This window comes from Astatotilapia calliptera, chromosome 13, assembly GCF_964374335.1.
Source record: "Astatotilapia calliptera chromosome 13, fAstCal68.1, whole genome shotgun sequence".
In the NCBI taxonomy this organism is placed as follows: domain Eukaryota; kingdom Metazoa; phylum Chordata; class Actinopteri; order Cichliformes; family Cichlidae; genus Astatotilapia; species Astatotilapia calliptera.
This window is the reverse complement of record NC_137434.1, coordinates 30,654,353-30,768,388: the sequence shown is the minus strand read 5'-3', so window position 1 is coordinate 30,768,388 and position 114,036 is coordinate 30,654,353. Positions and strand designations below refer to the sequence as shown.

Below are 114,036 nucleotides of genomic sequence, written 5' to 3'. Positions count from 1 at the left end.
TAAGAGAGGTGGTTGGTAACTCAAGGATGATTCAAACGGTGAAAGGCCGCTGGCAGATGAGGTCAGGGTCTCACTGTTTCCATACTCAGTCCAAGCAAGCTGAGATAGAGGACCACACATCGGACAGCTGCTTCCGGTTCTTGTTTAGTTCTCTCAGTCCGTCCATTGAGCTGAGGATAAATTACCAGAGGATAAACTAACCTGGGATGGAAGGAATGGGCCTGTCAGTTACTGACTGGACCATAACTGGGTCACTTCTCAGTGATGCAACCTGGAAGGAAACTGTGTCAATTCACATTTCTCAGATTCTCAGAGATCATTTACCAGGGCTTGGAAGATGTTGCATTTAACTCAGTAGAATAATTAGACACACTTCTCTTAGCTTGACATTTTTAAAAAAGAGTTTATAAACTGCAGCTCAAGATTGGAGCCTTTTCAAAGACACTCCTGAACTTAGAGACAAACTCCACAAAGCCAGGGTAAGAGTTGAGCAGTGCGTGTCCACTTTGAGAAAAACAGTTTCAGCACTGTCAGATGAATAGGTGTGGCACTGCCGTCTGAAGGCCACAAAACACTGAGTGTTCCAGGGGTGGTGGAGGAAGCAGACCAGGTGTCTAGGACCGTGGAAGGAGAAGGAGTCGTACTGGGTTTAGTGTGATACCTCCAAACTGCATGACTCTTTGAAACATGGTGTCCTGTTTTCCAGAAATGATGCAGCATCTGTTTGGGCTTTTCTAACGGAGCTTCTTGTTGGGTGGGGAAACATAGAATTGGGTCTGAGTTCATAATTTCCCTCGGGATGAATAAAGTATTCTGATATACCTGACCTTATCATTCTGCCGCAGATAGTGCTGCAGGTGGACTCAAACAGGACTTTCAGAATCAGATTATTTACAGGAAAAAATACTTCAACAAACATTTTTCCATCTTGGGTCCATAAACAACAATCCAGCAAATATTGGCCTTCCACAAAAGATTCACCCTCACAAACCCCGTTTCCACAAACATGCCAGGGTTTCCTGCACTGAAGGAGAGGAAGGTAAGTTTCAGTCACGAATTCTAAATATAGCCAAAAGTACAAGGTGGGAAACCGACTGAACCAACGATGTCAGGTGCAGAATGAAGGTCTTCCCTGTGTTTAATATGCAGTGGAGTCAGATGATGATGCGCAGGTGCACTTATTACCTACAGGTGTGCTGGAGCAAAGGGCGGGAATGCCAGAAGGATTGCATCCCTGCAAATAGAGGTTTGGTTAACATGCACCCAACACAGACACAGGGAGAAAGAGAGCGGAAGGGACTGCAGAGCGGAAGCGAAACAAATTGGAGGACCATGATAACGTATCCGTTTGTCAACCTGTCTCATAGATACCATGGGAATCTGCCACATCCAGAAACCCCGTATCCTCACACAGCGACAGACACTGATTTAAATCATTTTTAAGATTAATAAATATTGCTTTTGCTGCCGGTATTCCAACTCAAATTCAATGGAAATGTGAAGTCAAGGGATCATCAGAGTAAGGACAAATCATCCCGGGGAGGACACGAATGTGTGCACCAGATTAATGTCAGCTCAGCCCACGGTTACTGAGTTCTTCCCCTAAAAGCAGAAGAAATCTCAACCTTAGCTTGTTGGATTGCCAGTCCTATTAAAATGATTCTCCTGGGGATCATAAATGTCTGTACAGAACATCTAGTGATCCATCAAATAGTGACTAATAAATTGACAAGCTGGTGGCCTGACAAAAGACGTTCTTATTGAGCCAAGCTACTGAAAACGTGACGCAATTTAACAATATGTGAAGAGTTCATATTAAAGGAGACTTCCTTGGTCCAAATGCTGTTAAAGGGAGTAGAAGGAGTAGCATCTGTCCTCCTTATTTCTCTGTCTTGGACAATCTCGGGGTGTTTCAGTGGCCTGCTTACACTGCTCGCCACAATTGTTCTATATCCTCACTCTACAGGAATGTGGGCTGACTTCTGAACCCCCAATTACTGACCACTGCCTCATGAATGCTTCTCTTCCAGTCCTCTTTTTTCCCAATCTGATCCACTCCGTTCTTTTCATTTTCACTGCCGCCTTTTCATTTCTGGCACTTCAATGCATTTGATTTCTTTTGTGTTTTTCTCATTCTGACAATTCCTTTTCTTCTCCTGCTCCTCATCTCGCCCCGTCTATTCCTCTACCCCTCATCTTTATTTCCTGTCTCAAAGGCTCGTTCAATAGTTTCCCGGCTGACTGACTCATCCTCAGTTATCCTTTTACTTTGAATGACTCATTATTCTCCGGTTTACATCAGTCACATTCACAAAGACACTTCCACAGATGGATGGTTTTACATAGCCATGTGCAAAGTTTCTGTTAGTGAGCTGAAGAGAAACAAAGAAATCAGGCTTCAGCTTTTAGCTCCAAACTGCATTTTGCCATGTCACAGTCTGGCCTCTCATCCAGAGAGAAAGACTACTTCCTGCCCAGAGCATGCTGGGATGGATGGCAGCCCATTTTCTTTTTAAATTTAATTTTCAGTCCACAAGCGTATCTTTCCTATCAAATTCAACATATTAGTGGACATGCAGTGGTACAAGAAACTGTCCAAATGAGATTTGAGTGGGATTTGTTCCTCATCTTTCAAAGCTCTTCCTGTTAAAAAGGAGTTCTTCTCCCCAACGATCACCAAGTGCTCGCTCACCAGTGAGCATTTGTTGTTTTCAGTACTTTACCTCACATTAAAAACCCTTGTTGATAAGAAGTGGCACTAATTTTGTTAATCTTTTAAAATGTTGATGTCTTTACCCAAATTATCGTTGTGGTCGTACCAAGGAACGTTTGAGTCCCTTTGCTCCATCAGCACAAGCAATCCATCGTAGGCAGCCACATGTGTGGGCTGAGTGGCCATCCCTCTTGATGAAGCGTGCAGCAGCTGAACAGCAGCTGAGTCAGAAAATACCAAACTGGGATTAATATCAGGGTGTGATGGGTACTATTGCACGAAAATCCCTCTGCACTGCAGCTCTGACCACAGCTATGCTCCGGGCAGCAGGGCGGTAGTAAAAGAGGACCATGATTAATTACTTTTGAGTAATCAGTAAACGTTTACCACCTCCTTCTATTACTCCTATAATGTGATACTTGAATATTTCAGCCTGTGATTAAAAAAGAAAACAGACAAAAGTTGACTGAAGTGATAAAACACACCCCATTTCCCTAAAAGATGCTCAGCTGTTTTGTTGCTATACTACCCCACAGTCTGGTGAAGCTTATCAGGTCTAATGTTAGCTTTACTCAGACAACTGACAAATTGTCAGTTGTCTGAGTAAATGTTTCTGCTTTGTAACAATATTGCAATGAAAAACTTTATTCACCATATTTCTAGAAAGAAAAGTAAGAAAAATTATGTTTGAGGTTAATCTCGCCAGTATTAAATGCAATAAAAAACACAGCGAGAAGAAAAACTGCTCTCTACAGCTAGTTTAGGGAACTGGGAATTGGGCCGCTGTCTTTCTGCAGGTGTTGGGCTTCAGGAAGAGAAGCTCATCGGCTTTTTTGAGCTACCAGGTGCTGTGTCCATGAGCTGCTCCCCAAGCATGGCTCCAGGGTTGGACCCCAGTAACCCTGTGCCAGCAAGATATTGTTGTTCATTGAGTTTGTTTTATCACACCTCCGTTTGCTTTGGGCACACCTGCACAAAGATAAATGCAGGTATTCTATTCTATTCTATTCTATTCTATTCTATTCTAAAAATCACCCCAACTGCTATCATGAGGTGGCAATCCACCTGGAAGCTCGAGGAAGACAGAAGTATAGACATCACTGCTTGCTTGCACCAAGCGGTAGGGGATAGATGGATGAATGGCCAGTAAAATAAAACATGTAGACATCAGTACGCCAAATAAGGATTTGTATAGATTTAACCAGTTATGAAACATCCATACACATTCGTATCTGCAAGCTCACTGTCTTCTTTATGAGGTTTTTCGAGAGATGTGGAAGAACTGCATGTGTCACACAAACAAAGCAACGGTGTTACTCTGTTGGGTGTCGTGCATGTCTGAGAGATGGATTATGGCAATTCAATGAACACAGAGGCTACACAGAGACAAGTCAACAGCGTAGTTTCAGTGTTGACCTGTAACTGGAAAGTCAACTACCATAGCCAAGTTCTCCACAAAGACGAAGAACTACAAGAGAGGACAGAGAACAAGGAAGTACGAGTAAAGAGAACGGGTAATGACTGCAGTGGACAGTTTCAGTTTTATTTAATACTCAGTTTCACAACTTGACAACAAAGTGTATCTCATGACTGCTGTTTACCACCATGACATTACCCACTGAGTAACATTGTCTGAGTCTGTGGGGATTGACTCACTTTTGGAGCCAACCTCATGTGGCCATTATGGGAACTGCAGTTACACAATTTGGCAGGAGGCAACTGAAACATGTTTGTGTGTATGAAACGATAACATTTTAATATTATCACTTAATATTATCTCAAGACTTTGTGTTGTTTGGGAGGGGGTAATTCATATAGTTATTTTTTAATAAAAATTATTTGTATGAATCTACAAGCATTTTTTTTCTGTCTTAAAATAAAACAGACAATTTTTCTTAAGTAATTTGTTTGCTGAAATTTGGACAGGTCACTTAATACTGTGGGTTTCTTTCTGTGTGAGCCTTTTTATGAAGGGACTGAAAATAAAAGTCGAACTATATCACAATCATGGGTATAAGCACACACTGCAGAGGCTGTCACACAAGAAGCATTTTATTATTCTAATTATTAGCTCTCCCCTCCCTTCCTCCCGTCTTTAACCTTGAATTTGAGGACCAGCTCGGATTCCTCTGGAGCTGCTGTTCGCCGCCGGCGAGCCTCTCCTCCACACGGACCCATTCCAGCACCCGCTCCACCTGTTCATGGTGAGCAGTTGGCATTCTTCAGGATACGTATTCACGAAAACACACACCACGAGACTCACACAGCATACATGCCACAGGACTGTAGACTCACTGTCTGGTTTAGCTTCTGTGCCGTCCACAGCATGTAGAGCAAAGACTTAAAATAGAAACAAAGTTACATCTGAAGGGATTCTTTAAAAGGTAAAAAAAGATTGTGTTTATAGCTCAAAATAAGAACCAGACATTTGCCTTATTCATCAGGCTTCTCTTATTTAGCAAAGGTTAATCTTGTAGTTTGGTCACTGGATCTCTTGAGGCTAACTCTTTAGCATTTTTGAACCCAAACCAAGTCCATCTCCTATGCCACCCACTCTGTGACAAGTTTAAGTCCATGTGTGGTCACCCTTGCAGCAGGTCAAGTATCTCATAATTATGAAGGGTTGAAATACTGAAGCAAGCTTTGGGACTTTCTCACCTTCCTTCAATGAAAACAGAACATCCGAGGCAATGTATGCCTCTGTCTCTCAGAACAGTTCATCGAGGCCTCCAAATATACAAAATCTTTTCATTGCTGACACAATCGTGAAGTAATTACACAAAACTCAAGTTAGCACCGTGTAACACACTGGTCCAGATTGTCCCAAAGCTACTTAATCAGTTTGAGATAATGTGAAGATGAAAAGAACATTTTGCTGCAACTAATGTGAAGTGTGGTTAGTGGTGGGACTTGGTGATGGAGGACTGGTAACAGCACTGGTGGTGAAGCATCCACGCGAACATACAAATGGACTGAGTGTGCCGGGAAAGAGGGGAAAGCTGGAAATTCACCTTACACTTATCCAACAGAACACGAGTCTGTCGTTTCTTCTGTTTTTCTGCCAACAGAATCTATGAGCAGCTGCAGTGGGTTGACTGTGACGTCTGCTCCAACATGTTAATCATAATGATTACAATTTTATTATAGCGAAATTCATAGGAAACATGCATGAAAATGAAAATTAGAAACATTTCAATCCAGATGCTGTTGTTTTCCTTTTTACTTATTTATGTTATTTCTCTTTTGAGTAACTTCTCTCCATTGTGTCAGACTCTATCAGGCAGGAAGGAGATTAGAGGGGAATTATGAATTGTTTACCATCAGAGGTGTCACACAGAAATAGCTTGTATAGGGTGTTGTGTGTGTGTGTGTGTGTGTGTGTGTGTGTGTGTGTGTGTGTGTGTGCGTGCGTGCGTGCGTGCGTGCGTGCGTGTGTGTGTGTGTGTGTCTAACTACAGCAGGTGCTGGCTTTCTGAACTTGATCTTTGCCCCTGATTTTATGAGGATGATCACATGTGCACACTTGAAGTCACAGTCACCCCTTCAACCTGAGGAATGAATCTCTCTGATTTGCTGCTTTAGTGTTTGTCCATATATGCCTGCATACGCCAACATGCAGACCTGTGCAAGTATAACACCTGTGGATAATCTCGACACATCTCCACTCTCTTAAAGACCCTCATTACTGCCATCAAGCTCCCCGTGTCTAATAATACACACCAAGATGTTTCTCTTTAAGCTTTCACATGAAGTGTTTATGTGTGTTGCCGTGTGGTGGGGGTTACAGGGAGGTGGCGATGACAGGTCCTCACATCGCTTCAGACTCAAACAGCAACATCCAAGCTGACCTCACGGTCTTTGTTATCAGCTGTAGCAGAAAACAGTTGCTTCACAAACACACTGACATGCACTCTGCAATAACAAACACATGGTTATTTGTATTTTACAGGATTTTTAGTCCCACAGATGACTTCATATTCCAGGGAAAGTACCAAATTTGGCATGCAGATCATTTTTTTGGTAAAGCCCGGAAACCTTTATAAGTTTTAGATGACCAGTGACTCGAGCATTTTCATATCATCTTTAATGGCATGTGCAGGTGATGACTTTAGAAAGCACTCCTCACTACCTGCCCAACTCTCACTTATGACTTTTAGAAGCTGCTCAGGAGACAGAGTGGCCAATTAACTAATTGGGATGTTGGCAGGTCAGTCTCCAGTGTTACACTGGACATGATACTGAACCCCATAGTCATAGTTTTCAGTCATGTGACCTACTTGCTACCCTGGCGGGCAAAGCATTACTCCATTATGATTGCTAATAGTGAACAGTCAGTAGTACTGCAGGAAAACAGTGTCATCTGTCCATGGAGCAAAAAGGAAGATATGGAGAGAACCTATAATTCTGGGGACTTGTGATCCATATTTTGACCCGGTAGTTTTATTTAAAAAATATGAAAGATGTCATTGGGGCTACAGTTCAATGACATCTATGTACCTAGTTGAAAATCCCTTAGCTCACACTACTGCCAGTATGAAAGCAAAGTATGAACAGCTACGTGTACAAGTCGCAGTAGCCCCTGTGGACGCCATCAGAGTCGAGGGCTTTGCTCTCTGTTATTGTAGCGTCTTTACTGCATAATATAAAACTCCCTGAGGCGATTGTTGTTGTGATTTGGTGCTATATAAATAAAACTAAATTGAATTGATCTGGTGATTGAAATTCTGTAGTAATGGACATTTAGGTAAATATTTGTGGTCATTTTGAAAATTCGTATCATCTTACTGACCGCAGAGGGACCAGCCACAGATTTTGGTGCCTGTATTCACTTTGCTGTTGCACTTTTTTGTTAATTTTCTTGAAGCGTTAAAGAGAAATCTGTAGTGAATGAATCCAAACGTCTTACAGACTGTGAGGTGCATGACTAATGCAGTGAGCTATCACATTTGATAATATAGAGAAGAAAAACATGAAGTGATAAAGCTGATTACATTTCTGTGTCAGACTACCTCGGGGAGCAGCGTGAATGTGATGTTTACATTCTGAATCTGTAGACAGGTGTCACAGACCCTAACAACACCTGGCTGTGACGAGACGTGACACGAAATGTGTTGCACACTTTGGGAGAGTTTCCCCTCAGAGACACTCAGGATGTTTCACTGAGCTGTAAACATGGAAAACGACAGAAGTGATGTGTGAGGAATGAAATAAGAAAGGTTAACAGATAAATACGATGGCTGTTCACGCTGCTTGCTTTGGGTGCCTCTCTCCTGATTCACATCTCAAAATAGTCCCTGTTTATCTCATACTGGACCTTTGTCCTGCCCCAAGTTCATCCACTGAAAAAAACAAAAACAAAACAACAGTTTTAGCCAAGTTTTTCATGATTGGCTGCCTCTAACAAACAGAAGGTTTGGACATGGACAACAGAAGGGGGCGGGGCTTCTGTACTTAAAGGCAGAACTCTTCTTCTTAGATTACAAAAGACAGTAAAAACTAAAAAAATTGAGTATTTAGAATAGTTTGAAATCAGATTGGAATCAGAATTTTTCTCTTACTGTAATTACTTACATAATATATATATATATGTTGACGTAATTATTGGAAATTTTAACTGTAGCATATATCACTGTAAAAGTATTCCTATATAATCAATTGCTGGGTTTAACTATGCTCAGAGGTTTTTGTTTAGTTGAGCTCATTAACTGTTAAATGTGTGTGGCTGGGGTGTGGTCTCTGTCCTGCTGCAGGTCCCAATCACAGCAGCAAATCTCCAACAAAACGTCCGAAAAAGAAAACTATCAAGGTGCTGCAGTGGTCCAGTTAAAGTCCAGACCTGAACCTGACTGAGACACTGTGGTGCATAAGGGACACAGTTTCACATGACTGTACAAACACATGGTTGCCATTGTTGCCAAGCAGTCACCTGTGGACATGTCTTTTCCTGCATAGGCTAAAAATACAGTGCTAATTGAACCTTTGAGGCCAGATAGCTAATATGCCCGTCAGCTGCTGCACACTGGACAGCTACAAAAACAAACACCTGTAGATCTAACAGTACACATTCACAGGACAGGAAGAGTTTTGTACCCTCAACAATTTTCTTGTAAGTAAATGAAGTAAAGTAAAAACTACTAAGAATAAACTGGAAACTCCTTTAATGCGAACTCTTTCCTTTGTCTCATCTCATCATTGTTAGTCTTCACTGTGGTCCAGCTTCTCTCTGTTTTTCTGTGAGGCTGCAGCTTCTCCGTGTCCTCTCGACCCGATGATGAACATGTTAATAAGTGTGAATCATGAACTGAAACAGTTTACGCCCCTCACTGCGGACCTCTCAGTTTTTCTCAACGTCTCCAAGCACAGCCAATGAGATAATGTTGCTGGGCAACTAATAAGTTATTTTCCAGTAAACTACATTTTGGACGATGCTGCCTAGCAACAAACTTTATTTCCATAAGTAATTTCCTGGAGGGAACACCTGAACCAGTATGTCGAGGAGCATCGGTGCTGTGGGTGGACGAGCTCTCGCTGCAGCTTCACACTGTTATGAGTCTTCAAGATCACAGACTGTAAATAAAAAATGAACATAGCTTCCAGGTCACTCTTAAATCCAGATTTAAGAGTGAATGGCTTCACTCTTAAATCTGGATTCTTCCTGATGGCCTGCAGCACAGAAATGCCCGGTTGTGCAGAAAACCATGAAAAGTAAAAAACATGGTAGTTTGATGCTGGATGTTCTTCGTCACATGACCCCAAAGGGAATTTGTGTCTCTGGCTGAAAATAAATGAGCCATTAGATTCAAATCTAACTGAATAAAAAATTATGTTTATTGTGTAGTTTGTGGTCTCTCGAGAGTTGAAAATGAGAGCAGGGCTTAGGCCTGCTTCATGACCAGTTGCTACTATATGAGCCACCAAAACACTAAGATAGCGATGGAAGCAAATCCTCTGCTTTAGGCCTCAGGTGGCCAGTCCACATCAACAGTCATCTCTTTATCTTTTTAAGGCTCTTTGGAGGGTGAGAGGAGAGAGAAGAAATAACAGAGGGACATACATACAGTTCAGCAACCATGAATCACAAACAGGACAGAACAGAGACAGGAATGAATAGCATGCAAATATGGTGTATAAATGCATGTGGAGGGAAACATGGGGAGTGGAGAAGAAGCACTCAGTGTGTCATGGAAAGTCCCCCAGCAGCTCAAGCCTGTAATAGTAAAATTATGATTATAATGTGCTCAGTATTTTAAATACTACAGCTGAAGTTGATCTGTTCCTGAGCACCATCGACAGGTTGGAATGATTAAGTAGTCCTGCCTTTGTGATGCCAGCGAAGACACCCGCAAAGCTGAGGTTGGAGCGGTCAGCACACACTGGACACAACATCACAGAGAGGAAGGAAGGAAGAGGAAGTGACTCCAGCCTTCAGCAACAACTAAGTGTTGAATCATTTGCAGAAATACCCAAACTTATATCTGAAATCACACAAATTACTTCATCCCTGTCAGAGTTACGGCTCCGTCAGGCTGACGGAGGACGGTTGGGGGCTGCGCAGGCTGCAGCCACTTGTCAGAAGGCCAACAGTGCTGTGAATTACAACCGGACGGTTCGTCTCTCTGACTGAAGGATTATCTTCATACGATGACACACTCGTAAACAGTGCCGAGGAGCGGCCATCCATCTCACAGATGCAGCGCCCGCCCCCCCTCGAATGAGGATACCGGGTGAGATGAGGATTTACGTGGCTAATAATAAACTAGATATATTTCCAGAGAAGGAATTCTGCACAGGGTCTATTTATAATTACTGAATCCTATGATGTATCCCCCTGGGGTTCAACGCTCAGACTGCCGGCACGGGAACTGACACATACAGTATACAGACCTGTGATCTTCACACTCTCCTTTAGACTGCTGACATATAAATAAATAACATACATACAGACATATATAGGAGGAGGATATAAAATGGGTGTTTAGAAGAGGGAGTGGCAGTTTAAATAGGCACGAGGGGCTTTATTTTGGTGGGCTGCACCTTTTTTCAGTCAACATCAGCGTTGGTGTTGAAGCGGTGAGATACTCCTGTTCGCGATCGAGCCATGGAGCTGTCAGCAAGGCTGTCACAGACTTCATCACAGAACAGAAATAACTGAGTGAGACGTTGTTGCTCACGCCTGTTCACAGCTTCTGGTCAGAGCTGCTGCTTCCAGAAAAGGATCCTCAGGAAATCCATCCGATGGCTGCGATTCTGTGTTGGTATCAAACACAAATAAAAGTCAGTTCACAGATATGACACAGAACTTTGTGCGTCTATTTAGACAGAAGAGTTGAGCTTGAATTGCAAACTTTCAGCTTTATTTCAAGGGTTTCACAAAAGTGTTGTATTAACTGTTTTTATACACGGTTCCATATTTTAGAGGCAGAAAACTAATCGGACAAATGCACACAACTGTACATATAAAGACTTGTCATGGTCTGTGCTGCGGCAGGCAGGATGTAGGACCCAAAAGCAAAGGAATGAAACAAGGGAGGCAGCTTTATTTAAAACAACACAGAGCAGTGATGCAATGACACAACAAAGGACAGAGGAAAACACCGGGCTTACATACACCAGGGAGTAAGGAGGGAATGGGAAACACAGCTGTGACTAATCACACATAACGAGACGGAAAGGAAGCAAAACTGAAAACATTAACAAAGGACGTGAGACTAAGTAAAACAGGAAACATAAGACGGGCACGAGACGCGGATTTGACAAGGAGACACGGCTGACAGGGCGAACGGAGACAAGAGCCACTAACTGAGACAGGAACACGGCGGCTCAAAAAGGTGAAACACGGGAAGACACAGAAACCTAAGGACAAAAACTATCGCACAAACCCATAAAGAGGATCAAGACCCTGAATAACAACAAATCAAAGAATATTCATTCAAAACCTGAAACACAAATATTGTGTCGCAGATCCAGTACCGTGACAAGACTTTTGACTCTTGGGTGAAAAATAACCATTTGCCATCAGTGAAGCGTTGCATCCACGGACATCAGTGCGAGTGCTGTCTCTACCAACCTTTATTACCTTCAGCTGCTGCTTTTTTGTGGAAATACTGAACCCAGAGAGGTGATAGTCATCTTTAAAGAGCTATAAGTCTGCATCTGGAGGAGGGATGAGTGGTGGAGGTATAAGAGCCATTTGTTAGTGTGCTTGTCTTAGTTTTTACTTTGGATTTTTTTGCTTGATTAGTTTTGAGCCCACCCTTTACTCCCCACTAAGATCAAACTACACATTTGTGGTTCAGCAGCAAACCTTGCTTGTCGATGACCCTAAAGCACGGGGGAACTCCTCACCAGAGGAGGTGCACGCAGACATACAGGAAAACAAGGAGCACAGGAGGGAAAGAAGCTGCAAAGACTCCCACACTGAGCCCAAAACATAAGAGTGTACACAGATAACAGAGACCACGACTTGCTTAAGTTCGTTGTGTCTGAAACTCGGGCTGTCACGAGTCGAAAAACGTAGATACTTAGACAACTCTGACTGAAAGTGAACTAAGCAAGTCGCAGAGTCTCAGCTGATTAAACCAGCCTGCTCTTTAATCAGGAACGAGCTCTTTGACCAACATAAACACTGTGCTACAACACAACATGTGGATACAAAATTCCCAGCTGAACATTATCCAGTTAACAGGATACCTCAGCTGTGAAGCTTTTAGTGTGTTTAGTAACTGCTTATACAGCATTGATCCGCAAGCTCTTCATTGGACTCCTGCTTTCCTTCAGCCTCTCCTTCATGCAGTTCTCTCTGTAATCTGTAGGCGGTGCAGTAACTGTGAAGGTCTCCATTCAAAAAGATTTCCCCCTTTTGCCATCTATTTCAGTCACAAGGTCAGTTTTAGAAATAGCCCACAGCTAGGTTTTGCACTTTCAGAGGAACTGAGGGGTCGGAACAGCACAGAGCAAATATGAGTGACAGCCCAGTTTGATGGGAAGGGTCAAAAAAGAGCCAGAAGAAAGTCAGTGATTATTTAAGTTTGTATTTGTCTTTGTAATTTTTAGATTATGCACTTTATGGTATACATTACGAATATTGTACTTCATAATATTATACTACATATTGCATATCTCTATTTCCTCGTAATCAAAAATAAGGGACACACAGCCACCTCCAAATAGAAATCCTTCAGTACTTGAGACCCCCTCTGAAAACACTTATACCTGCCTGTTTTAATAGTTGAAACACCAAATATACCTTAAACTAACATCCTAAACACTTCCAGTCATCTTACAACAGGTCTGTCTTGAAGGTCTTGAGATATTTCACAGCCATGTCTGCTGATGCCTGTTCCTCAGCAAAGATACACACTCTTTTAAATCATAAAAAATGTCTGTAATCATGAAAATAAAATCGAAGTAACTTGCAAATATATTCGATATGCTTCATAAAAATCCACAAATAGATGAAATTTCATGACAGCTAATGCTTTGTTTCACGAATCTTTGCACAGAAGTGTAGGTTAAACCAGAGTCCAGAGTTTGGAGTTAACAACCAAAATCCACAGAGTGCATGTTCATGACTGATCGGTGCGACAACTCTGATTTATTTGGCAGTCAGAATCTTGAAGCCTCAGCATTTATCATTCATCAAAGAATTTAAATTTATTTATTTTTCTTATTTTCACTTCCCATAATTCACCTGGCTGTCTGTGACCCAGCAGTGTGGCTCGCCCCACAGTTTGAGAACCAGTAACATATGAGTGACTGAGGTACCCGAGGTCATCACAGTGCATCGCTGTAAACAACGTGACGGTAATTTCATTTATTCTTCAAGTTGTTTCCCAACATCAAAGAACGTCTGTGTCTAAACATTAGGATACTGCATATAAGCTTTAAACGAGCAATTTATTAAGTGTCACATACTGAGCGGTCTTTGCCTCTGCGAATGATCTTTCATTTTACTCTCCTGTTCCTCTTCTTACATCTTTCTCCATCTCTGAGTCGAGTTTTCACACATAACATGAACTTTTTCTTTTTTCCTTAGAATTACAGCGTCTCATAGCTCTTCAGTTTGCAGACACACTGTGTGCTTGCTGATCTTTGCTCAGCTGTTTGAAATGACCACTTTAATCAAAGTTACTTGATTTATGCTCTTTCCCATTTAGGAGCACCAGCTTGATGACTGTGCTTCAGATCTGTGAGGTGAACTGACATCTGCGCCATAACTGCATCAGAGAGGGGAAACAGGAGGATGTAAACGGGACTGTAGAATGACATCATTTCTAATGTGTTAGACAAATTTCTTCATGCAGAAAAATTAACATCCATCTGTCCTTCCTGTTCTGCTGATCCAATTCAGCATCCCAGCTGCCGTAGGGCGAGTGGCGGGGACAGGTACACCCTGGACAGGTGTCCAGTCTGTCAGGACTGACGCAGACACCCACTCTCACTCGTGTTCACACCTGGTCAATTTACAGTTATCAATTAAGCAAACCCCACTAAGGGTAGTTGGTGGGAGAAATTAACATGCTTTGTATTATTATGTTGGTAAACACTATCAGCTTTAATTATTCAGATCATTCTGGGCCACTCCATCCCTGGCCTAAGCTTTTCATTCAAAGCAGCTACACCTGTAACTGTGTGACATCAGGATGGATTCATTAAAAAAAGTATCGCCTACAGTATTCTTTTATTTTGGTTATTTTGAACAGGGACAGTGTTCATGAATAAACACTGCTGGAGCAGAGTTAACCAGAGGCTAATGTTCAGCCACAGTCATGGCCAGAGCTTAAAAACAACCTAAAAAGAAAACAGCTTCTAACATCAGCATCATAACGGAAAATAAAAGGTAAAGAAATTAATTAATATTCTTTGATTTAATGTTTTTCATGTTCTCCTTGTGTTCTATGCTTAGTTTGTAGTCTCTAGTTTTCCGTCACTGTGCCTTCCCTTCATGTTCACCTTGTCAGTCATGTCTCTGCGTCTTTGTGAAAGCTTCATGTTTCCTGTTTTATTTTGACAGTTCCTTTTCCTATGTTCAGTGCAATCAGTTTTGCTTCCTCCCCATCTCGTTATTAGTCCCAGGTGTGCATGACTCCTGTTTCCAATTCCCTCGTTATTCCCTTGTGTATTTGATCCCTGTGTATTCCTGTCTGTTGTTGAGTTGTACTCCCTCATTGCTGTGGGTTGTCTCTGTGGCGCCTGAAAACATCTAGCTCTGTGTCTTCTAGTTTCCGTCACAGCAAATAAAACTGCCTTTTCCAGTTCAAGCTTTTTGTTTGAGTCCTAATCCTGCCTGCCAGCCGTAACAAGACAATTGATGTGTTTAAGAACATTTTCAAAACAAAGTCAGTAATTCTTCTGTAAAATTTAGCAACGAACAAAGTAACAAAGCCTTTTATCAAGTTCAGTTATATAAAGACTGTAATGGTTGACAATTTAGTGACACAATAATTAGTATGAGAAAAAAAAATCATGAAATACATGATTGCATAACAGACATATTATTCTATATGCATTTAAAGTTATGAAGAACAATTTTAACTAACAACAGTGTAGATGTTAAGATGGTAGAATAGTGGGCACTTTATTATTCTTAATAGACTCAACAGCAGTTTGAGTTTAAATAAAAGCAGGTGAGCACCACATCATTTAATATTTAATTGTTACTCGGCTTCTTCTTCAGAAATTTAAATGTCAGCACTGAAATGAAATCCTTTAGACAAGCTGTCGATGGTTTCAGTAACTTTTACTTTTGGGTTTCTTGTTTCATGCGTTACTTCTCATGACGTCTTCATTTTCTGGCTTCTGATTGGTGGACTGTGATCTCATGCAGCATGCAGTCAGATGAGGTGTCATCACTGCCATAGCATGTACTGTACGTCGCTCTGTGCAATATGTGTACTTTGCAAGTTGACCTCATTTACCAGCAAGTCAAAGAACACCTGATATGATGTTACCCGTCGCCGACTGTCAGTCAATCTGTTGACCTTTGACTTTGATGCCTGATTGGCTGAGCTACAGTGAGAAGATGATTGAAAGTGTGACTATTTATTCCCCATCCACAGTGAACCTGTCTCCTCGCGGTGATGTCACTGCATTTCTATGACCACAGGCCCAGCCAGATACTGTCAAAGATCATCTGTGGTCGAGAGGATGAATCACTCAGCATTTAACTTTTTATACTAACAGACAAACAGAACAATACATTTTAAACCTTTATATACCTGTTTTATTAGCCCTGCAGAGGTTAAAGGACATTAAAGGTTTACATTTTAGAAAGTTTCAGCTCACACGTTTTGGTCACTTGAAAGATAAAGTTGAAGGAAATAGTAAAATTTATACCTTGTATTTTGGCACAAAATAGCAAAAGTTTATACAACTTTCAGAGGATCATGAGGCAGTTTTAATATGTCTGTGTGCTGCGATCAGACTCACCTGCAGAACAGGAAACATATCAGTCTGTATCAGCAGGAAGGACACAGAGACTCAGTCAGAGGATAAGGTCACAATATCTGTTTTAAAAAGGAGGAGACGAAGGCGAGGTCAAGATCAAAAGTACCAAAGAGCAGACAGCAGGTCAAAGGCCAAACATGCAAAGAGCTTGTATTTATTCCCAGACTGCCTGACGCTGCTGTTTCCTCAAAGCATCCAAGAGAGTTTGGGCTCTTTGGCATTTGTTCCATGATACACCGGGTTACTGCCACAGTGAGACGCATGGATTCTCACCGTAGTGAGGTAACACTGCGCAGAGACTCATTCCAGCCTGAACTTCAACTTTTTAGGAGCTAATTATGTTAATGAGGGCTCATCTGCTAAACACAAAGGCAGGACGTGAAGTTGCTGAAAAGAATGTAGATGTATGAAGACAAATCAGGGATAACTGATAGAAAACAAGGAAAGATTCAAGCAAAGAGCAGGAGGGGGTGATAAAGACTTTGCACTTTCAAGATTTCAGAGTCTTATATCTTTATGTTTACAAGAATGCATGTGACTGGTTCAAGCAATTTTCAGAACACTCAGCATCAGCATTTGGTGCAGAGTAACTCCTCAAAGCTCATCTCCATCTTTGCTCGGTGACACAGACGTGCCAGGATCAGCCCAAAGTGGGCAGCACTCGGGGTGGGACGGGTTGAGTATGGATATGAGGGTGGAGGAGGGGAGGGGGGCAGCGCTGATAACTCTGAGAATGCCACATGAGCACATGAGGACAGTGATGTAATCTGAGCTCAGTGACGGACCGGCAGTTTAGCAAAGCTATATAAGAGGCCGAGGCTCCAGCTGCAGGCAAAGAGACAGAAAGACGGACATACTGAGCATCAGACCAGAGGATCTGTGGACTAAAATCCACCTCCAGGTACCCACGGCACAGTGAAACCATCAAGGAGAAGAATGGGACTGCTCAGTGTTGAAGAACTGGTAAGATGTGCTGATGTGTGCAACTGTAACAGAGAGAAGCAGTGCGAGGAAAGAAGAACAGGCAAGAAACTTCATTTGAAAATGAGAAATCAAATAGACTTTTGTTCCTTATTGTCACATTTCTTTAATTAATTCCTAAATATTATTTAAATTAAACCATTTTTGTATGGAATGGAACCAAAAAGAAGTGATTTTGAATGCACAAAAGTAAAGAGTATAAATATCTGTTGTTGTGTGCAGCAAGAGTTAAAAACAAGAAGCCAGTCAACCTGAAGCAAAATACTAGAACCTGGACCGCGGTTGTAGCATCTTTAATTTCCCATGTAAGGCTCTTAGATTGTGATTTTGCACAATGCAAGGGCCTCGATTTGGTTTTGGCGTTGCCCCGTTTCTTTTTTCTTTTTTTGCTTCTTCATAACAAAAGGAGAAATATACTTGCCTACATATGCTATTCTACCTGCTTTTAAACCGTTTAAAATTACAATTCATAGTTTTACATGTGAAATATATAATGTTAAATTACTATTAAACAAATGACTGACTAAGTATTTTAGGCTTTAGTTTACTTCAGTCATATTCCATATAAATCAGGTATCATACAAAAATAGCTTCAAATACAGTCGTGACAATAAAAGAATATGACTTTCAGGACTCAACAAAGTTTACTCAGCTACATTCTCGCCTAAAAATATGTTAAAAGTTAGCATAGTCTGTAACGTTATTATGACGGACACATTATATGAGTGAACTTGACTTTAAGTGAGTTACAGGTTTCTTTGAAAAATACTTTCTTACATCCAGGTTCTTCCTCTTTGCTGCCGTCCTCCTCTCCTCCTTGCAGCGCAGGGTTGCCGCTGCTAAAACTAAACAGAGCTCCCTGAAAGGCACAGCCAATCACATTGGCCATATTTGTCACATGACGGAGGACTCCAGTAGAGAACGTGATTTAACTCTTTCTGCACCGCTGCACCAAATTATTGGCGGGGACATGTCCCTTCCGTCCATGCCACATCTACGCCCTTGGCACAATGTAAATACAAGCTGTATTAAAACATGGCCGTCAGATTCACTTTATTTGTAGTCAAGATTGAGATCAGTAAAAAAAATGCTTGTAACAAAGAAAGTACAAGTAAATATTCATTTTTAATTCAGTTACAAACCAGATGATGAAGCAGCTAAAATGTCTTAAAACGTATTTTCAACAATGAATCTGAAACGTCTCTAATTGCACGTGTATTGGAGGTTTCCTTCACATCTGTGACAGCATATCACCATTAACAGTTATTGAAGTATATATAAAAACAAAGAAGACATGAATGCGATTTTCTCAATTCTGTGCTCTGCACTTGTTTGACTAAAGCAGTTTAAAATGTGATGAATTGTCTCTGCACACAACCTGACTGCCTTTAACTCCAAATGCAGGATTTAACTTTTAAATCCATTAAATTCACTCAGTATACTTTCCAAGATGAAAGCACACTGGAGGTAAAAGTGGTTTAATGATGAGGTACCAGAGAGGTTAGCTCAGTCTCAGCCGTGTTTGTTGCTGTGCATTAGACTTGAACATCCCTTTGTTTCCTTCAGCAGTCATTGTTAGAGTGATGCATGGACTACAAGCTGTGTAAATGACTACATGAGTGATTTGAATGGAACAGTTGTGGCTCATTAAAGAGCTGAGTGAGCGTGTGTTAATGCGTTGACACTGTGGTGTGTTTACATTCCTCTGTTTGCAGCAGGCCTTAGCTGTGCTGAGGGGTGCATGCGTTTGACTCTGCAGCAGCAAAGCCAAAGCTCAGTGCATCAGTCTGTGCTTCACACTGCAAATCTATTCATCAGGAAGGTTTTCTTGGTGTTTTTCTGCAAAAGGCACCATTCAGACTTTGGCCTTTCAGCTGTTGGATATATAACAGTTATCAAAATACCACAAAACCACCTCACGACGTCTCCGCCTCTCCTTCTTCCTGCAGGTGACCGGTAAGAGGTCAGAGGGCATAGAGGCAGATGACTTTCAGGGGGGCGTGTACGAGGCGGCCGTCAATCAAGAGAAGCGGGATGATCTCAGATCCCACGGGGAGCTGGGGGTCGGCAGGCGTCTGTCGGAGGAGAGTGACAGCGGCAGCGAACAGGAGGAAGTCAGCGTGGCAGCTCTCAATGTAAGAGCAGCAGCTACAGTGCAATGACAGGTTACACTGAGAAGTATTATTTTACTGACAGCTGTACATGAACATGTCAATATGATTATGTTACACCAGCTGTGACTCTGCAGGTGCAATCACCACCTGCAGCAGCAATGATAGTTACAGGAAAGTCTCATTACTTAAAATAAAATAGGAGTGACAATAATGCATCAAATACAATGAGTACATCACAATATTCAAGTGTTATCAGATACATGTGTGGATAACCAGCGTGAGAATGAATACAATTCTTTTTTGTGCTAATTCAATAAAATGTGACATTATTTAAACTTGATATTTTTAAACAGAAGAACTTACTCATCTCTAGGTAAAAACTACTTAAATATGTCAGTTTTAGAGTTGTGTATCATGTGTAATACGTACTTTTAGTCGTATTTGGGGTTATAGTAATGGTGACAAATTTCAGTTTAAATTCAGGCGTTTCCTTTTTGCCACAGCAGAGAGAATTACAGGTTCAGGATTATGTAATAAGTTAGAGTGACGTCACTTAAATCTGGTAAATGATCTCATCCAAGCACAGAGGTGAAGGAATTTTGAAGCCATCTAACTGGTTTTCTCCTCATCTGTGCTGCCACCTGGAGGCATTCAGGAGTATGACAACTTATAACTGCTCATGTTGGCATTTGATTATCATTCAGTGAATAAACAGACCAGTAGAAGTTGAATAATAAATGAAGTCTGTGGTTTTTACTGTTGCGTGCTGACGGCCTCTGTCTTATTTCCACCTGTCAGACGGATAGGAGCGGCAGACTGAAGCTGGAGACGGTGGACGACCTGTTCAACATCCTGCAGCTGAGGAAGAAACGGAGAGAGAGGAAGAGCCCGGTCCTGAAGAAAGATGAGCCAGAGCCTGAGACTGTGGTAAGGTTTTTGACTTTCATGAATTCCCAAATTTTGATTTAATTTAATATTATTAATTTGCATTTGACCAGAAATACTTTAAACCTTGATGACAAGAAAGGGTGCAGTGTAAATAAAATCTATCATTGCATAAATGTGTGCTGATGCTGAATGACGTGAACCAAAGGTCAACTCTTTTATGTATAGAAGTTAACATTGATAAAGCTTCTAAAGTATTACCATGGGCTCCAGGTCACCAATGATATGAGGTATAAAACAGATTTTATTGGACAATAAGTCGATGCATGAAAGTCTGCAATAGAGCTGCAACAGCAGCAGCTTCTCTTGCCGCATGCTCCGAGGCGTACCTTTCTTTTTTCTCTGTTTCTTAATTAAAGTCTCTCTGCACACATTTTCCAGCCGGAGACAGTAGACGAGGAGCTGTTCCTCACAGCAGTCATGGAGAACAAACTGGCTGTGGTGGAGAAGTACCTGTCTGACGGAGGAAGCCCCGATGCAAGCGACAATGTGAGTGTGGCACAGCGATGTCTGCCTGCAGCACGTCAAAATCTCAAAAATTAGCATGTTGAAGTCATGTACAGTAATTACACTTATGAAGCTTATTTTTCTGTATAACGTCCAGTTCCAGAGAACAGCTCTGCACAAAGCCTCTTTCAAAGGACACGTGGAGGTCATGCAAAGACTTCTGGAGGCCGGAGCGGCTATGGAGAAAAAAGACAAGGTGAGCATTTTAAATATGTCACACCTTCTCTTTTACCCCCTTTATTAGTGATGTTTCCTCCACACACACACAGAATTGTTCTAACACGTGTGTGTGTTTTCAGCTGGAGGCCACAGCGGTCCACTGGGCCTGCAGGGGAGGCAGCCTGCCGGCCTTGCAGCTCCTCCTGGATCGAGGAGCCAAGTTCACCTCCAGAGACAAGGTTGGTGGAGGACTTGCGAGGAAGGGTTACTCGAGGTCACAACAGCTGCAGCCGGTTCTTTATTTTGAAAATTACTTTGGCTCCATCTAGTGGTGTGAGCAGCACTCGCCCAGATACTTTCATAAAATACTCTACTTTAGTATTTTCATGACATTTGATTTTCAGAATTTCTTCGTGCATGAACATAAACTCCTCTTCTTCTCCTCCTCATCCTCTTCCTCAGCTGCACAGCACTCCTCTGCACGTGGCTGTGAGGACAGGACACTGCGATTGTGCCGAGCACCTCATTCACTGTGGAGCAGACCTGAACGCCAAAGACAGAGTAAGCACGAAAGTACAAGCAACAGGACTTCAGCAAACAGAGGGTGATGTCACAGCGGCTTCATCCATCCTTTATATACAGTCTATGAAATAATAAAGCCAATTCAGCTTCAGGCACTCCTGCAGAGTGTTATATGGGTAACTCATTGTAAAAGAATTTGTGTTTGTTTGGAGCTGGATGTTTAGCGTTGCATTTTTCTAAAACGTAGAGTTTTAGTTTGTTTCTCGGCTGCTGGATTCTTGTTCCTTGTGGTCTATTTCACCCTGAATTTGGGGCACATTAATAAGTTAAGCACTCGTGTCCTGACACCAGCGATCCATAATTACACAAACCAAAAGATGATGATCGTGATAAATGATAAAAATAGGTGTTCAGTTTATTCTCTGCTGAAATGTGGGTTTTCCTCCTCGGCTGTAGGACGGAGACACACCCATGCACGATGCTGTGAGAATAAACCGATTCAAAATGATCAAGCTGTTGATGATGTACGGGGCCAGTCTCAACACAAAGAACTCTGTAAGTACACAACGCCTCCTCCAGAGAGCCAACTGGGTTTTTGAAACTACACACAATATGTCGTACTCCATGTGTTGTCACACCTGTATTGTTTACACTGATTTGAAAAGCGTAACACAAGCCTTGCATGTGACGTTTTCTACCATTAGGATCACACAGTCACAAGAAGGGACCTAATTTTGTACGCAGGGATATTCAGAGGTGTGATTCTGTTCTGGCATCTTCGTGCTCTTTAATCTGCCTCAAAGCCGGAGGCACCGAGAGCAGCAGTGAGAGTCTGGCCCCTTTAAGAACAGCCATCAGTGACTTTAAATCAGACACAACCTGAAGGAAAGAACTGGGTTGCATTTGAGCAACAGCTTACCTACCTCCCTGCATTCCTTATGAGTTTCAGCAGCTGGAGGGCATATCAGCCGAGTCATTAGCTGGGGTACGCTGACTGATTTCCTGGTTTGGGTCCCACCTGAACTAATGCTTCATATCAAGCCCCTCAAAACTTCACTCAAAAAGCTTTGTGTCTTTGTGCATAGTTAAAGTAGACTGATGTCGACAAAACCTCTGCTTTTCTTAAAAAAATATTATGTTGAATAATCTGTTTGTTTAGTGAGAACATGTGCTGTCTCTGCGTTCATCCTGTCTGCAGGGCCAGTACCAGAAAAGGAACATTCAAAGTTTCTTTGTTTCTTTTTCCCTTGCAGGACGGGAAAACTCCAATGGAGACATTGTATTCATGGCAGAATGGAGCCAAGAGCCTCCTGTGCAACTTCAGCGAGGAGAAGCTGGATCAGTAAAAGCCAAGAGAGTTCAGTAAAAACAGGAAGTCAAACTGAAAATCAGCCACAGGATCTCCTGGCCACACTAAGGTCCGCCAAGTGCACACTGCAGTTTATCCCGAGAAGCTTTCCAGAGTGTGGATGCTGTTTTTTCCTACTCACAGATATCGTGTTCCTCAGGAAATGGGCTGATGGACGTTATATGGATGTCATCCTAGTTCAGCGACTTTTCTTTGACCTGCTGAGGTTTTTTTTCCTCTTGTAATATTAATGTATCATATGTACGGTCACCATGGAGACCAGAGTGAAGGAGACAATGTGAATTCTAATCAGGATGATGTCATTATTAGCGCTGATAGATTCACTGATCGCCAAATATTGCTGGACAATGTCTCGGATGACAGTACGTGCTTTCTCCTTAAAGCTGAGTTAAAGTCAGCGAGAAGGTGAATTATTTATTAATGACAATTCAGTATCAGGTTCATTAGCTTCGATTGTTTGATTCGATACGTTTAACAACTGAGTGACTGAGTTATGTTGCAGTTGGTTTGTTGATTTTAACGGTCAGAGTAACTAATTATATGTTGTGAGTCTATTAGGAAGCAACAAATATAACTTGACTGTTTTAGTTTTTGCAAATGTGCTTGTAGTTCAGCTGGATGAGCTGTGTGCAGATTTAAGGTGAAGCGTGCACCGTGTAAAAACACTGCAGCTCAGTGAGCATCATCGTTTCTACGATGATGTGTGTCTCACAGGTTCTTTGGTCTTATGTGTTTGCAGATGAGAGATAAGGCAGGATAAAGTGAGCTTTGGTCAGGTTGATGAAGAGCTCTCCACTTACATTTGATTTCTGTTGAATTCGGACGTCTTTATGTGGTTTTAAAACGTGGATGTGGCCACTGTGCAGTGTCCAGCGGTTTGTGAATGACCACTTCAAACTCCCAGCTAAAGTTTTGGCCTTGCACACTTTGGGTTTTTGAAAGCACTAAAGCGTATCCTTCTTTGTTTAATATACTTTAAACGGGACCATAGTTTCCAAAATGAACGTCGTGTTGTATTCCCTCGAACTGAAGCCAGAAACTCATCGCTGAGGTAATAAATCAACTGACTTCTATACACAGCCAAGGAATCGCCACCTACTGGCCATTAAAATACAGTTTAAGGGACACTGACATACGTTTAGCTCATTTTATGTTCGTATTTTTCCCCTTTTCTTTTTTAATAAAAAGTTCTGTTTGGGGTTTAAAAAAGGTAATGTTTTAGACTTTGGTCCCTTTTCTGATTTCAGTTGGTTTCTTCTATTTCTTAAAAAATATACAACTGTGAGAGAGAAGCAGTCACTGTTGGTTAAGAGGAAGTTTTTACGTTTGTGTTTAAAGATGAAATTAACTTTTTTTTCTCTGTTGTTTGATGTAATGAATAAAAGACTGATTTTTAATGTAATTTGCTGTTTATTGAAGGATGCAGTAAATATAACCTGTGCATTACTTTAACAGGCTGCATGTCTGTACAGGTGTATGTGTATAAAAATAACTGTTTACATTTGAAAAGAAAATGTATTTATTTTTTTTCTTCCCATTTTTCCCATTTTGAGGCTATTATGGGGTTTTATTGGTGATTTCAGAAACAATTATACATTTTTAATGACAACATCATTACTCAAAAAAACAATGCTTCCCATTACTTTCGATTTGACACATCAGCTGAGAGGAGAGAGCTGAATCCACCGTGAGGCGTTCATTGCACCAACATTTGTAAACGGTTTTGTTTGCATACCAATTTTCTTTCTTTTCCTGCATTTCCAAAATATTTTGCTTCTCCTTCTCTCTGCCTAAATCAAGCCACCTGTCCTACAGTCAGTCACACTGTCGATGGGGTGCTGACATCCTTAATGCAGCAGCACAAAGATGCCACCAGCTTGTCAGTGAACCAGTCACACATGAAAACAAAAAGAATCAAGTCCGCAAAAGGACTGAGCAGAAATAAGGCCATAATAACATCTGTGGTATGTGTTATAATGTATTGAATGTGATCTAACATGTAAGATCTGATGTGAAAAATCAAAACGATCATTGGAGAGATCATCACGAAGTAGTTAAGGAACAGTAGAACTACTGCTCCCACAATTCTTCGTTTTTCCTTAACAGGCACTGAGGTGGCAGCAGGCAGACACTTGAGGGTCCCTGCTAAGCAGAGGATGTACAGTGGAGCAAGGAGTATGGCCAGAATACAAACAATAAATAGTTTTTCTGCAGCAACGGAGATGGTAATAATGCAAATGACCCAGATCACAGCGCAAGCCAGCATAGAAATCATAGTTTGTCTGATGCTGTCCAACTGTCTGAAGACGATGATAAAAGATCTGCAACACAATACAAAGAGATAATATCATTATTAGAGTACAGAAGTTCATATATCTGGCCATAAGGATGTTTCACTGAGTAATAGAATGGAAGTACAAACAAAGACACGTACCCTTCTAGAGAAATGCATATTTTGAAGCCAAGATTAGCCATCATACTGAAGGCATAACAAGAAACGGAGGAGGAGTTGTACTGAAATTGGTTTGAGTTTGCCACCAAAGCGATCATTGTGAACAGCTGGAGGAGAGTGGTGATGAGGAGGTTTGTGTAGTAGATGACAGGAACCTGCCCGCGTTTTATCTGCAGGAAGTATGAAAGTCACATTAAAGCAGTAATAAGCATGACACATCGTCTCAAGATCTCTACAAGAAATCATGATGTGATGATGTGCTCGGTTCAGTTCAGTCTCTCTACAGTTACAGTGTTCACTTTCAGGGAAATACATGAGTATGACCAGTAATGTGTAGGACACACAAACAGCTTTGGGATTGCATCAGGACGGTTAACTGGTGTGATCGGGCAAATCAAAGCTGCAGTGCTATCCTGCTTTGGTGACCACTTGTGAATAAGGAGAAGCTAAAAGTGATTTTATTTCGGTTACCTGCAGACTGCAACAAGAAATTACCTTTTATAAGTTGCTAAACACTAAAAACAGAGAGGTGCAGGACTGTGCAAAACGTTTGAGCCACACATGATATATTTGGTTTCCAAGGAACCAGACTTTGACAATTTTTTTACAGGCTCTGCCTCCCATTTGACTTTTAAATGGCCGCCCACAAGAAAGCCTGCAGGCTGAGAGCAGATGTTAAACAAATATGCAGGACTGCTTTATTTCATTTGCACAACATCTCTAAAATTAGAAATATCCTGTTGGCTTCCTGTTAAATCCAGAATTCAAAATCCTGCTCCTCACATACAAGGTCTTAAATAATCAGGCCCCATCTTATCTTAATGACCTTGTAGTACCATATCACCCTATTAGAGCGCTTCGCTCTCGCTCTGCAGGCCTACTTGTTGTTCCTAGAGTATTTAAAAGTAGAATGGGAGACAGAGCCTTCAGTTTTCAGGCCCCTCTTCTGTGGAACCAGCTTCCAGTTTGGATTCAGGAGACAGACACTATCTCTACTTTTAAGATCAGGCTTCAAACTTTCCTTTTTGCTAAAGCATATAGTTAGGGCTGGACCAGGTGACCCTGAATCCTCCCTTAGTTAGGTGTAAGCTGCTGGGGGATTCCCATGATCAATTTCACCTTACAAATTCAAAGTGCTTTGAGGTGACTGCTATTGTGATTTCGGCTCTCTCTCTCTCTCTCTCTCACACACACACACACACACACACACACAAAGAAATGTTTTATGCCTAAAAGCTGCATGGTGTGATCGACGAACTAACTGCATTTCTACAGGCTGTCAAGCAAACGGACAGACGACAAACAGACAGTAATGTTATTTTTTACTTACAGCACAACATGAAAGCACGAGGAGAAGAATAGTCACAGGAAGGCAGACACATGTGTCAACTAGGAACATCACATGAGCATGAGATGCCATCTCTGAGCGACTGTCTTCACGGTGGAGGTAATGCAGAGGTAAAGTCCACACTTTTCTTCAGCAAACAACCTTCAGTGTGGAATAGCCGATCTTTGCTTCTTCAAAAGAGAAAAAGAAAAAGACGCTGAACTGAACAGTTTGTCTTAAATCGTTTTTCATAAAATGATGCTACCACATGCCAAGAGCTTTACCTTTTTTTGTTTGACTATTTCCTGCCAAAGTTTTTTATGTTTCACAGAAAACCACAGAAAGATCCCTTCTCATACCTCCCACATGCATGTTATTATTCTTCTTATTGGGGGCCCATTGGGAGAGAGTTTCCTTACAACTATTCTACTTTCGCTGAACATAATATGCTAATAATATATATGTTTTTTCCTTATGTATTTTTTTCCCATTTTTTAAGTCTGACAAAAAGAAATTGTGGTTTTCTTTAGTGTCGCCTCTGTGCAAATGCACACAGAGTGTGGTTAGTAAGTGCTTCAGTGGAAGGAAGTCAGTGTAAACTGGAAATATTAGTCATTCATCTGGTGAAAAACAGCCCGTACACCCTTTGGCAGATTATGGCCATTTTCTAATGTATGCATTATTCAGTGAGGTCATATCTCATCTTACAAAAAAAACAAACAAAAAACAAAACGCTACTGTGTCCAATATAAGATGTATTATTGTTTTTTGTCTTTTTTGAAATATCACGGTGGGAATAATAGTTTTTATGTGGGTTTTGTTACTGGGTGCACTGCATTTGCAGTAATATATGATAGATATCTACTACTTATTTAATATTGTGATATTCTGGCGTACAGTTATAGCTGACAGTAGAGCAGGGCGATATGACCAAAAATATTTATCACGATATACATTTGAAAATTTGCGATAATGATATAACTGACGATATAATTGACACTAGACAAAATACTTTACAACTCCACAACTTTATTGTGCAAAAAATAAAACATCACTGTATTTTCACTTAAACAAGCAGCTGTTTTTATGTGCATTAAAGTTATATAGGTTAAATAGGACAAACAGATTCAGGGATAGCTTCTTTCCCAGAGCTATCACCGTAGTAAATAAGCACAAAAACAATTGAACCTGCTTAGCTATACCATACCGTCACTGCCATTATATTAATGCTGCTATCCTGTATATATCGTACTTACTATTGTTTGAGTAGGGGAGAGCGGGGTAAGTTGTCACACTCTTCACACTGACTAACTTTTACTGAGCACCATACATCACAACGTAATAAATGTTTCACCAAATGAAAGACGGAAGTCTCGGGCACATATGATGTATTCATTACATTTTCATATCTTATCTCATTACGGAGTTGTAGACTGTTGAATAGAGAATGTGCACTTGTGACAATTTGCCCCATCGGCAGGTAAGTTGTCACACTAGATTATCTTAAAATATGAACACAAATACTTAATTATGATTATTGATTTTAATTGTTAAATTCAAACCAAAACTGGAAATTTGAACAATTATGCCAAGAGAATTTGGAAAAAAACAATTATTTCAATCCAATACACATTTTAATCAAAACATTAAGTAGAAAGAAAACTTTAGTTTGAACTTTAAACTCAAATGTTCTCTGGCTTGCACATAAATCCATCATAACTGAATGGAATGCTGCAAATAACTTGCTTTACTTAACATGTTTATCCTCTGAACAAAACAGATGCCCTATTTCTGATTAATCAGACTCAACTTCATAGTCACAATTCTGGCACACATAAATTGCCTGGCCTGAGGTGCAAGCATCATGGGCCCATTTGTTGCATTTCACGCATTTTACCCAGGTCTCTTTTGGACGACTGTTTGAAAATGGCTCCACACAGACAAGGCAGAAGCACTCTTCATCATCTGATGATGACTCTTGAATTATTTTTCTTCTTTTAGCTGCGTTGTTCTTCATAGGTCCAGATGTTTTCCCCCCTCGCGTCCCTCTCTTTTGAAACAGCTTTTGCTAGATTCAGCCTTATTCTTTTCTTTTTCTAGTTGCTGCTTCACTGGCGTGTCGGTTAGAATTGCTGATTTGCGTCGTTTTCTTCCTTTGCTGGATGGTTTTCGGCGGCCAGCTTTTGGATATGGCTGGATGTCCTCTGGAGTTGGTAGTCCGCTGTCAGTAATTGCAGTGCGGTAATTTATGTCAAAATCCTTTGCTGTACTTGTGATTGATTTGTTCTGCATCTTTACCTGCCTGACTGCCTTTAACATAATGTCAGGTGGTGTTCTGCCACGCTCTGTCTTTCGTTGATAATTTCGAACCATCTTACTTTCTTCCTTCCTTCCTTAATTCCTGCCTCTCCTTCCTTTCTTCAAAAACCTTATTACAAATACAAATGAATTACAATATCACAATTTTTTGGAGCATTTATTTGTACTGGGGCAAGTTGTCACATGTGACGACTTGCCCCAAAGTTAATGAGACAACTTGCCCCAAACTGACATTTATGCTAATTTTGGCTAAATGTCAGGGTTAGCTCAACATAGCACATCAGCTGAAGTATCAAAAGACACGTTAATGTCTCCTCTATTTTGTGTAAAATAATAATCTGTAACATCTATACCTAACAAAGTTGTACTGAAGAAAACTTAAAGTGATTTATTTTTCCTTTTAGGTCAAAAAAATAAAAAAGATGTGCTCACCTCAGATTAGAGCAGTCTTGACCACATGTGAACAGGAGGTTGACTATAGAAGAAGTCACACAAAGTGGCTATTTCATTTTTGAGATAGAGCCTCTAGTGTTGGAGTTATGAACAGTGTGACAACTTACCCGTGTGACAACTTACCCCGCTCTCCCCTACTTACGATTGTTTTTTTTGTACTTTTTATATTTTACATTTATATTTATTATTGAATCTTGCACCAAGGGAGTGGCACTCCAATTTCGTTGTACTCGGTACAATGACAATAAAGGCTATTCTATTCTATTCTATTCTATTCTATATAAAAATTTATCAGTGCAAATGTATATTCTTTGCTGACAGTTTAACCAAAAGGCATTTCCAGTGGAAATTGGCCGACACATCCTCAGCATAACCATGTATAATATCCACAGAACTTAAAAAGAGCGTATACACACACACAATACGGTAATATTATGTTGAAGCACAGCACGTATCACTTCGTGAGGCTCCTGCCTACGACAGCCGTAATGCTCCGACAATCCATCAAGCGGTGCGGCTTCGATGCTTAGCAAAGTCGCACTAAAACATTTGACAGATTTTCGAGCGCCGTGCACATAAAATCGTTTTGAGGTCAGTAAACACAACCAGAGTTCATACATAAGGCACACGGGATTATAAGGGGCACTGTCGACTTTCAGAAAAATCAAAGGATTGATTTTAAGTGCGCCGTATTTTCCAAACAACATGGTAATGACGACGGCCCGCTGCTACCAAAAATAGTGCTTTGTTGTGTATCTGACGGACGAAAGCTAAAGCAGTTCCACACCACTGAAGTTGCAGCATTTTTACAAACCAGTTTAGGTTCATCGTTTCATTCAACGATCTGCTTTCGCCCTTCTCATTCTCAGTCGCCGCCGTGCTTTTTCGGCCATGTGCGTATGAAAACAAAGGCACTGCGCATGCGCGTTTTACCCATATTCTATCGCCATATTTCATTTTCTTATTGTTGCCCAACATTATACCGGTTTTACCGTGAACGGTATGATATGGCCCAGCCCAAGCTGGCATGAGGGCTCCATTTGTGTTTTGTGGAAGGATCGAGGTGTGTAATTAGTCCTAAACAGATTCAGCTGATGTGTATCCGGGACACTGTGCTGTCTCTGATTGGTGAATGGAGGGAAACTTCACTAACGTAAATATAAGAAATTAAAATTCTGCTTTTCACTTTTTGTGCTTTTGATTTCCTTCCACTCCCCAGCTGCCCGTGTTGCGTCCACTATTTAAATTATTCAAACTGTGGTCAAAGCGAGCCACCAGACAGCAACATTAGCCAGAGTAGCAGTCATAGGGTTAGCCTGTGTCAGTTAATGAGATCATGTGTTTCAGCTTAGGGGACACTAACCACAACACTGATGTTTTATTTAGCTTCTTTTAACTGCAAATGACACGCTGCTGTTTTTCAGTGCAGGATGTCAAAACAAAAAAAAATTAACGTTTTTCTCTATTTGTGTGTCGGGTTTTTTGCCACAAGGCAGGAAACAGAAGCACTAAAACAACATCAAATGAGTCATTTCCTAATGCGGCTAATCTTTTCCTTTGGCTGATTAAAATGGAGTTGTTGTTGACCTGCTGTTGGTCATCAGTTCATCTGAGCAGCACTTAATCTTCTCTCAGTATATTACCAAAAATATTAGCTTGTCTGCGTTCACATGCATATGAACTTGAGTGGCATCTCATTTTTAATCCATAGTTTTTGTTATGATGTCGGCCGCCCTGTTGCTTATATAAAAGACTCTCCACAAGGTTTGGGAGTGTGTTTAATCTTCCAGAATGCCATCTGTAAAGGTGGTGTTAAGATTCAAAATTGAGGAAGGAGAGTACACACCACCCATGATCCAGAAGGTCTTGGTCAAACAATGATTTTAATGAACATACGTGTGGGAAGACACTCTGTACGCAGACAGCCAGTAGTCCTCGACTTAATCAAAGCATGAACAGATATTTTATAGCATCAGTGTTTGAATTACTGACGCCCCTTCATACGTCACAGACAGGATATATACATACGTCAAATCAAAACCACAATGACCTTTTAACACAGTTTAAAAGAACATCGTCTTCCATCTTCATAACAGGTGCATCCTGTCACTGCCGGATGCTCGCTTGTCATCTTGACACCTCAAGTGTGTGTGTGTCTGCGTCTGTGTGCTAACCACAATTGCACCCTGTTTCACCTCGCGACTAGCTCCTGACCCCTCACCAGACAGAGAGACAGAAACCACTCTCGTATATGTAATAATCGAACTGAAACTATGGATATGACTTTTACTAAATAAATGTTTTAATCAAGAACCTCTACTAAACATAATAACTGTGTGCATAAGCATCTTAAGGCCTTCTTCCTGTGACTTTTAGCCTTTCTGAAAGACACACACTGTTCAACCCCTGAATGCAATATAAACTCCAGATTATATTATTAATGCAATGGTAATAATGACAATTATTTAACAATAGCAGTAAAATAATTTCCCTGCTCCACAGTGGGAACTAACAAAGCACAAATACTTTGTTGATGTATTTTAGTAGAATTTTCACGTATCTGTACTGATTTGAGCTTAAACTGTAACACATGAAAGGAAATCTATCAGTATACCAGTCCATTTTATGGCATACAAAGAGAGGAAACTATATCATTTATGGATAATTCACAGCTCTATAGTCAGGGGTTAAGGAGGACCATTAATTTTGTTGTTCATATGCTGTGGTTGTGGTTGTGGTCACTCAGCATCTAGCTAGCTCTACAGAAGAGGAGCAGCATAAAGGTAAAAACATTTTGTCAGGTAATTTCAAATGCAGCGTTTTTAAATCAGCTCAACAAACATCAGCAAACACACAAACTGTTTGTGTGCAGTTTGTCTCACAGTGTGTTGCAGCTCAAAGTCCAGCTGTTTATTTCACAGAAAGAGAAAAGTAAGAGAGCTAACTTCACTCAGAGATGGAGAAAGCTAAGAAAGAAAGACAGGACGGGAGGGGAAGAAGGGAGGTTAGATTTAAAGGTGTATAGGAATTTATTTTATTTATGTATTAATCACATTATTTTATTGTATAATGCTTTGGTGCCACTGGATTTTAACATGTCTCACACTCATACAGTAAGACAAATGGTGGAGGTCTAGTAAGGAAGTTGGGGGAAGCAGACAACTCCACAGGAAGAGTCTTTTCGCTACGTTCACACTGCAGGCGAAAGCGCATCAAATCGGATTTTTTTTTTTGACCCTATGCGACCCATATCCGATCATGGTGTGACAGTGTGAACGGCACAAATCCGATATTTTCAAATCCGATCTGGGTCACTTTCGTATGTTGTACTGAATCCGATACATATCCGATGTTTTAGAAAGCGACTGCTGTTTGATGGTCATGTTGCATTAAATCCGTCTTTTACGTCCCTGACACAAGACAGACGGCAATTATCAGCGCCAGAGAAGACATCGTGAACGCTTCCTGTCCATCCAGTGTAGATGTTAGTGAAACTGTTGGGAAGACAACGTTGGAGAAACGTGAACATTTTATTTGTACTGTATAATCTGCAGATTCTGACAGAAATCTGCAGCTATCCTTTGAAGCAGCGCTCCTCTAAAACAGCAATAAGGATCATTATTAGGTTATTTACATTATTATGTAAATAACAAAATAACTTAAAGCAAAAATTGGGAAACGTAAAGTCCAAAGTCTTTATATTAAGGCCATCAGTCAAACAATACTGTTGCTCTGGGTCTAAACAGAGCGCGTTGTGTGTGACGTCTCGTTTTGCGCATGCGGCCGCTTTGAGCGTTCACACTAGAGCGCGTTTGCTGTCGCATTTTATTTGTAGTGTGAACAAGCAGACAAAAACATCGGATTTGATCAAAAAATCTGAATTTATCATTAAGACCTGCAGTGTGAACGTAGCCTTTGTCTCTTCGAGGACTCTGGGAGGTAGCAAGGGAGTGTGAACCTTAAGGTGCGAAACAGCTGTGTACTGCCTTTTGTTCCTGAAGGTCTTTAACTGAGAGCCATGCTAGGCTCAGGGAGACTCTGCTGACCGTCTGCCCCGCGGTCATGCAGGCTTTCCACCAACTTGGTTGTCTGTTCTTTGTGTTTTGATTAAAGAATGTTAGCTACCTCTCACCGCTCGTCTGCAGGCTTTATTTAAATGGAAAACTTCCGCAACAAAGGGAAGGACTGCTCAGTGGGATTTGATAAACTGGAAATCTAAAGCTTATTTGTAAGTCCTCATTTTTAATAGATAGATATGGGATCCATGCTCTCCCATGAAGCCCATTCTATGATGATCTCTATACTGTTTTTGAGCTAATACGATGGCCACATGAAGTTTGGAGGTGAAAGTTAGCAAACTGTGCCTCAGTATCTGCTGACCCCACTCTGTGATTTCACACGGCCTCCCACTTTCATGCTGAGCTGCTGAGAGCGACCTATTCTTCCACAAATGTTTGTAGAAGCAGTCTGAATGCCTAGGTGCTTGATTTTATACACCTGTGGGCATGCAAGTGATTGGAACACCTGAACTCAATGATTCGGATGGGCGAGTCAATATTTCAGGCAAAACAGTGTGTCTACTTCTTATTTTAAGTCAGGGGATGAAGAGTGCCAAATTAAATCAGTATAACTAACATTATCAGACATATGGCAAACAGGTTGACACGGTATATGCTTCAAAAAGCTCCTGAGTAATGATCAGGATCTAATTAGTAGATGTTTCTCCAAAAGTGGCCACACCCACCGCACTGACTCAAGGTGAGTCATGATTTGACTTTGGGCCACATCTATTCCACACAACAGGAAGGCTGTATCCCAATTCAGGGTTTGCAGCCTTAACGGTCCACAAGGGCCGCGTACTCAAAGACCACTAAGGTCGGAAGTGCGAGGCTTGTGAAATGGGACCGTCTAACCTCCGTTGCGATGCCCAGGTTGCCTAGCAACCATGATACTAACAGCTGGAAACGTTTCATACAGCTGTGTTTGACAGAAATGAAGGAGAACATCTTTTGTTCATGTGTTTGTTTGTTTCTACATGAGCTTCGATTTGATAAGTATCTGAAGCTGAGACCACGGGACTGTGAACCATGATTGTTGGGCTTCATTTCTGTGCTGAACAGTCATTTAAGATTAGCTAGTAAATAACAATTAGCTCATGTTGTTCATGAGACTAAAGTCATCTCACTGTGGTAATGTAAATATAATATGGCCAATATTAAAGTTATAATTTCAATCATTATTAGTTATTACAGCAGTGAATGACTGTTTCAAATACTGAGCTTCAGTAAAGATTCAAGCTGCATTTATTTATATTTCCTGTCACCTTAAATCTTCACTCAAAGAAAGGTTCATTTGACACTGTGTATATATAAATGTATTATATATAAGAGACAAATATTGAATATGTTGGCATTACTAAATTTGTCTCAGTGCTTACTTTAAATATCCATGAAATCATCACATTCTCTGTAAGATTAAGGTCAACTATTGAACGGCGTATATTTTAAAGGCTTTAAAACCAAGTTAGTACAAACGCCACTAATGTCACATAACTTTGCTGACATGTGACCAAGAGTAATGTTTTAATGTTCTAAGTTATTAAACATTTGCACATGTTTACTCTTCGGGCGCCCCTTTTCCACCGTTTTTTTTCCCGCAAAATCATCCACACGTCATGAAATCAATATCCTTAGTAGGCCTATCCTTATTTTCCTATTATATTGTTTTATGTACTTTAATAATGAAGGCTTGTAGAGCAAGGCCACTTTTGACTCACAAAGTGCTCAGCCAGACTGAAAAACAGGAAGTTTTAGTGCACAGATATATTAATAGATAAGACACAGAACGGAGGAACTTTCCATATAAGCAATGTTTGAAACTGTGTGACGTGTAACGTACCAAAATAAAACCTATATGAGGCACAGTTTATGATTCTAATGTTAGAGCTCTTGCAGCTGGCGTTTGAGCTGTGCAGGGGTCTCTCTCTTCCGGAAGATGATTGAATAAAAAGAAATATAAATGTTTTAACACACTATGAGTCGGTTTTCTCTGTTCTGTCATGGGGACAAAAAAATCGGGGTTAAATAACACCACCGCCGCGCTATGCATTCTGGGATTTGTTGGGCCATCCTTAAAATTCAGGGAAGTAAAAGACGCCTTTGAGGCCTGCATTTCTATGGAGCAGCCTTTGAATTGGGACAGCCTTCGTCGCGTCGCTGTGATGTAATCGGCCTTAAAATGCGGCCTTTAAGGCTGCAGACCCTGAATTGGGATATAGCCTTATTCTGACCTATTGTCAAGCCCAGTTCTTGATTTGGGCCATGTCAGGCACTTTTTAGTCCCATAACTTAGGACCAAAGACAGTTAGGTCCATATATGTTTGCACAGTGACACAAGTTTTGTTTTTTATATAACGGACATGAAAATATTGTGTTGACTTTCAGCTTTCATTTGAGGGTGTCCACACTCAAACTGGATGAATGGTTTAGGAGTTTCAGCTCCTTAAAATGTGCCGTCCTCTTTTAAATGGACCAAAAGTAATTGGACCATGACTCAAAGTGTTCTTTGTGTTTTGATTAAAGAATGCTAGCTACTGCTCACCGCTCGTCTGCAGGCTTTATTTAAATGGAAAACTTCCACAACACTTGCATTGGCTTCCCATTGAATTTAGGGTTCGTTTTAAAGTCCTTTTATTGGTTTTGAAAACTTTAAATGGTCTGGCTCCTGTCTACTTATCTGATTTACCGAAGCCACATGTTCCTCCTCGCATGCTTCGTTCAGCTGAGCAGCTGCTGCCGTCGGTCCCTAAGTCGCAGCTGAAATGCAGAGGAGACCGAGCGTTTTCAATTCCAGCTCCGATGCTCTGGAATCACCTTCCCCTCCGAATTAAACAAGCATCATCAGTGCAGGTCTTTAAGTCCATATTGAAAACTTATTTTTATTCCCTGGCTTTTAACTCTGTAGGAAACTGACACCTTTCTTATTTATTTAATTTTTTTATGATTTTATGGTATTTTTAATTTGTTAGTTTTTTTGATCTGTGTTGTTCAGCACTTTGGTCTGCCTGGTGTGTTCTTAAAGTGCTATACAAATAAACAATGATGATGATGATGATGAAAATCTACACTTTTGTACATCCTGAGAAAGCAAGACAGCATTGTGAACTCAGCAAAACAAAAGGAACGTCCATATCAATATCCAAGTCTACCATAAAGAGAAGACTACATAAAAGTAAATACAGAGGATTCACTGCAAAGGCCAAGCCACTCATAAGCCTCAACAATAGAAAAAAAAAATCGAAATAAGACAGAACAGTTCTGGAAAAATATTCTATTCACACATGACACCAAGATCAACGAATGCCAGAATGATGGCAACAAAACCGGCATGGAACACAACATGATCAAAAACAGCATGGTGGAGCCAGTGTGATGGCTTGGGTGTGGCACTGAGACACTAGTGTTTACTGATGATGTGACAGAAGGCATTTTGACCAAGTATTTTTATTTTTATTTTTTTACTTTCAGTTATTTAATTTGTCCAATTACTTTTGAGCTGCTGAAATGAAGGGAATGTGTTCAAATCTTCTAGTTCCTCAATAGTTTTTAATGCAATCTTTTTGTTCAGCCCACTGAATTAAAGCTGGAAGTCTGCACTTCAACTGCATCTGAGTTGTTTCATTTAAAATTTAAAATTCACTGTGGGAACGTACAGAACCAAAATTAGACAGAAAAAAAAGTCAGAATATTTATTAATTCCTGTATGTGAGGAGGATACAGTAATAAACAGTGGGACACAGGGATCGCTTCACTTTATTGTTTGTGATTATTACACAGTAAAAATAAATACGAATGTCAGCATTATAAAACTGTCCTGTTACCACTACTGCTCACTAAAGTCTAAAGGCTCCTACAGCTGTGTCACAGGTAAAACACACAATAATAAAAATAGCATGTTTGTTATCCACGTGAACACTTTTACAATGTTAAGTACAAACAGGAGAAATTATCACACTAACTTATGAGGAATGATGTAAATGGTAAGAATATTGTGTACAAGTCTGTGTGGCTTTTTTAAACTGTGCTTGGTGCTTATGGCGTAGAGGGCTTTGTTAACAAAGAAAAAAAAACCATTCTGTGTCAGAGTTATAAATATTTAGCACATTTGTCCATTAAGGTAAAAATCACTGAGGATGTCATCCAAAGGAAGTTTGGAGATGCCCGTTTCCTGGATCCCAGTCACATTATTCAGTATAAAAACCAGTTTAGAAGATCTTCATGCAGCAGCACAGGGCCCAGAAGCTCTTCTTGGCTCATTTGTTTTTGTAGTATTATTTTATTTTTAATATACTTAATAGGGTGATTTGGGATGTAGTCTTGGTAAGTAATATGTTAGATTCCTATGTCCTCAACTGGAAGTGTTTTCATTCACATCTTAGGTCTCTTCTTTTAATTTCAGTTTTGATTCAGTCTTTGACTTCTTCTATGATTGCCCTCCTGTCATTCATCACCATCATCATCCCTTCTTCATCATCTCCACAGCGTGCCTCTGGCCCTGGACTTGGAGGGAGCAGCTCTGCATCTTTTGAGCTGCTTGTGCTAGCAGCTCTGGCAATCCTGGTGAGGGTCTGTTCATACGGAGAGGGCAGATAGACCATGAGGAATACGCCGTCTGTCACGTCCTGCTCGGAGCTTGAGCTGGGAAGTGGACCTCTGTTGCTGCGGAGGGAGGACAGCAGCTCGCAGTTCCTCTCTGGGTCCTGTAGGTCCTCCAAGGCGATCACGTTAGCCAATCCCAGCTTTCCATTGAAGCTGAAGCCCCTCCTTCGGCGGCAGACCACGAAGCCGAGGATGCTAATGAAGAGGACGAGGAAGGAGATGCTTGCTATGACGATATAGGTGACTGATACACCGCTGAAGATGGCCTCATCAAAACTCTGGTTCTGTGAGTCAGACACAAGATGTTGTTATTATTATTATTATTATTATTATTATTATTATTATTATTAGTAGTAGTAGTAGTAGTAGTAGTAGTAGTTAAGGAATATAAAGTGCAGAAGTCACAGATTTAACAGAGGTCATTTAGGCGCCATAAAAACTTTGTCCAGCAGAGGGAGCTGTCCGTGCCGAACTTCTGCTGATCTCCTCTTTGCACATGTGAATGTGTAGCATTGTGAGGGTGGACTTATGCCAGAAGGATGGACAAAGAACGATAAATACTTGTTTAATATTTTACTGGCAGCAGGCAAGAAAGCCATCACAAAAAAATGTCTTTCTTCAGAGAGCCCAACTATGAACATGTGGATGAACATCACAATGGACATTTACAGAACGGAGAAAATGACAGCAGATGTGAACTACAAGAGGGAGCTGTTGGTATCACGATGGAAGAAATGGATGGACTACATAAAAAACGCAGGCCAGTTTTTGCTTTGGCTCTAGATTTTGACTTTGTTAACTACTAGAAGACTAGAGGAAATATTAGTTATATTAATGGAAACAAAAACACACTCCCTACATTTTTTTCTTTCATTTTTCTTTTTCCTTATGTATCTTTTATTTATTTATTTATTTATTGTTTCCTGTTTTGCTTCTTTTTTCTTTCTTCTTTCATTCTTTTTGTATGGATATTTTAGTTGTTTAAATATAGAAAAAAAATATATGTAGTGACAAATTGCTGAAGTTGATGGTATTGTATAGTGATTCCAAAATGTCCATTTAAAAAAAAAAAAAAAAAGTATTGTGAGGCTGAGCACACCGCCTCCTGATGTTATTTTTATTTGGAGCATATGTGCACTGTAAAAGCTAAGAATGAAGAGTAAACATGAGATGGGAGACGTTGTCTTTTACCAGACAGCAGTTTTAATAAATGACTTGTTGTTAAATAAATGTTAAAACATCCAAAATTTATTGAAATAAAGCTGATGTTGTTACATATTGTTGTTGGAAAGTAACTGAAAGAATTCTTTAAAGGATGTCTTCCAGTTCTACACATCTGCATTTTTTCCAATCTGGATTTTAGGCAGTGTGATTAAAAACACATTAAGATCAGATAAAACTAATGAAATAAAACTGGATTCAAGTATCAATGCAAAATTTTATTTCTGCCGTCTCATCGAATGCCAAGAATCGTGTCTTCATAGCTTCATATAAGTAACATTTCTAAAAGCTAGAAGTATAACTCTGCAGAGAATCTTTGAAGTGACACGTTTTTGTTGTGCAAGCTTTGTAACATCTCTCCATCAGTTCGACAATTATTAATATTTAATTTTATTACGTGGACGCTCACATTTGTGTCACTGCATTTAATTTTTCAAATGACATATTTTCAGATTAAATTATGAACTGATGAAAAAAAAACCACTGACAGCATGTTTAATAATAAAAATAAAATCATCGACGTCTGCGCGAACTCACCGGTGCCTGTCTGTCAGTGGAAGGCAGAGCCGAGGGTCCGGATGACCAGTCTAGAGAGTCCCGGCCAGCGGGTCCAAACTTCCTCCAGCTGCTCTCCAGCAGAGACCGCATGGTGGAAAGTTTCAGGATCCGAAGCCGACGGGTCTGTTGACAGCTCAGAGGGTTAGCACCGACTGCACCGCTGAAGTGATCAGCCTTAAATATATCTGGGAGGGGGAGGAGGGAGGGACGGCAGAGAAATGAGGGCAGCAGACAGTCCAGCAGAGAACAGACACATCACTGGTCCCAGTGGGTCACAGCAGAGGGTGTTTCCAGGATTTTTCTTTTTTTAAAAACTATGGTGTGTTTTTATTGGGGGCAGAGAGATCGCGTGCTTCCAAAAATATGCATTAGGAGACGTTACAAATCTGTGTTGAAGGATAAGATGTATAAACTAATAGGAAAAAACTGCATTTACGGTTCCAAACACAATTAAGTAAATAAGCAAAGTAGATGAGTTAGAGAACAGTAGACAGTAAGCACTCTATTTTTTTGCATCTATAATTAACTCACAAGCATTCATTACATATTATTTGAATATTTAACGCTCGCTGACACACTGACAAAGAAATTTCAGTCAGTGAGAGCAACGAGGAGCCATCAGAAGCTAAAATCAACACTTGATTTTTACATGTAGTAAGATTGTTGCTGTTTAACAGTAATGACTGTGTCGATTGTTTGAAAGGTCCAGATAAGCAATAACAAAGAAAATCTGACATAATGTGTCTCACTGGGTGTGTAGTGGATACATTCAAATGATCGGTGTAAAGAGTGAGACAATCAGGAAGCTTTAACTCCAGTGGATGACTCTCTGTCACTCAGAGTGCTCGGGGGAATCACTTTTTCTGTGAATATCAAGAAGACCAAAAGTGAAAAATCTTTGTGATCTGATGAAACTTTTCTCAACATTTCTGGGATATAAAGTAAGTCTGAGAAAGGTTTTACACACTTTGAGACAATTTACAAGTCATTTAAAAGTGTGGAAGAGGAAAGTATATCACGGGTTTACAGGTTTGGTAAAAACTGTACAATAAATCGCTGCCAATAGTCCATCCATCCTCTTCGCTTATCCCTGTCAGGGTCGCGGGGGGGCTGGAGCCTATCCCCGCTAGCACAGGACAAGAGACAGGGTACACTCTGGACAGGTCGCCAGTCTGTCACAGGGCTGCAGCCAATAGTCATAGCACGCCATTCTCAACCAAGTTCCACATTTCCATACAACTTTTGTTCAGGTTTTCTTAAAACTGCAGGATTATTTTGGAACTGAAACTCTTAGGAAAGAAGAAAAAGAGGAGAAGCAAGATGAATAGTTAATGTTTTCAATTGAGACATTAAACAATTTATTGTGGTATAAAATGCTGTTATTTATGTTTCTGTCCATGGTTAAATTGGTAGGACTACACTTTTTTTGGGGGGGGGGGGGGGAGGGGGGGGGCAACTTCTTCACACAACACAGTTGTGTATGTGGCTGTGTTGTATTCAAAGTAAATGGGTCTAAAAGGGGACCAATACAGTCTCTACCTTACAAAATAAAGCACCTTGAGGCAAGTGTAGAGATTTGGCGCTATATAAACTGAATGAAAGTACCTTTTGGATGGATTTATGTGACTCTGTAACTTTGGAAACTGTCTTTTAATGATGGGGTATCATCTGTTTTCTTCTAAATACCAGGCAGAAAATACGCTTTCACATGCAAAATGAATGAATGAATGAATATTTCATTTTCAGTAAAACAAAGGTTTAGGAGAATTGAAGTCACAACCACAACAACTACAGCAAGAAGGCAAACCACCTGGTTATGGTATGACCGTCTCAGGCTAAAGACACATGCTTTCATATGGTCAGCCAGTATTAGTTCCAATTAATATTACTCTTAGAAAGGTAAAAGAGGCACATTTATAATCCTCACAAATACACTATATTGGCAAAAGTCTTGACTTGCCCATTCACATCATTGAATTCAGTTGTTCCAATCACTTCCGTGAGCAGAGGTGTATAAAACACCTCTGCATGCAGACTGCTGAGTGAATTTCAGCATGGTGCCGTAATAGGATGCCACCTGTGCAACAAGTCGAGTCGTGACATTTCCTCATTCCTACATATTCCACAGTCAGTTGTCAGTGGTGTTATAACAAAGTGGAAGCGATTGGTCCTGCTGCCAGCAGATTCCAGAGCAGTGGAGACATGTTCTCCGGAATCACAAATCTGTTTGCCAATCTGAGTCGGGGTTTGGGTTTGCCAGAAAAAAAGTGGTTTTTTTTTAATACTTCAGCTTATCAAGACATCTTGGACATTTTCATGCTCCCAACTTTGTGGGAACAGTTTGGGGATGGCTCCTTGTTGTTCCAACATGACTGCGCACCAGTGCACAAAAGCAGGTCCATAAAGACATGGATAAGCGAGCGTGGTGTGGCTGAACTTGACTGGCCTGCGCAGAGTCCTGACCTCAACCTGATACAAGCCAGGCCTTCTCGTCCAACATCAGTGTCTGAACTCACAAATGCACTTCTGGAAGAATGGTGAAAAATTCCCATAAACATTCCCAAACCTTCCATTAAACTCTATGGGTTAAGAATGGGATGTCAGTCAAGTTCATATGTGTTTGAAGGCAGACGAGTGAATGCTTCTGGCATATAACTTAAACATACAGCGTATATATAAACAGGTTTCACTAATTTGTGAGCCTTGTTCTATAAATCTCCAACCGTTTTGATCTTTTGGCAAGGACAGCTCTAATACCACTTTCATGTATTCAGCAAATCGCAGTGTGTCAGCTCGGCTTAGCACACAGACTCCAACAATGTGCAAATGGAACCAAAGCCAAACCGTCAGCAATAACAAAATCAAAAAATCCCCCTAAGCTCCGTAACTAAAACATTACAGCTGGTTTTGTTTATTCTGCACAAAAATCCTTTTTACTGTTAAAATCATCACTTTCAGATTGGATTGAAGACATCCAAACTTTGGAGTGCATTTGATCATCATCATCAGATATAAAACACAATGCCAAACATTTGGGGCAAACTGCTTTTAATTTGCAACACAGAGCAGACAAGCCTGCAGAGAAAGCACTTTACAACTTACAGCACTTACACAGCTGCGCTCGGGACAGAAGAGAGAAGCCAGAGCAGGTTAGAAACACCAGGAGAAAATCTTACAGCTGCTGTTCTTTAATATCAAAAGCAGAAAAAAATGCACTTTTAGAAATCACAGTCACGACATTAGCAGAGCCGGCGCTCACAGGTCGGGCAGCAGAGCATCTGAGGTCAGTGAAGGAAGCAAACGGACAAAACAACCTGAGTGAATGAGCAGAGAGCCTGAAGTCACATCGTAAAGACTCTGCACCTTCACCTGCAGGGACACCCACGGTTGTGTTTTATATTTGTACCATCAGTCAAACAAAGACTTTTACCATTTTCTCTGGTGGTGATTGTTTACTTTGTAAGCATTTATAGACAGTAGCCATAACTGATCTTCAGTGAGAGAAAGAAAATATATGTAGACCACCTGGTCTCTGGAACACAGGATATGAAATCAAACACCAACCATTTGGTTAATGTCAGAGTCAAATGATAAGATCAACACAAGTTTACACAGTAGATCCACTTTTTCTGACAGCTTCAAGTTTGTTGATGCCAACATCTGGTTCAGTTTAACCTCTTTTCCATCAGTGTAGAAGAAACTGCAAACATTTTCACAGGAAATATCACAGCGGCAAGACTGCACACTTCAACGGCCAATGACTGGTTAAATGAAGCACCAGAAACCATATTAGTGGCTTCGTCTTTGTGAGCAGTAATTATGTTTTTCTTCCTTCTGATCATCTCCTGATTACTCCTCAAACAGCATAAATAGCACACCGTGTCAGATTTGTCAGTTGAATGTGTTATCTACACCCACATCTGCTGCATATCTGCAAGCTGCTTTGGAACCCACTCTACCCCAGCTCCTCCTGATTGATCAAGTCTGATGTTACAGACACTCTGGCTTTCTGTCTATGCACACAGAAGAGTGAGGAGGTCCCAGGACAGAGCAATGAAACCAAATAAAAACAAACGCAGATGAAAATAACAAATCTCATTTCTGCTCTAATGGCCGGGACTTAAAGACAAATTTATGCTGTCTTCTTTACCATCATCTCGGCCCCAAAAACCTGATAAAGCCTGACTTTGCATTTTTTAAAAAAAATGCAAACACATAACCCAAATCTTTTCCCACGATTGTCCATCAAAAATTAAAAACTAATCAAATTCAAACATTTACCGACACAATATTTCTGCAAAGTACACGTCTAAGAACTTTTATTTGATTATTCTTTTATATTTTTCTGTTTCTGTATGTTCTCATGACTTCCTCTGTCATATGACCTTTCACTGTGGAAACTGTGTCAGATGTCTGGGTCGCGTAGAAACTTTGTCCATCCGTGTCAGACAAAATGACAGAATAGTCAAAGCTGCTTTTACTCCTACGCTCTCAGTCAATCACTCAGATGCCCTGAAAGCTCAAGCCTTAGATATGTGTACATTTCTCAGACAAACAAGGGAGTCGGTCTTTAAACTGTCAGCCAAATCACTCAGACGTATACTGAGTTCTCCAAACAATGTTTTCTCTTTTTTTTTGTCTCAATCTGATCTCTGGAAAGTGAATGCAGTAAGGCACTGCCTCTTCCATCAGTAATCCCTCAATAAAGTCACCAATGTGTTGATTTTACTGTAAATCAATAGTAGAAACAATATTACAAATTCCCAGGAATTGGAGAGAAGAAGGAGCTGTCAGTATCTTGAATCAGAAAGCAATAAGAGCTTAGAATCAAACAAAGACTCGTGGAACACGTAGACGGATTTGCAGCTTCTTGTCAGCAGCGAGTTTACCCAAGAGCATCAAATCTGCTTAGAGTGCAGATAAAGTTTGTTGTGGCGATGAGCTGCACTGAGCAGCAGCCACAGCGACTGTGGTTCAAGCCCTCTTAATCTCAGCTCAACATTTCAAATGTACGTTGGCTGTAAAAGTAAAAAACGCAGACAAAAGATTAATCTCTGGACTCGGCGTTACAAATAATGTCGTGGGCAAAGTGAAAGCAGAGAACCAATCAGAGCAAACACCTAGAGGAGCACGGGCGCCATCAGCACAAACTGTTGGTGCGGTGTCGTTGCATGACGCTGACACATCAGCTGATGGAAACACTGTCACAGCTTTAACACCCACTAAATCCTTTCCCTTCACTATTGCTGATCACACTGATGGCCCACAACATCTGTCCAGTTGCTGCTCGCCCTCGAACAACAGGGACAAATGGGGACGGGTCAGGGACACCGGGAGGGGCTGAGGGACAGCAAAGTCAGCTGAGACACAACAGAGTGGCGAGACGTGCTAATGCTGCAACGTAGCAGCCCCACAAGAAGGAGGCCGGAATTAGAGCACGACCTTCCAACCGATGCTGTCGATATTCTGCATTCTGATGCAGGGCTCGGGTTAAAGACAAAGAATAAAACTGAATTTTGTTTAATGTTTTCTTGTTTCTCATGGATGAGCTGAGGTCCATAAATACACAATCACATCAACAATACGTGTAAAAAAAATTGACTTAGCAGCCACCTCATTTAAAACGTGCAAACTCACATTCTGAAGCCTCAAACCAAGCATTGTAGCAGTCTCTGTGCAGGTGGAGCCAGAAGTGCAGAAGTGCATACACTAGTGTGCTTGATTAACAAGGTGCACCTGTAGTGGACTCTGCACCTCACAGGCAAGGAGGATGGGAGATTTTTAACTGGAGGAGACTCTTGGCAGGACTTTTAAGATTAAAAGCTGTACAGCTAAGTCCTATTTTTTTTTTCACTGGAAATTCTTTGAAAGACACCAACAGCACAGGCGAGAGGTCTGGCTCAGTGACTCCCAATTACTGGAAGTGAAACCAGCATCAAAGCGGTCGAGTCCTTAATTATCCCCAAATAACGTTTAAGTCTTCACCCCATGCAGAGCAGCTCTCGGGGAGGGAACCAAACAAGAGACAAGACAGTCTTTTGTGGCAGGCTTTAAACATCTGCTGTTAAGTGGGCCATTTAATCACAGTCTGCAAGGACTCAGAAGAAGAACTGCAGCATTGGCTTCATTTTTCATCTGCGGAGGTTTTGTGTGTGTGTGATAGGGTGGCAAAAATCAACCATGAAGCACCCAGGGGGTTGTCTTGATGCACGCTCCATCATCCAGGTGAGTAAATCCCAAAAAGCTGATTCTGTTCATCTGGACGTCTTTAGTGGGAGAGACATTTCGTCATCATCCAGGTGACTTCTTCAGTCTCAGCTGACTGCAGGTTTCCTTAATCCTATATTTGTGTAATGACTGAAACTAGCAGCACTATGTCCAAAAGAACATAATCAACTGTTTGGGACTCCCAGACGGTTGCTTGTATATGTATAACTTTAGTCTAAGGTAAAAAGGATTCCAATAGGAAGAGTCTGTCTGGTTGTAGCATTAGTTGTCCACAATAATGCAGCACCACGTGCTGGGGTGGATTATAGTCTTTGAGCTTCACCTACGTTAAAGAGATGAGTTCACTGTAGCAGAGGCCGACTGACAGGCACAAACATCTCCTTCACAGGGGATGACAGGTTATAGTTCCTGTAGCTGGGGGTAAGAATAGAAAGTTGAGAGTATGCGTGCCCGTGTGGTTGTGGCTCCTACAGTATCACTAGCCTAACAGGCTGTCCCATAAGAGGGACAAAATGTATACAACCACACCCAGCAGCTGTTCCCTTTTCTCTCCCTGGAGTTAAGAAATTCACGTCTCAATAAAATGTAAAATGAGTTCTTCAACAAGAATTCTTTGGCATCACTTTGGTTTTAGAGTTGTCCGGTTCCTCGACGCCTCGTCTGTGGCAACAAAAGCTAATGAAGCCACATGACATAAATATTAAACACATGTTAAAGCAAAGCAACAGAAACAGCAGTCGTTTAAGATCTCAGTGACTGGTTCCAGCCTGTATTAAATAAAGACGGTGAGCTTTAAAACTCTGTTGTTGATTTAAGATTTTCCGGCTTCTAAAGCAGGAAAAGCTGATGACTTTAAAGCATCAAATTAGGACCCAGCTTGGCACTGACTGCTTGCTTTTTTGGAGCATCCAGTGGAAGCATTGCTGCCAGGGAGGAGGTGACAGCTGGCACAAAGGAGAGAATGAGGCGACCGACAAAGTGAGGAAGCAAGTGAAGAGAGAGCAAATAACACTGAAAGAGTCTCCGCTGTAGACAAAGTGGGTGAAAAAAGGAGAGTAAATCTTCTTAGGAGCATCAGATGCTGCCGCCCTCCCCGCCCCACCCGCCTGTCCTCGATACGGGCCGAGCCGCTGAAGTTAGCGTCAGTTCAGCACTCTCTTCATTCATTCATTCATAATCTGTCCTGAAATGCACATGAATGGAGGTCAGCAGAGTTACAGCTCATCGAGGCAAACTGGACTAGTGAAAGTGAGATAATGCACGTTCATTCAGTTTGCTGACTCCGTGCTCGGAGTACGTTTCTTTCTCCGTGATCTAAACGCACCTGATGGCAAAACTTTCATCCATCTGTTGGTTTCCAGGTGAGAGATGTGGCATTATTCTTGGAAATGACTGATGATAAGAGGGTAATAATGATAAGACTGTTATTTAAATATCATAGACAGTAAGGAGCTGAAAGGACAGGTGTTGATTATTATTGAACTTTTCTTGTATTGTTTTAGATGCAGGACAAAAACATTCACTTTAACCTGAAAGTTATCGGCGCACATATATAACCACACTGAGACACGTTACATGGTGACAAACAGAATATGAAGACTGAAAGTCATGTGAAGGCACCGCCATACAAAAGACATCGTGAATCCTCCGTTTGGCGATTGGAATTCTTTGGTCACTTAAAAATGAGTTACTGATGATGTTAAACACGATGCTCTCATTAAGCGGCTTTGTCACCAACCCCCTGCTCTCTATTAGCAACAATGTTGGAAAAGCTTAAGGATACAGGTTTCCCCTGTGGGGTGGGGGGTGAAACACTGACAGTGGGGTCAGACTCAGGGTTTCCCCTTCAGTCACAGCCAATAGGCTCCAAGCACATATATGCAAAAAAATATTATCAACACAGTATATATTTCAAATAAATATTTGCATAAATAGATGATATGAAAAAGGACATGCGGCTGGCATGAAACATCAAAACACACACCGAGCGCCGTCTTTGATTAAAATAATTAATACTCATGTCAGAAGGCTTAAACAGACCTCTGAGCCACATGTGATCAGGATCAATGAGCACTCGCTCCGAACTCTGAGAAGGAAAACAGGATAAAAATAAAGTTCTAAGCTGAACCTTTGTGATCTCCAGGATTTCACTGGCTTGTTTATGGTCCCGTCTTCAGCACTGTGGAGATTTTCAGAAACCTGCTGAGCTGAGACATGGGCTTTATTCAGACAGCAGGCAAATCAGATTTGTTTCTCAAATAGGACCTTTAGGACTGCGCTGTTATTTGCAAGTGATCAGATGGGATTTGTGTGCCCAGACATCACCAGACCATCTGTAAGAGTCGCTGCAGCAACAGCGCAGGCGTCACTGAATACATCGCTACCATTTGTCTTCTAGCTCCCTACACGCCCCCTCCCAAAGAGCCAGCAGGCAGTTTTCTCATCATCTAATCTCATCTGGATACAATGTGGGTTTGTGGAAAAGGGAGTGAAAAATGAGCTGGAAGTAAATTTGCAGCAGGTTGTAAAAAGGATTAAAGCATCCAAACGGGCACCGGGGAGAGCTGTTTGGACCACCTGTGGCGCTACGGAGCAATACAACGTGTATGTGGTGACAGAGTATGACAGAGGTTATAGAGACGAGCTTATGAAGAGATGCAACAATGCAAAGAATGTAAACATGGCTGCTTCTTCATGGGTGTTAAAAACCCCTGGAAGTCACTGACACGAATGAAGCACGTGGGTGAGGAAATATTATCAAAAGCCTCTGTGATTGTCGTGTTGAGACTTTATGACAATGCTGGACCAAAATTAGGATTCGGCCAATCGGTCTTCAAAAACTGAGAACTCATAGATGACATTTAAGAGCTCCGTGTTTGTTTCTTTGCACTGTTCAGGGTTCAGGAAACAGTTCAACCAAGTAACAAGAGCGCAGACGGCACATTTACTGAGAAACATTTCAAATAATATAGAGAAGCCTGTTACATTTTTATTCCTCATACCGTATCCTTCATCAGGAAACAAATCCTTCATACTGATGTCACTTAATGACTGCCTGACAACAAAATGTTGGCGAGGACCATCGATCATTCATCAGCTCCTAAAATCTACGGCAGCATTTCTGATTTCATCTGTTTATGTCCCTCACTGACCGACACTTTGCAGCCTCCGGCCGCTGCTTTTGCATTTCATCGCTGCGACATCACAGAATGATGTCATAGAGTCTGCCGACCCGGCCCAGCCATTCGCGCAGGGCCTGGCGAACGCGGGCGTCGGTCACGTGGCAGGAGAGCTGGCTGAGGCAGGGGTAGAGCGCCGGCTGGAGCGCCAGGAATGAGGAGTCAGACAGTAGGAGGACCTGGTTCAGGAGGGTCAGGACCATGTTGGTCCAGGCCTGCAGAGGGAGGAACACAGACATCAGTTCACAAGCAGATGCAGACCTCACTTTTACCCAACTTTCTTTATACGAGAGGGTTTAAACAGGGGACCTTCAAACTTGTGGGGACAAGGATTTTGGTCCACATGAGGCTGTTGGTCCCCACAAAGATATGAATACACACACACACACACACACACACACACACACACACACACACACACACACACACACACACACACACACACTCGCCTGTATCTGAGCCTCAGAGTCTCTCAGCGAGATGCTGTGGGAGCTGATGGTGGACCCCGACCGCGGCCTTTTCTCCTGCCTCAGCACCTCCGGCCCCGCACTAACCGAGTGCCTCAGAGAGGGCCCCTGCTGGTCCACCAGCTGCTGAGGCCTCTGCGGGGGCCTCTGCGGCTCTACTGGGCCCCTCCTCTCCCCGATGCCGCCTCCTCCTGCCGCCGCCCGGCCCTGCTCTTTCATGAACAGGTTGACGTGGCTTTGCTGCGGCTGCTGCTGCTGATGTTTCCTGCGTTTATACTCCATCATCAGCTTGCTGATCGTTCTGTCCGTGGCAATGGTGTATAGCTTGTTTCCAGCACTTTCCCACCATTCCTTTCTCCTTCCCGGGCCAGCGCTGCCAGGAATCCCTCCAACCGAGCTGCTTGTTATGTTGGAGTCCCTCCGTTCGCATCCAGTCCGGAACTGACTGGACAGACTGCCTGTGCAGCTGTGGGGAGAGGAGAGCGGCAGCTTTTATATGACGGGTGACTAAACAGCCTTCACAAAGCACACATTAATATGCGTGATCTCCAACCTGAATCCTGGACTTGGCGTCGGTGTGTCCCCCGGTGACGCTGAGCTCATGTCTGTCGTCTGACACCTGTACCCGCCTTCCTCTGAGGGCGTCTCCCTCGCTGAAAGCCCGCCTGCTGAGGTCGGGGTCGAAGTCTCGGACTGGAAGAGAGGCAGGAAGAACACATGGTCTCCTCCTGCACTTCCCCTCAGCAGAGCAGTCTCCTCCAGCATGCTCTCCAGGTCGCGGTGCATCTGAATGTAGCTGTTGCACAGATCCACGCACAGCTTGTAGAGCCGCTTGACCAGCCAGGCCCAGTCGGCGCTGCCCACCGGCTGCACGCTGAGTGAAGGGACTGGAGCTCGCCACGGGTGACGCTTATCCCGGCCGCGAGGGGGGCTGACCTGCCAGATAAGACACAAATATTACGAGGAGGGTCAAAAGTTTAGAAAAGCCTCTGAGGATTGAAGAGAAAAAATGAATAATGGATGAAAAGAGCAGCAGCACGACTAATCCAAGGCCGCTGCTTTAATTCTAGATTGAGGTCACCTGTCAGCCCCTCTGAGTGGCCTCTCATCACATTTGAATGTTTCACAATTCTTTACAGTAACGCTGCCAATCAGAAGCTGTGTGTATGTGTGTGTGTGTGTACCTGTTTACACATCTTTGTGGGGACCAACAGTCACCTGTGAGGACAAAAGTGTCCCCACGAGTTTGAAGGCATTTTTGAGACTCAAGATGTGATTTTAGCGTCAGGGTTACAGTTGGGTTATCGTTAGGTTTAGGCTCAGGGTTAGGCATTCATTTTTGATGGTTAGGGAAAGAATTATGTCAATTAGATGTCCCCACAAGATATGAATACCCAACATGTGTGTGTGCATGTGTTACCTGTGCGGTTTCTTCAAATATGTCTTCATCCTCCGAGGAGGCGGAACCAGGATGAGAGGAGTCTGAGCTCCCCTCCTCTTCCTCGTACAGGATCCTCTTTACCTGAACACGGCGACAGGTTCAGATGTCAAACAGATAACTAGTGACGAGCTCGTCTGTTAGCGGTGACGACGGTTATCACCAGTGATTCTGTGTCTGCTGAGAGGTTAATATGACTGCTGTGTCTGGTTGGTAAAATATGCATTAGAATAAAAAATAATAAATGAAATGAAAATGTTATTTTTGTGAACATCGTTCCTCCAGACATATCAAATACCTGCTCCGCGCTTCTTTCATTCGACCTACCAAATACACAAAAGTACATTTTAAATCTGGAGCTGTGCATTTAAATAATCCCAGCAAAAGAAAATCATAGAAATCAAGAAACATCGTATATGTGAAGATGTTTTCCTGCACAGTGAAAAATCGTTTCATGAACATTCGTCCAAGACATGTTTGAAAAAAAGTTCCAAAATAAAAGCTGGGCAGGCGTCCAGCTCACTGCCTGCTCAGCTCCGTTCCTCCCATGCAGCGCGCCATGACACAGATTTTAAATTCAGCTCTACATCAGTGGTTTAAATGTTATTTACAGGTCATGGTTACAAAATGTGTTTATGAAATGACTGTCAGCGAATCAAAAACTTGTGCATTTGGCTCCTTTAGAAGTGATATGATCAACAGGGCGGCCTGGCTGGTGTTGGTCGTTTTGCTGGGCGTGCGTCTGAACCTTCTGGTCCAACTTTTCACCAGTTACCTTCTAACTGTGTGCGTTTGGTGCTAAGCAGCAGCACGAGGTGGGATAATGAAAAGCAGTTTCCAGCAGTGAGAGTGAACTGGAACAGTGAACTGAGCTGTGAAATGATAAGCTCAAATAAGTGATAAGGCTTTGTAGAGCTGAGTGGAAGTGACCACTCGGGTGATAACTCTCTGTGGCTTTTACGATAACAAAATTTTGTCCCAAATCATCTGAACGCATTAGCGATGCTCTAGAAGTGACAGCAGGTCCCTGTGAAACTATAAAAGAGCTGCAGTGTGGTTGCTAATTGTTGGCTACTTCTAAGCTACAAAAGCCTGGAACAATGTTTGTGCCCCTCAGTGTGTGGATCTGGATGCGCTGTATTAGCAGCGTGACAAAAACATACAAGAACATTATTAACTTGACTGGTTTCCACCTGCTGTGCAGTCATGCTGTCTGCCTGGCTCAGTATGGCACACAGCAGGGCCTGGAAGTACAGGCTGAAGCTCATGGCTGACTGGCGGTAAAGATTGGCTGCTCCACAAACACCCGACACCTTCATCAGCAGGTACTTCAGACCCGGCCGAGTGTCAAAGTCCCGCGCCGTCCTGCACACAACAGATTTTTCAGCTGCATTTGAAGCTGATTGACATTATTATAAAAAGCATGAATATAAAAATAACTTGTTTTGTTTCTATGTTTGGAAACTAGCAGGATTCAGTATCAACACTACACTGCCATCTGCATATGTGACATGTTTTGCTGCAGTAACCTGTACGAGTCCAGCAGCAGATCCAGAATTATGGCTAAATTCGTCATAGAGATGTAGCGCAGGAAGCCTGCCGTGGGTTTACTGGGGTCAGAGGTCACAGGTGTGACCCTTTCGTGACCTTCAGGCTGCTTTACAAACTCTTCCAGCAGGATGTCAGAGAGGTTTTGGAGCAGAACCTGGTGGGACAGCAGGCTCACCACGATGGTCCTGAATGGGATCCTGCACATCAGTCGAATCACATACATTCAGTTACTTATTTAAAAAAGAATCCTTCATAATAAAGAAAGATTTCACTGAACACATTGATGCATTTCCAGTCATGGTTCATTTATCTGTTGTAGCATCACTGTAATGTTAAACAAATGAATAAAGAGGATAAAGGATAAAGATGCAGGTGCAACATGTAAATGACAGAGCTGCACAATATGGCTGCGGTGTAACGTGAAGAAGTGCAAATGTACAAGGAGAGCTTCTTCTTCTTCTTAAACTTGTATCGTTGATGCAGCTGCAAGCGAGAAGCTGACTGAGTGCTGATGGTTGAGTGCTGCATTAATTACAACTTTATTTTTGGTTTACATCTAATCAGCCATTGCATACTTGTCTGTGCATCGTGCAGCTCATTTAAGATTAACACTGGCGATCATGCTGTCCATGCCTCGTGTGGGCTTTTGTCACACTTTTAAATGGTTGTTGATGAACACACAGAGAACAGCCTTACCCAATTTTCCTTTAACACAGCAGCAGAAAGACAAGCACAAAGAGTTAGTGGACTTCAGAGAGCACATTTCCCCCACAGTCACTGACAGAGCACACATAAGAGGACAGACCACAGAAGGAGGCACATTTAAACCTAAATCTAACTGAAAACATGCGGCACCTTCAGAGCCTCGTTAAGAAATGTAAACCAATCAGACGAGTAATAAACCACCCATGTGATCAGAGCTTTGATGTGCACCTCTTCTGAGCGTGTCCATTGGACTGCTGGTCAGACGGCAGCTCGATGATGAGGACGCAAGACTGAGCGTGCTCAAAGCCTTCCTTGTTGTTGGGTGTCTTAGGGGAGCACTGAGTGTCCAACATAAAGACCTGGGATAGAAACAGGACATGCGGACAAGCTCAGGTCAGACAGTTAAAACCACAGGACAGGCTTAAAGAAAGATTACCCATACACGTGTGTTTATATTCATTTACCACGATGGATCTCTGTAAGTATTAAGTGATAAAATACAAGTTTATGTACAACTTCAACTTCAGGATCTGACATTTCAAACTCCAGGATGATGGGAGATTTTTTTTCCTGTCTAGACTCTCGATTGGAGGTCGAAGCCACAGCGAAGCCACGTGAAGTGACACTGACCTGCTGGGCCATAGCTTTGATCCTCCAGTACTCGGCCTCGGCTGACGGTGAATGAGAAGGAGCCGCCACCTTCACCTCGCAGGCGTCTCCAGAAAAGCTGTCCGAGCCGCTGTGAAAACACGCCAGAAGGTTCTGCAGAGAGAAAACAGGGAAGACTGGTGTGGGTTAAATGGGAAACACAGACTTTTGCGATCTAAAAGCTGTCACGCTGAAGGAACCTCTGGCTCCTTGGAAGTGAAATCTGCTGAATCAGGTTTGAAACCAGAAGAAGATCCGTCAGAAAATTCATTCTTCCACTGGAATACTGTGGAAGAGACTACAGCCCATTATTCCTGAAACTCTGGCTGAATGAGGATGAACCTTTCAGTCTGTGTGTTTAATCAAGGAGCACAGCTTCTATTGTTTATAGGAAATATCATACTGTTTCCTTCATACACCAGTCAGGTTTTGTGTTATATGGTATATTTCAGGTGACAGTCGGCCTCTGAATGACATGTATGGCCAGCGTTTATTACATTACATCAGCTGTGACCTGAATGCTTTTTAACAAAAGCAGCTTTTCTATAAAGCCAGTCAAAGGCCACGTGTTCATATGTCTGAGAGCAGAAGCTACACATTAAGGACCGATGTCTACATAGCATAAGCTGCCTGTTACCAACTGTCCTACAGACATAATACGATTCTATGCATTTTTCAGGATTTTATTTACAGTCACATATCATTTATTAACATGTCTGAAATTTCTCTGCTCTTCCTTCAATATTTCTGTAAGATGGGACGGAAATGAAAGAAGTTTTAACTGAGGTTAGAAACAACGTTGAGAAGCAAAGTGCGTATTTTACAAAGACGTGGAGCCCTCTGCTTGTTTCAGAGGAAATGATTAGTATGAATCTGAGCGAACGAGATGCACTTGTTTTCAGTGTGCTGTTATACGTGGGATATAGAGCTGGGCGATAGTACGATAACGATATGTATCGCGATATAACTTTTACTCGATAGAGAAATTAAGCTATCGCGATAGACCTCGCCGCTCTTGTCCTCCTAAAAAAAAAAAAAAAAAAAAAAAAAAAAAGGTCAGCCAATCCAAATTAAGTAGCGCAGAGCCGAACCAATCACAGCCGCAGCGTCACGTCGCGTGACTTGTTACGTACAGCACAAGTGCCAAGCCGCACGTGTGTTTGTTTGGGAAGCAGCCAGCGCGTAATGGAGGAAATGAGTGTGCCGACTAGAAAAATCAACCGAGCGTGACCGAAGAGAAAACAGATGATGGTTCCAACGCCGGAGAGATTGTCGAACGGAAGAGCCATAGAAGTTCCGTAGTGTGAAGGTATTTCGGCTATTTCAAGTCTGACAAAAAACAGAGTAGCGTGCACTGTAAATTGTGCCGAAAGCAAGTCTGGAAATACAATAAACTGGTGCATGCGTCACACTGCGCCACGTTATTGTTTCGGTGAAATGAATTTCTACAATACTGTTAATTCTACTCTCTGCAGTGTTTAAATGCTTACATATACACACAGTTACTGTCCGTCCACACTTACGACTCGGTTCTGCTTCTATGCTCCAGCTTTGTTTACTTTTTCCCACCGAGGCTTCTAGACTTCTGATTGGCCAACATTTCTGCACGGTTAGGAATCTAGCTCCACCTGCTGCTTTGGCATGTTCATAGCAGCGTTTTCCTTCATTTCTGCCTTTACGTGTGGACGGGATTCTTTTTTAAAACGAAAACGGAAAATCTCCGTTTTCAAAAATACCCGTGTACGTGTGGACGTAGCCTCAGTCTCTGACTGGAAGCGCTAATTCGTCATTCGGCTTTTGTCAGACTAAAGTAACTGTTACAACTGTTTGAAAAGCTCAGCTATACAACAAGGAGAGATTGAGAATTTCCTTTTAGTTCTCAGTTTATTTGATATTGACAAAAGTTAGTCAGTTTTGTCTGTTCTTCTGTAAAACAAACTAAGATTTATTTTTAGAATTAATATTTTGTTTCTAAGTGGAATTGACAATTTAGTCTGTTTCGTTTGTTCTATTTTGAAACTTAAACGCTTTAGCGGCTGCCTTTTGTGTAGTTTGCAATATTTGCCTTTATTTATCTGAAAAAGTCTCATGTTCCTTAAGTACATCTACCCTGTTGAACTTATTATGGGAAATAAATATTTAAATAAAAACAAGCTGCTGATTATTTCACATTTTACTTGTGAGCAACGGCACATTTAAATATTACAAATATAGTTATTTGGCTTATATCGTGATAGATATCGTTATCGCCTGAAATGAAAAAAACATATCGTGATATGAAAAAATCTCATATCGCCCAGCTCTAGTGGGATATCATGTAAAAAATTTTATTTTTATTTTTTACACTGGATTTCAAGTCAAACAGATGAATAAAATGTGAACCTGTCAGTTCAATCATATTTAAGGGCTTAAACAAACGTATTGCATCAGGAATTATAGACACCGAAGTATTTCAGGAGGTCACAGCTCCATGTGTGACATTAGCAACATGCTTTAAGATGCCTCTGCTTCAGCAAATATTGTTATATAAAGGGCTATTAGACCTAAATACACAAAGCGCATTGCTCAGCATGATAATGTTAAACCCCCTCACAAAGAGTCAATCAGATCTGTTTCTATCCATCCTCTCATTTTCGACTGTTGAGACCTCGCTCTCCCGGCCCAGTTGGACCATTTTTATTTTACTATCTTGTATTTTCTAGAAAACTACTTCCTCTTACAGCTGCTCCCTTTAAGCGCCACCACAGCAGATCTCTGCCTCCATCTCCCCCTCCAGCATCCTCCCCTGTCACACCAACCCTCTGCATGTCCTCCGTCACTGCATCCCTGAATCTTCCCTCATGACTTTTTCTTTTCCTCCTGTTTGGCACATTCAACAACCTTTGTCCAGTATATCCACTCCACACCATCTCAGCCTGACTGACACACACACACACACACACACACACACACACACACACACACACACACACACACACACACACACACACACGTCGGGTATTGATATCTTTTGGGGACATCTAAATGACATAATGCTTTCCTTAGCCCCTTACCCTAACCTAACCACAACCTAACTGTAATTCTGTCACTAAAAACACATTTTGAGTCTCATAAATGGCTTTAAAACTTTTGGGGACCAGGATTTTGGTCCCCATAAATATAGTAAATTTCCATTTTTAGTCTCCACAAAGATATGAATACAGGCTCGCACGCACACACAGACAGATGTGGCTCTAATCTTTAAAGCTGCTTAGCAGATGTCAGGCAGGCAGCTGGCTCAGAACTGCAGGAACACGACATCCAATAACAAAGTGCTCGTCCATGTCACCTCTGCTGAACACTCACGCACACTCTGGGTTAGCGGCGGTTCCCTTGGTAAGTGAAAGGGAACAGCAGGAGTCGGCTCCCCGCTGAGGCTCTAAATCTGCAGGCTCACACATGCACTCAGCAGGTACTGAACCATCGTCAACAAATTAACACAAATTTTTCATTAAAGCTGAGCGGGCTGGCAGATCGTCTCAAACAGACCACTGCATGTTCTGGTAGAACATTTAACGAGCGAAAGGAGGAAACTGATTGTGAGACAAACATCGAGCTCGCATTCAGCTTTCAGTCGATTCTTCTTCTGTTTAGTTTTGCGCACTGGCTATTTTTGGAGAGATGACGTAGACTACACAGACCAAACAGGACTGCTATGACTCAAGGAGCGCCTACTGAGCAGGTGAAAGAAGCCATATCGTTCCAACAAAGGGAACTCGTATCAATAATAGAAGCTAGAACGAGCAGAGACATGTTGCATTATTAGAAAGTGAAACAGAAAAGACTGTTAAAAAGGAACCATTATTCTCTGTCATATTTCTACCTGATATTTAAACGTTTCAAATAATAAGATCAGTGCAGGTACGAGTAATCACTGAAAGCAAAAACCTCAGGTTTAGACTGGTCCAAACACCCAGTCTCACACTCAGCTCGATGTGTAAAGAAGCACAGAAATCACTAATGTGGTGAGCTCAGGTCCAAAGCTGTGGCTCTGAGAGCAGCAGCCTCACTCACCCGCAGGAGAAAGACGACTTAAAGGTAAGAGGAAGGAAGCTAAATCAGCTGATTTCAGACAGAAGATGAACCAAGGCGCTGCACCGAGCCCCAGCATGAGATCGATAAGGATTAGGTTTCGTTCGCAGAAGTCAACGCTTAAAAAAAGGATTTATATTGCACATAAAAGCCACACTGTACTTAATTCTAATTCTAAGTAAAATTAGTCTTAAAAAGAAAATAAAAGAACATTTATAAAGAAATCAGTTCTGACTATATTCATCCATGAAAGCTGGGAACGATTGTGGTTTGAATGGTGCCTCACTGTGCGGTACTGATAAAGAAGAACAGCTACAAGTGACGGATCCAAATAAAACACTACATTTGAGGTAATTCAGACAAAAGAGCTGCAGAATCCAAAAACCAGATAATATCTAACTGAACCTCTCAGTCAAGGATGGTTGACACCAAAAAGGAAAGGAGAGCAGTTTCCTTCCTGCTGCGAGGAGACAAAGAGTGATCGCTCACAGCTGCAGGACTGTGATGGCGAGTATATAATGCACACCGCAGGTTAAATGGGGTTATTGGAATCCCAGCACTGTGATGGTATTAACTGCTTTCAGATTACTTCTGTCTGGACAAGCGGCTTCAAACTGGGGATGGATTATGTGGTTTACTGCAGCGGGCTGTCCAGGTCACTTGTATCCAGGTGCTGTACCACCTGACATCTGCATTTCATCACGTACCTTGACCGGCTCTAACGTGGCAGAGAACGCGTCCTGCAGAGCGCAGCAGGCCAACCTCCACATTTCTTCTGTGAACACTGGACCCACTGTGACCAACACGTACCTGGAGAGAGACGCAGAACAACCGTGGACTGATCACACAGAAAATAAACTAAGCTATATCTTTTAATACCTTTTAAATCAATTTCTAAAGTGCTACAAAACACACCTGACATTGTTTGATTTGACAATTCTGTTGCTGCGAATAAACCGCTCGAGTAGCAAAACTAACAAAGTCTTAGTGTCTAATGCAGTCCTTGAAAGTTTGCAAACCTTTTATGTTTGTTTCTGCGTAATCAAGACATAAAACGAGAGAGACTCACACAAGTCCAAATGTGTGAGTCTGTAAAAACGTCATATTTGTGATTAGTATGGAAACCTCGAGGATTTGAGTAAATGTGAAGATAAAAGTAGAGTAAGTCGGCTCGAACACTGACAGATGAAAAACAATAATAATGAGAAGAAAAGAGCCACTATCGATTTCCTCACACAACCTTGGAAAGCGTACAAAACTGTGTGTGAGTCTGTATCAGTGATGTAAAGCAGTTGTCTCGTGTATGGCAGGTGTTGCATGTGCAAATGTGCCCTAACAAAACAAAACAAACAGGGTGGCATGCCCCAGAGACGGTGTAGACATCGTCACAGGAGTAGAGGCAGGATTTAAAAAACACTGGCCTGCTGCATTATTGTGCAAAATTTGCAAAGAAACAGCATGTGCTTCAAAATAAACGATTTCCAACAGTGAAATTTAAGTTCTAAGCCTCCCAGAAACGACACAGAAAGGCATAAAGTCAAACACGACTTTGAAAAACACCAGGAAACCTTTGAAAGGCCCTGATAGAAACTACATCTCCCACAAAAAAGGCGTCACTTCCGGTTTTCAATGGTAATGGCGGACATGCGATAATCCGCAGAGCCATATGTGGAAGGAAACCACGAGCTGGGACAAGCTGAATGCATGTGATGTAAGTACAACTCATCTGGTTCCAAATGCAATAAAATGATTGCGCTAGCTTATGTGGTTGCAGTTCTACCAGGATTTAAAAATAGTTCCACGAATCGTCCACCTTTCTTCTAGCTGCACCTCATTTTTAGAAACGTCATCCTTGTTTAGGACGAGCGTCCACCACTGAAGCGCTCACTCAGCCAACAATCCACCCAAAACAGAGAAAGACAACCTGAATTGAAAAGAGGTTTCACACTTGATTTCACTGTGGCGACAGGTGTGTAACTGCCAGATGTGTGGTCACCTGATGCAGGAACAGCCCACTCTGGAGATGGTCTCTGCAGGTTCAGACACGCAAGCCACCAGCAGCTTGAAGAGGTCCTTCAGCATCTGGTTGATCAGTGACTCGTAACCAATATCTGCAGGAAGTGACGGCAGAAACACACACACGTGCACACACACACACACAAACACCACAACAGAGCCTGTGAGCACACAGGGTGGGGGTGCAGTTTAATCTGACTAAAGAGGAGGACAGTGGAACAACACGGTATCACTTCTGCTCCATTTCACTTCAGAGAACAAGCACATTATACGCCAGAGAAACAATAACAGTCCATCAGATCTGTGACAGCGCACCTGACTGTGCTAATGCACCACGGGTCAAATCTTTCAGTGAATATTTACATGAAAGCTTAGAAATGCAAAGTTCCCAGAATGCTTTGCTCTTAGCTTGAAGACGATTAACGAAGACGAAACGCGCGAGGTCACAGAGGGAAACGCACACCACCAACCTGAGTGTATGAAACTGTTGACGTGCTCCACCACCAGCTCGCAGGATAGGCCGATTGCGTGTTTGAAATTCGCTGCCGCCACATCCCAATAAGAGTGGTCACCGTGGCTACGCTGCAGCCACAGTGACATCACAGGAAGCAGCAGCTGGATGACAGCGAAGATGCCAAACCCTGGACCTGGAGAGGCGAGATCAGGTTACATCCCGGCTGTTTGTAGGGTTTGTCTTCTTCTTCTTTGGATTGTGTTTAAGTTTATCACCTGGCACTGCGGTGACTTCTCTGAGCAAAGTGAAGAGCAGCTCCAGCGTTGGAGGCTGGTGCTGTCGAGGGCAGTTTGACACGGCTGCAGTGAGCTGCTCCAGTAACAAAATCCACACCTGGATCAGACCTGCAGGACATGAGACAACAAAAATGCACTGACGAGAGAGAAAGGAGGAGGATTCTTAGACAAAGACCGTGAAGCACAGAGAGGAGCAAAGCGAAACCTGTGTCGTCATCGAACTCCTGGAGGACACAGTCCATGCCGTCCTCGCTGCTGATCGAGCGTTCCTGCGATCTCATCGGCAGGCTGGCGAGCCGCGCACCCAGGAACACCGGCTTAGACGGCATCTTGTAAATCTTTGCCAGCAGCTGTCAATCAAATGCAAAACACGGTTTCTTTTTTATAATAGCGAAAAATCTTAAAAATATGCTCTCACTTTATATCTGTGGAGCTTCCACCTGCGAGCATTTGCGGAGGTAGTCGAGAGCAGGCAGGCAGAGGTCTGTGGAGCTGTAACCTGACGCGTGAACGCAGTCGCCAATCTCTTTGTAGTCCACCTCTCCTGCACGGAAAAGCATAAAAGTTCTCCGGAGTTTGAAAGGTCAGCTTTAAAAAACACTTGGATGACACTGTAGTTGTTTCGAGTCATTCAGAGAGAACGTGTCTCTGAGAAACACAGGATCGCTTTTTCTGCGGTGCTGTTTTCTTGTTTTTGTCACTGACTCGCTGCTCGCCTCCCACTCACTGTCATCAGCACCGTGTTTGCTCCTTTCTCCTTCTGTGAGGTTTTAAAGCTTTTGATGGTGACGATTTTTCTAAAAACCATGAAGTATCTTTCTAAAAGAAAAATTGCTTCCCAGTCATTGTTTAGGAATTATGAATAACTGGGATTTTAAAAACATAAAAGTAGCTTTTGTGTCTTGTGTGTCCTCTTGGTGCTTTTTTGTAAAACATTTTAATGATGTACAGGAACATATTTATGCATGAGTACTTCCCGTGCATTTGTGCATTTGGCCTTTTTTGATAAATAAAAGAAATAATAATAGCACATATCAACATAAATTCTCAAATCTTAAATTTCTGCAGAAAACTGAAGCACTCAGCATCTGCAGATGCATAAATCCGCTCTCCTGATGTATTAAACTGTGACATAAATACAAAATGTACTTGCATGTTATGAGCTTCTAATAAAGAGATAAATACATAGCCTGATCCCGGGAAAAGTAAAATCCCAAAAGGCTTGAAAAGTAATATCTTGAAATGAAAAATAGCACGCACACATTAGTGAGACAAACCTAATCCTTTGACAAACTTCATGAGACACATGATGTAGTCTGTGGCAGCGTTGGCAAAAACTTGGATGTTGTCTGTGTTTATGAACGCCTCAAAGACGTCGAACACCGGCGCCTGAGACTTCCCTGGAGGAAGACAATAAGACGAGAGCAGGAAACTCAGATTTACAGTAAAAATCTTTCTGCTGATAAACTTTGGAAAAAAGTTTGTTAGACATACCCATGGAGTATTCACCCAGCAGGTAGTCTTTGGTGTCAGTCTTGCTACCGTGCACCGTCCTGAGGGCGCTGAACAGAGGCCTCCACCCTGACAGGATCTGAGGAGAGCACATCTCCACCAGCTCTCCAATCGATGTTATTACCTGCAGGGAGACAAACCCAAGAAAAACTGTTTGGCAAACTGAACGCACAGCCCGGAACAACGCTGGCTGATTTGGTTGTTTTGAGGAACTGAGATCCGACTCCACCTGGTCCTGAACGTCCTCGTCGCAGAGCTCCAGCTGCATGATGTGCTCGAAAGGCCTGAACAGTGCCTCGTTAAAGTGGAAGTGTGGAAGCTCCGCCCAGCTCGTCAGCACCTCTGTGAGAACATCGTGGATAAAGGAAACGGCCTTCTGGGATACGTGGCGCTCTTTGTGACACGCAGCCTGTGATGACGACAAAAACTTTGTGTTTAAAGAGCCTCAGATCAAAGCTTTTATTCTCTCAGTGCCTGAAGTGTACCGAGCTAAAAAAAAGGAAAACCACTGTGCGAGATAGAAGGTGGTCTACACAGATGTTACACAACTTCATTTCAGCGCCGCTACAATCCAAAGAAGATTCATTTCTGTGTGCAGTCACAGTTTTCTGGGAGCCCTTCACTCTTCCATGTGCATACATAGAAAGAATAACAGCAGCAGTAAGACACAGCACGGAACAAGCAGACATTAGTGATAACAGATTTGACACTGATCAGGTTAGAGACACCTTTAAACAGGGGTCTTGAACTCCAGGCCTCGAGGGCCAGTGTCTTGCAGGTTTTAGATGTGTCTTTGATCCAACACAGCTGATTTAAATGGCTAAATGACCTCCTCAACATGTCTTGAGTTCTCCAGAGGCCTGGTAATGAACTAATCACTTGATTCAGGTGTGTTGACCCAGGGTGAGATCTAAAACCTGCAGGACACTGGCTTTTAAGGCCTGGAGTTCGAGACCCCTGTCTTAAAAGGAGGAGCTGGGCTGGAGGTGGGTTGCAAAGTGGCTTGGAGATACACAGGCAGGCATGTAGGCAGCCTGAGGTGCAGTAAGACCCAAACTCAGAAGACTGAGACCTGCCTGAACTACTGCGATGCTGCTGCTGTGAAGTAAATCTCCATAAAAGGAGAAGATTGATTAACCCATATTTCACATGTGGCAGAATGGATAAACTGTTGGCTTTGTTTGTCTTTTAAACACGTTGACTTTGTCTGTAGTTCCAACTCGTGTGAGAGCAGCAATTAGAACTTCTGTAGTTACACAACTGCGCAACTGAGAGGTTGAGAAGTTAACAGAAGGAGAGAAATAAAACACTGTTTACAAGGTGGTAATATCCTACCTCCACCAGATGAGGCGCCACCACGCTCCAGGCCCTCATCATGTGGAGAAGGGGTCGGTTCTTATTCCGGACGATTCGCAGCATGGCCTCACCCAGACGAAAGAGATGGAGGGCGCTGCGCCGGTCCAACGTTGACTTGGCTTCTCCTACAGACACGCAGAGGACACAAAAAAGGCCTCGGAGCTTTACTCCTGTCTGTACTTCATCTTTAATTAACCACACGAGGGAAACTAATTAAGAAAGAGAACAAGGTATGCCCAGCATGGTTCACAATTATGCAGACCCTTGGGTCAGTGGCCAAGGCCTGAGATCGAGAAGGGCACAGGAAGGGACCGAGGATGTTTAAAGGATGCAAATTCTATGGGGTTTTTTTGGATAATTTTCTTTTGTGTGTCTGAAAAAAGTGTGTCAATAATTAAATAAATGTAACAGAATTTGTTTTAGGTGTGTTTAATAAAAGCAGAAAATGTAGCTATTAAATAAAAATGGATGTCTGTGGTTTATTTGTGTTGAAGTGAAGCCAAAATCTTTGTGAAGAGAAGCCAGTTTTTAACTTGGCCAATTTCACCTGCTATTAAAGCAAACACAGTTTCGACTGTTGAACATGTTTCACTGGGTCACTCATCTGCACCTCTGCACTCACGCTCCTGGTGCCTTCTGAAAGATTTCTGAATGCAAATATCTGACAAAGAATAATTGCTCTCACGCAGCCCATCCAAAAAACTCCAGTTTGATGATTAAAATGTAATAATGATTTTTAAAAAATCTGTTACTTTAATCAGTGAGCAGGTATTTGTGTCTGTGTGATGCACCTGTACACTTTATGGATGCAGCTTGCTAACCAATCTAATGCAATTATTGGCTGATAGCTTAGCATCCCAGCCTTTTATCCAGATACTACGTGACGGCAGCTCGTCACGTTTCAGAACGTAGAGCCCAAAACCAATTGGTGGCATCTCCTTGAGTATGTCCATCTTTTTTATACAGTCTATGGTCAGCCCATGCATGGAGTAAGGGGTGGGGTGGGGCCTTTTGCCCAGAGTGCTCACATGCATTTACTGAAGCATTATGTGTGTGTGTGTGTGTTTTGATGTCAGAGTAAAGTCAGCCAGTCAATATAATGTGCACTGAATGAATGCAAAGTGTGTACCTGGCATTGCCAGTGAATAGTCTCCAGTCTCGGTGTGAGAGTCAAACAGCTGAGACTGAGAAGCTTTTCTGAGCTGCTGCAGGAAACCAACCAGACCAACCAGGTTTAGTTTGGTGGCCCCTTCTTCAAATAACCTGAAACACACAGAAAGCATTTCATACACTCACATGAACGTCTACAGTGCAAAAGCAACGCTGCCATGCAAGTTTACATCCTACACTGAAATACTTGCAAAGCCTCCCTGTTCACTGCCCTCTAAGCACATATAGGCCACCCCTGTGCAGCAGTATTTACTATGGTTGTCGCCACTTTGAGCTTGTAAATGTGTTCAGTCCATCTGTTCCAAAAGATCAGGGGGAATTTTTTTTTAATATACGCTCCTAAAAGCAGCCCAGATAACTGGTTATGTAAGAGATGATCCTTGGAATGAACACGCAAACAAGTCCACAGTTACTGCGGCCGTGTGCGAGCCGTAACAAGTGGCACGCGCACATATGCATACATGTTTGTACACGTGTGAGGACATCAGTCTCACTCTAATCCTGAGTGTCGGTCCAGTAACAACAAGCACAAAACAATGTTCTCACTTTTACATTTAGGGTCCAAATACCAAATGACTCATCAAAGAAAGTGTGTCATAGCACACACACACACACACACACACACACACACACACACACACACACACACACACACACACACAGCAGTAGCTCCACTACTGCCATCTTTTGGCTATGAAACCAACCTCGGGAACACTTGCTGAGCACCAAATGTCGGTGAAACGTGGATTTGGAAGATAAAGTCATTAAGAGCCTCGGTCATGCTGGCTGTTAATGGAACACGGTGCTAACACAGCTGCTGCACTTCAGTTAGAAACTAAACCCACTGTGAAACTTGTTAGTCTGCTTCTATTTCCACCGTCTTGTTGCCCGTGGTGACATTATGGCCGAGCTTTTAGAGGTCAGCCTTATTAGTTATGGCTGCGCAGTTCATCATAGTTTAATTTCTAACAATAATTAAAATTAAATAATAGAGATAAAATGAATATTGCACCACATAATTCTCTTGTTTTGCCTTTCATCGCGTACATTACTTTATTTCCTCTTGTCAGGATGTGATGTCTGCAGAAAGCACGGCAGGAAAGATCTGAGAGTCTGAAAGATAACTGTGACCTCATCAGAGTTAAAGTGGACAAAAGAGAGAACTGAGTCTTTTCAACGCTGTCAGAGTGCAAGTATAAATAAAACTGAACCCCTCTTCTGTTAGTCTTTAGCAAGATTAAATACCTATAAAATGAAAAAGATATAAAAAACATAAAGCAACTCAGTATCCAAGTCTCTGAAGTTGCACCTCAGTGCAGCGACTCTCTGAAATAATGACTACCACCAGGATACGGACAGGGGCCACTCTGATCTGACTGTCAAAGGAAATCTAATCGCTGAATTTCTCATTTACTGTTTCTTAAACTTGGAGCACGTGCAGTTATTGGGTTTTAATAAAACAAAATCAAAACACAACTAACAGCACTGGTGCAACACCTGGAACATCACATGTAGAAAGCGTCTGGATTGCCATCCAGTCTATCATGTTGCTGTGGTATTTGTTCAGTCTCTACCTGTCGGCCTGTGTTGACAGCGTGCACACGGCCTTGGCGGCGCTGGTGCCGGTCATCAGGCTGCCGCTCTTCAGGTCCAGGCCTCGGCCCCCTCTGCCGCTCTCCTTCAGCAGCTCCTGGATGGAAAGCGGCTGGATGACCGGCTGGCTCAGGCTCAGGTCCGAGGCCTCGGGGCTGGGTTCGCAGCTCAACTCCAGCCCGAGGTCGATGCCAGCCATCTGCTGGCTCTGCTGGGTGATTGTGGTCAGAGAGGACGGCTGGGCAGAGCCGTCACTGAAGTGGGTGTGCTCCAGTGAGCTGATGTACTCGGTCACCCTGAAAGTGATTTGAAGTTCTAGAACATATTTTTGAAGTTTCATCCCTTATGAACCACTATAGCTTCACATACTACCATTTCCGAGCTTGATATATATGATATATGAAGTATATTTTACAGGATAAACAAACGTACCTGAACACATGAGGCCAGCAGTCATGGTTGTGGCTGCCCATCTCCAGGCCAACGTTCAGGATGGCGTCCATGCACAACACATGAGCTGTGTGGAGGCGAACTCCCTGAGGACGGCCGATCTGCTCCAGACGCTGCTCAACACGCTGTTTCACTGGAGACACACACACACACACACACACACACACACACACACACACACACACACACACACACACAGTAAAGTGTATTTTAAATATCACAGACGCCCTGAACATTGTGCTTGAACTGATTTGAGATGAGCTTTATCAAAACTCCACTCTCAGGTTGTGGAAATATATAAACATTAATGTTGCATCCCAGTAAATGCTGCCAGCAGTTTGTAGCAGCTGTCACTAGATGTCACTAGTTCCCATATCTTGTTTTTATCATTGCTTTTGTCTCCAGTAGAAATGATTCCAAGTTTAGGCTGTGGCCGAAAAAAGGAATTGGCCCGTTATTCCAAACAGATAAACGCTCCTGGAAGCACCGATCACAACCACAACAGACATAAGCTTTGTTTTTGGCAAAGAAATGTTGAGCATTTCGCAGTAAAGTGCATGCTTCAGACTTTGTAAATCATGTCTATGTTACTCATTTAAATATTTTCTTCTTGAAAGGGAAGCTCCTACAAATGTATATGCCACAAGGCCACCTGGAAAAATACCCAAGACTGTGACGTTCAGTCACCGTGAGCTCTTTAGCAAATCCAGCTGCTGCGTACTGTTAGCAAAGCAAGGTGCAGTACGTACGATGTTTTGTAGTCCACATTTACACACTGTAGTTTCAGTTCAGCATGTTAAGCAGGTTAGTGTCAGGTCATTCAGATTCTCAGCACACAGTTCTTTTCTCGAGCCCTTATCAATATTCCTAACACCCTCTTTTCCTTGAACTCATGACAATTTCATCAAGGTCAAGGACACAAGGTTTAGTGAAGGAAAAGGGGGGTGCTTTTTACTCCCATCGGCACAGGTACATAACATTAAGCACCTAGCCACGCAGTCGGTCTTTGCAAACGTTTGTGAAAGAAGAGGTCGTTCTGAAGATCTGACTGAACTCCAGCCTGGTTCTGTAACTGGACGCCGCCGCTGCAGCAAGTCAGTTCTTCCCTCCGTGATATTCCACAATCAACGGTCCTGACCTGCTGCTCAGCCGGGAGGTCAGGACGCATCAAGTTACAGAGCAGAAGTGCTGAGGCACACAGCAGCTTCCAAGCTCCTCTGTGCTGGGAGCGTCACGGCATGGGTTTCCATGCCGAGCAGCTCCTGTAGGTCAAGGTGGCCCAGAATGTTTCTGCTTATAGTGTAAAAAGTTTATAATAATAACTTTTTTTTAAAAAGAGACAAAAGCAAAAACAGAAGATGGAAAATACTCAGTTAAAGGTACTTAAGGAAATAATAATACAAGTAATAAATAAATATTAATACAAGTCTCAATATCTCATGTTGAGATATAAGTGGGGCCTTATTAAGTGTACAAATGTGTTTACTGTGGGTTCTTTGTATGTATGATTATGAACGGTCAAGATTTCCTTTATCTTGGTTTTATAACTAGGAAAACACAAATTAGCACTAATTTGAGGTTTTACCCCTTGATTGTGTGTGACGACGATGAGCTTGATTCAAATTTAAGGTTTTTGTGTGTCTGTTACATGCAAACGTCCGAACAAGTGTGTGTTTGTGTTTCTGTGAAAATACCTTGCGCGATAGCGTCTCCCGTCTCCCCCACCTCCTTCTCCTCCTTCTCTTCCTGCACACAGGAGGCTGCAGCCATCTGGGCTAAAGCTGAAGCACAGTTGGCAGCCACACCTGACAGACGCACACACACACACACACACACACACACACAGTAAAGACGTGCCGTTTCATTCATCCACAAAACATCATCCCTGCACATTAAAAATGCAACATTTCAGCCATCATCCATATTCAGAATCTACCAATGAGACATTTTCACAGATTTCTGGGATTTCCACTGTACATGTTTAAAATGTTAACTGGAGACACACAAACTGTAACGTGCCAACTGCAAACACAGAGGAGGTCGTACGCCATGTGTTCATTCATATTCATTAGTCCTTCTGCACTAATTTCAATCTGATTTGCTCCCATGCAGGCCCCGGGGATGTGCCACTGCCCTTTAATGCTAGTGATACTCACAGACATCTGACAGCGGTTGATAAGTAAACTGCATTTCCCCTGACATCCTCTGTAATACTTGCATTTAACATTTTGGAAGTAAAACTCGCAGTTAACCTCCAGAGGAGCTGCACAGCGTCGAACAGGTGCTGGCTGCTATTGGGCACCTGCCACTGGTGTCAAATTTGATTAATGTGATACATAATCAAGCTGACAAGGAAAATCAGAACTCAGCAAAACCTACCCCGTGTGAGTATGAGTCAAAGCTCAAAGTATGGCAGAAACATTAAAAGCCTACAGTACCATGAGGGGATTTTTAGGCACTATGAAATGCCCAGTAAATGCTTTACTGATAATTTCTGTTTTTACATTTAAATGTATACGTTTGAAGCATGGTGCAGTACAGATGATCAACAGCAGATTCATCTCCCTCTATGGTTTAAACGTGCTTATTAGAAAGATCATTTAAAGCCCTCATGGACTCAAGTTATCAAGAGAACGTGAAGAAACAACTGACATGACTTAAATCAAAAAGGCGTGCACGCTGTGTTGAAACGATGTCAAAGTATGAAGTAAAACTGGGCATGACGTGGCCTCCAGTCTGCACTTCCAGCAAGAAGAGAAAAGTTAGACCAGCAAGAGAGGAGAGTCATCGTCTTTGCTGCATTCAGTGTGTAAAATGAACTGAGACCAGATGAAATGTAAAATGAGCCTAAAACTGGAGCGTTTTAAGGAAGCACCTGTGTCTCATATTTTTATGGTTGACAGCTTCGCCCAGTGTTCACGTTTGAACACTAATCTGCACTCAGCACACTGGTGTTATTCTGGTGTCCCTTTTCAGTGACAGCCAAACGTCGAGGTGGAAACGAAAGGATCCCCGAGCTAAAAACATGGGACAGAGCTTTAAGGCAGGCCAGCCACAAGGCCGCTGGCACTTGGTTCAGACCACTATTCAGGTTCAATGAATGTCCAGGACTTCTAACGGGAAAGTTTAAAGTGCTTAATCGCTTAAAAAGTCACGTGTCAAGCGGTTTTCATTAGTGTGACTGCATTTCCCTGTGACCCCATAAGCTTCCAAAACATGTTTAATATCAATTAAAAGCTGTGTAAACCCTCAGTTCTCAATTATTCTGTGTAAGTAGACCTGTGCTGTGGCGGGAGCTGAGAGGGTCTGAGCTCACACGAGGGCAGTAAACTCCATGTTAGAATTAGAATTAACAGCGTTTTGTCTGCCTCTGTCGGCCTGTACAGTCTGAACCTTTTTCACTCTGACTTCCTTTGTGCAGTCATGTGAGGGCATTTGCCATCCTGACAGTTACTGTGGCTAAAAGTGAACAATAAAGCCATCTGACAGCAAGTCCTCCCCGGTGCTCTCTCGTGCTTATTCTGCTGACTGGAAGAAGAAAACAAAGACATTTCAGTTCAGTCTTTCTACTTCTGAAGGTTGTGGCCAAATAACTTGCAGCTCATTGTTCTATCTTATTACATCAAGACCTTATTTCTGTATTTCTTCCACCAAATTCATACTGAACCGTATCTCAAAGGTTTCACCGTCTGTGCCGGAGTCTTTGTGTCCATTTGCTTTTTCCTGCGGTGTCCCACACGGCTCAACTCTAGGGCCCCTGTTATTTAGTTTTAATTACATCAAGCTTTGAAACCTCAGGACGTTTATAAGTTATCTATGCTAACTGTCTTAATGCTAAACCAGTGATGGAAAATGTTTTACAGCTAAATACCAAACAAAGAAAGAGAGGTTGTAACTGCTGCAGAAAATAATCTGAAGTAGAAATATTTTAGCACAATGTTTCGTATCTTTAGCATGTTATCTCCTATCTTATAACATATTACTACTGTGACACAAATCACGTGAAGAAGAAATCACACTGGCCAAGTCAAAACATCTGTGTGTGCATGCTGTGATATAAGTGTAATATTTGAATCCACAGTACAGATATATTTGGATTAAGCGTTTACAACATGTTTCACACTGCACTTCTTCAGGCCCCTAAATAAATCAGTCCTCGAGTTTAGTGAGCTGCGACAGGACGTGCTGATTAAAAACAGTGCTGAGTGGCTGCTGAGCTGCTAATAGAAATTACTGTTCATACTGTACATACCTAGAATCTGCTCCAGCTGTAGGACAGATGTCTAGTGAATAATCCTGACCTTTGCCTGTGCTATAGGGAGGGAGCACAAATCCTCCCCCACAGGGATGAGAGAAGATGATATGCATTTGTCTTATTAATACAGGCACATGAAACATGCTTCACACACCCAGGGCGCAGCTGAGCGCAGCAGCTTTACGCAGGCCGTCTAAACTCAGGCAGATGGTGTCTCTCTCCCTCTGGCTCTGCTCTTTGACCCCCTCTGCCCCCAGGATGAAGGCCAGGCCCTTGGAGCTGCCCGCCATGCGACCGGTCAGCGGTGTGGACAGAACATCGATCAGGTTTTTCCAAACACCGGTGAGGATGAAGCGTGAGAACACAGCTCCTGAAAAACACAGAGCAAAAAAAAAAGGGTCGGTTTTTTAAATGGTGACACACACAAAACACACAAGATGAGCATAAATGTCAGGGGTGAGTCAGCCAGCAGCAGTTAGAGTCTGGCTTAATCCTCCAGGAAACAGCACAGGTGCTCACTGCCCTCTTTCTACCCAGCTACCCTTTTTTCCCCAGCTTGTCTCATCTTTCGTTTGCAATGCAGCTTCTTGCTCTTTCAGTTACAGCAGGTCAAATCCAAACACACAACATCACTGAAGCATGATTATATTTAAAACCTGCAGGTTTCCTATCAACGTTCCTGCAGACCGACTCTGCAGCAGGACATGAAACTTACAAATGTTCATCTGTTATGTTTTGCAATCATTAATGCACCAGTAAATACAAAATCTTTAAAAAACCTGCATGTCTTGACCATGCAGTTCTGCTCTGAGATACTTCTGCTAATGTTGTGGTTTCTACTGATTACCAGCGCAGCACTTTAGTAGCAATTACGGGCTCAGCGAACTCGAGTAAAGCTCCCCAGAAATATAATCCAAACATGAAAACCCTGTGAATGAAGAGCTGCTGACTGAGGAGAATTAAATGTTAACTACGTTCTCAGTAAGTGCTACTGACCTGCCATCACAGCGTCACTGCACGGCTTTTCACAGCCGAGCGGCGCGTGGCTCGACGCTCTCCTGATCAGCTGACCTCCGATTGCACTGCTGCCCAAGCCGTCAATGTCTAAGAGACGAGGAACAGAGAAGTCACAACATGTCAAGTATTTGAATTTATACCCTCTACATATAATAAATCCCAAAGTCTGTCTGAGCAAACTGGGGTTCAGTATCTTCACTGTATCTTCTACACTGCCGTGCAGACTGGAGCAGCAAGGGCTCGAACCACCAACCTTTCAATTAGCAGATGACCTGCTCTACCTTTTGTGCTGCAGGCAGCCCTGAGGAAACTATCCAAACTCAGACACAGATTTAGGAGGTCTATGGATTAACATACAGAGCCTTTAGGTCCCTGCTAATAGAAAAGCTCAGTAACTGAACAGATAAAAAGTTGCCCGTGGAGAGGATGTGAGCAATTATAGGCATTACTATAAATACCAGAATTTAGCCAGGTCCCTGTTTGCAGGAACAAATAATTTATTTGGAGATGATACAGTCAAGGATAGCAAAAGATATTTTTAACTGGGACTTTTTGTTAAGTAAAATGAAACTGATGGTGTGGCGTGAACTACAAGCTGAATTTAAGGGTAGGTTTATGTGGGCTACTGTGTGAATACTATGTTGGGTTTTTTCTGTCTGTGTCATTTTGTCCTACACCTAAACTGATCATAATAATCTGGATGATGGGCACCAAGTACGACTGAGGATGAGCTGGAGGTAGTTTGGAGGGAGCTGCGTAGTGTTGGGGACAGAGGAGGGCAGGGCGGTGCGCTCAGCTGGTGAGGCCTGTAGGGGGAGCTCTCTGTCAGTCATCTGAAGCCACCTGGACAGTGTAGTGTAGCATAAGGGGCTCTCTCAGTGGCTAAGACACACACACACTCTTTTGCACCTTTCATAATAAATACTGTTGCTTCATTTATCTCTTAATCAATATTTTTCCCTTGTTATGGAGAGGCCTTTTGAGCCAGTGTGTGGAGACTAGCTGAGCACGTAGAAACTGTACAGGTGTGTGTGTGTACCTGTCAGCATGGTGATAAGCGGCAGTGTGTGGTCCTCTGAAGAACCCGAGAACCCAGACTCAGCCAGCAGGTTGCGCTCCAGCACCTGGTGGTAAAGCTCCTCGATCCAGGCCTGAGACAGAACCACGAGGACGCCGCTGCTCTGGATCAGACGCACAAACTCCTTCTGCACAACAGAACAAACGTCCACCCATTCAGTGTGACTGCATCCAATTCAGTGCTGTTATATTCAGGGCGGGAAGTTTTTTTTTTATTTTCTTGTACTTTTGATGATAAAGTTGAAGTAGCTTAAATGTCTAAGTAGAGCTGATTCAGTATTTAGTTGGGTGGTTGTGTGGCTAGAGGAACACAAAGATACATCTATACCTTTAAATAAGCAATGCTGCACAAAGAGGATTCTTTGAAACTACAGGATGTAGTTGCATTGGTTTGGTTTTACTTCTTATCTTTGAATCTTTGTCTTTAAACACCGGAGAAAACTGATCAGAGGAAACGAATCTCGCTCTCACCAGGCTGAGGACGGGCGTGAGCGTTCGCCGCTTGTAGTAGCCGCAGCAGCAGAGTTTGAGATTGAGCAGCAGAGCGTAGTAAGACACCAGGTAAAGGCCGTCTGCGTTCATCAGAGACTGGCAGCTCAGAGTGTCGCCTGTCTCGAAACCTGGGGAGTGAATGCCGCCTGCAGGGACACAGATTTAGGATTACAAGTTACATCTGTAGAGGACGTGTCGGTGTTCTCAGAGGTCAAATGTGACGGATTATATATGAATTAATAACACCTACAGCACAAGTGAAAAAGAAAGAAAACTGAGACAGTGAGAGAGCCAATGAAAGGGAGTGTGCAGGTGAGAGCAGGCAGCGAGATACAATCTGTTGGCTGAAGGCGACTGAAGTGTTTTAATCAAAAACCTGCTCTGGGGATTTAAAGTCCAAACTATTTCATTAAGTCAGCTGAGCGTAACATTTCATTTAAGTCATAATTTTGCTCTGCTGATGTAAAAACTCCCAGCAGGCTTGCTGCTCTTAGCGATGGATGTCATGACTGTAAGGCAAAAAGTTTTCTTTAATAACTGTAAGAAAATAAACGTACTGCATTTAAACTACACACCGATGACAAATAACAGGAAAAAGCAAAATCCATGCCAGCAAAACCCTGACGTCAGCGACCTGTGCATACAAGAGGGTCTTTGTTACCGCACCGCAGTCAGAACAGAAATTTGTACTGATAATAAACTGATGCTCTTATAAAAAAGTACAAAAAACTAATCTGAAGTACCGCCTGCCAAATCTGTTGCAAAAGAAACATTACACAACAATGTTACGGGGATTTTAATCACATATTCGAGCCATTTAGAGGTTTTAAAAACAAGCATGGAACAAGACCAGAGAGTTTATGAAAGAACAACAACACCCACGACCCACACAGGACACCGCCACAGAGAGGAAGCCCAATCTGCACCAGAAACCGAAAGTGAACTCATTTAAGCTCCTGAATATTTTACCAGGTTTCCTCAAAGCAGCGCACACATACAGAAAACCGCATCTGAAGCTTGATGTTTTCTTCCACTACACAGTTATGCTGTTTATTTGAGATGCAATATTTTCTGCTACAGCTGATTTTTACTGAAACTTCAAAGAAAAGAGCGTTGCATCCATTCAGGTACCCCGACTGTCACTATTATCTATTAGAAGGAACAACCAGAGTTAACTTCTGAAGGTGTGAAGAACAGAAACATCTTCTTTAACTTTTATTGTTTTAATTATAAGGAGGTAAAAACACAGATGGGCTTGAAAGAAATTAGAAAATAATAAGACAAGGCAGGCTGGAAGTTCTCTGGCAGTTCCCCGACCCCACAGGTAATGGTCTTGATTTCTAAATCATCAAATTAGAGTGATTTAGAAAATGCATATATATTGTACATTAATTTAAAAAAGCATTTGTGTCCAAAAAACTCTTTAAGACTCTTTTCTCAATCTCATGTATTTATGGAGGAGCTCAGGAGAACCGTCAACAGTGAGAAGCTACAGACCTGTCAGTCAAGACACAGGAAACAGGCTTATAGAGGAGCTAGCATTAGCTAAAAGCTAAGTAGTGTTAGCTAAAAAGCTGGAAAAGCTAGCTGTTTATGCAAACGGCTAGAAAATGACTGTTTGCACTAACAGTGATTCAGCAAAGAATGAACTTCTCAATAGCGTCCAACAAAGCAAGATTTTTATTACCTCGCTCAGTTACAAAAAATAATCACCTTTGAGGTCAAATAAAATGAAAAGAAATGTAAATAAATATAAAATGCAGTAACAGAGCCACTCACAGAGCAGAAAAAACTGCATTAGCATGAGAACCTGTGCATTGTGACGTCACTAACTCTGCTAATTGGTTGAATGAATGTGCAGCCAAGGTGTTCATTAGTCAGACTAATCTCAGCAGTCTTCTGATTGGACGATGGGATAAGGAGATGGGGCTCATTTGCCTGATTGATGGGTTGACAGACTGAAACATGATATCATAAATGTTCCAGGAGTGTGCGAGGCAGTGTGGCATTTCCACGTAATTTTTCTTCTGAAGAGTTTTTATCCCCAAAGCACCCACCCTCCGTCAGCTGTGCAGACATGTTCTGCATTACGACTGCTGTGAAATCACAGCAGCTGTTCGTGAGCGTGAGGAAATCTTATTAATCAGACCAACTAAAGGTGTGTTAGGACTGGGAAGGGGCCTTTGGAAAATGTAATTTAACCATGACCACAAAAATGTTGAGAACCTCAGCATTTAGATCATCTACTGTAGAAAAAAAGAAACAATAAATGTTATTCTTTAAACTGATTTTTAGCGTGTCTCCTTGTCATTGAGTTCTTGCAGTAGTAGAGATTTGTCTTGTCTTTGCACTCTGATATTCCCAGCGCATGCCTGCAGTGTAATATATTTACTTAAACAGGGAGAACCATCTCCTCCCTGAGCAAATATGTGTGTGTTTGAGTAGCAAACTCATGCAGATCGCAGTACAGGAATCACTCCACTGCAGTAAATCTAACCTCCCTCCCTTCTCCCCTCACTCACCAGCCTGCAGTCCAGAGCAGAAGGTGGAAGAGAAGTTCTGCAGCGACATGTCCACCTCCGTGGCAGTGGACATCCCCAGCAGGCGGGGCAACTGTCCAGCCAGAGACTGCACGAACAGTCTGGCGCTTTGCTGGTCAGCCTCTTGGTTGCGGAGCAGTTTGAGGGACAGGGCGGCAGTGCGCAGGGAGCGGTGACCTGGGAAGTCGCGGGACAACTGCTGGTCCTCGTCAGCCAGCGACATGTTGTCGGACCCGATGTCGGAGACGTCAGAGCGCCCCGAGTCTTTCTCGGCAGCCATGGAGTACTGATCGCACGAGTCAAACTCTGTCCGTGACAGGTCCTGCTCCTCCATGCTGGTGGGCAGCAGGAAGAAGCATGAGATTGTTTTTATTATTTATATATTCTTTCTTTACTTAATTACTATTTATCATAATTTCAATTCAGCAACTAGAGAAACAGCAGTACCTGAAGTTGCTCTCGCTGTATCGTGACCCTCCTCCGTGGTGCGACCGAGACCTGGATTCCACAGACAGGAAGTTCGTGATGTCGGGGTAGACGAGGGCGTGACTCCTTTGCACCACATCTGGAGGAACTGCACCTCCTCTCTCTCCGCCTCCACCTCTTTCTTTCTCTCCTCTTCCCTCCACCTCCCCTGTGGGCACCCCTCCTTCCTCCTTCTGGCCTCCCTGGTTGGGCACGGGGATCGGCTCGTGTTTGGTTTCCTCCTGATCGCCACAGAAAGAAGGCGAAGGGAGACGAGCGTCCTCTCCACACTCCTCCGGACTGGTGTGGCCCACAGCGAGGCCGAGCTCTCCCACCTCTAAATCCAGGGTGGTTTGGCCCGTTTCCGTGGTGATCCTGATGCTGATGTCAGGGCTACGCTCAGTGGTGCCGGTGGTGGCCACATTGGAGGAAGAAGAGCTGGGGTCCCACGGAGGCTGCTCTGAGGACAGGATGTGTCTCTGCCACCTGAAGTCAGCCTCGTTGATCTCCATGGACTCACGTGTCGACTCGGTTCCATCTTTCAGATCGTCCAGTCGTCTGAGGAGAAGCCGAGCCTGGAGAGCGCAGCTATGTTACCGTTTTATACGTAATCAACACCAGAGCCCATATTATGCTGATTCAGAGACCCAAGAGCTGTCACTTGTTAACAAAATCCCACAAACATTTTAATGATGGACGGCCACCGAGAGAGCTGCTCATTCATTGGTTGAGGGCTGTCAAACTAACTGCTAGGAATGCATTAAGTATCACTGGGTTACACAGTGACATAGAGACCTTCTTTTGGCCTGAACACTAAATCCAAACCCTTTGCATGCACAAAAGTGCTACTTAAATAAGTAATACGTTAAACCCCAGAATGGCCCTTTAATGCTGTGGTTCCGTGTGTTGTCTGCATACCTGCTCAGGCTGGATGCCACGGCCCTGTGACAGCTCATCCAGTGCGCTGAGAAGGGCACAGGCACAAGACACGGAGGAGTAACACGCCTCGATGCCTCCTTTCATACAAGCCTCTGTCATCCCATCCATCACTCTGCCACGGGAAGCAGAAACAAACAGCTCAGTATAGGATTGATCGCCAAATGACGTGAGCGAACACATTACTTTGATTTCTACTTTAATTTGGACCGAGTGACGATTGAAACAATGTGCAGCAAAACAAAGAGTACGGACAAACATCCCTGGGTGACAGATTTCAGGTTGTTAAATTTCAGAAACAGAGCAAACACCAAGTGAACAAAGTTAAGAGTTACTAACAGTCTGAGCAGGTCCAGGTGGGACTTCCTCTTTGAGAATGATCGCTTCCTGGTCTCAGGCTCAGCCATGCAGGGACCGGCGAGGTCATACAGCCGCTGGGGGCTGCCCAGAATCTGCCACAGACGAAAGCATTAAAGCTTTTGCTGACATGGTTCTAAAAACATATGCAGGCAGGTTATCCCAAATGTCAAACTGTTACTGGACCCCTTCGAGTGCATGATCCTCGGAGGTACTTGTGAAAACTTTGCTGAATAAAGATTAGCAAAAGGCTGCCTGTCAGTGAAAAATGATATTATAAACGTAGAGAAATGTCTTTGTCCCACCTCCTTCATGATGCGGATGGCCTCGGTGCGGTGCTGAGGAGGAGGGTAGAGGAGGATCCTGTGGTAGAGCGACTGGAGCACCGGTTTCATTGACTCGACGCAGCTCACCAGACGCACCAGCTCTGCTGCAATGTAGCAAACTGTGCGCACTACCGGTGCAATCCTGGCAGGGGCGCTAGAGGAGCAGCCAGAACCTCTGCCCTGATCGGACAGTCCTCCGCAGGAGGAGTCCACCTCCTGGCCCATTCCTGGGAGAACAAAACAAAGAGGGGCATGAAGCTGAACCCATGAAATCATGCTGATAGAAAGCTTCCTCCTATAAGAACTCATGTCTCCTTAAACTCCTGCAGCAGTGAGTGGAAACCAACACTTTTCACACTGTTAGCTTCAGTCGTGATCTTCATAGCTGCATCAGGCTCCGTTTATGAGCGATCAGTAATTAGGTATTGATTTTCCCCCCTTTCTTGGCGCTTGAATTCCTGATAGAGATTAATTTCCACTGATATTCGCTTTCAAATTGTTGCAAAAAAACAGACAAACTGACCGCCTCCTACAGCGGATTCTTTAGTAAATTCAGTTACCTAAACTGAGTCTCTCTGAGAGGCGGTCTCGGTCTGATGCCGCTGAGTAGCCGTGGTGGGAAGCAATAGTTTTGTCATTGACGGGATTGCCCATGATTGCCACCAGGGATGGGCACAGCTGCTTCCTGGGAAGAGGAACATTAGCGATTTTTATTGATTACATCGGACTACGATCAACTCCAATTAGGACAACAGTGAGGGACCAGTTGATGAAATTTTACTCAGTGAGTCTTACCACACGAGGTCTGTGAAACCTCTGAAGAGGTGCATTGTGGGAGGGCAGCTGCTGAGCATAGAAAGGATGCACTCCAGGTAGAGTAGCTGCAGGAGCTGGTTATCACTGGGAGATTAAAATAAAGAAATGGTTACTGTATTAAACTAGGAAGCTTCCAGGAAGAAACCATGGAAGTGCAGAGGAAACATGCAAACACTGTTTAATGTGGTAAAGCTGACATTTAAAACGAAACCACACGAATGAGCTAAACAGCAGCTAAACTATGTGCAGTTTTTCAACCTTTTCCTGGGCGCCTTCATGTTTGTTCTCATTACTTACACTGAAAGGAGATGAAACACTAATGAAAGCAGAGTGATTATCAGTGACGTCGGCCCATCCTTTGCTCCAAAATCATATATCTGTGTTTTTGTTTCTGTGTTTGGATCAGTCTGACTGAATTATCACCTCCATATCGAGACAAGAGAAATATAACAGAATATTAGTGAGTCAATGAGAATCTGCAGCGTTACCTGTCCACTGACTCCAGCTTTTCACAGAAAACGGTCAGAACCGTGACCACATCTTCACACAGAGCTTGGCTGGTGGGAGAAATATCTGCAAAAAGCCACCCCCCCCCCCACACGCACCATAAAAAGGTTAATTTGTGGTTCCTGCTTTATCATTCGCCACTATGTACATGAAGTGATAAAAAATCATTGCTTTCCCAATTTCCTCTCTCTCAGTTTCCCCTCTAAGAAGCAGAATAAATCAGTTCCCTCACTGGAACCTGTTTGGCTCTCTGCCTGCAGAGGCATCTATCGAAACAGTGCATTTGACTGTTTATGGTATCATAAAAGCAGCCCTGCCAGTCTCTCTCCGAAGTTGCTTCTTACTACCAGCAGATTGGTGATTACAGTGGCTTTATAACAGCTACAAAACAGTTGGAGCTGCACACTAAACATGACAAAGAGCCCACAGCCACCAGTGGCTCGCAAGCTTTAATGCTGAACTCACACAAGAAACTAAACTTGGACATTTTCACCATTGCTGGGCCAAACTAGTGTCTCTATGCCTCCACCAACCAGTGATGCTTTAACTTTCACATGCCACTCATAAAATGGGCAATAATGTCCCCAGTCCAGCATTCAGAAAGCACTTGGTGATAGTGGGGAAGAAGAACTCCCTTTTAACATGAAGAGACCTTCAAGAAAACCAGGCTCAGGGAGGAGCAGCCATCTGCTTTGACCAGAACAAAAACGTTTTATTGTGTGTACTGCAGGGGCCAATTCAGCGTGAACATGAGCGGGACTGGCAATCAGGGAGCTTCCTGTTAGGTCAGAGTGATCTTAAGGCTTTTATTTAGTCTCTGCTGGACACTCATACCCTACAATGGTCCTGTCTGCAGCATTCATAGTAAGATATTAGGCAGTGAAATGCTGTGCTCATATGCAATATTACATATTAGGAGGTGAGAAGTAAATCCCTACAGCTGACAAAGGAAGCTGCAGAGGTGAGAGAAACCCCTGGCAGTGATGTACCTCGTCTCTGCAGCGGCGGTGCAGTCACCTCGTCTCCATCTGCACCCTGGAGAGGAACACACACAGGAGGCATGCTTACTGTCACTTCAGTGTCAAAACAAATGCGGTACTGTACGTTATGCTTTTATCTACCTGTAATTTTCTACTAGTTAATGTGTGCACATACAGTGGGGCAAAAAAGTATTTAGTCAGCCACCGATTGTGCAAGTTCCCCCACCTAAAATGATGACAGAGGTCAGTAATTTGCACCAGAGGTACACTTCAACTGTGAGAGACAGAATGTGAAAAAAAAATCCATGAATCCACATGGTAGGATTTGTAAAGAATTTATTCGTAAATTAGGGTGGAAAATAAGTATTTGGTCACCTCAAACAAGGAAAATCTCTGGCTCTCACAGACCTGTAACGTCTTCTGTAAGAAGCTTTTCTGTCCCCCACTCGTTACCTGTATGAATGGCACCTGTTTGAACTCATCATCTGTATAAAAGACACCTGTCCACAGCCTCAAACAGTCAGACTCCAAACTCCGCCATGGCCAAGACCAAAGAGCTTTCGAAGGACACCAGGAAAAGTATTGTAGACCTGCACCAGACTGGGAAGAGTGAATCTACAATAGGCAAGCAGCTTGGTGTGAAAAAATCAACTGTGGGAGCAATCATCAGAAAATGGAAGACATACAAGACCACTGATAATCTCCCTCGATCTGGGGCTCCACGCAAGATCTCATCCCGTGGGGTCAAAATGATCATGAGAACGGTGAGCAAAGATCCCAGAACCACACGGGGGGACCTGGTGAATGACCTGCAGAGAGCTGGGACCACAGTAACAAAGGTCACCATCAGTAACACACTACAACGGCAGGGAATCAAATCCCGCAGTGCCAGACGTGTTCCGCTGCTGAAGCCAGTGCATGTCCAGGCCCGTCTGAAGTTTGCCAGAGAGCACATGGATGATACAGCAGAGGATTGGGAGAATGTCATGTGGTCAGATGAAACCAAAGTAGAACTTTTTGGTATAAACTCAACTCGTCGTGTTTGGAGGAAGAAGAATACTGAGTTGCATCCCAAGAACACCATACCTACTGTGAAGCATGGGGGTGGAAACATCATGCTATGGGGCTGTTTTTCTGCCAAGGGGACAGGACGACTGATCCGTGTTAAGGACAGAATGAATGGGGCCATGTATCGTGAGATTTTGAGCCAAAACCTCCTTCCATCAGTGAGAACTTTGAAGATGAAACGAGGCTGGGTCTTCCAACATGACAATGATCCAAAACACACCATCCGGGCAACAAAGGAGTGGCTCCGTAAGAAGCATTTGAAAGTCCTGGAGTGGCCTAGCCAGTCTCCAGACCTCAACCCCATAGAAAATCTGTGGCGGGAGTTGAAAGTCCGTGTTGCTCGGCGACAGCCCCAAAACATCACTGCTCTCGAGAAGATCTGCATGGAGGAATGGGCCAAAATACCAGCTACTGTGTGTGCAAACCTGGTAAAGACCTATAGTAAACGTTTGACCTCTGTTATTGCCAACAAAGGTTATGTTACAAAGTATTGAGTTGTATTTTTGTTATTGACCAAATACTTATTTTCCACCCTGATTTACGAATAAATTCTTTACAAATCCTATCATGTGGATTCATGGATTTTTTTTTCACATTCTGTCTCTCACAGTTGAAGTGTACCTCTGGTGCAAATTACTGACCTCTGTCATCATTTTAGGTGGGGGAACTTGCACAATCGGTGGCTGACTAAATACTTTTTTGCCCCACTGTATACATCTGTATAATATATCTGTGTGTATATAATTAAAGTATTGTGTGACCTCCTGTCTGTGGCGGAGCTGTAGCGTCAGGTCTCCCAATATCTGGCTCAGCGTGGCTCTCACCGCCGTGTTGATGCTGCGCTGGTGACAGCTGGACATGTAGGTCTCGATGCACACCTACACACACACACACACACACACGAACATCTGTCAGTGTGTGGTCTTTCTTATGTCACTAAACCAGAAAAACCATGACGCACTGTGCCAAGAAACCATCACAGACAGACACCGAACTGTTGGACAGATTCATAGGAGCTTTCCATGGCGTCACTGGTTACTATGGTAACCAGACAAGAGAGCAGCAGGGGCAAGGGGATGTATTGTCAGTGTCAGACATCTTTCAGGCAGATTAGAAGGCTACAGAGTAAACACTGTGCATCTGTGGAAGGTAAGACAGACGTTAGCTAGTAGCTGAGCACACACACACATCGGGTATTCATCTAATTGACATAACGCTTTCCCTAGCCACCCACCCTAACCATGAAAAATGAATGCCTAACCCTAACTCAATTGTAACCCTGACACTAAAACCACATTTTGACATTTTCACTTGTGGGAACTGGGATATTGGTCCCCACAAGTATAGTAAACGTACAATCTTTGGTCCCCACAAAGATATGAATACATGCTCACACACACAAACACACAGCCATTTATAACACATGCTTTCCCGCTTTGCTTTTTGCATTTAAAATCAACTATACCGTATTCTCGGGATATCTCACTGTATCCCAGGAGTACAGTTAGGGTTTTTCACATGTTGCTTTGATTAATGCCATACTCTGAAACTTTTTTTTGTGACCAGGTGCAGCAGACTCCTGTGACTCGCTGGGAGATGACAGGAAAGAGACGAGTACAGAAAAAACGGCTCTTTTCTCCTTCAAAATAAAATGCTATCCTAGGGTATTCATTTGTTCCTGGATTGCTGGGACTGAACCAGCCAGGGAGGAAGCATGAATGCTGGTTTGCTAATGTCACAGTAAAGCATAGCGCTTATTCTACATGAAATTAAAAACAGACATTATGAATACAATTATTTCATATAGAATTAAGGAGGGAATTTCAAGTATTTTGTTTTCTGTAGCATTTTTGCTAAATATTGTCTGTCACATCTGGGCACCTTAGAAACAATGGAGATCTTAATTCACATAACAATTCTTTTTTTTTTCTTTTTTTTCACATGAAAAAAAAAAAACAGCAAAAAAACAAACATAATACGCACTGACAATAACATAATGGCACAGTGAAACCGTCAGACCAGCCCGGTCTGGGGGAGCTCCCCTCCACCTCTTTACAGGTCCCATGTCGTCAGGTTTTTGCTACTGTCCACGCAGCACTTTACAGTCCATCCCTGATGATATTCGGAAGGCTATTTCCAGTCTCTTTTATGACCTGCCTTCTAAAAAACAGTGACCACGTCCTTAGCAGGCCTTCCTTCTTCCAGTAGTTGTGTGAAAATACTTAGTTAAGCTCTGGTTATATAACCCACCACCCATCATCCCACATTACCACCTACAACAAATCTCTCCCACTTCCTCCAGATTTTAAGAAATTGGTCCATTTTGTGGTTCAAAGAAAATGTAAGTTTTTCCATTCTATGTATTTCCTCCATTATTCCTATCCTATCTTTCTTTGTTGGGGGCTCTTTCTCCAGCCACCTCCTGGTAAGTGCTTTTTTGCGCGCTCCCAACAGAATATTTATCAAAAATTTGTCCCTTAAGGAGGCTGCTGATGGGATATCGCCCAAATACACAGTACAGAAATCCAAATCACATAACAATTCTTAATCCAAGAGTGGGGTTTAATGGAAGAGCTACAGAGCTTGTTGATAACAAAATGTGTAAGCCAAGATTTATTTGACCAATTATCAAATTTCTGTTCCATCCTGTGAGCTCAGAGGGGCTGAGAACTACCAGGGCCAACCTCACGTAGAGCCTAAACAAAGACCACATTTGCTAATTACATTTGAAATCTTGGCAGCTTCAGGGATGTTTTACACCACCTGCTCCCAATCAATAAAAAAACCAATACATCCTGCACCATAAGGCACTCACAGATGGGATGAATATGCATGTGAGAGGGACAAGAGAGCAAGGAACAACCTCAAGGTACCTCTTGAATTAAGAGTTGCTCCGGCTCCTTCAATTTTAATGCTCACACTTCCTGCAAGCAATCGATACTCCACCTTGTTTTTTAAAGCACTGCCAGTTAGTGTAAGTACAAACATGTCTGAGGGTTATATTAGAACCTACATAATGTGGGGTTCATATAGTACATGCACAGGGTACATTTATTTAAACAACGCTTAAAAGCTAAAAGCTTGTGTTGTACAGCCACAAACAAGAAGAAAACAACAGATCAATAAAGCTCCTCGGTAACAAAATACTCATATTCCTATTTTGCCTCTAGGTAGCACTGGTCAGTTGCTACAAAACAACCTACTGAATATAAAAGATGGGGGGAAACACCGGGATGTATTAGTATTAGCACTTTGAAACTAAAGTGACCATATTTTTGACGAGGGGATAAAGTGCTATGCTACAGGCTAACACAAGTAAGCGGCACCTATAAATTATACAGGTGCGACAGCGACAGAGGCTGCACGAACTAACAAGTAACAGTATGGTGGCTACATCCATTTTTTATTTACAGTCTCTGAGTCTGAGAATGACTAAACTGTTGCCACCTGTTCAACCTGTAGTCAGGTTTCAATTTTCAGCTTTATTTGTGGCAAATCCCCCCAACAGTCACCTCAAGGCATTTTATATTGTAATGTAAAGACCCTACAATAACACAACCCTAACAATCAGATGACCCCCAATGAGCAAGCGCTTGGTACCAGTGGGGAAGAGCTGGGGAAGGGAGACAGGACAAAAAACACACAACCTGTGGTCTACTGAACATTAATGAGTTAGTCTGTTTGATGTAAGAGTCAAATGTTTGGGAACAAGAAAATTATTTACAGTTAAAATAAGGATATCCATCCATCCATCCATCCATCCATCCCCTTCAGGGCCACAGCTGGGTTGGATTCATAGGGCATGAAGTTGGGTACACCAGTCTATCGGAGGGTTAACACACTAATACATCTGAAGTGTCTATAGTTGTATGGCAGGTTACATTTCATGTAACTGATGACCACATTAGAGAGATGGAGCGTAAGCCTTGAGCTCTCCGTGTTTGACAATGCATGAATCTCTCAGCACTGCCAATCCCTCCATTAAAATAAATAAATACATTAGAAAAAAACTGTCCTGGCCCTATTTGCCTAGATGTTTTGATAATGGAGTGTTGCTGACAGCCTTTCCAGCCACCCTGAGTTATGCCCCAATGCAAATACAATACACTCACACACCAGATGGCCAGCCCTGACAGCACAGAGCCCATTAACACGCCATGGTGACTGGGTTTTTACGAGCTGTTAATGGACGTCAAACATCACTTAGCTGCAGGAGATGTTGCTTCTGCTGCTGGGGGAAGTGACGTGACAGAAAACATTTGACATAAAACACTCGACCACGCTACGATCAGGTGGTCTGAACATTAATGACTAGCATGACGTTTCTGCTCAGTATAAACAGTAGAACTGTAGAACACTGTGCTTTCTGAAACGTCTTTCTTAGAACCAAACGTCCCATTGTACAGTAAGCTGTCAGCGTAAAGTCTAATCTTTGCATTGAACTGATTAGTGTCTTGAGATGATTTGACACCGTTCTTTTATTCATGACTCCAAATCAGTTTTACCTAATATAAACCAAACTGAATGAGGCATCCATTATGAAACAGCCCAAGGAGCAAGTTACGAACCTGAGCTATCGAGAAACGGGGGATTACTTTTTTATGTTCTATAAAGACCAAAAGGGAGGCTGAGTCTAAGAATGACTCAGGGCAAAAAAACTAAAGTTTCTGAATTTTATTCATCAGTGTTTTTACTGCTGGTGGCTGTACAACGCGGACAACCCAGTTTAAACGTTTGTGAATGAAACTGTCTCCTTGAGCACTTCTGGACTGCTTCCAGCACAGCTGCTATTTTAAAAGCATTTCCTGGGAGTCCCAAACCTTGCAGACTGCACCAGTTCCACACAGAGCAAACATTAACTTCAGTGTCAGCTTGACCCAAGTTTAATTTCAGGGATCATCACTACCCACGGGAGCTGAGACTCCAGCTACATCTCAAAGACCAGGCTGCAGGTCTGCAGCACATCCCTGTTTTTTCTCCTTACATTGAGAACATTGAGCACTACTTTTACTACGGTTACTTTAACTATCATTACTATTAATATCATTATTATCATTATCATCTGGTGCAGTGCCACCCAAGGAGACGACCTTGAAGGGGTTGATGTGTCACATTTTTAAATTTGCGATTTTAAGCCAGTTGTGATCACACCTCCTAATAAAAACAAGATGCTATCTGTTCTCTTGAACCCCATTCACTGTGAACCCAGCAAAACAGAAGAGCTTAATCTATAATCTATCTTAATCTATAGTTTAATACAGAACTGAACCTGCTGACCTTCAAGGCCGGGGCACCGCCTGACGTGTGCAGTATGTCATCAGGCAGGCAGTGCTGGACATTTATCCAGTCTCTTCAGCTATACGTTCTCATGCTCATTATAAGTACACTGTTCAGCAGAAATCAAAGCAAGCTGAGGCTTGAACTGGGAACAGATGTTCTTGATTACAGCAAAACTGATGATGATTACACAGACGTGTTCCAGTAATATGATGATAATACAGCCTTAAAAACCTTGAGTAAGAAGCTTTGTACAGATTGCTAAGCCAGTGAACCGGGTGCAGACCTTGGTACTTCCAGCACGTCACGGTTTTATTGGTTTTATTGGCAAATATTTTCATCTGCACAGCCCTGCCTCTTTGTTTGTGTGTCTGTAGGAAAACTCATCTCACTTTTCTGAATAATTGATGAGATTACAGTATGAGATGAGGCTTGAGGGCAAGTGAGGACAGAGAAACGCTTCACCTTTTAAAAAAAAGATCCATGTTCAGCTCGCTGTGCTAACAGTTCACTTTCCTTAAAAAAAAAATGCAACGCCCTCTATCATCGGTTCAGTCTGAGACAGCCTATTCAAAGCTGGTACTATGAAAAAAAGTCTGCGTCATGAGGCAACAAGCAGGAACAAGCTAAACAGAAAATGATGCAAATTCTTTTTAACATGTTTGAATTTTCCTTTGTAAAGCTCGTTTGGCCGTCCAGTCCAAGTTTAGTCCGGCCCATAAAAGTCTGTCTAATCATTTCAGAATAATTCCAGGCGACAGCAATACAGAAAAAGTCTAAAACTTAATGTAAGAGCTGGAAAAAGAATCCAGGAAAGAAATTTCTGCACAGTGATGAAGTCTGTGAATGTATTTGTTTATGCATTTATTTATTGCCAAGTAAAAGCTCATGTATCTGATTATGAAGATGAGTCGCATCAGTCTCAGGCTGCCCTACCTCAGCAATCCGGAGGATGGAGTCTCCATTAATGTCAAAGTTTGGTGAGTAGGTGATACAGAGCAGGACCTGCACACAGGAGAAACACACTCTTAATAAGCAGGGATATTGCATTTCATCATTTCGAGCTGACTGGAGACCAGAACAGCCAATCCGATTTTTTTGCATCCAAGTCTGTGATTGGCTGGTTGTCTGGCACAAATATAACGGTGTAGAGAAAGAGTTGAGCGCGCACGGGCAGAAATGTTGAGAGTGCGAGCAACACATTGCGAGCGAGCGCAAATGCAAAGACTGAGCGAGAGGGGCTGCTATTGTGTGTGTGTGTGTGTGTGTGTGTGTGTGTGTGTGTGTGTGTGTGTGTGTGTGTGTGTGTGTGTGTGTGTGTGTGTGTGTGTGTGGATAACAGCAAACACTGAAATACATTTTTTGCACGCAGCAATGAATTTTGTTCACTCAAATTCAGCTTTTCTTCGCTCAAAGAAAAATTTCTCCTCAAAATACAACACTTGCACCTGCAAATTTTTTTACGTGCGCTCAGAATAGTGGCACAAAAATAACGGCATACTAAACTGCTTTATTTTCATATTAACTATGCCCAAAGCTGCAAACAAAGTTAATGTATATATAATTAATAGCTGTGAGCCAAAAGCTCAGGTTGCACACTGCTCTAAAAACTGTGCTTCATGCTGTTTGTTCAACTCTTGGCTCGATGATTCTATTTACAAGGGCCAATCAGAAGAAAGCTGGTCAGTAACAGCAAAAGGGGGAGGAGCTAAACCAGCTTATTTCAGGCAAAGGATGACATGGGAGCTGTACAAAGACCAAATAAGATACTTATTTATAATAAGTAATCATGCATTAAATAATACAATAATAATGCAATAAGTAATCATGCAATCATGCAAACCTACTCCAGTAGAGTCCAAGAATAAAATATGGAGGTGGAAATCGCTACCATAGCAGGTTCACTTTACATAGGCTAAGTGCACTAAGGAGCGTGCTCCAGGAAAATACAGTCAATGTTAGAAAATAACATCAGTTTTGGGGTCTAAATGATTAGAAATTGACACTATTTTAAGTGTGTTCACATTAAGTGTAGCTACATGATGAGCAGTGTGGGCACTCAGAACTGTAGACTTCTTTCAGTCCAGTTTCACAGAACAATTTTCAGCACCAAGGACAGCACCGGCTGCACCACCACGCAAGCCTGGAAGTTTCATGCATGACACAAGTACAACCATCTGTCATCATTTCAGCCCCAAAAACACATTCCCAGGTCTTACTTTCATAACTTCCACCTGCAAGTCTTCATGGAGAGATGGGGTAACTCTGATAGCCTCCAACATCTGGCTGAGCAGCTGTTTCTCCAGTGCCTCCACCTCCACACTAGCTCCACCCACAAACCTGTCCTCACACAGGAGTTTCTGTGTAGAGAAAAGCTACAGCTTCAGTTTGTACCTTCCACTTTAAGCTGGTGTCAGAGTTCAATCAGAAAGGTTTAAATAAAGACGAATAAAATCCAAATAAATAAATAAAACCTTTATTTATACATTTGTGTCTTCCAGTACCTGCATGCCAGTAAGTGCAGTCTGTCCCAGTTTGGTGTTTTTTGACTCCAGAGCCATCTGTAGAGGCAGCAGACAGCGCTCTCTGGAAGCAAACACAACATAGTAATGCAGGCAGTGCAATCACAGCTCTCTACAATCTCTGAAGATTAGCTGACACGATCACAGGCAGTCAGGGATTGGTGTCAATAAAGTGAGCGAACACAGACTTTGGAACAGAAAAAAATGCTAAATATGGAGTGAATAAATCTTGGAGTGGAAGTTAATAAATTAAGCTTTAATAAATGAGTTCTCATCAATGATTAGTGGTTGAAAATGGTTATGTTGCATAGGCGGAATATCTCTTAAAGGCTGTGAAACTGTGTGTGCAGTACTTCAGAGATGTGAGAAGAAAACAGATCAGCAGATTATCAGAACGTCTCCTTTTTCTCCTCCATCATAAATCTGTGCCCTCCTCCAAAACCGAAGCATTATAGTTTACAATCGTTACAGTAACAAGTCAGGAGGAGCAATTTACTTGAGCTTCTCTTGTCTGGCAAAAGTCTTCATTGGCCAACCCGTCTGATGGGTGAGGGGAGCGTAAGTCATAAAGTTGAACTACATTCTAGTTCTTGTGTCCTTAGAGCTGCATATAAGCAACATTTGTAATAAACATCAAACCTGGGCTGGAGGTGGGTTGCAAAGCATCTTGCAGAAGTGCCACACTGTTTTCTTGCTAAGGTCATGCTCAATTAACCTCTTTCCTGATGAGTTTACTGCTGGTTTCAAGTCACTCTGTGCAACATGGTGTCTGTTTTATAAATTGTGGCCCACAATAACATCCAGAAGGATATAAAGCAAAGTATGCGTCAGGGTGGGCCTACCTCATGGCTGATTAATATCCCATATCATATCACACCACATGAGCTCACAATGTCAGCTGGTTTCTCAGTCAGATCCGCCCGTCACACGAGCAAAATGCTAAGCTTAAAACTTTGCACAGGGAACCCAAATAATCTCAGCAACCACATCCTTTGCTAAATAAGCTTTTCACGGTAGCTTCACGCAGATATCTTTATGTAAACCAGCTACTGTGTTGCTTCTCCCGCCGTTTCTTCCAACTCTCTTTCCACTCGCTCGCCCTCCATCTCCCTCTTGTTATTTGTGGTTGGTTGAGTCACCACGCTCTGCTGCTGATTACAGGATACTGAGCTTCATCTCTGCGCTCTCAGGCTGCTCTGAGCTGCCACAACTCGACCACTCAAGCAGGCTGTGAGGAGCCACAGTTTGCACGGCAGTTACCCACAACCAGACCATTTATGAGCAACAAACAACACAGACAACAAAGTCAAAAGACAAAAAGGCAAACATTTGGGTGAAAAACATTGAGAATTTGTCATTTAAACACCAAACTCAGTCACTTTTGAATTTGATTATTTATAATTAAATACATTATAAATTAATCTTCCATCAGTCTGTCAATCAAGTCTGTTCTTTAGCATCTCTCCTTCAGAGATAACAGGCATGAAGTCTTATCTGTAGAGCCAGAAGAACACACTAGTAGAGAAATCATGGCACTATATTACAAAGACATTATCATCAATATTTAATCTAATACGCTCTAATAAAACAACACAGATTATCACGTGAATAATTCATGCCGTGTTGGGAATTTACGGGACCATCACGAGCTGCTGGCCACCAGCAGCAGCAGCTCCATCCACTTTACACTTTACTGAGTTTTACTCACAGAAACAGTCACAGATTACTAGATTTCAAACTCACTACAGCGACTGCAAGAATCAGACAGATCATATTATTGCATCCCCTCTAATTAAAAAACTCCACCAAGAGATCACTGAACTCTAAAAATGTCCAACTGGGTTTTTTGGAATGATTTAAAAGGTGATTAGCACAAAAGCACTTGGACTCAGTAGCACAAACTCCCCTCACATTAGAGAGCTCAGGTGTTATCAACACTGCTTTTTCTCTCAGCTCTTTTAGTTTGTGGTGCTCTCGTACTCATTTAAATAATAGAAATACTGAAAACTCTGAGTTAAACTGTACGATAACAAGAAAAATACTGCAGCTGTACCTATCATTGCTTTTATTCTAATGGGGACCAAACTCACAAAATAAATATAACACTGTGTTAAATAAGATTTGAAAATAGTGAACGTGTTTACTGAGGTCAAGGGTCAAATGGGAAATACGGCCTTTTTAACCAGAGGAGTCGCCCCCTGCTGGCCAGCTGATTTGTTTACTGAGTCAACTGCTTTGAAAAATTCATGTTTTTATTTTAACACCTGTAGTGATGTACCTAAATCTCTATACAATAATCACGCAAAAAAGAAATTTAATAAAATAAAAATAGGCATTTTCAAACAATTTAAACTAAATTGAATAAAAAGCAAAAACTCAAGAAGCAATACAAATACAAACTACATAGAAAATGTAATATATCCATCTATCTATCTATCTGTAAATAGTCTATGATCACAGTGTATATCTGACAGCCCAAAAAAGGATCCTGCTTGTCAAAGTAGCCTCAGATACACATAATAATAATAATAATAATAATAATAATAATAATAATACATTTTATTTAAAAGTACCTTTCAAGATACCCAAGGACACTTAACAATAGAATAAAACAAAATAGAAGAATGACAATAAAGAACAACACATAAACAAGAGCACAAGATAAAATAAACAATGAGTTCATAGTGAAGATGCAGATTTGAACAGATGAGTTTTAGCTGTCAGTGTGTCCAGGCTACTGCAGTTTAAACTGATCACTTCTCTGACAATCAAACGTCCAAACTGAAGCAATGCTGAGCTCAGAGCTCGCGCTCAGTATTTGCATTATCAACTCAGAAATGACTCCTCTGTCATTTTAATCTATTCAAATCAGGCAGCTTTGAGAAAACTGATGTTTTAAGCCACAAAGTTCTTAGCAGTTTAAATTTCAGTATTCAGTTGTCGGTGACAGATTAGCGATTTGTCCAGGGTGTACCCGGCCTCTCACCCCATAATAGCTGGGACAGGCTCCAGCCCCGATAAGGATAAGCAGAAGAGAATGAATGAACACTATCAGGTTAGCTAAAGGCAGGAACATTTCACACTGTCGAAGACGCCTCCTTCAAAACAAACCACAGGCTGTCAGCAGGTTCTAATTACACATTTTAATTTCACACTTTCGAGAAGAAAATCTGTCATGTTCAACTTACCGAAGCTGTGAAGGGGAAATCTTTGCTGATCCATTCTGAGACTGAAGCATTTCTATTGGAACAAAGAAACAGACAGAGTGGTTAAGTCACATTTTCATTCATAGAGAATCCATGAATGAAAAGCTGCATTTAATTCAGCACAGACATGCGAAACAGTTGAAGAAATATTCTGCATTGAATATGTTCTCATGTCAACAACCTCCAACCTCTGAAGCCAGCGAGCCACTGAGTGACACTACTTTCATTACTATGAACACAAACACTGCACTTTACTTTGACTCAGTCCCACAGACACAAATACTCACTACAGCACCAAATGCAGATTGATTTACTGCTGAAAAAAGAAAAGGCAGGATTGGATCTTATTTACGTGACACCTGACTGAAAGATACGGGGCTAGCTGACTCATTTCTGTTAAAATTACAGATTCAGCATGAATGCCTGAAACAGGATGCCCCAAATCAAATGTGAGCTTGTACTTTAAGAAAACCAAACACCAAAATATCTGTACAGTCACATTATGTTCAAAGCCGGCCGACATTCACAGCGCACGCTGCATCCTCCTCCTAACGTGACCTCGGTGAGCTCAGAGAGAAATTTTCACCTCTTCTTTAGACTTCCAACCAACTCTGACTGCGTACCACGTTTTTCCAGCTATAAGGTGAAATATGAGACTTGCTGACATCTCTAAAATCTGCCATAAATCTCTGCACGTGCTTTCATACTTTGTCTGCCAAGACTTAGTGAACAGCAGCTTTGTCCCTGCACTAAACTCTCTCACATATGTTCTCTGCATCTGCATCAGGCTGTTCAGCATCCTTTACATCCGGAGACGACCATGACCTGCAGTGACTGATGCTGTGGGCATGTTTCTATTCATGCGAGCGGTCTGTGAAGAAAAGAGCAAACAGAACTGATATATGATATCATCTTTTTTGGAAAGTCACAGTTCAGGCCTTTTGTGCATGTGTGTATATGCAAGCATGTGCCTGGAAAGGGCCTGCAGCTTTCTTTGGACATACCCAAATAGGTGTGTGTGTGTGTGTGTGTGTGTGTGTGTGTGTGTGTGTGTGTGTGTGTGTGTGTGTGTGTGTGTGTGTGTGTGTGTACGATTACACAATGACCCCTTCTTCAGCGCAACCTGAACTCATTCTCTCCTTGCTGTCTCAATGAGTTCCACCTGCCACTAAAAGGTCACGCTGACCCGTTTAATGCTAACAGTCTCCTCGCTGACGTCAGTGGAAATCGTTTTTCACCGTGTGCTTATATATTCTGGCTTCTGTGGCACGTTCTCATTGTTGTCACAAAGCACTGAAAGTCACATGATTTGTGTTCGGCCGCATGATTCGTTTGTAAAAGGTCATTGCCAGTTTCTAGCATGCTGGATTAAGTGTAACAAAGCTCAGAGGATTATTTGACAGAATTCAAACCGAGCTCTAACTTGATGACCCTCCGTATCCGTATCCGTACCGGTACGCCATCAGCTTTATTCCAAAAACTCATCCTGCAGAACTGAAAGATAACACAGTGATGCAGAAGTGCTAAAAACTGCAGTTCCACTAACGTCCACTTGAGGCTGGCACCGCAGAGGATTCAATCCCCATTTACTTTCTTGTTAAAAAGGCCCAATTTTACAGCAAAAACAATCAGATTTGCAGCCTGGAGCATTAAACTCTTTTAGCTTCATGTGATAATTGGGTTTTTCATAACAACTCTGAGAATTTCTGTCATAATTCATCCACCTGGATAATGAAGCGATGTTGGCTGGAGTCCCAATCAGACTTTGCTACTCATTATTATTACTATTATTATAATAACTATAATAATAATAATTCCAAAACAGTGTGGGAGCTTGGACACCATGGTGTGTCCGTTTTTGTTATTGCTTGATGTGATGTGTGTGTGAACTCTTCAGTGCATAAATATTATTAAGACATTTTAAACCATATTAACTACATTTTATTTAATAAAGAAACCAGAGGAGGACTCCTCTACTTCTATATTTCCCTCCACAGTGAAGCTCGTGTCTCGCGCTGAGGCGAGAACTCGTGAAAGGTACTGAACTGTGCAGACAGACAGTAATGAGACAGGAAAGAGTTTCTGCTCAGAGTCTGGAAACCTCTGAAGAAGCTCCTTCATGCTTTCTTCGTCTCTGTCAAATACTCCCAAGTTATTGCAGTAATGAATCAGCAAATATTTGCCTTGTGTATTTTTCTATAACGATCCAATCTAATTGTCTAAAGCCTGACTGGAGCATTTACCGTATTTCTTTAAGAGAGGCTGACATTTGGCATTAGAAAACAGGTGCGGAGCTCAGCACAGGGGCATGGCAGCCATATGGCACCGTGGCTGCTCAGATTATGGTCCTAAAGATTTCCTGGCTTCTTGCTCAGCCTTCACAGCCTCTGGGCTGAGTGCAGGAGCTGCTCTCGGGTTCCTAAAAGCTAAAAGCAAGTGAGAAGTCGCAGGTTCCCCTCATCCCTGCTCTCCCTCCGCCTCCTGTTGACAAAGAGCCCGGAGGGGCTGCCGTGCACTCACCGCAGGCGTAGACGCAGGCATCGCGGATGCCTTTGTATTTGTGGCCGGACGCGTCTTTCTGCAGCTTCCTCAAGAGTTCCTCCATGCTGATTTCAAAGACGAGACGGCTTTAAAACAGCAGAGCGCAGAGGGTGGGTCTGCGTGTCCGAGGGATTTTATGGGTGCTATGACAGCGACAGCATCCCCGAACCCCCCCGGGGAAGGCGATGATTCATTCCTAACTGCCAGCCAATGATGTCAGGCCAGCCGCCGATCCTGCGAAGGTGGAAGGAGGAAGCGCGTGTGCGTATTTTCCCAAATCCGAGGCTTCGGCCTTCAGAAAGAGCAGCGCCGATCAGCTGACGTGCGACAAATAGTCGTGTCAGCCTGCTGCCCGTCCAGCCGCGGACACACGCAGGGAACAAACGCGCTTCGCTCGTGTCCGTGGCTCGTTTATCCCTCCGCGCTGCCGCGTTGGGAAAGTCCGTTCCAGCGGATACTTGCGCTCTTCGCGGAAACCAGATCCGGTTTTTCTTATCTTCGCATCAAGCTGCCTGCATGGCAGGAGCACGCGCACAGCTCTGCACGGTGAGCGCCATCCGCTATAAGGTGGTTTCCTGTCTAACCTGGCAACACAGTATTTACACGCTCTCCCCGCGGGGACGTTTGAAACTGCGGCAGCGACGCTGGAGTCACTGGAATGGGATTTCCTGCGGTCTCAGCCGGTGACAGGTGGAGGAAGCTCGGGCACAGCTGATAAGGCGATTCTGCTTTCAGAGTAAAGCACAAATTCTAAAATAATTCATATCAGTGCGTCATAGTTTCATTTTTGCCCCAAAAAGGCTCAGCTCAAAGCTCAAAAGCTCAACCTCAGGGATATGAAGTAATATGAAGTCAGTGGGCTTCAGTGTGTGTTTCAGACCGTCCAGAACTGCAATTCCATTAACGGCCACTTGAGGCAGATTGTAAAAGAGCGTCAGTCAATGTGGAAGTCCTTTAAAGCAGTGGTTCCCAAACTTTTTTTTGCTAGGTCCCCCCTTTGTTTTAAAAAGAAAAATGCCCCCCCCAAACACATCCTCCAGCCACAGCCACACACACCTATATTTTGCTCCGTTGCATTTATTTCACACCTCAAACATTTAGTAAACAATTCAGCAAATACAAGTAATCTGCAATAAATTACAGGTAGTGATAAAATAAACTACTAACTCTTTTACGCTGCTTCCGCACCTACACGGGTATTTTTGAAAACGCAGCTGTTTCGTCCACGTAAACGGCGTTTCGAATCACTGAAAACTGAGATTTTCTAAAACTCCTTTTTTGCGTTTACGTGTGGACGAGGAATACAGAGTTCGTCACAGCGTCAAAGGTATGTGCCTTTTTTCACGTCACGCTGTGCGCCACGTTATTGTTCACAGGAGATGAATTGCAGAATGGCAGATAGAGACAAAATACTGTTAATCTGACTATCTGCAGGTTTGCATGCAGTAACATGCAGTTACTGTCCCTCCATTTACAAAGGCAGAGGCGTCACGGTGTGATTATTTTACGTGTAGTTGTTTTTTTCCTGTGTAATAATATTCAACATTGCTGTCAATACATTTTTCAAAAAATCTCTCTGTGCAAAATAGGTTTAAAAACATAAACAGCTGTGGGATCCTGTTTGTCTGTGATTTGGAGAGCCCAGCGTGCTCCCCGCAGGGAAAACTAATTCTGTCACAGAGACCTACCTCGGCACTTGTGCAGGTGAAGCCAAAGGAAGATATGCTTCACCGTATTTTCTAGTCTTTGGCTTGAAAGGAAGTTGGTTTGGAAACATATTTGGCTATGCTTCATCTCCTGCTTTGTGTTTGTGTGGGCGCCCCGTCAAAAACCTGTCAATTATGCTAGCAGTGTACAAGCATTCTTCTTTTTTTTTCATACCCCCCCCTGCAATGGCTCTGCGCGGGCCCCGCACTTTGGGAAGCTCTGCTTTAAAGAGACATTGTTTCTGAAAGGCCACTGAGCAGTGAGAGCTGTGGGTACAAAAGCATTTCAGTTCCTGTTGAAGGTAATGACATCCCTCTGATGGCACCCAGTGAATTTATCCTCATTTTCTAGTCATTCTGTATAAAATATGAAGGTCATTTAATCCATAAGTGTCAGAAGGAGGATTATTCTGGATATGCTCACTGGTTAACGCGTTGACTATCCCTCCCTGAGGCAACTATTGCTGTGATTGGGTGTTGCCCCACAGCTTTCCATATTAAAATACCAAACTTCAAAGGAGAGACAGCATAGAGACTATAAAAGATGGATGAAGTAACAGTGACATCATCACCCACTAGTTTCCAATCCTGCATTTTGAAGCTTTGGTGTTTGCGTTTGGACACCAAAGAAGTTTTCATATTTTTAACGAGAGGCTGGAACATGAAGTTATAAGCTAATGCTAGCTAGCTTGATTAGCAAGCTACAGCGATAAATTGTAAGAGCACAACACACAGACACATTACTGCTAATAATAATAATAATAATAATAATAATAATAATAAAGGACCAATGAAATATCATTTCAGAGTTCAAGTATCTCGGGGTCTTGTTCGCGAGTGATGGGAGAAGGGAGCCGGAGATCGACAGACGGATTGGGGCTGCAGCTGCAGTAATGCGGACGCTGCACCGGTCCGTCGTGGTGAAGAGGGAGCTGAGTGTAAAAGCGAAGCTCTCAATTTACCGGTCGATCTACGTCCCTACCCTCACCTATGGCCACGAGCTGTGGGTAGTGACCGAAAGAACGAGATCGCGGATACAAGCGGCAGAAATGAGCTTCCTCCGAAGGGTGGCTGGCCTCTCCCTTAGAGATAGGGTGAGAAGTTCGGACATCCGGGAGAGGCTCAGAGTAGAGCAGCTGCTGCTCCACATCGAAAGGAGCCAGCTGAGGTGGTTCGGGCATCTGACAAGGATGCCCCCTGGGCGCCTCCTGGGTGAGGTGTTCCAGGCATGTCCCACCGGGAGGAGGCCCCGGGGCAGACCCAGGACACGCTGGAGAGATTATATCTCTCGGCTGGCCTGGGAACGCCTTGGTATTCCCCCGGATAAGCTGGAGGAGGTGGCTGGGGAGAGGGAGGTCTGGGCCTCTTTGCTTAGGCTGCTGCCCCCGCGACCCGGCCCCGGACAAAGCGGATGAGGATGGATGAAATATCAGAAAAAATGAGGCATCCAGGACTAGTTGATTTCACTGTGACTACACTCATCTTTTATATACAGTCTGTGCTTAAGGCCAAAGCCCTTTTAGAAGCATGTCTTGCCAGTCTGCAGCCATCGTGAAAACCCAGCTGGACTCATTATCATTATTCTATATTAATAACTTAACAATGGTCACTGAGACATAACAACTGCAGGTTTAAAATCATTAATCAATCATTAATCATTAATCAAATCTACTTTCTTTCAGTTTTATATCACTCAAAGAAAACTGGCAGAACCACTACTGCATATTTAGCAAGCTAGCATCCAATAAAATTCCTCTTCAGCATGCTGGGCATTAGTTTATATCTAATTACATAAAGAAGTTATAGATTTTAGGCCTGGCTACCATTTTCCTCATCAGGGTACTGAGCCAGAACAAAGACTGAAGCATCAAGTAAAAGTTAGCCAGTGTTTCCATGATATTTGAGAAATCATCTGCCTTGTAAGTGCAAGCAGCAATCTGCATTATGACATACATTTAGAACATTCACGAGCTGTTGCTTACTGTGTCTGCGTGGTTATTTCAGCATCAATCTCAACTGAACTGAAAAGTGCTGCTGTGATGAGTGGACTGTCTGACAAGGTGATCTCCAAATCAATGGTAAAATGATACCTGTAACATGAGCTGTGCTCTCCACAATGACTTCACCTTAGTTTACTGGTGCCCCCTACAGCCACTGATAACTGACATTATTAAAAATCTAATAGTGATCACAAGAATGAATCTACTGATTGTCAGTAAAGAACAAACTCTGAATAAAGAAACTGGAGACAAACGTATGTACTCGCAACACGTTCTGATACTGGGCAGGGATAGCTCAGTAGGTAGAGTGGTGGCCCCATGATCGGAAGGTCGGGGGTTCGACTCCACTGAACGGCTACCCTGAGGTACCCGTGAGCAAGGTACCGTCCCTACACACTGCTCCCCGGGCGCTGCACAGGTGGCTGCCCACTGCTTCACTGGGTGAATGGGTTAAATGCAGAGGAACTATTTCCCTATGGGGACTAACACATGCACATTACATTATTACATTACATTACATTACATGCATGTAATAACTTTCAAGTGTTTTTCAGTGTTGGTACTTAATACTTTCTTAATGTACTTGTTTGCTTGACCATTCAATAGTTTTGTGACTCTGTGACTTCCAATACGCTGAAGCAACAACGTGACCTTTCTAAACAGAACTCGACTGCACTCGACAAATATTCTGCATTGATCAGATTTATCCACTTCAGAGGCACCTTAGAATAAAAGCGCAGACAACCAAGAGGAGACATGATAGTAAAATGAATATACAATCATAGATTATGGGTGAAAAATAGGAATTAAAATGACTTTAGATCGAACCTCAACCACTGTATAAAAACAAACAATGGCAATAACATGATTATAGGCCTGTAAGTCACACAGTCTGTTGTGCAATGATGACTTTAATCATGAAATGAGGCAGCACATTAGGGAGGACAAATCTCACTTATGAACGTTTTAAAAAGCTATTCTAGATTCTCGTCTAAAACTTCCCCCAATTACAAAATGACTCAACATTCATCGTCAGTGTGATGCCAGTTAAAGGGATGTTTAAGGTGTCGAGGCAAAGAGACTCATTCGTCTGTTTCTGTTAATGGGAGCTCTTAATGCGCTTAATCTGCTCTCAGCAGATGATAGCTCTCTAACAGATGTTATTATTATATGGTGGCCTATGTTTGGTGAGCTCCTTGAAATCTGGTGTTGATGCAGTTTGGGTTTTTTTTTTTTTTTTTGATAGCCAATAGCACTGAGAGAGAAGCTGCAGGAAATGTCAGCAAACATTTCCACCATCTCAGGGATCAGCGACTGCCTGACAGACAGGCCGCAGGACATGACACTGAGCTCTGTCTGATTTGCTCATGTGCATTAGAGGAGCTCCACAGGAGACCGTGCTGTCTCCAGTCCATTTACCATGAACACCTGAGACTTTCAGTCCAACTCCGAGTCATGCCACCTGCAGAAATACTCAGAAAGTTTGGATGCATTAGTGACGGGTTGGTGAGCACGAGTGGATGGTTTTATTTGAGTAGTCTTGGAGAAATGATCTGCTTCTTAATGTGAAAAAGACCAGAGAGATGTCATAAGAGTTAGAATGGCTACAACACCCGTGTCTATCCTGGGATGTTGATGTGTTGGAGGAGTACCTGGACATTCACATCAACAACAGGCTGAACTGGAAACTCAACACAGATGCTGGATACAAAAAGCTCCGTTTCATAAGGAAGCTGAGATCCTTCAATGTGTGGAGCAAACATGATGAGACACATGCATGATCACCCTCACAGTAACACAAGATGTCTGTCTGACAGAGAGGCATATAGCAGTTATGTTTTATTTGATTTCATTCTATTAATTAATTTCATTTCATCATCATTTTAACGGCTGCACAAGAATTTCCCAAATTTGGAAAAGAAGTATTTATCACCTCTTAATGGTAAACCTAATTTTTCTTTCGATGCATTAAATGTTTAAAAAAAATTTTTGTAATTTTTCTTTGGCAGAGATAAAAACAGTAGATCCATTCTGGCCATATCTGATAATTAAACCTGACATTATAAAACTCTGGACATAAATCTGCTGCTTTACCAGCCTCTGGTTTCAGGCTCTCCACAAGAACCAGCATTACAGTAATGAGGTTGGCTACTAATTTCAGGTTGTTTGAATCGTATGCCAGTTCATTTATTTGAAAATGCTGAATGGAGATGAGGTCAGGAAGCCTGCAAAATCTTCTGACTTCCCAAACTTTAACAGCACGGGCAGTACGATGGACAAGTTTATTAACTAAAGCTTCAGAAATGCAAGTCAGACAGAAAATGTACTTACTGTAAGGGTCTGATTGTTCCACAACCAGGCTGAGATGAGGAGCAGGAGCAGGATTCTGGAAGGTCGAGCTAAGTGTATTTATTTACAGTGAACACCAGTGTAATGTAATATATATATACACACACACACACACACACACACACACACACATATATATATATATATATATATATATATATATATATATATATATATATATGGCAGGAGAACAATGGAGCTCAAGGGAGGAGAGGGTCCAAATATCCAAAAACAGTCTGAACACTCCACACTCACTCAGCTCAGCTGAGTGACGAGCAGGGACGAGCTGTACAAAGGAGAAACACAATGAGACAGGCCGCAAGGAGAAGAAACAAGGGCTGTACTTTCCAACTAGGGAGCCAGAAGTTTACTAACTGCATAGTTTAATGTTCCAGTGAGGAATGTTAGCCAGCCGCTACCCAAAGTAGTGATCTCAGATGAGATCATTGTAGGCAGGTGTGCAGCTTCAGAGGCGGAAAGCCCGAATGGGTCCCGCTCATGAACATTAACAGCAAGCAAACAAAAAACAAACTCTGGTGGAGTCAGTCAGGGATGACTGAGGAACCGTGACATATGTATTGAAACCAATAAAAGTTTATGTGACCTTCGTGAATGTTTAAAGTTTCTTTACACTTCTTTTATTTAGCGATGTGCCGATCAGGAATCAACCTATCGACCTATTTTAAGAGTGTTGGGGATAAAAACAATCAAATCAGACCAGGATAGAAGTTATGAATGAAGACCAGAGTTTCCTGTAAGCTTTTGGGGGGGGGGATCACCTGCTACTAACTCAGTCATTGGATCGTGCTCCTGAAGTTGTAACTGGCATGAGTGTATTTTGGCTGCTGTGCCAGCAGAGTGTGAGTCGCAGTGTGCAGTTTTACTGCTGTCGCCTCACAGCAAGAAGGTCCTGGGTTTGAGTCCAGCTCCTGTGTGTGGACTTTGAATGTTCTCCCAACATCTGTGTGGGCACTCTGGCTGCCTCCCACCAAAAACAAGCCCCTGCCTCCATTCTGAACTGGATAAGTGGGAAAAGTTGAATTGATTGACAGGTTTATTGTAAGTCTTTTAAGCAGTCAAAGAGGAAAATTCACATTGACTAATCTGTCATAAAACAAGGTGATGATTAAGTGATTCAGATTGAGGTATTTGGGGATCGTTTAGGATACTTTAGACGACCAGCAGTGAAATTCCAGCCTATGGTGATCTCTCCAGGGCCCTAAAGTGAGAAACCACAGCTTCACCTGTGAAAGAAAAACATGAAATTATTTCAAATTAAACTAACATTAAAGCATTGAGAGTATAAACGTTTTATCGTGCGATGCTTGGTGCAAAACCAAGAAAGAAATCCAGCATTGTCTTCACGAGCCGCATGCAGTGGACGATTTTGATCACTTGGGGGAGGTAGTAACCAAGCCTACCTACTGCATTAGTATCACAGCCACGTATAAACTTATCTTTTCCAAAATTGCACTTAGATTAGAGAATGATGAAAAGACGTCGGGAGCACTTTGTGTTCCTGTTCTCAACTCCAGCAACACAAATCTAATAGTTTTAGAAGTGAGATGGAGGCAGATTGTCCTAACACTCAAAATGTGACTCATGCAGGCTAAACAGAAAAATGATTCAAGGTAAAAATTAAAGGAAATCCTTTTCAGCTCCTTCACTTCGATCAGATGAGGGATAAACAACTTTAAAATGAAACCACAAAAAGTATTTCCCCACAAATATGTAATTATAAGACCTCACTTCTATCCCCCAAAAGGATGACATGATGTTTTCTTAAAATTTTCTTAAAACCTCAGATTACATCATTAAAACTTCGATAAATACGAATTTATCTCCCTTTGTTTTTTGTTGTGTGTAAATTAATGACATTAATGAACATTTATCCTTTCTGCGTAATTACGCACATGGGCACGGGTTTCCAGTTCCAGCAGAACGAACACCAAAAAGCACAGTGCGTGTTATTTGTGTAAATGTAGCCTATAGGCTATCCAACTTGGGTTTTGACGTCACGCGTCAACTTTTGTGATATTTACGCGTAGGGCTGCGTTTAAGTTTTGTCTTCCAGCACATCGGAGTGAAAGCGTGACGTGCAGTCCGTCAGGCCGAGGACAAAAAGAAAATAAAATCCCGTTTTGTAGGTCAGGTATTTTGGGAATATGCCCGCTGCGCGCCACGTGCGTAATGACGAGTGCGCCTGTAAATAGTCGAAATAAGGCGTCGATACTTTGGAATGAAAGAGGGCACACCAGCGTAGTGTCTCCTGGCGGGGGTTAGGGAAAGGAATTAATCATTTCACGCACCAACACCGGCACTTCAGTGCGCGTCTGTGCCACCTCCGGACGGCTCTCCAAGTCCATGGATAAAAAGGAACACGAGGCGGCAGAATGGTTGTTGCAGGAGCGAGTAACGGGACTTTCGGCAGTGGCAACATGAGGTCGTCGTTCATGATAGAGGACATAGTCGGTGGCGGAGATCCCGGGGGCTCCACTAACATGATGATCTCCGAGGCTCTTGCTCTTCGGCTACTAAAGGCTGCGCAAGGCGCCGCAGATGCAGCAGCAGCAGCGGCAGCAGCCACTTCTCCGTCCACCTCCAGTCAGCCGCAGGTCATGGAGACGAACGGGACCCGCTGCGGGGAGCAGATCCTGAGCTACGGCCGGGTGGAGAAAGTTCTGATCGGCGCGGTGCTCACTATGCTCACGCTGTCCACGATCTGCGGGAACTTGCTCGTGGTCATCTCCGTCTGTTTTGTCAAGAAGCTGCGCCAGCCGTCCAACTATCTCATCGTTTCTCTGGCCTTGGCCGACCTTTCGGTGGCTCTGGCCGTGATGCCGTTCGTCAGTATCACGGACCTTATCGGCGGTCAGTGGATATTCGGTCAGTTCTTCTGTAACGTTTTTATCGCCATGGATGTGATGTGCTGCACCGCGTCCATCATGACTCTGTGCGTAATCAGCATTGACAGGTAAGATAAACTTCTCCAGCTTTAAAACTGTGTCAGTCTTTTTTCATGAAGCTAAGATAGAAAGTTTTTTTTAACAGAGTTTAATTAAACGTCTCCTGTCTTTAGTATTTGTTACCCGAGTCTCCAAAAATACATTTAAACAGGTCACGTTCTTATTTCACAGATGTAGAAAAAATGCCTTCTGTAGTCTAACTCCAGATTTTGTCGCTCGGGGCTCTGCGACACTGGATCGCTGGGTTTCTGTGAGGCTTCTTGCGCCTCGGGGTCTTGTTCTGGGGCGCTTACTTAAAATGAAACGCTGCAGGAGAAAGTGTGACCTCTCTGCCCACGGCATTCCTGTTCTGACCGCTGAATCAATTTACAGATTCAGAGACTCTGAAACGACCCTGAGTTTAAAATTCAACCGCTGCCTTTGTTTTTCCATTTCCTTAAAACGTTTTCACCACTTTAATCAAATGATAAAATGTTTTTATGCTTATTTGTTTTTGAAAGCCACACATGCCTGCCAATGCCCTGTGTGTTGGAAATTTTGTAGCCTGGTTTGCTGAACATTTATGGTCTTTCCCAGCATCGCCAAGCTTCTCTTTCATAATGTAACCCAGCTCTCATTTGGGGGCTGAGTGTGGCAGGCAGAGATCTTAGTTTTGCTCAAGGGCACCTTGTCCAGGGTGGGGAGAGTGTCACCTGATTAGGGTAATGTAAAGCAATAAAAATAGAGTTACACTAGACACATTTTAGGGTTGTATTCATTTGGCTGTGTTTTTCTCTGTGTAGGTATTTGGGTATCACTAAGCCTCTGACTTATCCTGTCCGGCAAAACGGCTGCTGCATGGCCAAGATGATCCTGTCGGTGTGGCTCCTCTCTGCTTCCATCACCCTCCCCCCTCTGTTCGGCTGGGCGCAGAACGTTAATGACGGCAGGGTCTGTCTCATCAGCCAGGACTTTGGATACACTGTCTACTCTACAGCCGTGGCCTTCTACATCCCCATGTCGGTGATGCTGATCATGTACTACAGGATCTACCGAGCGGCCAAGCTCAGCGCAGCCAAGCACACCATCACTGGCTTCCCCAGGGAAGGGGAGCACCGAGCCGTGGTGACTCTTCGCGGGGGGAGAGGAGGGCATCAGCCAGCAGAGTCAGGAGAGACGGGAAGTGTCGAGGGGACGGAGGTCGAACAGGTGGAGGAAGCCGAGGAAGAGGAGAGCTTGGACTGCGTGGCAGCGGCGCTGAAGCTCCAGCGTGAGGTGGAGGAGGAGTGCAGCACGCGTGTCTCCCGCCTTCTCAAAACTGGCGAGCACCACCAACGGCGCAAGAGGAAAAACCAGTCCATCTTCAAACGGGAGCAGAAGGCTGCAGCCACTCTGGGCATTGTAGTTGGTGCCTTCACCTTCTGCTGGCTGCCGTTCTTCCTGGTGTCCACTGCCAGGCCGTTCGTCTGTGGCGTGCAGTGCAGCTGTGTGCCCCTCTGGCTGGAAAGAACTCTGTTGTGGCTTGGCTACGCCAACTCCCTCATTAATCCTTTCATTTATGCATTCTTCAACCGTGATCTGAGAACCACCTACAGCAACCTCCTGCGCTGCCGCTACAGGAACATCAATCGGAAGTTGTCGGCGGCTGGCATGCACGAGGCTCTAAAACTGGTGGAGAAACCAGACGCTGATGCGTAAAGCTGTAGGTCTGCCAATCAGCAAGGCTGCAGAGACCAGTATGGAAAATAATCAACTGGGGCTCAGACTGTGGCACAAGGCTATTGTGCTGACAGACCTTTTTACCCTCCAGATTTCATGAGGATTGCCAATGCGAGAGGAGGAAAGATGCTGCGATTAAGTGGATGTAGAGGAAGCCTAAGTGTTTCACTCTGGAGAAAACTGAGAGAAAACAGAGCTCAGTGGTGTTGAATTCATACTGTTTAATTAGCTGAATCTGTTGCAATGACTCTGAAGCCCACGAGGAAGGGCTACCTTGGTGGATTTAAAACTGGCTGCTATGTTGCTCAGAAGCCTTTTGAACATGACATTGATGCAAAAGCAGGAGCTACACACCCAGACTTTGATCTCAGCTCCTGTCATGGATGGAAATGATCTTACGCAGTAGCCAGTGACTTACATTTCCATTTCTGACCCAAGGAAAACTAACAATGAGAAAATAACGAACGACTCGGAGCTCAACCGCTACCAAATGTGTTTACTTTGCGTCGTAGTTATCACTTTTCTAAAACGTAGAGTGTTTTATTGGTGAACAGGTGTAACAAGTGGACACGGTAATGATTAAAAAGTATGTAAAAATTTATGTACACAAGTCAATAGCCACGCTGTTTTTGTAACAAATGGTTCTGATCTGTTGTAACCTAATAAGTTGATATCATTTGAAGATGAGCCAAAACGTGCTCCCTTTCCTTCTACTCGTGTCATGACCACCTGTTTATTGAAACTATTTGCTGATCATTTATTTCTGTAATATGGCAGCTAATTAACGAGCAAGCAAGGACTCTTAGGGACGAGAAAATGACGTGAAAATGCAGAACACGATGATGTCGACACGGAGCTGAAGGTGGAGTAGAGGGAAACAACATCATTGAGGACGCTTTCTGAATGTGCCTGTGCCTTTTTCTGCTTTGTCGGTTAAGGTTTGGTTGCAGCACACAAGAGTCTCGCTTTACATTGTGTTAGAAAGTTGAGACAATGTGCAACTTTAGCCTTGTTGTGCATTACATAACAAAAGAAATGGCCAATAAAATGGGCAGTATCCTCTCAAACAGAGTTGAATGATGGTCAGACAGGATCTAATCTTTTGACATGACACGCACCAAAAAATTATTTTCACAGTTAATTTAACAATTGACTAGTTTTAGGGCTAAAGTTCGGTCTCAAGTGGGTCTAAAAACAGTAAAATCACAGTTTCATATTCAATCTACAGTCATCAAAAAAAAATACCCCATGTACCAGTTTCATTTTGATAAATTATCTTTACATTCTTTATAATATATAAAAATCTTAACATTAATATATTATATGGACATTTTTTTAGGACAAATCCAGGATCAGGATTTGTCCTGCTGCTGGGAAACACCCCTGACCCATAACTGGCGTCTCCTTTGAAGTCAAATATTGCTTAACTCCAGCTGATGCTCAAAACTCGAAGAGGTCATATTTTTCCAACTGGGCTCAGCTGGAAATTAGGAGATCTCACGTCACAGATGTAATTCATCCAGCTGAACAGCAGGGGGCCCCAGTGAGACAATCCTCAATGAGCAGCAGTGAATGGAGCTAAACAATTAAAATCATGATTTATGTTTGCTTCCAGGGAATAAAATACATAAACTGATTCTGTTTCCTGTTTGAAGTAAAACGACAGTTATGTAAATTTTTTTTCTAACATAGAGGTCAAGTTAGCTTATAAATGCTAGCATCCCACTAATCAGTGCCATTAGTTGATTAGGAATTTTACCATGGGACCAGTACACCCTTACTGGCACCTTTGTCCAAATGATAACTTCACATTAGACGTTAAACCGCCACAGCAGTTTCAGTGTGTGTGTGTGGGAAGCAGCTGGTTGTGGCGGCTGAAGGCGATGCTAGGAGCCTGCTGCCTGCAACAAGTCACACAAAATGATTTTATGACGATGAAAACTTATGGTCTTAACCTTTTCTATATAACGATGTTGGAATTTCCACGTAGCCCTGTCCATTCTGGATTCGATTATTCAAATTCAATCGAGTTATCGTCGTCAAAGCTGACAAAAGCATGGGCAAAGCGTAAATACGGCTTTTTTTTTTCTAAAGATTTGTTAGATGTGATCATTTATTAGGATCTGTACCACCAGTGTTAATTAAATGACCTCCAATATGTTGGGCTGCCATGCTGTTAATCTTCTCACCTCTTGTTCTTCTGGAGTTTTATGTGATCACAGACACTAATTACGCAGCCATCTTTCCCGTGTAGCTCTGTCTCAGGCTACAGGGCGACGCCCCGGGAGGAAATCCGATGTGGATGTTAAAGGAGAGAGAGCAGATCACAGCCGCTGTTTCTTTGGTGTGTTTAATCTCCCCCGGAGATCGAGAGCCTGTCTGCTTGGAGTTTAATTTAAAGTTAAAAGTACAAGTTTAGCTCAGGGGGAGTGATAAAGTGCACAGAGCTTTTGTATGTGCACAAGTTTTAGTGCAGCATCCTGCATGCACCAAGCAGCTGCAACATCATGTTGACAATAGGAACTCTGGAAACTGCTTGCTTGGTTTCTTTCTGGCAACATTATTTTCTTTGTGTTCTTTTTAATATGCACTGACACGAGTAGGAGAAACGTGTTACCTCTTATTCCACAAGGACTGCAGTAATGTTTTTTAATCCTTTGAGGAGACTTTGTGTTTTACAAGTATTAGTACACTCTGTGCTGCTGAGAATTTGTCCTCGTTAACTTGAAATTGTACAACAGCTAACTTAGAAGGAGCAACAGAGGGCACTCAGTCAGTTTTACCAAAATCTCTTTTTACTAAAGAAGTGTGAACACTGCAATTACCGCCTTTATTCTCTTTTGAAACGTTAATTAAAGCTGCTCTCCACAAGATTATTTTTAAATTTAAAAAATGCGCTAAGCTACTGAGCCTTAATTACCGAGTTAGCATGGCAGCAGAGATGATACAGAGAAGCCAGCAGGACGTCTGGTTCATGTGACAAACTCTGCTGTCTGCCCGACAACAGAAAGTTCACTCAGAGTAAAACGGGACTCGAGCACTTCTCTAGATTCTAGATTTTAGATTTTATTTCAAGTATCAAGTGTGAATAAACATCATAATGAAACAGGAGTGGGCGATATATATTTTCCCAAGGGTCACAACGGAAACCAGAACCAGTGAGCTTATAAAGAGATAAAATGAATATTGAGCAGAATTGACTTCACCTTTTTCTGCAGCCCTCCACAACAGTCCAATATGGAAAAATGAATTGCCTGCCCCTGGTATAGAACATCAGCTATAATAGGTAAATCCATCTTTTTCAGTCACACTTCAGGGTTCTGCCCAGTCACGCCTTTGCCATGTGACTAAGGGAATTAGTTATTTGGGGGGAGGTGAGCTGAAAAGGTTGAGAACCACTGAACTGTACTCTTCTGGGCTCAGTGCCGCCGTGGCATGGCTCCATTTCCCGTCATAGAATAGATGGAGAATGGTTGCCAGGAGCACAGGAGCACATTTTTCCTGAAGAGCATCCAAAAACTCTGAAGAGCAGAATGTTATCATTCACATGCAACACTCAAACTATCTGGGAAGCGAAGCTGTTGTTATCTTGACAACATCTCGTGAAAATATTCTCAGTGGCGTATCAACACATTGGTGCGAGATAGGAAGGGAACGACTGCACAGCAGGCTGAAAAAAATTCTTTGTATGACATCCAGAGGAGAGAGGAGACACGCTAACAGGTAAATGGAAGGTAGAGGCACACCCTGGCATTCAGTGGCTGTCGCCTGCATCTCAGAATGTGACTGAATGCTCGCCTCTTTCATCAAACTAGTCATCTTCCCGCATGAGAGCGCTGCACTGAACCGGAGCTAATTTTAAAGAAATTGAGAGCCTGCGTCACAACAAGTAGATTTATGGATTTTTTTCAGTGAGGGAACGCGAACCCTCAAACTAAGCGTGCACCAGCAGTTCCCACAATAGTCAAAAAATGACTCTTGGCTTGGCGTGGTCACATGGTTTCTAAAGAATCTATGAAAAGATGGGGAATGTGGAGATATCAGCTGCAGCTAAATTTACACATCAACCAAAGATGTGATTGTTTAAAGGCAGATGTTTTATTCCCATGTACTCCTCATTTGAGTCAAAGTACACTGAAAACACTCTGAGAAAATGACTGTTAATTCTAAATGCAGAGAAACTGTGACACTTCAGTAAGGATAATAAATAGAGAGATCAACATTTAAGGCATATGGCTGGAGGTGACTTAAATTACCTGCTGTCTCTTGCTAATAGCTGCTTTAGAAGCCAGATGTTTGGAAATGTTCAGCCAACAGTTGCTTATCCTTTTGAGAATGTCCTCATCACAAGCTGTTTTTGAACAGGGAGGCTCAGCTCCATATTAGATATAAAGTGTGCTGTTCATAGCATTCAGTCTTTAGTCTGCACCGCTTTCCATTTGCGTGAATGGATGTGTGTCGGTTTGTCCTGTTTTGAGAGTCAAACATCTTTGTTTGCCTCTCGTGGATGCTGAAAGCCAGCGCTGCCCATTTGAAACATCTGCACAGTGACAACACTCTACTGAGACGACTCCATTAATCTGTCACTGATTGGCTGTGTGTTAATCCTCCCACGGCACTCATTGGACCAATTGTTTTTTAATTTTCAACCTGCTGTTTCATCTCAAAATGCTAGATGAACGAGTCAGCTCTGTGGACTGGAGACATTCAAAGCTCTGGACTCTGGCCTACCATTACCGGACAAATGCACAAACAAGGATTTGTTCGGGAAAGGCTATTTCAAATGATCTTTGGAGGTCATCAACGGGCAAATAGCACAGGAGTCAGTCAGAAAAATAAAACATATGTGATGGCATACGGTAAAAATATCCCATCCAGTTGTGTTGTTTCTGGCACAACAGAGGGAGATCATTCCAAACCATCTTGGTTAATGAGAAACCTCAACGGCGCTCCTTTGAGTTATCGTCATCAAAACTGCTCCACATCAGATAAAAGGTAGAGCTGGTGGACTAACAAGGTCAGAATAGCAAGAGGGCCAAACGCATCCTTTCGGGACAAATAAAGCTCTCAGATTGGTTCCTGGGCCACATTCAAACACTTTTTTCAATTAGTTTTCATACCACAGCCAATGTTGTTCACTGGGACTATATGGGACCTTGTTCTGTCAGCATTATCAAAGTACAAAGAACAGCTCTCGTGGGATAGTATTGCTTTTATATGCTGTTTAGCACTGTGTGAAACTCCTGTGTATATATTAAGACTAAAAAGAGAAAAAAGGAAAGCGCGATGGCTCCATGGCCCCTGGTGACCATAACAGCTGGGCTTAGCGACCCATAAAGCACAGCAGGAGAGTCTCTATGGCACTTCTCGGCACAGATGCGATGTGTATTTGACCAATCAAATTGCTGAAATTCCTTGTATATGAGTCCAAAACCATTCACGTGGAAAAGACTGTAAGATATGTTGTTATTGTCAGAGTGAAACCTTGTTGGTTCCAGTTAATCAGCCTCGTTTTTGACCCGATCTGTAAGATTATTTTCAATCATGGCTCTTCATACTGAAACGACATCAGCAGCAGTGTCATCGAGCTATTTAACAACCAGCCACGATGGAGATTTCCAGTTAAAACTCTTTAGACTTGTTTTAGATGTAATCTATATTTTACAGTCTGTACAGTTTTGTCAGGGTGCTGAGTGATGGCTAAATTTGTGAAGTGACCTTTCTTGCCAAAATGAATCATTAAATACTTAAAAAATAAAACGGGATTGATCTCCGTCTCTGTTTCTGCTTTACTGTTCTGATCAGCACCTAAAGACAGCAAGCGCACGTGGAAATGATGGCTACTGCAGGCTTACGCTTATGTTACTTCACAAGTAAAGCACTAGCTTTGTTGTTATTGTCTGGCTAAGTCACAAAACTGTTTGATATTGAAATTAATCTACACATAAAGCGAGTTCTTAGATGTGAAACGCACGCCTTAAAAAGAGATAACACAACCTTCACCTTTGGCGACTCGCGCTTTGTGGTTTTGCCCACAATTAAAATGCTGGTTGGTCCAAAAATAACTCTTGAAAAGAGCATTTTTTTCTATTTAACTGTACTAAGTTTCAAGAAAAAAGCAAAGAAAAAAAAACACTGCTCAAGGTTGTTTTCAGCCATGCTAAAAATATAAGCCAAAGGATGAAAAACCTCGTATCTCCAGTGTACTGGAACATTTGCCACACTTTAAAGTGGGGATGCTACTGATTTCCTGTCAGGACGGTCAGGATGATGCAGACACTGTTCCACAGACAGTTCATTTGACATCATACAAGATGCTGTCACTGTAACTGATGAGAGTTAAGTGGGCTATTATCAGCTCTGACTGAAATGATGAGTGGCAGACTCGGTGCGTTTAAACATTAAAAATGCATTCAAACATCAGTCACATTAGTCAGCAATAAAAATCAGAGGCAATGTGGAGAACACATGATGGAGATGTGTCTTTGTTTATGACAAAAAGATAGAAAGATTATATGGAGGGTTTTGCTAGACTACTATTTGCAAACAGAGCAGGAGTCAGTAAAAGATGCTAAAAGAAATAAGCCTCCGCATCTTTTTAAATAGTCCTTTACAGTGTTTAAACTGAGACTGTGTCCTAGTTATATATGATATTTTTAATAAATTGTACTGTTGTTCTGTTAATGTTCTAACTAGCTTGTTAAAAACTATTTAATTGTAGCTATAAACACTGCGACCCAGTGTTTTTGAGTCTGTATAATTATTGACCTGTGATTTCATCATGACTCTTAGTGTTCGGGTTCCTGTGCCCCTCGTGTTTAGTGGAGGCTTCGTTCTGTCGTGTTTGTTTTCTTGCTCCGCAGTCAGTCGCCTCTCATGTTGCCGTTTGTTATTCTGGTCTCTGTGCTTCATGTGTCCTCTGTTCCCAGGCCCTGTCATGTTTCCATGTCTACTCTTTGTGAACTGTTTCCTGTTTTACTTTGGTAGTCCTTGTCCTTTGTTAATGTTTTCAGTTTTGCTTCCCCTTGGTCTCGTCATGTTTGATTGCTCCCAGCTGTGCTCTCCTCCTGTGTGTCATTCCCTCGTTATCCCTCTGGATATTCAAGCCCTGCATTTTCCTTGCTCTAAACTGCATTGTGCCCTCGTTCCCCGCTGTGTGATCGGCCTGCCTGTTTAGTTACATGTATCTTCCAAGTTTAGTTAGTGTCGTAGTTTCTGATGTTCAGCGATAAAGCTGCCTTTTGAGTTTACCTTTTGTGTTTGTTTCTGAGCTTCGGTCCTCTCCTGCCTGCTTCACATGGCCGGCACATGACAGTAAGACCTACTTATCTAGCATTACAATGAAAGAATGCAGTTTAATATTGGAATACAGAACAATTCCCCAAAAAGCTGGGATGCTGGGTCAAAGGTCAATAAAAACAGAGTACTATGGTCTTTTACAGGCACCGAAACAAATCACAGAGGAAAGTGAAATGTTGTACAATCTCACTCTGGAGCCTTTCTAAGCTGTCAGAGGTCCAGAGCCAACATAATCTGTCGCAGGGCTGACACACTGAGTCAGACACCTGCAGCCAGTTTAGCATGACCAGTTAACCTAACTCCATGCATGGCTCTGGACTGTTGGAGGAAGTACCCAATCAAATGTGTCATTTTAAGAACAATATGTGCTCATTTGGAGTTAATGTCAGCAACACGTCTTTACGAAGTTGGACCATGTTTCCTCTTTTCTTTTAACAACAGTCCGTAGATGTCAGTGATCCGAGGAAAGCAGCTGCTGAACTTTTGGGAGGGGAATATCGTCCCATTCTTGTCTGCTCAGCAGTCCTGGCTCTCCTGTGTCATAGATGCTTTTTCATGATGTTCCAGATGTTCTCGGTTGTTAAAACGTCTGGACTGCAGGCAGGCCGGTTCAGCACCTGGACTCTTCAGAAGCCATGCTGTTGTAATAGATGCAGTTTGTTGTTTAGCATCATTCTGCTAAAATATTCGAGGCCTCGCCTGAAAACAAAACTTTGTTTGAATGGGGTATATTTTCTTAGACCTGTGTATTCCTGAGCA

General features: G+C 42.6%; 4 protein-coding genes and 2 long non-coding RNA genes across 6 annotated transcripts; 3 read left to right on the top strand and 3 right to left on the bottom strand.

Annotated features, from left to right (window-relative positions):
* Positions 1–12,728: 12,728 nt before the first annotated feature.
* LOC145419781 (uncharacterized) lies at positions 12,729–14,421 on the top strand. The gene is made up of 2 exons (XR_013901120.1): positions 12,729–13,516; positions 13,870–14,421. It is a non-coding gene; the product is annotated as an uncharacterized LOC145419781 (long non-coding RNA).
* A 2,544-nt stretch (positions 14,422–16,965) lies between these two features.
* On the top strand, positions 16,966–24,270 carry ankrd1a (ankyrin repeat domain 1a (cardiac muscle)). Its single transcript, XM_026190978.2, has 9 exons — positions 16,966–17,122; positions 19,090–19,275; positions 20,053–20,181; positions 20,581–20,688; positions 20,804–20,902; positions 21,006–21,104; positions 21,328–21,426; positions 21,844–21,942; positions 22,641–24,270. Exons 1-9 carry the CDS (start codon positions 17,096–17,098, stop codon positions 22,731–22,733), a joined length of 939 nt encoding a protein of 312 aa, XP_026046763.1. The 5' UTR covers positions 16,966–17,095; the 3' UTR covers positions 22,734–24,270.
* On the bottom strand, positions 23,523–27,274 carry LOC113035426 (uncharacterized). Its single transcript, XR_003274344.2, has 3 exons — positions 26,539–27,274; positions 25,191–25,378; positions 23,523–25,077 (listed from the first exon to the last, which is right to left on the bottom strand). It is a non-coding gene; the product is annotated as an uncharacterized LOC113035426 (long non-coding RNA).
* A 9,826-nt stretch (positions 27,275–37,100) lies between these two features.
* Positions 37,101–46,052, bottom strand: LOC145419556 (uncharacterized). Its single transcript, XM_080287560.1, has 3 exons — positions 45,381–46,052; positions 39,723–39,928; positions 37,101–38,248 (listed from the first exon to the last, which is right to left on the bottom strand). Exons 2-3 carry the CDS (start codon positions 39,831–39,833, stop codon positions 37,772–37,774), a joined length of 588 nt encoding a protein of 195 aa, XP_080143686.1. The 5' UTR covers positions 39,834–39,928; positions 45,381–46,052; the 3' UTR covers positions 37,101–37,771.
* Positions 42,775–95,804, bottom strand: arfgef3 (ARFGEF family member 3). Its single transcript, XM_026189412.2, has 41 exons — positions 95,239–95,804; positions 92,701–92,752; positions 89,495–89,576; positions 89,210–89,350; positions 87,927–87,995; positions 82,475–82,591; positions 80,655–80,700; positions 79,647–79,731; positions 79,138–79,242; positions 78,903–79,027; positions 78,322–78,569; positions 77,999–78,111; positions 77,642–77,774; positions 76,706–77,298; positions 76,241–76,593; positions 73,698–73,864; positions 73,189–73,354; positions 72,129–72,236; positions 71,287–71,502; positions 68,572–68,682; positions 66,860–67,010; positions 66,409–66,723; positions 64,794–64,927; positions 63,644–63,789; positions 62,538–62,717; positions 62,291–62,432; positions 62,074–62,196; positions 61,237–61,340; positions 61,002–61,146; positions 60,776–60,904; positions 60,517–60,693; positions 60,027–60,141; positions 58,738–58,840; positions 53,942–54,073; positions 53,540–53,670; positions 52,585–52,803; positions 52,249–52,420; positions 51,038–51,139; positions 50,171–50,553; positions 49,600–50,083; positions 42,775–49,365 (listed from the first exon to the last, which is right to left on the bottom strand). Exons 1-41 carry the CDS (start codon positions 95,321–95,323, stop codon positions 49,174–49,176), a joined length of 6,894 nt encoding a protein of 2,297 aa, XP_026045197.2. The 5' UTR covers positions 95,324–95,804; the 3' UTR covers positions 42,775–49,173.
* Positions 95,805–103,570: 7,766 nt separating this feature from the next.
* On the top strand, positions 103,571–106,109 carry htr7 (5-hydroxytryptamine receptor 7). The gene is made up of 2 exons (XM_026190764.2): positions 103,571–104,288; positions 105,063–106,109. Exons 1-2 carry the CDS (start codon positions 103,708–103,710, stop codon positions 105,955–105,957), a joined length of 1,476 nt encoding a protein of 491 aa, XP_026046549.1. The 5' UTR covers positions 103,571–103,707; the 3' UTR covers positions 105,958–106,109.
* Positions 106,110–114,036: the final 7,927 nt, after the last annotated feature.

Coding starts and splice junctions, on each gene's coding strand:
- ankrd1a (XM_026190978.2), top strand. CDS start 17,096: ATGGGACTGCTCAGTGTTGAAGAACTG. Junction 21,427..21,843: donor ACCTGAACGCCAAAGACAGA/GTAAGCACGAAA, acceptor CCTCGGCTGTAG/GACGGAGACACACCCATGCA. Junction 21,943..22,640: donor GTCTCAACACAAAGAACTCT/GTAAGTACACAA, acceptor TTTCCCTTGCAG/GACGGGAAAACTCCAATGGA.
- LOC145419556 (XM_080287560.1), bottom strand. CDS start 39,833: ATGCGGTCTCTGCTGGAGAGCAGCTGGAGGAAGTTTGGACCCGCTGGC. Junction 38,249..39,722: donor CCACTGACAGACAGGCACCG/GTGAGTTCGCGC, acceptor TCTGACTCACAG/AACCAGAGTTTTGATGAGGC.
- arfgef3 (XM_026189412.2), bottom strand. CDS start 95,323: ATGGAGGAACTCTTGAGGAAGCTGCAGAAAGACGCGTCCGGCCACAAA. Junction 79,243..79,646: donor AAGCTGGAGTCAGTGGACAG/GTAACGCTGCAG, acceptor TTAATCTCCCAG/TGATAACCAGCTCCTGCAGC. Junction 51,140..52,248: donor ACAGCATGACTGCACAGCAG/GTGGAAACCAGT, acceptor CGCCGTGTTCAG/GTAAAGAGGATCCTGTACGA.
- htr7 (XM_026190764.2), top strand. CDS start 103,708: ATGGTTGTTGCAGGAGCGAGTAACGGGACTTTCGGCAGTGGCAACATG. Junction 104,289..105,062: donor TGCGTAATCAGCATTGACAG/GTAAGATAAACT, acceptor TTCTCTGTGTAG/GTATTTGGGTATCACTAAGC.